Source organism: Equus caballus, chromosome 8 (assembly GCF_041296265.1).
Source record: "Equus caballus isolate H_3958 breed thoroughbred chromosome 8, TB-T2T, whole genome shotgun sequence".
In the NCBI taxonomy this organism is placed as follows: Eukaryota; Metazoa; Chordata; class Mammalia; order Perissodactyla; family Equidae; genus Equus; species Equus caballus.
The window spans coordinates 66,459,148-66,603,326 of record NC_091691.1 but is presented as its reverse complement, the minus strand read 5'-3'; the positions used below and the strand labels follow the sequence as shown (position 1 = coordinate 66,603,326).

The 144,179-nt window shown below is 37.8% G+C and overlaps 1 long non-coding RNA gene across 9 annotated transcripts; it reads right to left on the bottom strand.

Moving 5' to 3' along the window:
• Positions 1-41,949: 41,949 nt before the first annotated feature.
• On the bottom strand, positions 41,950-137,518 carry LOC106780924 (uncharacterized). 9 transcript variants are annotated; one of them, XR_011441477.1, is made up of 11 exons: positions 137,369-137,518; positions 119,035-119,164; positions 101,864-102,065; positions 85,005-85,136; positions 79,069-79,260; positions 70,653-70,786; positions 70,063-70,143; positions 68,639-68,969; positions 59,200-60,961; positions 58,747-58,843; positions 58,377-58,548 (listed from the first exon to the last, which is right to left on the bottom strand). It is a non-coding gene; the product is annotated as an uncharacterized lncRNA (long non-coding RNA). The 9 variants fall into 9 exon arrangements; XR_011441481.1 differs by lacking the exons at positions 58,377-58,548; positions 85,005-85,136; positions 101,864-102,065 and adding exons at positions 44,780-45,523; positions 54,464-54,593 and having other exon boundaries at positions 68,639-68,959; positions 70,685-70,786; positions 137,369-137,512; XR_011441480.1 differs by lacking the exons at positions 58,377-58,548; positions 85,005-85,136 and adding an exon at positions 52,974-53,967 and having other exon boundaries at positions 68,639-68,959; positions 70,685-70,786.
• Positions 137,519-144,179: the final 6,661 nt, after the last annotated feature.

Here is a 144,179-nt window from a genome sequence, read left to right as displayed (position 1 = left end):
AGAAGAAAATATAGGCAGTATGCTCTTTGACATCAGTCTTAGCAGCATATTTTCAAGTAACGTGTCTGACCAGGCAAGGGAAACAAAAGAAAAAATGAACAAATGGGACTACATCAAACTAAAAAGCTTCTTCGCAGCAAAGGAAACCATCAACAAAATGAAAAGACAACCCAAAAATTGGGAGAAGATGTTTGTAAACCATATATCAGATAAGGGATTAATATCCAAAATTTACAAAGAACTCATACAACTCAACAACAAAAAAACCAATAACCCAATTAAAAAATAGACAAAAGATCTAACAGAGATTTCTCCAAAGAAGATATATGGATGGCCACCAGGCATATGAAAAGATGCTCATCATTAGCTATCAGGGAAATGCAAATCAAAACTACCATGAGGTATCATCTCACTCCAGTCAGAATGGCTACAATCTACAACACAAGAAATAACAAGTGTTGGAGAGGATGTGGAGAGAAGAGAACCCTTGAACACTGCTGGTGGCAGTGAAAACTGGTGCAGCCATTATGGAAGGCGGTATGGGGTATCCTCAGAAAATTAAGAATAGATCTACCACATGATCCAGCTATCCCACAGCTGGGTATTTATCCAAAGAACTTGAAAATGCAAAGGCATAAAGATACATGCACCCCTATGTTCATCACAGCCTTATACACAATAGCCAAGACTTGGAAGCAACCTAGGTGCCCACCAAGGGACAAATGGATAAAGAAGACATGGTATTTATACACAATGGAATACTACTCAGCCATAAAGAATGATGAAATCCGGCCATTTGTGACAACATGGATGGACCTTGAGGGTATTATGCTGAGTGAAATAAGTCAGAGGGAGAAAGTCAAATACCATATGATCTCACTCATAAGTAAAAGATAAAAACAACGACAAACAAATACATAGCAACGGAGATTGGATTGGTGGTTACCATATGGGAAGTAGGGGGGCAAAAGGGGCGATTAGGCTCACATGTGAGGGGATGGACTATAACTAGTTTTTGGGTGGTGAACATGATGTAATCTACACAGAATTTGAAATATATTACAATGTACATCTGAAGGCTATTTAATGCTATAATCCAATGTTACTGCAAGTAATAAAAAAAAAGATTTTAAAAAAATCCAGAAATTAATTAAATGGAATTCAATAATGCAGTAGGTATGATCCAAAAAGCTAAAAACTGTGTGTGTGTGTGTGTTCTAAAACACAACAAATAGACATTTCTGATGGGACTGATCAGGAAAAAAGAGGAAACTCTCAAATAAATAATATTCTATCTTTTAAACGGCTTGAATGACAGGTGCCTCTAGGATTAAAACATAAATAAAAGAATAAAATGAATAGTTTTATTTTGATAAACTTTCAGAATACTGACAAATATTCGGAAAAATAAAACATCAAAACCAACTCAATAAAACAAAAAACAAAAACGGAAACAATTATTCTATAACCATTGAAGAAAATAAACCAGCAGATTAAAATCTTCCTATAAAGAAAGATCAGGCCTAGTTGATTTACTAACAAAAAAACATTTCAGAGTAGGGAAAAACATGGAAGGAATACAAACTTATTATTTTTATAATTTGTATCTTGAAATAATTTTAGATTTACAGAAGATTTGTAAAGATAGTTCAGGAAGTTCCTGTATGCCCTCTACCCAGATTCCACAAATGTTAACATCTTACCTAACCATGGCATATTTATTAAATCTAACAAATTTGTCAAGTTGTATTAAGTAAAACACAGACTTTATTCGGATGTCACCAATCTGCCCACTAATACCCTTTTTCTGTTCTAGATCCAATGCAGGATACCATATTGCATTTACTGATCATGTCTCCTCAGTAACCTCTGGTTTGAAAGTTTCTTCTTAGGCTTTCCTTGGTTTTCATGACCTTGACACATGGAATATCTCTCACTTTTAGTTTGTATATTTCTCATGGATTATGGATATTAAGGAAGAATACCACAAAGGTGAAATGCCCTCCCCAACACATCAAAGGGGACACGATAGTAACATGACTTATGACTCATGATGTTAAACTTGATCACTTAATTAAGGTGGTGACTGCCACTGTGAAATTCTCCACTGTTAAGGTCAAATTTTTCTCCTTCCAAACACTGTTCATTAAAAGAACATCACTAACTCCAGCCAACACACAGCAAAGAGGGAAATTAAACTCCATCTCCTAGAGGGAGGAGTAGCAAATAGTCTGTGGACATATGTTAAAAGCACCCCAGTAATCAATAAATATATTTGGGGAGATATTTTGAGGCTATACAATTCCCCTGTTCTTCCTTAAAATTTCACCTATTAAATTTAGCAGTGGATTTTCCCTGTAGCAATTATTACTGTAGTACTCAAATGGTGAGGTTCTATTTCTCTTATTCCTATAAGAAATTTTCTAAGGAAGATTTGCTGCTTTTCTCACTTTCTAAACTTTGAGGCATCACAAGATACTCCAGGTACATCTGTACTTTCTCGGTCGAGACTTGGAATCAGTCATTTCTCCAAGGAGCCCTGGATCCCTTTATGGAGAAAGTCATTAGAACCAAGAAAATGGTGTGAAGTGTGCTTGCTGCTACTGTGTGTCACCGCTTTTAGGAAATAAATACTAAGTCATGCATCACTTAACGATGGGGGTACAGTCTGATAAAAGCATCATTAGGAGATTTCATCGTTGTGCAAACATCATAGAGTGTGTTACACGATCTTAGATGGTATAGCCTACTACACACCAAAGATATATGTACTAATCTGGTGGGACCATCATTGTATCAGTCCATCATCAACTGAAACATCATTATGCGGCTCCTGACGGTATACATTAACCCATGTATAGACACGTATTTATATTTATTTTGGATTCTGTCTCTCTGTGTATGTATGTATCTATATATGTGCATACATACATGTGCATGCATTCACATACACACACACCTGTAATATCTCCAACTCTGATTCAGCAGATCAGAGCTCACTGGAATCTTCTCCTTTGCTTATTTGTAACTTCTAACTCCAGCACAGAGAAACTCATACACTTTCATTATCTACACTTTAGTTATTTGTTCAACCAAATAGTATTCACTTAAGGCACTTTAAGAATTACTAAACCATACTCCCATTCTTCTATGAGAAACGAAGTCACCAAATAGAGTAGAACCTTTATGTAGGGTTTTTCTCTTTAGCTTCACAATATTTAGCAAATAACTCTTTTTCAAAGTTACTTAGGTCGGTTCTCCACCTATCCCCTTCAGTGACGTTATGGTATACATTTGTAATACAGTGAGATTCATTTGTCACAGTCTACATTTCATCCTAGCATCACTAGATAACCTGGACAATTTTTTTTCAGTTTTCATAAAGTTCAATCTTTGATGTGTACAGTTCTGTGGATTTTGACAGATGTTTAAAGTCATATATCTGTCACCACAGTGGTGGATATATTAAAAAAAAAAATTTCATCACCTTCTTGTACAGTACCTTTTTAAAAAAGCCAGTCTCCCCTCTACGAACCACGGTCAACAACTGATCTATTTTCTGGTCCTATACTTTTGCCTTTTTCCAGAATGTCATATAAATCAAATCATGAAATCCATATTCTATGCATTTTTCTCATTTCACCTAACAAAACTCATTTAAGATTCATCCGTATTGTTGCATAAATCAATAGTTTGTCCTGTTTTAATTGCTGAGTGGTATTCAATTTTATGGATGTAACACATTTGTTTAAATCTTCATCTGTTGAAGGACATCTGGATTGTTTCCAGTTTTTGGCAATTATGAATAAAGTTGTTATACACATTAACATAAAGGTTTTCGTATGAACATAAGTTTTTAATTCACTTCAGTAAATATCCAGAAATGTGATCATTGGGTCACATGATAAGTGTATGTATAACTTTATAAGCAACTACCAAACTGTCATCAGCAACTGAATGAGAGTTTTATTGCTCAAGCATTTGGTATATCCGTCTTTTTTTATTACAGTCATTTTAACAGGTGTCTAGTATTATCTCATTGTGGTTGTAAATTATTTTTCCTTAATGACTAATGATGTTGAGCATGTTTAATAAGCTTCTTTGCCATATGTAGATCTTGGGTGTGAAATGTCTGGTCAGATCTTTTCCTCAATTTTTTTTATTGGATTGTTTTTATTATTATTTTTATTGAGTTTCAAGAGTTCTTTATATGTTCTTGATACAATGTCTTTATCATACATGTGCTTTAAAAATATATTCTGTCAGTCTTTGGCTTGCCTTTTCATTCTCTTAACAGTGTGTTTCTCACAGTAACATCTTTAAATGTTTTGGTGTCATATCTACAAATTCATCACTAAACCCAAGGTCGCATAAATTGTCTTGTTTTCATTTAGAATTATTAGGGTTTTACAATTTATATTTATGTCTCTGATCTATTGGAATTATTTTTTGTGTGTTTGTGTAAGAAATGTGATAAGGTTCCGTTTTTCTATGAATGTCCAATTGTTACACCACCATTTATTGAAAGGATTATATTTCTCCATTGAAATACTTTTAAACATTTGTCATAATGGTCTTTTATGGTTTTCTATTCTGTTCCATTGTTCTGTGTCTATCATTTCAACAAAACCACAATATCCTAATAATTCTGTCTTGAAAGTATGTGACATGAGTCTTCTAATTTTGTTTTTCTTTTTCAGAATGGTTTTTGACTATTCTAGTTACTTCTTTGCCTTTCCACATAAATTTTAGAATCAGCTTTTCAATGTGTACAAAAAAAACCTTGCTGGTGTTTAGAACAAGTTTAAGAGAACTATCTTAACAACATCTTCCAATTAACCAACATGGTAGATCTCTCCTTTTATTTAGATCTTCTTTACTCCTTTTACTTAGATCTTCTTTTTTTGAATAGACTTTTGTAGTTTTCAGCATACATATCATGCATGTATTTTATTAGATTTAAATATAAGTGCTTCATTTTGGGGAGAGAGATCCCATTGCAGTTTTCTTTTCATTTCAAATTCCAGATGTTTATTACTGGTATATGGAAGATGATTGACTTTGGGATATTGACCTCGTATTGGGCAAATTTACTAATATCACTTAGTTATTCTAGGATGTGATTGTGGTGGTGGTGGTGTGTAGATCCTTTAGGATTTTCTGCATAGAAAATTATATCATCTGAGAATGAGGACCATTTTTTTTCTTTCTTTCCAATGTTTATATCTTTTACTTATTTATCTTGCCTTTGGCACAGTCTAGAATTTCTGACACAATACTGAACAAGAATGTGAGAGAAGACATCTTTGCCTTGTTTTTGATTTTAGACTGAAGGCACTGTCCCTCATCATTAAGTATAATGTTAGTTGAGGGCTTTCTATAAATTCCATTTATAAGGTACAGAAAGTTCCAATTCATTTCTAATTTTCTGGTATTTTAAATCACAAATGGATGGTAAATTTTATTGAATGCTTTTTCTGCATCTCTTGAGATCATATATTTTCTTTCTTACTTAGTCTGTTTATGTGAAAATTCAAACTGATTTCTTTTCAAATATTGAACCAACTATAAACTCACCGGGATCAAACCCACTTGATCATGATATAGTATTTATATTATATTATGAAAGATTTTATCTGCAAATATTTTACTATTTTGTGTCAGTGTTTATGATGCATGTTTTCCTGTGGTTTTCTTCTTTTTGTAATTTCTTGCTCAAATTTTAACCATACGTTAATGACAGACCAAAAATATATGTTGGGAAATATTCTCTTTCCTTATTTTGTCTGGAAAATAGTGTATCAAATAGGTATTATTTTTCCTTTAAATATCCAGAAGAATTTACCATTAAAATGATCTGGACTTGGACTTATCTTTTTTGGAAAGTTTTAACAACAAATTCAATTTCTTTTATAAATATAGAACTACTTAGATTATCTATTTCTTTCATAGTGACATGATAAGTGCTCAAATTTATATGTGTAGTAACTCATAATATTTTCTTATTATTTTAATGTCTGTGGGACCACTAGTGATGACCCCTCTTTTATTCCTGATATTGATAATTTGCATCTTTTCTCTTTTTTCTTTACTATCAATCTTAAAAAATAAATGCTACTAATCTTTTAAAAAGGGATTTTGGTCACTTTGCTTTTCTCTATTGTTATTCTATTCTCTATAATAATATTTATTTCCACTCCAATCGTTATTATTTCCTCTCTTCTTCTTGGCTTGGATTTGTTTTTCTCTTCTTTCTCTAATTTCTTTCTTTTTTTTTTTTTTTGAGGATTAACCCTGAGCTAAATACTCCCAGTCCTCTTTTTTTTTTGCTGAGGAAGCATGGCCCTGAGCTAACGTCCATGCCCATCTTCCTCTACTTTATATGTGGGATGCCTACTACAGCATGGCATGCCAAGCGCTGCCATGTCCACACCAGGATCTGAACCGGTGAACCCTGGGCTACCGAGAAGTGGAATGTGCACACTTAACCACTGTGCCAACAGGCCAGCCCCTCTAATTTCTTAAGATGGAAGTTTAAGTTACTCATTTGAGATCTTTAATTTTTTCTAATATAAACATTTAATACTATAAATTTCCCTCTAGTCACTGCTTTAACTGCATCTCACAAAGCTTGATAAGCTGTATTTTTATTTTTATTTGAGTCAAAATATTTTTAAAATTCTCTTTAGTATTTGACTCATAGATTATTTAGAAGCTTGCTGTCAATTTCCAAATATTTGGAAACTATCTAAATTTATTTATTCATTTTTTATTAGTTTAATTCTGTTAGGGTACAAGAACATATTTTAAATTATTTCTATTCTTTTGTTTTTTTAATTTTTTTATTTCTATTCCTTTAAATTTGTTAACATTTATTTTATGATGCAAACTATGGTCTTTCCTAGTCAATGTTCCATTTGCAGTCCAGAAGAATGTGTAGTTTACTTTTGTTTTGTGAGTGTTCTGTAAATGTCAATTACATTAATTCAGCTTATAATTTTGTTCTGGTCGACTACGTCCTTACTGATTTTCCACTTACTGTTCTATGACTTACTGAGAGAGAAGTTTTATTGCCTTAAACTAAAATTATAGATTTGTTTATGAATCTTCTCAGATCTATCAGTTTTTGCTTCACATAGTTTGAAGCAAAATTGATTGTACTAATTGTAGGATTGTTACATCTCCTTGGAAAATTCAAGTCTTTATAATTATAGAATATCACTCTTTATCCCTGATAATATTCCTTGTTCTGAAGTTTACATTGCGTGAAATTAATAAAAATACTTTTTTAATGTGTTCATGGTATACTCATCTCCATCTTATATATTTAAATATTTATATATTTAATGCTGATTTCTTGTAGACAGTATATTGTTGAGTCTTTTTTATCCAATCTGAAAATCTGTTTTGTAACAAGTGTGTTCAAACATATTTAAAGTGTTATTGCTATGGTTGCTTAACATTTGCCATGTTTGGCTGCTTTCTGCTTTTAAAAAGTACTGTTTTTTAAATAATTATTATGTTTTCACTGGGTTTAATTGAAATTTTTAAAAAGTTATTCCATTTTATTTCCTCTGTTGATATATTGTTCATACATCATATTTTAAAGATTTCTAGTGGTCACTCTAGAGTTTAAAATATACATTTTTAAATTATCTGATTCTACTTTCAAACAATAATCAGCTGCTTCATGTGTTGTATAAGGAACTTATAACTATATATTCCCAATTCCTCCTTCTCAAGCCTCGTATAATTCATATCATTTTTAAGTATTCTATGAACACACAATAAACTGTTTATATTTTTCATTAAATGTTTAGTTATCTTTCACAGCAATATAATTAACAAAAAATGGTTTACTTTATCTTCGATACTATGTTGACATCTTCATTTCTTTATATAGATACAAGTTTCTAACAGCTAACATGTTCCTTCTGACTGAATAACTGCAGTTAATATTTTTCATAGGGTGGGCCTAATGGCTATTGGTTCCCTCAGTGCCATCTCTCTAAAGAATATTTATTTCTCTTTCACTTTTGAGGGACATTTTCATTGGGTACAGTATTCTGGGTAGACATTTTTGGGTTTTTTTCCAGCATTTTAAGATGTCAGTCCCTTGTCTTCTTGCTTGCATGTTTTCTGATGAAAGATTCGCTATTATTTGTATCCTTGTTTCTCTCTAGGTGACATGTTTTGTTGTTCTCTTTTTGTTTGATTTTAATAGGGAGGTTTCAAGATTCTTTCTCTTTAGTTTTCAGCAGTTTTAATGTAATATACCTGGAAATTTTGATGTTTTTCTTTTCTAGTTTTTATCTTACTTGATATCCTCTGAGCTTCTTGGATCTGTAATTTGGTATTTGTCATTAATTTTGGAAAATTTTCAGCCATAATTTCTTCAAATATTTCTTCTGTCCTCTTTGTCTCTTTTATGAGTGGATTTCAATTATATGTAATTTAGATTGGTTAATGTTGCTCTGCAGCTCTTGGATGCTCTGTTCTTTTTAAAAATGACTCTTCATGCTCATTGCAATTGAATTTTTATATTACCTCTTGATCTACTTTTATGTTCACTAAATATTTTTTCAACTTTATTTAATGTCCTGATAAGCTCATCAAAAGTATTCTTCATTTTTTTCTGTTTCTTTAATGTCTAGTATTTTTGTTTAACTTTTTACTATGGTTTTTATCTATTTTGCTGAAATTCTCTCTTTGAACTTGTATATTGCATATCTTTTCCATTGGAGCCTTTAACATACTAGCATATTAGCTATTTTAAATTTTCTGTCTGATAATTCCAGATGTGTGTCATATCTGAGTCTGGTTCTAGTGACTACTTTGTCTCTTCAGACTGGTTATTATTTATTTTTTGTATGTTTCCTAATTTTTTGTTGATAATTGGACATACTGTATAGGACAGTGGATACCTAAATAATTATTTTTAATGCTTAGAAATGAAATCATCTTTTGTTCTGCTAGACATATTCGTCTTAATTTAGTCAGGAATTAGTCTGAGTTTGATGTTAGTTGTTACTATCTCTACCCACAGCTCACCTGAAACTTCAAATTCTCTAGAGATACCTCATTCTTATGATGTGGGCTAAAATTCTTCTGTCTTTTTCTTTATGTTTAATCACCATGTCTTAGAATATTCCTACTTGCCTTTAGGTCTTCCCTTTTCACTGCTTCCCACAGAATTTCTCTTGAAGCTCTCTCAGTTGAATTCCTCTGTAATTTTCACTTGACACTTTGCTACTATTTATTTCTGGAAATTCCATTTGGTCCTTTTTCAAATCTTCCTTGCCATTTTGTTATAATATTTTTATTTCAGCTTATTTTCTCAACATTTCATTTACTTACGTAATCATATTATTCTTATTTTCTATTGGGTATATTATAATTACAATATCTGAGATCGTTGAGTGTCTTATTCTGATGTGTGTTTTTTCTGCTCTCGCACATGATGTCATCTTTTCTGACTTTCTTTTGTTCTGCCATTCCATATTATTTTGGACTTTATCTGTGGGAATTCCTTGACACCTGAGTTTATCTTGGGTTCTTCTAATTGGGGTTATTTTTTGATCTGTTTGGAACCTGGAATATCTACCTGAGGCTCTATTTGATTGTTTATTTTGCAGCAAAAAAGATGTTCTGTATTTAAACTGAAAACTTGCACATAGATTTTGGTTAATAATTCTCCTAAAGCCCCTGCCCCAACTCAGTGATAATTTTAGATTGGTGATTTTCCTTTCAGGAAACAATCATATAAATTTGCAATCATGTAAATTTTGACAAGTTCTTTTCAATTTTATACATTTTCCTGTTTGTTTTTCTAGTGCTTTTACAAATGTGTTGACTTCAAGTAGGTTGTTGAATAGAACCTTTCCTTGCCTTGTTCCTGAATTTAATAAAAACACTTTTTAATGTCTGACCTAAATTGAGACTTTAATATTTATATTTTTTCTGTTTCAGGGAGATGCATTCTGTCTAACTACAAAGATCTATTCCATTTCTACTTTACTGAGCCTTTTTGTTAAGTAAAAATTTTTATTTTTACTGGATTATTTACTTTTTCATTTCCAGTAATGTTATTAAAGCTCAAAATGAGCAATGTGGATTTTCCTAATTTTTAAATCTCTGAATTATTATGTGTAAGAAAGAAATTATTTGCTCCTTTAAGGCTGATAAAATTTGCTTTTAAAATTATCTAAGCTTTTTGTTTTTGGAAAGAAAGGATTTAGACTATGTGTTAAACATCGCTAAAAGTTTCTATTCTGTTCAACTTTATACATCTTCTTGAGTTAATTTTACTTTTCAAGAAAGTATCCATTTCATCTAAGTTGTTACATAAAATGATTAAAAATTGGTCATCTATATATCTGCAACTGTGTTCCAGTTTAATATTTAAAATTATTTACTACTTGTCTCATTTTTCTTTGTTTTGACAGATATATTTTTATACATTATTCTTTTTTCAAAACCAGGTTTTGTAAAGTAACAAATTTCTTTTAAGAACAATTTTAGGTTTACAGTAAAATTGAGCAGAAAGTATGAAGTTCTCTCCCTCTCTCCCTATATAATTTACCCTATTTATAACATCTTGTGTTAGTATAGTACCTTTGTTACAAGTGAGGAACAAATATTGATGTATTATACATTATTATTACCTAAAGTCCATAAGTTCACTTTGGTTGCACAGTTCTATGGATTTTGACCAATGTCTAATGTCATGTATGTGACAATGTACATGCATTATGTTGATATATGTGATAATTATAATGTCATATCCATCACTCCATTATCACACAGAATAATTTCACTGACCCCTAAATCCCCTATGCTTCACCTATTCATCCCTTCTTTCCTCCCTCAAGCCCCTGACAACTGCAGATCATTTTACTGTCTCTATATATTTGCCTTTTCCTCAGTGTTGAATACCCGGAATCATACAGTATGTAGCCTTTTCAAACTGATTTCTTTAACTTATTGCTAACTTGACAATAAGCTACAGAAATGCATTTAAGTTTCCCCCATGGCTTTTTGCAGCTTGATAGCTCATTTCTTTTTATCACTGACTAATATTCCATTATATGGATGTACCACAGTTTGTTTATCCTTTCACCTACTTGATTGTTTTCAATTTTTGGCAATTATGAATAGAGCTGCCATAAAGATTCATGTGCAGGTTTTTTTGGACATATTTCAACTCATTTCAACTCATTTTATATTTGGGTAAATATAAAAGAGTACAACTACTGGGTCATATGGTAAGACTATGTTTATCTTTGTAGGAAACTGCCAAACTGTCTTCCAAAGTAGCTATACTATTTTGCATTCTCACCAGCAATGAATGAGAGTTCCTAGCCAGCAGTTGGCATTGTCAGTGTTATGGATTTTAGCCATTCTAGTAGATGTGTAGTCCTATCTCATTGTTTTAATTTGCAGTTCCCTAATGACATATTATGGTGAACATCTTTCTTTCATCTGCTTATTTGTTAACACAGGATTTTTAGCTCTGCTTATTCTTTTCTTATATTTCATTTGAATGATTCTTTTATTTAACTGATTTTTGATCTTTCTTTTTCTTTTGCTCTTTATTTCATGTATGCCTTTTTTCCACCTTAGCTTCTTGAGTTGGACTCTTAACTCATTTACTTCATATTTTATTTGTTTAATGGTGAAATATATTTTAATATCCAGTAGTTTTATTGTGAAGCTTAATTGACCTCTAAACAGGCTTGAGACTTGATGGAGAGGAGCCAGAGGAGTCAGAACGGATGCTCTAGGCAGACGCACATAGAGATATTGCAAGTGTTGTGGTAGCTGTTAGATGTATCTATTTACCCAGTAGAGAGGGTAAGATCGAAAGTTGTAGTAAAGTTAAGCACAAAGTGAGACACTGGTCTTAGCTAAATATCCAACACCCATATAAATCTGAGAGCAAAGGGCAGAAATATGAAATAATTGTCATATGCACAAAGGAATTCTTAGAGAATATTATATATGCCATAAAATAGAAAATTTCATTATAAATAAGATCTGAACTCATTATCATATTATTCTTCATCCATATAGCGAATTTTGCCTCACCCTAGAGAGCTGTTATTAATATTTAAAGCTAGAAGAGCAAAACATCTTAGACTAAACACAAAAGGGTTAGGGCAAACATAATGGTTGTCTTTCAAGAAATTAAACAGGAACATCTAAAAAGATAAAGAACCAAATTTTTTTCTATGTGAACTGGAAACAATTAGTAGAAATCACAAGAAAAGAGGTTCTAGAACTGGAGAGTTTTATAACAGTTTCATTTTCCAATAAAATAAAAAGTAATTGCTCATGATGAAATACAGGCCTGTCACCAACCATGCCAAACAAAGATTAATGAGCACTACCCAGTCCTCTGACACTTCATCCTAAATTTGGATATCTGTATTTTCCCATGTGTGCATATGTTTCTGTATGTGTATGTGTGTGGTAGTATAAAGTATGTACGTGAGTGTGTTTGTGTGCAATTGCCCACAAGAATACTTTTGATTTTCTATAATTCATGTCCCAGTTTCATTATAAGTAGGAACGCTGTGGTTTTCAAGAACGGTACTACTTAGCAAATTTGTAAAATAGGATCAGATTTTCTTTTACAAAATCTGAGGATTTTTTTCACTAAATCCGTTTTCCCTCTTTTTTTTTTAAGGCATCTTTCTCAGAAATTCTTATCCTTAATCTTTCAAAATTTTCTTAGAAAGAGTTTGAATGCAAGACATTGGCTTTATAGTATGGATTGAGAGCAATGTCTTTGCATCTCCAAGCATATTTGCTCAAATCTCTTCTCTTAATTGAGGAATTAAAGTCTGCCCTATCCTAAAAAGTTTCACCATCTATGATTAGATAGAGAATGGAGTTATAAATTGAGAAGAGCTTTACCGTGGAATCCCTAAAATCAAAATATTAAGCAGATTCTTTGACTAAGAATTAAAGCAGACTTGTAGAGGCAGAATTTAAAAAGAAGTGTTGTGAGTTTCCTTGTCCAAATGCTGGGAATCTAGAGAAGCAACATCTGAGATGTTGAGTGAATCTCTCAAATCCCCTTGTCCCAATCACATCCCGAGACAGGTAGGAAGGAATGGTGTTGATGAGAAATAGCCCATTTTCTCTCTTAAATGGTATCTCCCCTGAGTCCCAGGACAGCCAAAGGATGCAACTTTCTAAGTGGGGACATTGGGAGGCAATGAATACACAGTCTCTTTATTTAGCAAGTCTTGATGGAATTTTTTTCTGCCCCAGCCCCCAGTCTTCATATTCAAATTATTAGAGAATGAATGAGATTCAAAAAATGAAAATTAAACTCAGAAAGTCAAAGGAAATCAGAGTCAGGCAGAAGGGTCCTCAGAGAAAGAGAACAAAGGCAAGAAAGACAAAGAGAAAAGAAGGTCAAAGTGAAGAAAAGGCAGAGAAATAGGAGAAAATACGAAAGGCCCCAGAAGGGCATGAGAAAGAATGGAAATGCCATTCTGCATGGGCTTCTCATCTTGGGAGACCCCAGAGATGGGGGAGAGCGTATGGGAAGACTCCCTGCCAAGGAAACTATTTTGTGATATGAGATTCCTCTGAGGTTCAATATCCCAATGAAATTACTGCACATGATCATCTTTTATCATACAGTGACCAAAGGCTGGACACATCCACTTTTTGAAAGCCAGAATCAGTTCTAAAAATTGGAACATGATGTAGCCCAAATACACATTGTCTAGGAATCCCTTCCAGTCACCTGACCTCTCATAATCCATTTTATATTTTATTCTTAACTTCCACCTAGACTGCGACTGTCCTATGAACAAGGACAATATTATGTCACCTTTCCCTTATGTTCCCTCCTTGTGTTAGCTAGGAAATATTTCTCTGCTATTTAAGTTCAAAATCAATAAAAGTCAGACTAGCCTAGTACAAAGAAGTGCATGGAGGAAGTATGGTGAGTTTGGTTTGAAATGATTGGCAATATATTAATAAGCATAGAAGAGATAGAAAGATTTACTAATGGTAGGGCATGTCCACCAATTAGCTGTTAGAACTAATTTCTTCAGACAATGTAGAAAATAATATGTGGACAAAAAGGCCAATAGGTAAATTAATCAATAGCAGAGGCACAAATTAAACTGAATAGAAGTTTAATATACCCAATTTTCTGGGTATGATGAAGACAAGTAGGCCACCTTACTTCAATTCCTCTGGAGCTTATGTTCTCAGCAGCTCACCAGCCTGAGAGGGACTAACTGTTGCAAGGTTTCCTGTAGCTCTACAATTGGAGAAAGAAAGTAAAAAGCTGAGGCTGGTCTAAGTATGATGTGTATGGGAGTAGTAAAACTTTCACAGGGGATGGGGAGGAGGTGGCTGAGAGTTAGATAGAACTCTTTTCTCCTTGTCTAAGCCTTTTCTGGGATACACTACTGGAACTTTACTGCTTCCAAAACTTTCCTTTTGATAACTCTCTACTCAAAGGCACAAGATCTTTATATCCAAGTCAAGTCAGCTAATATTTTACCAAGAGGCTCTACCTGTGGTTATCGGTCCATCTGCTACATGTTTTGGAATTGATTTCCTTTGCCAGAGCCTAGTTTGTATTCCTTTAAAGACACTGAGATCTACAGCTTGCTCTTCTGATTCTTATCAGTCATGTTAGTAAATCCTATGATTTTCCCATCACGATGTTCCCTGTGGCAGGAGAACCAGCAGGGGTGAAACAGCAATGATGTCAATAGTCACCTTGAGGTTCAAGCTGATGTGCATTTCATAAGTTCAGGCTATGCCTCTTAAGTGGAAGATTCAAGTGATATCAACTGTCCAGCTATCCAGGGCTGAATCACAGCAACATCGCAGCAGTAAAGATGAAGCTGTTAATGCTTTTCTACTTATCTCCTACAATGTACCAGACACAGAGTTTGGTATCAGAGATTTCCACATTTGTATTTCCAGTGTTTTGTTGTCTTTTTTTTTAAAGATTGGCACCTAAGCTGACAACTGTTGCCAATCTTTTTTTCTTCTTCTTTTATCCCCGAAGCCCCTCAGTACATAGTTGTATATTGTAGTTGTGGGTTCTTCTGGTTGTGGCCTGTGGGACACTGCCTCAGCATGGCCTGATGAGCAGTGCCATGTCCACACCCAGGATGCGGACCAGTGAAACGCTGGGCTGCTGAAATGGAGCACATGAACTTAACCACTCGGCCATGGGACTGGCCCCTATATTTCCAGTTTTGAACTTATTTTAGAAAATTTAAGATTCTATCAGTGGTGGAAAACAAAACAAAAATACTTGAATAGATAAAAGGCATAACCCTTTGTTACTTACACATCCGCTGAGAGAAGGCTGCCACGTGGAGCCACATAGGGCATTGCATCTGGGGACAGACTAACAGCAAGTCAAAACTGTAAGAAGAGGCTTATTTTGGCAAGTATGGTGGGATTAGTTAGATTTCACTGGCTTCCTGGGGATTGGATATTTTGAATAACTCTGTGGGCCCCAGAAAGAAGGGCCTGTCCCTGGATGTCACATGTCTGGAGACTTTTTGAAGTTAAGTATGTATGTATTATAATCCAGAAGTGTTAAAACTTGATAAGGGAAGTAGTTGGGGTGGAGGATTAAAAAACTACCTGCAAAGGGGAATTGAGAATTTTTAGCCAAGACTTCAAAACTGAGTGAAGAGAGGACTTGGGAAATATTATTTTATAAACCTGCCCCCTAAACTCCCATCACAAATATTTAACTGCCTTCTAGGCATTCCATATGGATGTCTAATAGGCATCTCAAACTCATAACGTCCCAACCTAATCTTCTCATCTTCCTTATCCACACTTGCTATTCCCAATGCCTCCCTCATCTCAGTTGCTAACAAGTTACCTTTTACCTTACTAAGCGTCAAGAGTCTCACCCATCTCCACATCTGGTCCCAAACATTCACACATTGTGTCATGTAGTGAGACAGCATGGCTGGCAGCTTGACCTTCTCTAAAATGATGTAGACAAGCGTTGAAACAAAAGAAAACAGAATTCCGACAGGTGGACCAGCTGTGACTTTTGATTTACGGTGAACATCATCATCCATTTTTATAACGTCACAAGCTTAGTCTTAGTCAATGGTGTTGATCTTGGGTGACAAGTCATGAAGGATAAGTAGTTGTAACTCTGAAGTTTCCCTCATCACATGTTTGACAGGACCAGAAATCTTGAGCTGAGATAAAACCAGCTGCTTGTTCACTGGCTACTTTAAGACCAAGCTTTGCAACTTAGAGCACCAAAGAAATGTCAAAAGTTCCTCAATCCATATCCCATTAACAAATAATAAAAATTATCTAGCTGTCATCACGGAAGGGAAAAAAAGTTAATGCGAATTAGTTTTTACTCAGTTTTTTAAAGGGATACTTTCTAGTCCACACTATTGTGAACTCTAGTCCACAATAGCTCTCTACCAATCTTGTTAAGTTAATATTAAATGCATGGATAATAAACTTAAACATTATGATAATAAGATTTTTAGAGTTCTTCTCCCTTACAGAATCATAAAACTGAGAGAATGAGAAGAACCTTAGAGTTGATCTGGCCTGAAACCTTATTTAAGCATGAGGCAACTGGAGCTCTTGATCACTCAAAGGAATTTTCCCGAAGACCGCATTGCTATTAAGCGAAAGAGGTGGAATTTCAACTCCCGTTTTCCAACTGTGAGTCAGGGTTCTTTCCATTTATCATGCTATCCTTCCTTTTTATGATGATTCAACTAATTAAATAAAATTGCTTTCTTTGCATTATCTTTGGCTACACTTTTAAATAAATAGGTGACTTCACAGTGAAAATGAAGGTGCAATTTGATGAAAAATGATGAGAAAGCAAGTGGATTCCAAAATTACATCCTTATATAGACCCAAAATGTAAATAATAAACTTAAGGAAATGCAAAATGGCCACCTCAAGTAGAGAATAGTCCACAAAATTCTAGTAAACACAGGATATTTTAGAAAACTTACTTAGGGTAGGGAGACTAGAAACAGTGCAAACAGTTACAAAAGCATCTCTAAAGATGGACAGCTTCTGAAGAAAAGAGAAAGGGCAGCCAGAGAAGGCTTTGTTATCATCTTATTATCAATAAAAATGAAGCTTCAAGTCAGCTTTGTAGCTGCTCCCAAGTCTTAAGTTTCTTTAGGGGTGTCTATTTGTCTATACAAGACCTGAATCCAGCCCCAGTTAGGAGTCCCCTTAACCACGCAATCTCACTGTCTATTTAAAACAATTTTCATTCCTTTCTGTTGTGAGGAGATGAGCTGCTTATGCCTGCTCTGGGCCTGGCTGGTCCCCATGTGGCCATCCTGCTGACACACTTCCTTGACCAATAGCTGAGGGGAGGTACAGCAGATATCTACAAATACAGAAGGACGAGTCTATAAAAAGGACAGAGACCAATTATTTTCATTAGTCAACAAGGACAGAGTAGGAGCTAATGGGGCTTCTGTTTCAACAGAGGGAGAATTTAGGTTAATTATTAAGAAAAACTTTGCAACTATTAGAACAGTCAGGACTCTGGAAACAAGGCACCCAGGGAGGAAACAAAATCACCTTCATGTAAAGGTACTCAAAGTAAGATTAGCTCACCATTTATCAGGGAAGATTAACAGATTATTAAATCAGAACCACTGAGAAATGCAAAAGAAATATCCTGGCCTGAGAAGATTATCTGGCGCCTCAAGCTGTGTCATTAGCAGAATGTCAGACATTAGTTGAGGCACTAGAGACAGAACCAGCAAGGACCTCTGCTCTCATGAAGCTTGCAATCTAATAAGGGTGAGGAGAGGGAACATAGTCTACAACAAGCAAAATACTTAAGTACTAAAATAAATATCATGTTAAATAGTTGTAAGTGCTGAGGAGAGAACTAAAACCAGAAGCAAGGATGGGAGATGATTGGGTAAGAGGAATGGGAATTTTAGGTAGGGTTGCCAGAAAACAACTCACTGAGAAGTTGACATTTTTCTAAAAACCTGAAGAAGGAAAGTAACCACAGGAATCCTGGAGCGTTCAAGGCAGAGGAAAGAGCAAATAACAGGCCCTGCTGTAGAAGCCTAATTGGTATGATAAAATAAAGGCAAGGATTCCTTTTTTAGTAAGATTAGAGTGAATAAGAAGGATGTAATAAAAGATGAGCAAAAGGGTTAACTGGATGATGATGAAGCAGATCACAGGGCCTTTGCATGTCATAGTAGAACTCTAGTTTTCACGCTGAATTTAGTGAAAAACAGAGAAATGATATAATCCCCTTTGCCACTGAACAAGGTCTGGCTCTGGCTGTTGTGTTTGAAATAGACTAAAAAGGAGCAAGAAGGGAGACGAATGAATAATCTTGGAAGATTTTATAATAACTAAGGTGAAAGAGCATGATAACATAAATTGAGGTGGCTACAGCGGAGATGGTTCAGTGAAGTCAAATTCCGAAATTATTTTGAAAATACAGTCAACAAAATTTGATGAAGAGTCAAGAGAACATGCAGGGGTACGAAAGGAAGGATACCAAGAATGACATCATCATAGTGTAATCCCAAGAGATTTAGTCTACACAGAAATTGAAATATAATTATGTACACCTGAAATTGTACAATATTATAAACCAACATTACCTCAATAAAAAATAAATAAAAAATAAATGCAAATAAATGCAAAGTAGTATACTTAAAAGACTGATAGAAGAATTAAATGGAAAACTAGAACTTAAAGAGAGAAATAGGATAATCCAGAATCATAGCTGATAATTTTAATATCTGTCTATTAGTAAACAATGCAACTAGACAAAATATCAGTGAAGCTGTCTAAATAATACTATCAATAATCTTAATATACTCAATATTTATGAAACACTAAACCAGACAAAAAACAATGTACATTCTTTTTAAGGCCACACAAAATATTCAACAAGATAGATCACATGTAGAGCAATAAAACAAGGGCCGATAAGTATTAAAAGGCTAAAATATTATAGAATATGTTCTATGAACTCAGCAGAATTAATGTAGAAATCAATCAAAAGAATATACATAGAAAGCTATACATATTTGAAAGTTAACACACTTCAATATAACCTATGAGCAAAAGAAAAAAGAGTGAGGAGGAGAAATAAAAGGGAAAATTGGAAAATTTTCCAAAATGAATGGTAATGAAAACACAATGTATCAAAATTTATAAAATGCAACTAATACAGAGCTTGCAAAACCAAGAAAGACTTAAAATCAATTACCTAAATTTCAAACTTAATAAGCCAAGAGAGTATATGAAAAAAGAGTATATAAAACCAACTCTTTTCAAAGTAAATTTAAGAAAAAAATAAGATAAAAACAGGGGCCGGCCCGGTGGCATAGCAATTAAGTTCGCACGTTCCGCATCTCGGCTGCCCGGGGTCGCCGGTTCTGATCCCGGGTGCAGACATGGCACCATTTGGCAAAAGCCATTCTGTGGTAGGTGTCCCAGGTATAAAGTAGAGGAAGATGGGCATGGATGTTAGCTCAGGGCCAGTCTTCCTCAGCAAAAAGAGGAGGATTGGCTGTAGTTATCTCAGGGCTAATCTTCTTCAAAAAAAAATAAGATAAAAACAGGAATACAAGAAAAAGAACACAGATAAAAATAGAGAAAATTAGAAAAGATAAAACCTATTTGTAAGGATCAATGCAATCAATAAACTTCTAGCAAGACAAACTAGGAGAAAAAAGAAAACATAAGTTGCTAATTTCATTTGTTACTACTACAAATCTTAGAGATATCAGAATAGTGGCATTATGCCAAAAAAATTTATGGTTTGGATGAAATAAAAGAATCTATTGAAAAACAATCTACCAAAATTGACATGAAATAACATGGAAAATCTGAATTGACCCTTATTTGTTAAAGAAAATGATTGTTTAACAAAAATTGTGCACACATACACACATATATGCACACATGCACACATAAATCCACATCCCATCATTTCACTACAGAAGTTCACCAAACATTTATTTAAGAGAAATTTCTTTTAGAAAATAGAGTAGTAATAAAAATCTTCCAACCATTTTATGAAGCCAGCATAATTATTATTCCAAAACCTGAGAAAGGCATTATAAAAAAGCATATTAAAGACAGACATTACTCAAGAATATAGACATAAGAAAATCTTCAATAAAATAATATCAAATCTAATTCAGCAATATATAAAAAGGCAATATGCCTTGAACAGGTAAAGTTTATTCCAGGAATGCAACAGTGGTTTCATATTCTAAAACCAATTAGTATAATCTTTATTTTAACATAATAAGGAAGAGAAATCAAATGAGAAATTCAATAGATTCAGAAACAATTTTTGAGAAAATTAAACACACAACCATGATTTTTAAAAAGTTCTAAGCAAACTAGAAATTGAAGAGAACTTTTTAAAACTGCTGAAAGACAACTGCAAAATCATACACACTAAATAGGGAAATAGTGAACTTGTCCCCCTAAGATCAAGAGTAAAGCTATGATTTTTCCTTTTACCTCCTCTATTCAGTATTATACTTGAGTTCTTGGCCAACATAATAAGGTGAGAAAAATAAAGTTATAAAATTTGAGAAAGACATAAAATTGTTTTTACTTGCAGATGTCAGAAATTTTTAAAGAAGAAAATATTGAAGGAACAACAAAAAATATTACAACTAGTTAGTCATAGGGTCTCAGGTTACAGAATTAATACATAAATGTCAATTATATTTTTATATACTAGCAGCAGTAACTGAGACATGAGATAAAAATTCAATTTATGTTGGCATAAAATACTTAAAGAAAATTTATAAGCACTGTTCAAAAAACATCTACACTGAAAACTATAACACATCAATGACAGAAAATGAAGATGTAAATAAATTTTAAAATATACCATGTTCATAGATTGAAAGACTTTAGTTTAAGACTCTATGGGTCTTTTTTCCTCCCCAAAGCCCCAGTGCATCATTGTATATTCTAGTTGTAAGTCTTTCTAGTTCTTCTATATGAGCTGCCACCACAGCATGGCTACTGTCAGGTGGGTGGTATAGTTCCACGACCAGGTAACCAACATGGGTTGCCAAAGTGATGAGAGTGCTGAATTTTAACCACCAGGCCATTAGGGCTGGTTCAAGACTTTACATTTTAAGATGTCAATTTTCCTCAAATCCATCTGTAGATTCAAAGCAATCCCAATCTTAATCTGAAAAAAATTTCTACAGAAGTTTACAGAATAATTGTACAGTTTATATGGAAATACAACGGACATAGAATAGCCAAAATAATTTTGTTAAAGAAGAAAAATAATAGAGAACTTTTAAATTACCTCACATCAAGACTTGTTATAAAGTATTAAAGACAGTGTGGAATCATCATAAATATACACAAATAGATCAATTGATGTTCAAGCAAGTTTCCAAAGCAATGTATAGGGAAAAGGACAGTCAAATGGTCCTGCAACAATTGAATATACATTTGAAGAAGAAAAATCTCAGTCTCTACCTCAAAACAGACTAAAAAAAAACACATGCATAAAAGTTAAAACTTTTGTAAAGCATTTTAAAGAAAATATAGAGGAATAATTTTGCTTGCTGGGGATAGGAAAAGACTTCCTAGATGGGATTCAGTAAGCAATAACCATAAATTTAAACAACTTGAGATTTTTAATGACATTAAAGTTACTCATCAAAAGGCTATTAAGAAGATGAATACACAAACCACAGACTGGAAGAAAATATTGCCAAAACCTTTCTATGACAAGGAACTTGCATACAGTAAGTATAAAGCACACATCAACTCAATTTTAAAATGGCAAACAACCAAATCTTTAAAAAGGGTAAAGGATTTGAACAGATATTACAAAGAAAATGTATTTTAATGTACTTAAGTAGATGAAAAATTCTTATCATAAAAATCTAAATTAAATCCACAATGTGATGCTAGCAAACACCCACTAGAATGACTAAAATTATGAAGATTCACAGCAATAAATGTTGGCAAGGAAAGAGTAACTTAAATAGTCATATATTATATTAGACTATAAAATTTTTCAACCACTTTATAAAAAGTTCTGAAAGTCTTTTATAAAGTTAAACATACACCTACCTATAACCCAGTCTTTCTACTCCTGGATACTTTGCAAAAATAAAGGAAAACATATAACCCCAAAAATACTAGTAGAAGAATGTTTGTAGCAGCTTAATTAATATTTCCCAACCATTCTAGACAACTCAAATGTCTATCAATAGGAGAATTGATAAATAAATTTTATTATATTAATACAATGACTACTCAGTGATAAAAAGAACAAACTACTAATGGATGCAAAGATATGAATGAATCTCAGACTGGTGGTGGACTTTACGTGAGGTAAAGGGTTGATTTTGAAAGGACCTGAGGGAATTTTCTGTGTTTGAAAAGTATTGTTAATCTTGATTTAACTGTTGTTTACGCAGATGTACCTATTCATCTAAAATTGTACGCTTAATTTTTGCCTTTCAATATACATCAATTTTACATAGAAAATAAAAATAATTGAGTACGGAGTGGAAAAAGTTATGTATGAAACAAGAAAAACAGAACATTGACGGTCATTGAAGCTGGGAGATGGTTACAAGACATTTCATTATATTATTATGTTTATTTTATATATGTTTGAAATCTCCCATAATCAAACATTCAATTTTTCTTAATAACTTCATCACTTTTGGTATGAACAACTGGAATAAGTCTGAGATTGGGAAGACTAAAAAGAAGTAAGTTATCCAAGAGATTGAGTTAGAATCAATTTTGGACGTGTTAGATTTTAGATGTTTGCTCAATATCTATTTGCAAGTGTATCATTCATAGAGTTCATAGGTGAAGTCTGTATGTGAGACATAACAGCTGAAAGTCAATAGTGTAGAGATTGTACTTAAAGGCATGAGACTAGTTTAAACTACCTGGGGAGTTAGTACAGGTAGAGAATAATGACAGTCCAAGAGCAGAGCTCTAAAGTTTGGAGATAACAAAATGAGGAAAAAATAGAAGTTTGAAACACAGTAATCAAAGAGTAGGAAGCAGGGGCCGGCTCCATGGCCGAGTGGTTAAGTTTGCGTGCTCCGCTGTGGCGGCCCAGGGTTCGGATCCTGGGCGCAGACATGGCACCGCTCATCAGACCACGTTGAGGCGGCGTCCCATATCCCACAACTAGAAGGACCTCAACTAAGATATACAACTGTGTACAGGGGGGATTGGGGGAAATAAAGCAGGAAAAAAAGATTGGCAACAGTTGTTAGCCCAGGTTCCAATCTTTAAAAAGAAAAAAAAGTAAGAAGAAAACCAAATGAGTACATGGTCCTATAAGACATAAAGAACGCTCATAGATTCCAGAAAAATCTCATCTATAGTAGTCTAGGTTATCTAAAAGAAACAGGAAGCATAAAATTGACTTTTGTTTACTGAGGAAATCCTTTACTTTAGCAAAAGATTTGCCTGTCTGTGAGTTTCTTAGACTATTATTAATTCAAGAGACTGATGGAACAATGTAATATAAGTTTACATAGGATAAAAATAAATGCTCCATACACAAAAATTTATGTTCTAATAAGAGAAACTAGGTTAACACAAATGGAAGTGTATTCATACACAGAAAATTAAATATGAGGGCAAGCCACAAAAGGAGAAATGCCAGAAGGTACTAGATAAGTGCCAAATAAATGGCTCAGAAAGTCAGGAATGCAGAATTTCAGAGAAATTAGAGTTCACTGTGCATGGGAGTTGCCAGCAAAGACTTAAATGGAACAAGGTTAGAATGACCTAGGCTGTGAAGAAAAGGGTAGGTGCAAAGAGGAGAAAACACTAAGAAAGAGCCGTCAAGGTAGAAAAATGATGAGCAAATAAAGCCTATGACATGTATAAAAGATATTTTGGAGATGAGTACGTCAATAGTAGAAGATGTGAATAGAACAGGGAAACAAGATGAGATTGGAGAAAATGAGTGTGGTCCAAATTATTGAGTTTTGAATGGGCAGCTGAGTATTTTGGTTTTCCCCAATGTTCTTAGGGTCCTTGGACCTTGAAGGCATCAGTCATGGCCAAGCCTCAAGAGGAGGTTAGGGAGACATGATTCCAGAACCGTCCACCTGGCAGTGTAAAGAAGGGCTGTGGGACTGGTGATATCCCTGCTTATTGATTTTTCATGTCAATGCAGGAGAGATTCCATTTTAGAACTTCATGACTGATGGGGAAGAGGGCCACATTTCCATTACCCTGTTTGTCCTAAAACAAAGGAAATAAATACTAGAGATTTTTTACCACTTTCTGCCTCCTCCTTTCAATGCAAGAAGTTGAAGCACCCTCAAGCAGAAACAGTTACTCCAGAAGAGTTTTTATGTTGTTTCTGTGCTGAATCTTAAGAGAGAGGAGTTGGAAATTCAACGCAATGAAAAGTGCTGCATTTGGGATCATAGACCCAGGAAATAACAATCCTGTATTCCACAGGCTATTACTTCCACGCAGAAGACATGTCCTCTCCTCTCCACTTCCTTAAATCCTTTCTTCCAGCAGTACCAGCATGAATATCCCTTCTCAGACCATCTTCTAAATTTACATTTTATTATTGAAATCATCTTGACCACACACAACCTTGTAAAGGCTTTGTGATTTCTCTCTTTCCAGTTGGATGCTTATTATCTGGAGGGAAAGGACCTACCCTATCTTATGCATTTCACTTTTTCAAGGCTCTGCTCATGCCTGGACACAAAACAGCAGCTCGAAACATCTTTGTCAAATTGACAGAATTAAACTTGAGTCGAGAAAGTTCTACACAGGAGGAGGGCTTAACAAATAAAGAAGCTGAGCAGCAGCTGTTGGAAGTTATAACGTTAGCATCGATCTGAAGGTTGTTTGGAAGCTTCTTTCATTTTCTTGCTAATGGCATTAGGGGCTCTGCAGCAGATAACAGGCTCTGACATGGAGACCTTAATCCAGGCAGCCTGCAGAAGGCCTGACCTTCAAGGAGCGCAGACATTGATCAGCACAGAGAGGCTGGAGGGTCAGAGACTGAGAGTCATCAAGCCATACAGAACTGCAGAAAAGCAAAGTTGCTCTTCCTGTACCTTGGAAAAGGCCCATGTTCAATACAACCCAGGAAGAGGCACATCTGTAGAGAGTTCCTTGGAAAGATGAACACCACTGTTTTGTTACCACCTTAGAAAATCTCTTGAAATTTATCTGGAGAATTAGGGTAGGTTAAAGTGTCAGGCCAGGTCCACCAGGAGGGAGGTGGAAGGAGGATTCCGAGATTACATCAAATCCTTCCATCCTCACCCAATTCCTGTTTCCATAGACATCAGGTGGAAGCTAAGTAATTGAGAGTTAGCTCTTTTATGAGAAATTGTCTTTAGCTATCTTTTCTCTTTTTGGGTTTTCTTTGCAGAGGCCACATTCTCTGAATTTAATAGTGTGGTTTTCAGGCTCCCTATCCTGAATAACACTAGCTCAGAGCAGAAAAAAAGAAAGTCTATACACATATAATTTGGTTTGAGGCTCCATCTACTACCAAGTTTAGATTTCTTTGTCATCATCCCTGATCCCAAATAGACCTGAAGTGTCTCCCTTTTGAGTCACTAAAACAAGCTAGACTACAAAGATCGAAAAATTACTCCAGGTGAGCACCATTAATATATATGATTTCTGAGAAACTAAGAGGGTGGGAGAAGTAGAAATCTAACATTATCGAGAGGCTAATACATCAAATTTTACTTTTTTCCACCAAGCAGTATTTCAATTAGTAAAGTTTTGTAAAATACTTTATTTTACATTTGTATTCTTATACAGACTCTCTTTCTCTCTTTCTCTCTCTCTCTCTCTCTCACACACACACACACACACACAAATACACGCACATACACACACATATGTTTGCAAACAATTTACATGATCTTGGGTTGTTAAGTTTACCAAATGGACTTCTACTGAAGGGGCAAAAAAGCAGTTCCAGTTACGGATTCAATAGAAAAATCTCATAAAAGTTACGTTTGTGGAGAAGGTTTATTATATATGTGCATATGTGTATGTTTACAAATAATTATATACGAAATAAATGAAAACTTTTCTTGTAAAATATTCAACCCATGTATAACAACCTTACTACCACTCCACTCCCACCCATGAGGGCAGACGTGGTCAGTGGACAAGAAGGAGTAGGCTAGGATGGAAATTCAAAGAGGCTGAGAATTTCAAATTTGAAACTGACCTTTTGGATTTCTACTTAACTATTTTTGTTAAGTTGATAGAATATATCTTATTTAGCATTTTGTTAGCCTGATTTATAACTTTTAAATATTTTGACAAATTATAGATGTATCTCTATTTGTGCTTTTATTTCAGATTCTGTTCTGCAAGGAACCTTCCATACCAGGATGGGGATAACTTCTAAGTGGAACATGGCTATCTTACTGAGTTGAGAAGACACAGCTTGAAGTTTTGGGGATCTGAGGTGAATAGAAGTTTCAGGGCAGAATTCCAGAGGGGAAAACTATGGAAAAAAGCAACTTCAGAAATCTTCATATTTCCTTACCAGCTATTCTGAATAATAATAATAATAAGACATGCTGCATATGGTGGGCAATAAGTCAGGTAAGCTATCTAGATCCCAGAAATCACATAGACCAGGAATTGTTGGAGTTTCCACTCCAAACTGCTCAATCAGAGAAGAGAACCATCGCTTGTGGCATAGAGCACTTACACTAGAGGGCCATACCTCAGTAGTGGAGCGGAACCAATGAAAGCCTACTCTAGACCTAACTACCAAAGCATGATTCAAAAAAGGCAAACTGAAATATAAGTCACTTAACTATCTACTAAAATGAAAAGCAAAACTCTTTATAGAAAGAGAACAGTTTCATACATTTAACAATCTAGCATTTTTAACTATCTAAAAATCCCAATGGAAGCACTGAAACAAAAATTATTAGACATGCCAAAAAACAGGAAAATGTGATATATTATCAGGAGAAAAAACTCTATCAACAACAAAGTTTCAGAAATAACTTTTAAAAGTTGAAATTAGTAGTCAAGAACTTTAAAACAGCTATTATAACTATTTTCAACTATTTCAAAGAAAATATAAATGGATGAGAAGAAAATGAAAGACATAAACAAAAGGAACAAAATGGAATGACAGTGAACCTGAAGACATAGTGATAAAAATTATTCAAGATGAAACACAGAAAAAAATTGAAAAATAAACATGAATAGAGCATCTTTGACCTGTGGGACAATATTAACATGTCTAATATAATAGTAATTCAAGTTCCAGAAGGAATAGGGGAGATGGAAGTTATTTGAAGAAATAATGGTCAATTTTTTCAGAATTTTATAAAATTTATAAATTCAGAGACCCAATAACCTTATCAGAGGTGAATCAGGATAAACATAAAGGAAAATCACACCAAGCTATATCACAATTAAATCTCTGAAAGTGAGTAACAAGAATAAAATATTAAAACAGCCACAGCAAAAAAGATACATTATACATAAAGAGAAGAGCAAAGAAAGGATAATCATAGACTTCACATAAGAAATTATACAGGACAGAAGCCAATAGAATGATGTGTTGAAAGTGTCAAGCTAGAATTCTTTCCAATAGCAAGGCATAATAAAGACTTTTTCAGAAAAAAAAAAGATGAGAAAATTTACTGCCAAAAAAAAAAAAAAAAAAAAACTGACCTGCAAGAAATATCCAAAGAAGTTTTTCAAGCAAAAGGAGAATAATTCCAACTGGAAACTTAGATTCACAAGAAGGAAATTAAAAGCCCCAGAAATGCTAAAATTGTGAGCACATATGAAAGTCTTTATTTCTATGTTTGTTAACATTTAAAATTATTTGACCATTTACAGAAAAAGTAGTGAAAGTATTTCCAGGTTTTATAATGTAAGTAGAAATAAAATCTGCTAAAATGATAGCACAAAAGAAAGGAGAAAGAAATGGAAGTATGTTGTAGTTAAGACTTAAATTATACATAAATGGTAAAATATCATTTAAGAATATCAGCTCTCTTCACTTCTGTTCAATATTGTACTAAAAATCCTAGAAATAAATAAAGGAAATAAACAGCATAAAGATTGGAAAGAAAAATGTTCAAATAGGCTTTATGCATGGGCAACATGATTGTGCATGTAGAAATGTTAATAAATTGACAGCAAAGACTTCTGGAAGTAAGAGAAATTACGCAAGGTCTCGGAACAAAAGGTCAATATGAAAAATATACTCATACCTCATGTTCTTGGATCAGAAGGCATGTTATTGTTAAGATGGCAATATTCGCCAAATTGATCTACAGATTCAATGCAATTGCTATCAAATACCATCTGGTTATGGCTTTTTTTTTTCCAGAAATTAACCAGCTAGTCTAAAACTAATATGGGAATGAAAGTAACCCAGGACAGTCAAAAGAATGTTGAAAAAAGAAGAGCAAAGTTGGAGGATTCACACATTCCAATTTCAACACTTACTATTAAGTTACAGTAATGAAGAATTTGCAGTGCTAGGTTAAGAATAAAATAGACATATAAATTAATGGAATAGAATTGAGCATCCATAAATAAACCCTTATATTTATGGACAATTGATTTTTGACAAAGGTGTCAAAACTATTTGATGGCGAAAGAATAATCTTAAAACAAATGATATTGGAACAAATGGATTTCTGCAGGCAAATAAAGTTGTACCCCTTCCTAACATCACATCAAAAAGAAATTAGCTCAAAATAGATCATATGTCTAAATGCAAAAGCTAAAATTATAACACTCTTAAAAGAAAATATAAGTAAATTTTGTCACCTTGGGTTAGGCAAAGTGTTCTTAAATAGGGCACCAAATGCAAAAGCAATGAAAGAAAAAAATTAAAAATTTTGACTACCTCAAAATTAAAAGCTTTCGTTCTACAAATATACCATCACGAAAGTGAAAAGAAAACCCAGAAACCTGGAGAAAATACTTGCAAATTATATATTTTATAAAGGACATGAATCCAGAATATATGAAGAACCCTTACAACTCAATAACAAAAAGATTAATAACACAATTTAAAAATTGGGTAAATGATCTGGATAGAAATTTCTCCAAAGAAGATATGCAAATGACTAATAAGTACATGGAGAGATCTCAACATCACTATTCAATTGAGAAATGAATATCAAAACCACAATAAGGTCTCATTTCATACCCATTATGATGGCTATTAAAAAAATAGACAATAGGGGACGGCCCCGTGGCCGAGTGGTTAAGTTTGCGCACTCTGCTGCAGGCGGCCAGTGTTTGGGCGGTTAGAATCCTAGGCGCGGACATGGCACCACTCATGGAACCACGCTGAGGTGGTATCCCACATGCCACAACTAGAAGGACCCACACCTAAGAATATACAACTATGTACCATGGGGCTTTGGGGAGAAAAAGGAAAAAAATAAAATCTTTAAAAAAAAATAGAAATAACAAGTGTTGGTGAGGATATAGAAAAAATGGAACTCTTGAACATGGGTGAGAATGTAAAATGGTGCGGTCACTTTGGAAAAAGTTTGACATTTTGTTGAAATGTTAAACATAGAATTGATATATAAATTTATATAGAGAGAGTTTATATATATAATCCAGCAATTCCTCTCCCAGGTAGGTACCCAAGAGAAACAAAAATATATATTTACAAAAAATTTGTACACAAGTATTCATAATAGACAAAATGTAGCCAAAAAATAGAAACAACAAAAGTAACTATTAGTTGGTTACTGTACAGCTAACATATAGCATATCTATACAGTGAAATATCATTCAACAATAAAAAGGAATGATTTACTGATACATGTTGCATTGTGGATGGGACTCAAAAATATTATGCTAAGTGAAGGTTTACATATTATGTTTCTGCTTAGAGAAAATCTATAGAATAGGCCAATCTGTAGAGGCAGAAAACAGATTAGTGGTTGCCTAGGGCTGGAGATAGATGGAAGGGGAATGGGGACTGATTAAAATGAGCATGAGTTTCCTTTTAGGTAGTGAAATGTTCTAAAAGTTGATTGAGTGATTATTATACAGCTCTGTAAATATACTAAAACCCATTGGATTGTACACTTTGGGTGAATTTTATGGTATGTGAAGTATATGTCAATAAAACAGTCAAATATATTCGTTTTATATATTAGAAATTAAAAATTAAATTATAAAATACCATTTACAGTAGCATCAAAAAAGCAATAACTACTTAGGAATAAAATTGAGAAAATACGTCCAAGACCTATCACTGAAAACTAGTGCAAACATTGCTGAAAGAAAGAAAGAAATAGAGATATATACCATGTCCATGAATGGGAAGGCTGGCTGGCTATTATTAAGATGTCAGTTCTCTCCTGAAGAACTAACAGATTGAATTCAAACAAAATCATACTCCCAGCCAGCAAGTTTATTGAAATTGACAAGATTATTCTACAATGTATATGGAAATACAAATGTCCTGGAAAAGTAAAAACAATATTGAAAAATTGGTGGAATTATTTTTATTATACAAGACTTTCTATGAAAGTTAGAATAATCAAGAGAGTGTTTTTTGAGATACAAATAGACATAAAGATTAAAGGAACAAAATAGATAATCAAGAGATAGATACACATAACTTGGACAATTGATTTTATACCAAGATAACCACCAAGGTCCCTAGTCATTGAGTAGTTACATGAGGGACAGATTCTAGTTGCACTGCAAGAGCTTTGAAAACTGAAGTAATATTAGAATAAAAGTCCACAAAAGACAGGTTAGAATTTGTGGCCTGAGCATAAGAATCCTTTGACTATCTGCTAAAACAAAAATATCAACATTTTTCCACAGGACTAAAACAAGACCTAGAGTCTCATAACATAATACTTAAAATGCCAGGATACAATCCAAATGGCTTGGCATACTTAGATCCTAAAATATCTCACTTTGTATGCGAAAAGACCATCAACACATACCAACACAAAGACAGCACAGATTTTGCAATTATCTGACAAAGACTTTCAAGCAGCTACTATAAAAATATTCCAGTAAGCAAACATTAATGTTATTAAAACTAATGGGAAAATAGGAAGTCTCAAAAAAAAGAAATTGAAGATATCATGAAGAACAAAAAGAACATTTAAGACCTGAAAAAACACAAAACTCAATAAACACAATAAAAATACGATAAAACCTCTGGATAGACTCAATAGCAGAATGAAAGTGACAGAGGAAAGAGTCAGAGAACGTGATTTGTCAAAAAAATTATCCAGTATGAATAATATACAGAAAAAAGATTTTAAAAATGAACAGACCCAGAGACTTGTGAGAATTTTTTTAAGGTCTTACATTTGTGTAATTGGAGTTCCAGAAAATGAGAAGAAATAAAGTCATGCTATAAAAGATATTTGACGTAATCATAGTTGAAAAGTCCAGAATTTATTCAAAAGACATAAAACTATTGATTCAAGTAGTTTAGTCAACCCCAAACAGGCAACTCTAATACAATCAGGATAGTGCAAAGGGACCTACATATTGGGAAGATTTGATAAGATTTCTGTATTTCATCTGAATTGATAAAATATTAATTCTGACTGCTAAAGTATGTATATTGTAACATCTAGAGAACTCACTAAAAATCTCTGCCAAGAGATATAGTGAGAAACACAATAGGCAAATTATAGTGGAATATTAAATAATGCTGAAATTATCCCAAAGAAAGCAGGGTTATGGAAATAGAGGAAGAGAATAAAAAGGGAAAAAACAAAATAAACAATAAAATGGTAAATGTAAATACAAATATTTTAATAATTATATTAAATACAAATGATCTAAACACTCCAAAATATTGTTTAAATGGCAAAAATTGTCAGAATGGGTTAAAACACATACACATGCACACATACATACATGCACACACACATACATGCAGCCACACATACTATCCAACCATAAGCTGTGCCTGGACAACTGCAATAAACTCACTTAGATTATTATGGTATAGGTACCTTAAAAGTAAAATGATGGGAAAAGAAATATAAATGTCATCTACACACTGCATACTCTCACATACACACATGAAGCTAGAGTGACTATGATATTAAGCAAGTAGACATCAGAGCAAATTAAATTGTCAGAGACAAAGAGGACATTACCTACTGATGAAAAGGTCAATTCCCCAAGAATATGCAACAATATCAAATGTATATGCACCTATTAAGAGAGCTTCAAAATACATAAAGCAATAAAACAAAGCAAAAATAAAAAACTGGCAGAACTGAAAGCAGAAAGAGAGAAATCCACAACTATGATTGGAGACTTCATCACTTCTCTCCTAGAAATAGATAGAACTAGTAGACAAAAAATTAACAAAGATATAGAATGACTGAATAGCACTATCAACCAACTAGATCTAATTGATATATAGAGAGCATTCAATAGTAGAATAAATATGGATCTTTCAATATGTGTCATAAAACAAACCTTAACAAGTTTAAATAATTTGGAATAATAAATCTGAAGTATTTTTTCCAACTGTAACGGAATGGAATTAGAAGTCAATGACATAAAAATAGCATGAAGGTCTTCAAAGAATTGGAAATTAAACAACATAATTATAAATAATCCATGGGCTAGGGGAAACTAGGAAATCTTTTGAACAAAATGAATATGCAACATATCAAAATTAGTGTGATGCAGCTAAAGCAGAGCTTAGAGGAAATTTTGTAACATCAAATGCTTATATTAGAAAAGAAGACTTGCCTCAAGTAAACAATCTAAGCTTCCATCTCGGTAGACTATAAAAAGAAAAGCAAAATAAACCCAAGACAATCAGAAAGAAAGAAATAATAAACAGTAGAGCTGAAAACAATTACGTGGAAAATAGAAAAACAAATCAGAAAATCAATGAAACCAAAAGCTGATTCCTTGGAGAGATCAGTAAAATTTATGACCCTCTACAAGATAGAATAAAGAGAGAAGACACAGATTACAAACACTAGGAAAGAAAGGGGGAATCATAGAGATGTCCTGGAATGAGAGAATAGCTGAAAAGTTTGCCATCCCCATAAAGGCATACTATACAACAATAGAACAGATCTATTTGTGTGTTAAAGGTCATAGAAATGTACACCAGAAAAAAAAAGTCAATTTTGTTCAGTCAATTTAAAAATAAATAAATAAAATTTGCACCAAAATATTTTACCACTTTCCAATCACCAAAGATAAATTATGTTAATTTCCTCAAGTTCTCACCCATTAGATTATCAGGCTTTGTAATACTACCTAATCAATGATTATATATCTTTTAACAATTCATTTTTCATTAAAAGTAAAATTAAGCATTGTGTATATTTATTTTTAATTTTCATTTCTTCTCTGTAAACATATTTAAATAACTGCCCTGTTTTTCCCTCCAAATTTTCCTATTTTTTCTTTTCTTTATTTGTATATATACATATATATTTTTTTTTCCTGAGGAAGATCTATCCTGAGTTATCACTTGTTGCCAATCTTCCTCTTTTTCTTGAGGAAGACTCTCCCTGAGCTAATATCTGTGCCAGTCTTCCTCTATTTTGTATGTGGGTCACCACCTCAACATGGCCACTGACAAGTGGTGTAGGTCCATGCCCAGGAACTGAACCTGGGCTGCTGAAACAGAGTGTGCTGAACTTAACCACTAAACCATGGGCTGGCCTCCTCTTTATATATTTGGAATATTATTTTTATGGAAGCTACAAATACTTTTTTCATTCCTCACTTGCCTTTTAATTTTCCTAATTGTGTTTTTGCACCTTTAAAGATTTTTGATGAAGATAGCCTTCCCCTCTTCAATGCTATACAAACAATTTCCTGCCATATGATTAAAAAGTTCTAAATATTCCCATAATAGAATTATCTTTTACATTTTGGCTTATTATCTATAAACAGTGCATAGATGATGTAAGTCTAAGGCCAAGTTTTTTTTTTCCAATTGAATATCAAAATGTCCCAAAACAATTCCTTCAGCAGTTTATTAGTGCTATACTTATTTGAAATACCAACTATAACTAGACAAATTTCCACAACCCTATGGGTAAGCTTCTTTATTTTGCCTTTTTCTTCCATTCACCTCTCTTACATCAATATCAGTTGTTTTAGTTATAGCTTTTCATTACATGTTAGTATCTGGAAGGGTACTTTACCTCGATGTTAATGCTTTTCTGAAAATATACTTGCACATTTTCTCTATCACATGTTTTTGAGAATTTACTTGCAAATTCAATAAAAATGTCAATAAACATTAAAAATTGTTAGTCTGAGAGTATCAAATATATAAGTTAATTTGAGAAAATAGACATTTATACTGTATTGTATCTTCTCATCCCAGAATACAAAATGACTCTTTGGATTTTTAAAAGCCCTTCAGTGAAGATTTATGTTTCTTGTGTGTTCTCTATGATTTTTAAAAGAGAATTGTTCCTATGTGTTTTGTGTTTTCTTTAGTTGTTCGTAGGTTTTCACAATTGGGGTTTTAAATACAATCCTTCCCTTGGGGTAGAGATGTGTATGGATGTATTAAAGGGCTGTTGGCTGTCCTACTGGTTGCACCCCCACCCCAACTCAATCAAGAGGGAAGCCATGACACCCAATGCCTTGGCCCTTGGAGTCCTGGCAGCTTTGTTGACCAGCACTGATGTTTTCAGAGGATGTGGTGCTTGAGTGGAGCTCTCACTCTAGATTGATACTTTTTTTTCTTTTACTTGCCCAGAGGGCTGACAATTTTTCACATTCATACATCTTCTCAGACTCTTTCCAGTTTTTCTTGCTTTGCTGATCTATTATGAGAAATTTCTTCCTTCTCTCTATTACAGAAGCAATCCTTATGGCATTTGCTATTTTTTTCATGCCCCCTCACACTGTTATAAAGATGCAATGATGACCTTATCTTGTTCTTTCTAATGTCATTAATAACTCATAGCTATCATAATAATCACTAATTACTACAAATTTCATATTATTTTATGCCTAGCTAAGACACATAATTCTTTAACTCCAGCTTTCACTGGGAACTGGAACAAGAAGTAGATCAGAGTGGGGTTCAAAAACTGGTAAACATGGACAGACATTTCTCCAAAGAAGATATACAGATGGCCAATAGGCACATGAAAAGATGTTCATCATCGCTGATCATCAGGGAAATGCAAATCAAAACTAAGATATCACCTTACACCCATTAGAATGACAAAAATATCTAAAACTAATAGTAACAAATGTTGGAGAGGTTGTGGAGAAAAAGGAACTCTCATACACTACTGGTAGGAATGCAAACTGGTACAGCCACTATGGAAAACAGTATGGAGATTCCTCAAAAAATTAAAAATAGAAGTACCATACAACCAAGCTATTCCACTGCTGGGTATCTATCCAAAGAGCTTGAAGTCAGCAATTCCTAAAGTCCTATGCACCCCAATGTTTATTGCAGCATTATTTACTATAGCCAAGACATGGAAGCAACCTAAGTGCCCATCAACAGATGATTGGATAAAGAAGATGAGGTAAATATATATAATGGAATACTATTCAGCTGTAAAACAGAACAAAAGCATTCCATTTGCAATAACATGGATGGACCTTGAGGGAATTATGTTAAGTGAAATAAGCCATTTAGAGAAGGACCATCTCTGTATGACTTCACTCATATGAGGAATTTAAAAATGTAGACAGAGAGAACAGATTGGTGGCTACCAGGGGACAGGTGGGGTGGGGGGTGGGCACAGGGGGTGGAGTGGTGCACCTGCAACACGACTGACAATCAACAATGTACAACTGAAATTTTACAAGTTTGTAACCTATCATTAACTCAATAAAAAAAACTGGTAAACATGGGACTGCAGCAAAACTCTAGCTGTGATCTGGGCCTGTGAATAGGGAGGGCGAGTGAGGAAGGAGTTACCTATTTATAGTATTTGGTCCAGATCACTTCCTCAAGCCAAACTCAGGATTCCGTTGCCTGAATCAACCTGGGTCCTGCCTTCAGGGAAAACGCTTGAATTGCCTTCCAAAACCCAACACATTTCATGACATTCTCTTCCTCAAAACCACTCAGAAACCCCTGGCATCTAATCCCTATCAGCAGGGCTCAGTCCATGTCTCCAATCTTGCATCTTACTTTTGCTTATCCAGTGCCACTATCCCATACAGCCCACACATCTTCCCCACAAAAGTCCATATTCATTCCCACAGCTACAGCTTCACTCATAGTCGTCAATTTCCCCACCTTCTCTTCTGTATCTCTCCAGAGCCATCAGAGGTTCCACTTCCTCTGTAAAATCTTTGCCATCATTCAAAACACGACCACTTGTTAAGTCATATTCAGAACTCTCCATTGGATCTCATGATACGACAGGGAGCAAACACTTCTTATCATTTCAAGTTCACATTTATTGTCATTGCTGTGTAGTTTACACTCCCTGAGAACAGGCATCAAGCATCAGTTTTGCACTGCACACAAAAAGTCTGGTAAATTACAAAAGTTGTATAAAACAGCATGTGTGAAAGATGAATGAAGACAATATTTAAAACAGATATCATGGATAGCATTTTCTATTTAAAAAATAGTAACTAACATGTATTTAACACATACACATTGATGGAATATGCCAAGTGTTTCTTGAAGTAATTTATTCAATCAATCATACCCTCAACAAATAACTATTGAGCACCTGCTGTATGCCAGGTATATCTAAATATAGTTTTAAACCACAGACAACCCCTACCCTTATGGAGCTCACAATATTCTATTAATAGTCATCATTTTAATAGCAATGGTAATAATAGTTAAAAAACAATGAGTCTCATTTATTGAATGCTACCTGTATTTTCCAAGTTTTTGTTTACATGTGTGTGACAAAAACCCTAACAGGTGACTATTATCATGATTTTCTAGATGAGAAACCTGGGGCTTAGAGGAGGCAAGTCACTTTTCTAAGGTCACTTCTTATTATGTCTGTGATAGAAAACACTATTGTGATGGTCCTTAAACATCAATGGCCGTCTGAGTCAACTCTCATCCTTGCTAAAAATGCCATAGTTTGGGTTGTACCCGTCAAGACTCTCTTTTAGTTGGTCTGGAGTGAAGCTAAGAGGCAACACAAATGTTAATTGATTCCAATGGTTTGATTAAAAGACATTTGTCTTTGTTATGTTGAGATTGTGAGAAATAAGCCAGACAAAGAAAGACAAGTATTGCATGGTGCCACTTCTATGTGGAATCAAAAAACAAAGTGTAATTCATAGAAACAGTAGAGAGTAGCATATTGGGTACCTGGGGCTGAGGGTTGGGGAAAATGGGGAGAAGTTGGTAAAAGTGTTCAAAATTTCAATTTTAAGATGAATAAGGTCTGAGGATGTAATGAATAACATGGTGACTATAGTTGATAATACTGCAGTGCATAATTGAAATGTGCTAAGCGAGTAGAACTTAAGTGTTCCCACAGAAAAACAAACTGTGTGTGAGGTGATGGATGTGATGACTGTGTTATGGGAATCCTCTCACAATGTATAGGTATATCAAATCCTCACGTTGTACACTTTAAATGTTATAATTATTTGTCATTTACCTCAATAAAGCTGGAGAAAAAAAAAACCAAGCCCAAAGCCACAACAAGGAAAAACCCCCAGGGCATGGGTGGCAGCATCTCGTCTTCAGTAGGTCATTCACCTGCCATGTGGTCCTGAGTGAATTCTAGATCTCAGTCTCTGTTCTCTCAGAAGTAGATAGAGAATTAAACAATTTCTTTTTAAATTTTGGAAGAGGAAAGGACATTAAAGATCATCAAGTGCAATGTTGTATTTTAAAACTTCATCAACAGGGGCCAGCCCTGAAGCTGAGTAGGTAAGTTTGCACGCTCTGCTTTGGTGGCCCAGGGTTCAATGGTTCGCATCCTGGGCATGGACCTACACGCTGCTCATCAGGCCATGCTGTGGTGACATCCCACATGGAGGATCTAGAATGACCTACAACTAGGATATACAACCACATACTGGGGCTTTGAGGAGGCAAAAAAAAAAAAAAAGAGGAAGATTAGCAACAGATGTTAGCTCAGAGCCAATCTTCCTCACCAAATACAGCATAAAAAAAAGGTCATAAACAGTAGGCCACAGAGTTGAGGTGACACTTGTGGTAGATTGGAAATCCTGCCCACAGTGTTTTGTAGCTCTTCCCATTAGAGGTGGAGTCCACTTACCCAGCCCTTGCCCTGGCATGGCCTTGTAACTTGCTTTGTCCAGTCAAACAGGGTACAATGAGGTTGTGTGAATTCTGGAATCTAGAATGGAAGAAGCTGCAGCTTCTTGGAATGGTGCTACCACCTGTAGGGAGGTGAAGCCTGGATCACTAAATGATAAGAGACCCATGGGGCAGCCCAGTGCCAAGGCCCGAGAAATGTGAGAGAGGTCATCTTGGACCTTCCTACTTTCCTACCTGCCATCTGATTTCAATCACATGAGTGAGTCCATGTTTTTAAGCCATGAAGTTTCAGAGTAACTTATTACACAGAAATAGCTCATTGAAACAAAAATTCTGCAACAAAGTGGATCACGCACTCATCTGACTCAGACTTGGTCCACATTCTCCTCTGTGCTCCTGCATCCCAGCCCTCACTTCTCTCACTACAGCGTCAGTTCCACTGAGCGAAAGGAGCTGAAAATACGTTGAATAAAAACTAAATTATAAAATGAAATAGAAACACAGCATATTCTAATATAATTGATCTCTCTCATTATTATTATAACCTAAGACTTACTATAAGTTTCTGAGAATAAGCACACAGCAAGTCTGGACTCTGAAGCCCACTTCCACATGACTTGCAAACAGGCTATTCTGTAGCTATTTATTTATTTGGACATTCATTGGGGACCTACAATATTTAGAAATTCGACTTGACAGAATGAGATAAAGGCAGAAATAAGTTTATACTCACCCAAGGATAATTTATGAGATCCATATGTCACTCCTGATATCAAGACCCAGGGTATGTCCCAAATGCCCAGAGGAGTTATCTTTTCAAATCGCTCCGGTTCTAACTCGGCCTCTATGCTGTGACTCTTACCACAGCTCTGCCTTCACTTCACGTTTCCCACGTGCTCCTCTCCTGACACACACTGCCTCTTCCCTCAATTTCCTCTCCTGGACCTCATTTTCTGCTGTTTTAACTTCCACATTTAGTTCTATACATGCTTCATCAATAAATCTCTCCCACTCATTTATCTCCCTGAATATCTCCAGTTCTGTTTCCATCACTCTCAATCTCGAGAAAATTCCTCTTTTAGAGCACATTTGGGTGTCTGGTGGAAATTGGATTAAACTTTTCTGGTTGTCTTCAAAGGCATGATCCCATCTGCCCCCCTTGCTGGTGAGACCTTCTCCAGTTTCCAAGTTATTGTTTTCCAACCCCTCTCCCCGCCACCCTCACCTCAGCATCGGGAGCCTTACAGATGCCACATAGGAGCTGGATACAGTTCATTCTTTTCAGTCTGGGGCTGTGTCTACCTCTCTGCCAAAGGAAAAGCTTAAATAAAACTCAAAACATTGATACCTCTAGACTGTTAAACAATAGTTTATTTGTTAAACTCCTTTTAGGTTTAATTCATCTACCAAACAGTAATCAATCAAGTATCAAATAGTGTTTGAGTATCTTAGTGTATAAGGACACTGCTGTGTACTGAGGGAGATGCAAATATCCCTCATGCCCTCCAGACACTAGCAAACACAGCCAAGGGGGACAATAGAGCTGACAATAGGGGGCCTGTATATGTTAAATTTCTGACGACAACCAATTGAAAAAGAATCTGTAATGTGAAATGATTAAATAAACCACTGAGACCATGTATAAGAAGAAGTACAACCTGGGCTTGCCCCAGCACATCTTTTTGGGAATTACAAAAAAGTATCTTCTTTGGGCAGATGTATTAGGAAAAAACAGGTTTCTCTGTGTTTGAATACAGTTGCTTAGAAGCACCCAGCTTGGTGAGTGGAGGGCCAGCCAAACTTGTTTCTTCCCATTGCTCCGAAGTCTGGATCCCTCCCTACAGGACACAACTCACACAACTTGTGTAGTGCTTTTGCCCTGGACCCAGAGGGAATCCAAAGATGGAGCTTCAGGGGCTCTGGAACTTCCTAAAATGGTCTGAAAATTGTAATGTTTATGGAAGTCTAGGCTTGTTCTCAAGGGAGAGGGCAAACTACGAAATTTCCCCAAGAAATCCATGCCAAAAATGCTTAAGCATCACCACTCCAGACACCACCTTACAGCACCCTTGGTAGTAAAGTTGATGGACTCAGTTTTGCATTTTGATTTTTCAACCTGTGAGCTGAATGAATTTCCTCAAGCACCTTAAATGCTCTCTGTTTTTATTTTTGTTTTGATGTTCTTGTGTCATGTACATAGTTCAAATAAATATTCTCAATAGGTTTATACTCACAAGGACATATCCTCACTCTGCATAGCTATTCAGATGTACCTGAATGCAGAAGTTTAACTTATTAGATTTCACTGCTTTTGTACTTTCTCAGAATAGTTTCTGACACAAGAGCAAACATATGTATCTGGATATCTCCAAGAAGAAGTTTTTGCTCCCTTCTCCCAATTCTATCTAGATACTCTGCTCTCCCTTTGTCTGAAGTCTAAAGCTTCTCTTATGCTTTTCATTGGGCTCTCTTCCCAAGGGTGCAACCACCCCTCACCATTTACCTCTCTGCAGTGCAGCTGAAGGGACCCCTAATTCATGGATTCCGTATTATTCTTATCTTATGCATCTTTCACTGAAATCCTTACTTTATACTCTATCCAGCTTAACTTCCATGGAACTTCATTTTAATCACTGCTTCGTTAAAATCTTAATTCCCTTGCCCTTCTATCATATTCATTGGACAAACCCTCCATCTAGTTAAATCTATCCATCTGACTATCTAGTGCCTGTATCTAAGCAACTGAAATTGTTCTAGGAACCATTGCTGGAGGGAATATAATTTTCTACCACCAATTTGGGAAACAAGTCGGCATTATCTTTAAACTTGTGTCTACTCTATGAGCAAACAATTTCATTCTTAGGTGAGTAACTCAGAGAAATTGCACACTTACACCAAAAGATATGCATGAGAAGGGTCATACAGCATTTTCGTAATAGCACAAACAAAAGCTATACAATAAGTGGAAATAAATGAATTACATCTCTAAGCAACACTATGGATGTAGCTAATAAATATTATATGGAACAAAATCAAGTCACAGAAGAACGCATTCAATATGTTTTAAAGCTCAAAGCCAGGCAAATTAAGCAATGTTTGGTTTAGGGCTACATTTTTACATAGTGACAATTTATATACTCACAACATGCACACACCCAAGTGTAGGATAGGGGTTGAATTCAGCAGAGTGCTTATAGCTTCAAGAAAGAAGGAGTGCAAGGAGGAATTGGCTTGTAATGACTGGCAAGATCCATATCAACTTCTTAACTAGTTTCACTTGAAATATAAGACCACATACTTCAGGTGGGCCCTCAGCACTAACCAGAGATCCTATTGTGTTTCTCTACTCAATTCACTCTCCCGTTTTTTAGAGTATATACAGAATTTTCTTCCTTCTCTTTTACCATCAGACCACCAACACCCGTCTTCCTCACTCTTGGCTCAGAGAGATGAGAAATCAAACTAAATATGGACTAATTCTGGAATTTTTCTTTTGAAAAATTCTATCATTCAGTTTTTCTTAGGTAAATTATTTCCTCTTTAGAAGCCTAGTACAAAAAAAAAGTTAGCTTAAGATAATGGTAAATTCAGATTTGATTGTACCTGAGGGTTAGAAATTGGAGGTAATAATTATACCATCCTCCTTTCGCCAAGTTTTAATCTATGAAGAGACTAGACACAAGAAGCATTAGCCAAACAAGATTTAAAACATCAAATTTATTAATCGGTGATTGATAAACAGTTTCTGGTAAACTATATTGAAAGACATGGCCTGGATTGAGGACGGAAATAGAGCATCATATTTGATTAAAAATCAGGGTCAGCTGAGTCCATGGGAATGCGTGGATCTCATTACCCACCAGTTACAAATGGGGAGGCAAAGGGTGGTGTCTTGCCTGCATAGGGAGGAGAGGCTCCTATAAGGGAGAAGGGAGCAGATGAAATCCCACTACCCTAATAACCAATCCAGGAGAGATGCAGGTTCCAGACAGACTCAGGGTACAAGAAGTGCACCTCTGTCAACAAGTCCCGGTAAGCACAAGACTGACCAATCTAATTGGTTGTAGCTCTTTCCGTGGAGAGGGGCCAGTGAGAAGAAAAAGAGAAAGGCAGAAGTTACTTGTCCAGTCTGCCCAAGAAGGTATGAAAGTTGTCAGAAAGTCCCTTGTCTCTGGTCTAGGGTAAGGAGCATTGGTATGAGGTAAAGAACCTCTTCTACTAGCCACACCTGGCATTGGGCTTTTCTTTGTTAAGTAATATTTTGTTAATTGTTTTTTTCCCCTAAGGTCTTGAGGTCTTCATAAGTATATTACAGTTTATAAACCTAGAGACCCTAGGATGTTATCTGGGTTTCAAACATTTTAATCATAAATGACTTGCTTAAGTATTGTTTTCTATCTTGATACAAATCACAGATGTAATCTTCATATGCAGAGCGAGAGATAAAGATGCATATCATGTGGGAGATGGAGCTGGTCCTAAATTGTTCCTTACCAATATGATTTTATTTAACTTCATTACCTCTTATTTTGCTAACTCCTCAATGTGAGCAAGTTGTCTATCCTTTGTCTCTTTCTTCTCAAATTAGAAACAAATTCTAATTGAGGATTGTGACCCCTTGGGTCCTGGTTAACTGAGGCTTTCCTGTAACGTGGAAAGCGCTCCACCCATCCCTAGTCACAAGGCACATTTCCCAGCATCATTAATAACAAGCCTGTGCCTCTCAACCAGAGTGTGTGTGATTTGCCTTTGAGAAATAGGTAGTGCTTGAGTATAACTCATTCACCCAGCAGGGCTTGGTGTCCTGTGATACCCCACTTTGGAACAGCAAGGGAGGCAATGATAGAGGCAGCTGGAGTTCATTCATTCAGTGCACATTTGTTAAGCACCTACTATTGCTAAGGCAATTTGATTAATGTGCACAAGAGAGAAGCATGAAAAGATATAAAACGCAGAACCCACCTTCAGGGAGCTTTACTTTTAGAATAGGATACAAGCACTGCAAAATGTGCCAAAACAATGGACTATGACTAACATCCTTGTAGACAAAATTTCAAAGATGGTAGAGAGAACTTTCGAGTTGACCACCAGTCATTTTACATCCCAATATAAATTGTCATCTCCACCCCATCCCAATAACTCCACTCCTTAAAGAGAGTAGTTTACAAGGAAAGTAGTATTTAAATTAAATGACACCTATCAAGTGGGAATGTCCTGGGATATGCCAGCTCAAGAGAGAAGTAAGCAGTAATACTTCCTGTAATACAAGATAATGTGAGTTAAAAGGTCCAGAGAAACAGAAGAATTCGATAGAGAAGCCAGTGAGGAGACCTACATGGGAAACACGACTTAGAAGAGGACCTTCACAAAGATGAAAAATAGTAACAAGAGCCTGCATTATCTTCTCACTGTTACAGTTTGTGGAGCTGAAAGCAAACTGCATGGCAGATACGTGAATGTAATTGGCTTTGCAGTATGGATGGGGGGCAAGGGGCGCTTCAGGTGGGCTGCTATAATGAGCTGAATTTGTGATGCTGTGAAGGCGGATAGTCTTGATGGGTGAAGTTTAGTAAAAGTACACGCTCACTTCACTAGTTTACAGCCAATTAGAAGTTGGAAATAAAGCTCGATTGTTGACTTCTCTGTGTCCAATTAGAATTGAAAGATTAGGATGTATTAGGGTGATAGTATTGTTTGAAAAAAAATCAATATAAACTTGGCTCAGACTTCATTTCATTTCGGTTGTAAAAAATAATAAGCTAAGGAAAAACATCACAAAACTTAAACATAGCTACCTCTCTCTTAAGCATTTCTAGAACTATTTTTTGATATTAGAAGATGCCTAGGATAAAAATACAGGTTCCTACTGGGCCCTTAGAAACTATTACTGACTACCAGACCTGGGAACAAGATCGAGAATTACTTAATTGTGTGTTTCTTGGTGCGTATATTTGCCTGAGAGACTCTGTATATGTTTTATTTGAGGGGTGGAGAGGAGGAGGTGGTACGTGGTGAGGGAAGAGGTGAAGAAAACTGCTAACTCAAACCAAAACTTAGAAAAAGGACTTGACCTATTGGAAGTTAGGGCCTCCTGGGGCAAGTGACGCAGGTCAAGCTTTTTATTTTGAAATGTCTGAAAGTAGATTATGGAGTCTGTAGGGGCTCTTCAGTGCTTCCCTTGAATTAGTTGCTATCATTCAAAACACTTTGTGCATAAAAGTGCCTTCCTTTTAATGGGTGTTCAACTCATGTTCATTGAGTGATTGCATGAATGAATATATGAATGATTAATAAAAAGCAAAGTACTGGGGCATAATCAACCAGGTAATAAGGTCACATGGAAACGCTGCCTTTTACTTATGGTCTATACATGTGGAAGAATCTTCTCTCCCTTATGAGATTTGGAACTCTCTAAGAGAAGCAGTATGAATCATCCATTCCTCTGCCCTTTCCCCCAAAATAATTTGTCGGTAAATGCAGGTGATTGGTAGATTGTAAAAGAAAATTAAAGACAAAAAAAGCATCAAATTCAGTGGCAATGATCTACTTATATTTTCCCTTTCCTGCTATTGTAGAATTCTCTGTGAAAATCTCTGTAAGGTGCCACCAGGCTGAGGGCAGAATTTCAATGTTGGGATGAAAAACAAGTAATTCAAACACAGGAAGTAAGCTCCATGAGGGCAGAATGATAAGTGCCTTGTCCCAGGCCATTTTCGTAGCATCTCACAATATTCTGTGTTTGCTGAATGGTTTTTAAAAATGAAAGGTAGAAAAGAAGGAAGAGACCTTAGTCCAATATGAAACAAAGGGAATGTCGTTTCAAGTATCAAAAATCCATGTCCTTCTCTCTCTTCCTCTCCTTCCATTCTTTCTTTTTGGGAAAGTCATGACTTCTGGATATGGTGGCTATGGGCAGGAGTAACTGAAATATTTTCCAGAATCAATATTATCTCAAAAGACGAACTCTTCTTGTGGGCCGAGATCTCATTGTGTACTAGTGACCTGAAGTCTGGAAACCCATTATACTCCAAATATTCACTGATGAGAGGCTGTAATGTCTCTGTACCTGCTTTGGTTAAGGTAAAACTAGCTCCAGATTTGCACCAAATGAGCTCTGGTCTAATACCTGTACAAGCAAATACAGACGTGGAGAACTTTCTGTCGTTTGGCACTGCTTCTGTTGGAACAATCATTTTCAGAGCCTTGGAAAAGATTAACACAGTCCAAGTGGCCCGGTTGTCAAAGCTGAACTTGCTCACCAGTCGACAAGTTCTAGAATAGAAAATCATTGGTTATTTGAAAAAGCAACTTAAAACTTTGTTCTCAATACCTTTCACACAACCCTGTCACTAAATCGCTAGAGTAGGTTGCCTATTGGTTTCTGTTTCATCTTCATTTTATATTCTGGGGATAGCTGAACTCCAAGAAGATGGGTGACTCCTTTAAGACTTCCGTCCCTTCTGGCTCTAGATTTTATAACTTTGTATCTTTTGTAAATCAATAAATCTTCATGTTATAACATTGAAAATAGTAATGACCCATTTCTCCGATATCAATCTTATGGCAACCTAGAATTTAAGAACAGAAATAAAAATCTGGAATTAAATGGAAAAGTGACTCATTGGTTTAAATAGCGATTGCTGAAATCAAGTACAAAATCTTGACTCCTAAGGACAGTCATCATGACCCATTGTCACTTACTTTACGACGAAATCTCACAAGGGTACCATTTAACTATCCAAGCCCAAAGCTGATTAAAATCATTAGACTGAAAGGAAAAGGCAGCTCAATGAAATCACACTCAAAGCAGAAGATGCTGCCAATAGCGCTGGAGTAAGAAAAGAGGAAATTTTAGAAATTTCCTCAAGAACTCCAAAACACAGTTCTGGGGTCATTAATTCTAGAAGCAAATTGCTAATTGCATGAAGTAGAGCACAATAATTTCTTTGAAAGATATTTAGTATACTCTAAGAAATCAGAGAAATAAAACATATTTTAACAATATAATCATCAAAACATTGAACTATTTTTAAAATTCGGGTAAATTAAGTATTTTGTACACATTTGGGGGGAATGTTATTTACATTAAATAGATATTTCTACAATGGAGACTGATCAACAGAGTTTAATATATAATTTATAACATTATATATATTTGTAGAATATACACATTTCTGGGGTTTTTTTTGTTTGTTTTTAACTACTATTCTCCTCTAACTATCTGGGCTTAGTTTCACTTGAATGCTTTCTATACACTCATTCTTGGTTTCATCACGAGATTTCTCTCATTCACAGTGTGTTTTAAACACTCTGGGTGCTAGTAAACACTGAAAACCTTAAGAAAAACCCTTGTAAACCATATTGTTTCACTACTTAGCTCTTCACCTTTCCAACACATTAATGGTGGCCATTCCAAACACAGGGTGTTATCAAATATTAAGAAAGGAATATAGGATGACATTGCTAGTTCAGAAGACAACGCAAGGTAGGCAGAAACTCGGTGGGACTGGAATTTCGGGTCCTTAGGTAAGTCAGGAGCAGAAGTAGGGCCTACCCTTGGGGAAGGCAGCTGTAACCATGTCAAGTAGAGCTGGAGGAGATTGGAGTTGGAGGAAGGATCAGGGTGCTAAGTTGGTTGTTTCGAGGAAGCAGAATTTAAAATAGCAACCCTAGCACCTCCCAGATTGTAAAAAATTTGGACTGTGGAAGAGGAGGAGGGCAGAAACATGACTAAAATTCATTGCCAAAAGGGCAATTCTGCAACAATTTACAGCTTAGCTTGGTCTCTACCACTATACAATCTAAAATCCTTGACTCGGAAATAGATGCGATCCACACATTCCCCTCATTTCCCTCATGTCCAAGGACACATTTTTCCGAGTTAATAGTCCATGGTTGACATCAGCCTTTAGGTGCAGGAGAAGATCCGTTAGGTGCCAAGTTAGGGGACAGTCTTTTCCCAGGGTTGGGAGACCCCTTTTTTTTCTGGGGAATAGTGGAAAAGTATCTAGCCATAGTGCTATTCAAACAATGATTTTGATATTCTGAGTTAAATGGCCATGAACTGGCTGCATATTTTTTCCCTAAGGACTTAAAAGTTTATTGTGGTACACAGTGGTCTCCTGCTCTTGAATAGAATAAGCCAACTGCTGTGTGTGGTTTGACTGATCCTACACCTGGTCATGACCTGCTGCCACTTTGAGGAGAGTAGTTTTAGAAGAGGAGCTTGCCAAAAACAGAGCGTATGCAAGGCAAAGTATTTAACTGTGGAATTGTGGGTTTGGGGATTTTTGTGCGGCATCCAGAAGCCAGGGGTATTGAGCGAGTCCCTCTCTTCCTCCCACTCTTCACCTTCTCAGCTCAGATATCGGCTCCTGTGCAAAGCCTTCCCTTGTATCCAAGGCCAGTTTAGATGTCCCTCCTCTGTGCTTCCAGGACATTACAGTAGTTTTTATGCCCTCTTCTAAGTGCCTAAGTGCTTGTCACTATCTGTATTCTCCTCTAAGATGTGAGCTTTCTTGGGGTAGAAACTGGATCTTTTACAATATTGGGTCCCTAACTCCTAGGACATGCAATAAAATATTTGTTGAGTGTGTGGGTACCCAGAGCAAACCAACTCCATGTCTGCCTACTCTCTCTATGCATCCAGCCCACCGGGCTTGGCCCTGATTCTGTCACTCCACTGAGATTGAAGACTATGACACGTTATCATCCATGTGCAACCATGTAACTGACCACAATCTGCTCCCAATCTACCCCTTCCTCAAATACCAACTCAATCACCACCTCTTCCATTGAGCCATGCCTGACTGCCCCAGGCTGAAATGATGTCCCCTTCTCTGACCTCCAGCACTCAGTGTTTGGAATTTATGCAACTGACTCTTGAATGCACACTGTCTTCTGTGTGATGTCTGTGGGTCTGGTCTCTGGGAGCACCTCACATGTAAAGTCCAGTCTCCTCATTCTCTTTTGTTCCTTCTGTGCATCTAAGCACTGAGCTGGGCACAGGGGGCACCTCCAAACAGTACTGACTGGCATAAAATGATCCTAATCTAAATAAAAACATAGGTTCTGAGGGAAAGCTTTTTTCCACAGAGCCCTACCTGGATTTGCACCAGAGAGACTGATTTCTGGTGATGAATAAAGCTGCTATAGCAATGGATACAGGAAGAGATGGAAAGTAATTGGCAGAGGCAGAACTGTCCTTTTGTTATTTTGTTATAAATAAACTCCCACAGTGGAAACTTGTTAACCTCAGTCCTTGCCTTCACATCTACTTATATGCAAGACTTCCCTCGACAAATCAATCTTTACACTGCAGAGGCACTCTCTTGACAAGATATGTTTGGCTTAGCCACTGTTGATATTTGTTCTTGAAATCTCGGTTGTATGGCATGGTACACTCTGAGAGCAGAAATGGAGACGCTTAGTTTATATGCACAGAGGACGGGCAAGATGCAAACAGAAAGAGACGGTCCACAGCAGGGCAGCAGGACTGGCGGGAGCTGAGCAGCACTTAATATGTTGTGATGTATTGAATCTATGAAACGCCTGTTCAATAGCTAGTCAAAGTAAATTTAAAAGGACACAGGAAAGGGATTTATTTTCTCATCATTGTAAAAATGTTCATTATTTCTTATGCTGTTGGTCATGGTCTACTGGTGTCCTTTTGAGGTTCCAGTGCCCTTAGAATCCCAAATAGCACCATTGACAGGATTAGGTGAGGTTTGTTCAATATATTCAAGTCCCCAGAGAGCTACGTTTTTCTTGGTACTTTGGGATTGGGCCCTCTTGCTGGATTTTATTCTGAAAAGAATGAGCTAGAGAGCTTGACACTCTCTCAAGGTAAATTAGTTGATCTCTTTTCATCTAGTGTGTAACTTTATTAGCTCATTTCCCAAATTTGACTGAGATCATTTACATACATGTCCGTTTTGCTCGTCAGACAGTGAGTATTTGCAACAGAGACTGATTCTCATTCATTTATTTTTCCCAATAAAGTGGGATAGCGCCCAGCACATAGGAAACCCTCATGAAATGTTTGCTGAACAAGATATCTTAATATCCATGAAAAATTGCCTATGTAAAGGAGGAAACAAAAAGGTAAACGAAAGCTATTTTGAGCCAACTTAAGAGAAATGCAGACACTATTAGATAATTAATTAAATTTTAATTTCCTGTAAGTGGTCTCCAGAGAAACATACTATTTTAGCATTGCACCCTCGACCAGGCTATTGTGTAAACACTTCCTGTGGGCCTAGTTTTATGCTAAATGGCATGGGAGAACAATTGAATAAAACATGGCCTCTGCTGACAAGGATGTTGAGTGCCATCTGGGGGAAAGAAAGGCCCAAGAAAGAACCCTAAGCATGCAGTAGAGTATAACGGGGAGTGGAAATAATATGGATGAAAAGAGGTCAGAATAGGAGAAAATTACTTGAGCTAGTGCAATTAAGGAAGGCATTAGGAAGAGGTGAAAATGCATTGCAATGAAGTTCCAGTTGATAAATGACATGTGGGTAAGCATTAATTGAATCATGCTGCTATTTTATATAAGATTCAGGATGGAAATGTTAGATAGCATTTCTTGCAAAGAAAATGTTCTTCAGTGTTTGGAGAATCCTCACATCATCAGGTTTTCCTTAGGTTTAGGTTTCTCAGTGAACAAACTTGTCTTAAGCAAAACAGCGTGGTGTTCTGCTGAGACAGAATGCACTGAGTCAGACCTTGCTACTCACGCTCAAATCTGCTGTTAGCTGTGTGACCTTGGTAAAGTTAGTTAACCTCTCTGGACCCCACTTTCCTCTTTTAAAATGTTGGCATCAGGGAAAACCTGCCCAGACTTCAGCTCAAGGCATGGCAAACTTTAAATCTTGAAAGAAAAATTACCTGTATAAAGACAGGAAGTCGCCTCATCCTTCAGCCTTTATGGGGCCAAGACTCGGATGAAAAGTGAGAGAATTGCATAATTGCTGCTCTTGGGCACAGGTACTGATTTTTAAGGCATTCAGGACACTGTCTCCCACCCCTCAATTTTTGTTTCCTTTTGGAAGTCAGAAATTCTTAGAAGAGACTTAAGCATTTATGTGTGCACATTTTAACGTGTGGAATAAGGTCCTCTACAAATAGAAAATCAGGTATGTATCACAGAGGAGTGGGGTCAGGAGGAGTGTCAGAAGAACCTGGATTAATGGGGACATTGACAATTCCATTGTTTTTTAAATCAGTCCTTCAATTTTGAGTATCCCTAGGTCAACATGGGTAGGAGCAGATTCGGATTCCGTAGCAGAAATCTGCAGTAAATGAACATCTGATGAAAAGTAGGAACTGGGCTTGGAACTCTTCAGAGTAAGCCAAGAGAAATCCAAAACAATGTGTATTAATAGCTAGTTCGAAAATACATGGCTAAGCCCCACCTGTTCAAAGATGAGCAAGTAAGCAAAAAAAAAAAAAAAATAGAAAAAGAGAAGGGAACCTGATGGAAAACCTCTGGAAATTACCTCCTATAGAATCAAGGGATGGGTTTTCTCAAGAAGATATAAGAGTTCATGGCTCTTCTAAATGGAGCAGAGGTCCATAAGGAGAAACCTACCAGGCTAAGACACAAATTCTACAAAATAAAAGGACAGGAAAATTGATAAGATAATGTAAATAAATAAATAAAAATAAAATGCAAAAACCTAGTGGAGCATGTAAAGAGAAGAATTGATTTTAAATGACAAGAGATTCAGTCACTGATTTGAAGGACAAATTTGAGAAGTTATCACAGATAGTAAAGACGTAAGTCGTGAAATAGATCATAACTTATAGAAAATCCAAAATGGATAAGAAAGGTACAGATAAAAAGTGTTTCTAAAGAAAAGAATAATGAAAGCACAGGAAAATGTCAAAGACACACTGTAAGGCAAGTCTTTCTTCAGCTCCAGAAAGTGTGTACACATTGAAAGATATTCAGGTTTTAGAGCACGATCAATGAAAAAACTCACATTTATATCCATATATGGCAATTTTCATTGTAATTACAAAACTAAAAAATACCAAACTGGAAAAGTAAGCAGACAATGTTCAAATACATAAAAATTATGTTCCATCCAAATTCGCATTTGCAAAGCAAAATACTGAGGGGACTGCAGTACAAATGTGTAACATAGTTTTGACAAGACAATTTTGAGAAACAAGAATTTTGCACTTATCCAAGTTGTTTTTCATTTCTGAATATCTTCTCATATATGCATGTACCCTTCTTAAGGAGAAAAAAACAACTTGAAGATATAATACAACCTGCAAGATAATAAACAAAGGAAAAGAAAAAGAAAAGAATGGTGTAATGGTTAATTCTTTGTGTCAACTTGACTAGGCTAAGGGATGCCCAGATAGTGGTAAAACATTTCTGGGTGTGCCCTGAAGGTGTTTCCAGAAGAGATTAGAATTTGAATTGGTAGACTGAGTAAAGAAGATCACCCTCATCCATGTAAATGGGTATCATTCAATCCTGAATAGAACATAAAAGCCAAGTAAGGAAAGATTTGCTCTCTGCTTGAGATGGGACATCTATTGTCTCCGGCCCTTGGACATCAGTGCCCCTCATTTTCATGCCTCAATGTTTGACTGGACATATGCCACTGGCTTTCCTGGACCTTTAGCTCACAGATGGCAGATCATGGGACTTCTAAGCCTCCATAATCTCATGAGCCAACTCATAATAAATCTCTTTCAATATATCTAGCTATATATAGATACCCTATTGGTTCTGTTTCTCTAGAGAACCCTGACTAATACAAATAGTAATGCCATCTAGATGAAATTAAGTCAAGGATTATAAATAGCTACAAGACAGAGCCCAAATATCAATAACTTCTCCAGAAACAAGATAAGCAGTGTAAAAAAGATAATTTAACAATAATGATTGTTGTATGTCTTAGTCAGCTCAGGCTGCCATAACAAATACCATAGACTGGATAGCTTAAACAAGGGATATGTATTTTCTCACCGTCTGGAGGCTGGAATTCTGAGATGAGCATGGCCCCAGCATGGTTGCATGGTTGAGCTCTGGGGAGAGCTCTCTTCCTGGCTTGCAGCTGTACTGTGTGCTCACATGGCTTTTCTGTCGTGCACACACATGGAGAAATGGATCTCTCTCTCTCTTCTGCCTCTTATCAGATTAGGACCCTATCTCATCCTATCAGGTTAGGACCTTACCCTAGGACTTCATTTTACCTTACTGACCTCTTGAAAACCATACCTCCAAATACAGTCACGTTGAGGGTTAAGGCCTCAAGATATGAATTTTAGGAGTACGCAGGTCATTCCATAGCAGTGTAAATATCATATTATATTAAATACGAGTGCATGAGAACATTAAAAGCATGTTATACTTCATAACCTCTAAATAAGAGGTCACACAGATAATTTCTTTTGTAATATTGAGAATTAGAGAAACATAGATTAAAATTTGAAAAATGTCAAAGTAGCCATTAGTCATAAATAAAACCTTCCAAAATATGTGTGAATAAAAAAGAAAACATAGTGCCTACAGCAAAAGTTAAAAAAAAATAAATAAATACAAGGGTAGATAATAGATAGATAGATAGCAGATAGACAGATAGAACAGGAATGCAAAACAAAAGCAGATGGATGTAGAGTAACTACATAATTATAATTCTAACTGGGTTAAGCTCTCACATTAAAATATACATGTCTATATATATTTCAATAAAACAACTTTATGATGCTTATAAAAGATACTTTAATGTAAAATAAAAACAAGAAAATACTCAAAATTTAAAGAATGGGTAAGGATATATTAAGTAAATTAAAACAAAGTGAACGCAAGGATGATAATAATAAACGAAACCCCCGCACCAAAGGATTATTTCATAAAAATAAAAATACAACTCACAATAAAGATAAACTGAGGGGCATCTATGTGCAGAATAACAGGGAGTTGGCACAAAATAACTATATCTTCAAAGTGCAAGAAATATTTTACAGAAATGCAACAGTCTTGGGAGAATTTAACACAATAAACTATCTTTTATAGATCCAATGGACAAAATAATTAAGAAATTGGAATAATATTCAGAAGATCTAAAAATTATAATATTTGTTTACATAAATATCTCACATACAAAGAAACAGGGATATACTCACTTTTACAACAAACATTGCACATTTGCCAAACTTGTTCATGACATAAAAAATTTTTAGATTTGTATTGGACAAGAATACAATTCTGATAATATAAAACTATTTTATAATATTAACTATGATGATCACTAGTAATCACTTAATTCTACATTCACAACATACCAAAAAGTATGTTAAATCCTTCATATGTATTAGTTCATTTATTCCTAATAACAATGCTATGAAGTTTATGCAGTTATATCTCCATTTTACATATGAGATCATTTAGACTTTGATTAAATAATTTTTCCCAGGTTACACGGCTAGTCAGATGTTAAGTTCAGTGGTTCTCAAAATTTAATGGGCTTCGGAATTCGCTGGTGAGTTTGTTAAGCTCCATACTCAAGGAGTTTCTGATTCAGTAGGACTGAATTGAGGTCCTGTAATTTCCATTTCTAATGATTCCTAGCTGATGCTGATGTTGCTAGTCCAGGACTCTGCATGTTGAGAAGCACTGTGCCAGGTGATGCCAAGGACAATATGTTACTAACGTACTGCTCTGGAAAAGGAGAAATTGCAGAGACCAGGTTCTGACAAAAATGCAATAAATTTAGAAATTTATAATTAGCAAAGCTAAAAAAAAAATCAGTGCTTGGAAATTTAATTAAAAATAAAAAGCAATCATTCCCAAGTTAATCAATTTAATGCATTTCCAATTAAAATTCCAATTGGATTTTGTTCTTTGAACTTGACAAAATGATTCTAAACTCCATGTGGATGAATAGTAGAAAATAACAGCCAAGACAAATTAGAAAAAGAAGAGTATTTTGGAGGAGACTTGCCTCAGTATATAATAAAACCTTATAGATTTCCAGTACAAGATTGCACACCTAGCAGGTTCTCACTTCAAGTTTCTCTAAAACCTCTCCTGAAATCCTTAAATGAAAGCTTTGAGGGATGACAAGGAAAAAACCAATAATAGTGATGAGGAAGGGCAGCACCAAAGATGAGAGAGTACAGTGATCTGGGGAAGAGGAAAGTGGATGGAAACGCGTTAGCAGATAACATCAGAGGACTGAAACTTACATGACCTGGCAGCATCCAGACAGGACTGTGGACCACATGGAACATGGTCTTCCTTTCAGAATCCTGAACTGTGGGGCTTTGGGCTCAGCGGAGGCACAGATTAGAGCTAAACAGCAGGTGTGAAAGGGGGCTGAGAACAAAGGGTCTGATTAAAGTTCTGTGAATAGAGCAATTGAGCCCAGTGACATTTCCACCTCTGTCCTCATCTACTCTAACCTGCTCGCCTTCTTTGAGTTACAGTAAAGGCAGCCCAACGTTTATCCACAGGCGCAGCAATAGAACATTGTTCTCAACAGAAATGGAGTGAATCATTGAAGATACTTAGAGTGGTGATGTTGGAATGTTGTAGTAATCCTTCCTCATTCTGGTGTTTGAGGAACCTCAACCTTAGAGTCAGCATCATCCCATTCAGGGAAAATTAGAAGAAGGTTATTTGGAGAAATTGAATAGCTCAAGAGACAAAACATCTAATACTGATAGGTGAGGTCTCTCTAACATAACAAAAGCTCTAAAGCAAAACCTTAGCTCCAGTGAAATGAGGGCACAAAGCAGGAAACTGTGGATTCGACCCAGACCATTCAAGATGTATCCTAGGCTGGTAGCCATGCAAGCAGTCCTAGAGAAGACCCAGGCCAAGATAGAGCAAGAGGACAAGGGCCTCCAGAAGCAAGGGCAGTTGGGAAAAAATGGTAACTGGTAGAATCACTGATATAGTGTTGCCTCAGTCCATTCAGGCTGCTACAACAAATAACCAATCAAATCAATCCTTTCTTCCTTATGGTTTGTTTGTGATTGGTTTTTACTGTTTCAATCAATTTTATTCAGGTATAACTTATATACAATAAAATGCATCCATTTTGTTGTGCAGTTTGATGAGTTTTGACAAATGCATACACATATGTAACCACCACCACAATCAAGATGTAAACTATTTCCAGCCCCTTGCATGGCCCCTTGCAGTCACTCTTCACCAGTCCCAACTCCAGGGGACGTACTGATGTGCATTCTCTCGCTGTAGATTTGTTCTGCCTGTCTTGGGAGTTCATACATACAATGAATCATACAGTATGTACTCCTTTGTGCCAGATTTCTTTCACTTAGCATAACAAGTTCAAAACTATTGTTTTGATAATCAGTGGTTTCTTTTTTATGAATATACTACAATTTGTTTATCCATTCACCTGATGGTGGACATTTAATTGTTTCTAGTTTTCAGTCATCATCATTAAAGGAACTTTGAACATTTTTATACAAATCTTTTTGCAAAAAAGTTTTAATTTGTCTTTTAATAAACCTGTTTTGTTGAATGGAAAATGTATGTTTAACTTTACAAGAAACTACCAAAATGTTTTCCAAAGTGGTCGTACCAGTTTACACTCCTACTGGCAAAGTAAAAGGGTATTGGTTTCCCCATATTCTTGCCAAGATGGGGTATGATTAGATGTTTAAATTTCATTACACATTAAATTTAGGAGACATTTCAAGTAAATTCTTAAAAATGGTGTGAGGTAAAGGTCAAGGTTTATTTATTTTCCCAGGATAAATTGTTCAACAGCCTCACCTCTCTACATTGGGAATATTCGTCCTGTAGTTATTTTTTCCTAGACTCCATACTGGTCCATTGATCTATATGTTAGTTCTTAAGTCAAAAGCAAATTCTTGTTTAATGTAGCTTTATAAAAACTTTGAAATCAGGTAGTGTACGTCTTCCAATTTTGTTCTATTTTTTCAGTTGTTTTGGCTATTAGATTCTTTGCATGGACACATAAATTATACAATCAGCTTGCCAATTTTGTACAAAAATCCTTCTGAGATTTTGATTAGAAATGTATTGAATCTATAGACAAATCTAGAGAGAATTCACCTCTTAACAACACTGAGTCTTCTGAACTAAGAACGTAGACGCCCTCTCCATTTTTAAAAGTCTTCCTTTATCCCTTTTTGCAATGTTGTACAGCTCTCAGTGTACTGGTTTTGCAAATATTTTGTTAAATTTATCATTAATTATTCGTTGTTTTAATGCTATAGCAAATAGTACTTATTCATTTTATTTTCCAATAGTTCTTTGCAAAAATAAAGAAATCCAGTTGATTTCTATATTGACTTGGTATCCTGAGACTTGTTTAAATTCTCTTACTAGATTTTAGTGTATCTCTTTGGATTGTCTACATAAACAATCATATCATCTGTAAATAAAGACAGCTTTACTCCTTCCTGTCCAATCCACATGCCTTTTATTTCTTTGGCATGTCTTCTTGCCCTGATTAGCACTTTCTGTACAATGTAAAACTCTAGTGTTGAGAGTAGACAGCTTTCCTTGTTCCTGATCCTAGGGAGTGACTCATCCAATTTCACACTAAGTATATTACCTGTAGATTTTATTAGATTAAAGAAATTCCCTTCTAATCCTAATTTACTGAGAGTTTTTAACATGAATGTGTGTTTAAGTTTGTCACATGTTTTTCTATATCTATTAAGATCATACGTTTTTTTCTCTCTTTTATTCTATTAATGTTGAATTATATTGCTTGATTTTTGAATGTTAAACCAACATTATATTCCTAGAATAAACTTCACTTTGTTAAACTTATTATCCTCCATCTCTATTGATGTATCGTTCCATCCCTTACTGTTTCTTCTTTTAAATTTTTATTTTTGAAGTCTCTATCAACCATACATCACAGAGGCATTGTACTCCTACACATTTCTAATGCCTTAATACTCTTCCTTTCATATGTAGAATTTCAATCTGGAATAAATCTTTGTATGTGGTGTTAGGTAGTGATTCATTGTTGCAATTCTCCATATGGTAAACTAGTTTTTCAAAACTGTTTAGGAATTTGTGTTTTTCTCCCCATTGATTTCTGCTGCCACCTTTATTGTATATTATGCTTTCAAATATATGAGTCAGTGTCTCTGTTGCTTATGATGTTTCATTGATCTGTTTTTCAATCCTTATAAGAAAACCATACTGTTTTGTTTCACTATTTTACTATGGCTATGTATCACATCTTACTTTCTCATAAGATTATGCACCCCCTCCCACAAACTTTAATTTTCTTTTATAAATTTACTCTGTTCTTCCTGGACTTTTATTCTTTGATGTAAATTTTATATTAAGTTTACTGAGTCAAACAATAAATCTAACTGGATATTTTAGTGGAATCTCATTGTAATTATAGACTAAATTGAGAGATAATTTACATACAAATAATATTTAATCATCTCAGCCAAGAACATGGGATTTTCATTTATTCAAATTATCTTCTTTGTACTTTCTTCATATTCTAAACTTTTCTTATGAGAGGTCTTATTATTTTTGATTAAGTTAGTTCTTACATACTTTATACTTTTTATTGCTATTGTGAAGTGAATTTTATTTTTTACTTTTAATTTCTAGGTGATTACTGTTGGTGTTAAATTTTTACTAGTATTTGCTAGTATTTAAACTGATACTCATACTAGTATCACATATAAATGCCACATATTTATATATGATAAACATTGCTGAACTTTCTTAAAAATATCAATAGTTTTATTTACTAGTTTTATTGGTTTTTCAAAATGATAAGCATATTATCTGAAAACAATGACATTTTAATTTTCCTCTGATTTTATCATTTTATTTCCAGTAAATTCATTTAAATTTTTAAGTTTTCCTCAGGTATCCTTTCACCTGCTTCTTCCATGTTTTAATATATTGGACTCACATCATTAGTTATGAATAGTTTGCAACCTCCATTTTCATTTACTCCATAATGTGTTATTTAAAGGTGTATCTGTGAATATGTGTGTGCATGCATATGCTTACAGGTGTTTGGGTGTTTTAATTAACAGAGGTATAGAGTTTTATTGGACCAAAAATTTGAGTTGATAATTGTTTTTAAATTGTTGTCAGAAAACATGGTGCGAATGACAATTTCTAAAAATTTATTTTGATTTGAGTGACAAAAGGGGTGGAATGTTCTGGTTATTCTCCATTATTTCCCCGTATGCAGTCTTTACCTTTCTCTGTGCTACCTTATGCCTTGGAGATTCACCTTTATGGACTAAGCCACTCAGGATCCCTGACCTCCAGCTTCTCTCTAGATTTGTAAAATGGGAGATATTGGCAAAAGATTAGAGTGAAGGAGGACAGAGAGAGGCAGGGGTATTTATTCCCTACTTCTTCCCTGCTTAGCCACAATTCTGCTGTGTCTGCATTGCTCCATGGCCACAGCTCCTGAATGGGCTCCCCTTGACATCACTCATCATCAAAGACCAGGCGCATCATTTTCTCTTACCGACTTTTCGGGCAAAGAACAGTAATTCCTCCCTGCTCTTGCTGGTTGCTGGGTGTCTCACTGTCCTTTATTGATTTCCCTAGCTCTGCCCACATGCCTGTAAAAAAAATTAGCCTTTTTTCGGTTAAATCCCTTTTGAGTGTGCCATTTGTTTCCTCTCAAAACTCATACTGATCCATACTCAACGGGAAAGGTCGAATAAAATCATGATAGCACGATTTAGTCATCAAACACTTGATTAAAAACAATAACACAAAGGAGAGATGACAAATTTCATTCCAACATCCCATCTCCTTAAGCCTTCTCTACACATGTCAGGCAAGCTGTGGCACCTCAGGCTTAATGACTATGGGCCATTATTGAATTCAGGCTTTAAGTAACCAACTCAATGCTGTCAACAACACTCCTAGGTACTCACATTAATATAATAAATATGAAATCTTAAAGGTTTACCTCCATCTGTATATATTTGGCTTGATCCATCCCTTTGGAATGTAACTTGACAAGGTCCTGAAACTCTTTTGCTGCATTTATTACCTCTTCCCAGAGCAATTCTTTTACTTCTGTGTTTGGAATTTACCTTCTTGGTAAGGCATTGGAAAGTGGTGCAGGAGGTTGTGAGAAGAAAAGGCATTCATATGTAAGTCAACTGCGCCAGGTAATTTCACCAAAGTCTTTGAAAATTTTCTTTTTTCCCCAAAGGAAGGCTAGATCAATCAAATGATGAGACCTCCTTCCAGAAGGATATGAAGATTCAAAATTCTCAGATTCATCTTTGTCCAAATATCTTTATCCAAGATTCCAAATTGTACTTTTTGCCCAGCCAATACCTTTACATAGTATATGAGCTTGGTTTGGTGTCTATTGCAACTCAGAAATGTGTATATTCAGAACTTATGTCTGGCTTTCATCCATGCCCTGTCTGTAGCTAAAAAAAGAATGGTTTCCCTTAGGACCACCTTAGAAGCTTTCTGATTCTTTGACCATGCCTTGAGTTAAGAGGTTAAATCCTTAAGCTTCGTTTTTTATTCTTTTTGTAAGCTCTTTAGTACAGTTAGAATCAGTTGCTCCACCATCACATCCAATGTAATCACCATTATCACCATAGCAATTAAGTACCTCAACCACTTGATCTCCCTTCACCTTGACCTCCACCTGTAATTCACTCTATATCTTCACCAGTGATAATTTTAATAACTGCAATCATGGGTTATCAGTGTCCTCATGGAGATTAAGTGTGTATTACTCAAAAATATGAGCAGTTTTATTCTAGAATTCCATCTTTTAGGGTATAGGGGTTGACATCCTTGGCACCAATAATTCTGTTAGTTAAAGTCCCTTCAGGAAAGGGATGGTACACTGTAAAGGGACAATTTATAGACGTGTGGGCTACATTCGGTACCACCAAGTGATGATTAGATAATCAAGTACCAGAGGCAGTGGAAATATGTTATCTAGGTCTGAAGGATCAAGGAGAGAAATTGGAGTTACTAGATGCTGGCGAAAGAAAAATGTACTATCCACAGGGGCTATAGCCTTAGAGGAGTATAGCCCCTGACAGTCGTATCAAAGCAGGAAGGTGTACAAGACCAGCCCGGTGGCGCAGTGGTTAAGCGCGCATGTTCTACTTCAGCAGCCCAGGGTTCACAGGTTCAGTCCCAGGTGTGGACATGGCACTGCTTGTCAAGCCATGCTGTGGAAGCCATCCCACATATGAGGTAGAGGAAGATGGGCACAGATGTTAGCTCAGGGCCAGTCTTCCTCAGCAAAAACAGGGGGATTGGCAGGAGTTAGCTCAGGGCTAATCTTCCTCAAAAAAAAAAAAAAAGTAGGAGGGAGTAAGGAGAAATAAACACTCAAACTTCTCTCTCTTCTCATCCCCTGTTCTCCTGCTAGTTTCTTCCAACGGCTTAACCCAACAAAAATTCAGAGGACATGGAAGCCTGCGTGATGAATTCTATTTTGGTCAGCTTCTACGGTCACTGGGGAGGAGAGAGAAAGGTATGAAATGGATCTGTGTGGAAGTGTGCTGAATCTATTTGGCCAATCTACTTGGTAGAAGTTGGTAGCTTTGCGGGGCTGGCTCCGTGGCTGAGTGGTTAAGTTCGCGAACTCCGCTGTGGCCAAGGGTTCAGATCCTGGGTGCGGACATGGCACCGTTGGTCAGGCCATGTTGAGGCTGCGTCCCACATCCCACAACTAGAAGGACCTGCAACTAAAAAGATATACAACTATGTACGGGAGGTTTGGGAAGATAAAACATTAAAAAAAAAAAAGAAGAAGAAGATGTTGGTAGCTTTGACACTGCTATGTGAGAGAATAGGATGGTGAGAAAGTATTAGACACAATGGTGTACCAGTTGTAGTAGTGAAATGGTCTGACAGGTAAGGTCCCTCACCAGTGGATATTCCAAACCTGAATGCTTTGCACTCCACCCAGGCATTACCAGTCACTCAGAGAATCGCTTCTCTCGTCCCCTCAAGGTCCTGTACTTGCTGGTTCTGCTTTGAGGCAACTATCTCTAATACTGCTTCCCAGCCCCAGGTGAGGTGAATGCTCAGAATTGAACCAGCCAGATGTCTTCACTGAGATACCCTAATTGACCAAACTGTCAGGTGCCTCTATCTGCCCCCCTGGTCCTAGCTGTCACCACCTCTGCACATAAGACACCTCATACACAACTCCTAATCTTCACAGCAGCATTTCCCACACATGTCCTTGGCTCTGATTTCCCTCAAAATATGGTCCCGTGCTCTCTTTCATCGGTATTGCATACTTTCTCTTCCACAGAAAGTCCTCCCTTATTGCTTTTCTCCATGGATAAATATTCATTTATATTTTTTCTATCATTTCTAAGAAGTTTAAATTTAACAAATATTCTTCACTATATCCTCAATCTGCCATCTAGACACAGATGTCCTCAATGCTACTAATATCCTAATAACTTTACCATAAAATAGAATGTCTTGGATTAGGAAATAGGAAGACCTATGACAGGGAAAACTCATCAGCTGTTCAGCTTCTCAATTTTCTTCAACTGTTCATGTATTCAAGTCATGCTTACGGGGGTAGGCATCAATCCAGAGGAAAAGCAAGTAACAGATATTTGTTTAGCAACTACTTTTGTAAGGTCCTGTGCTCATTGGATTGAAGAAGGTGATTGCTTTACCCCAAAAAGTACACAATGAAAAGGTGACAGTATTTATTTTTCTTAACAAACACAATTAGAGGACAAATGTTTCATAACCTGAAAAATCAAACAGGCTTAGGACAATCTGTTTACCCTAAATTTAGGGTAATCTGCTTGCTGATACAACTTGAAAACACACTTATCCTTTTCAAATCTGCAATATTGATAGTCCATCTTTGGGTGATAGTTTCCTATATTCGTAACACTAGTTCTAACATATCTAAATTCTGACATGGCTGCATTAGAAGCTCAGGCAAGACACCTGAAGGTAGGGGTTAGTAACAGGCAAATTGAAGGATATTGTATAAATATGCATCATATTTTCTGAATAGTTTCAAATAATTCTATATTGCAATAAACAACCTCACATTCCAATACTAAATAATATCTAGTACAAGAGAAATACAGAGCTGAATTCCTGTGCTATGGACTCTCACAAATTGCTGACGCAAAGTAGCTTTCCAGTGAGCACACTCCCTTGAGTTGCCTTAATCCTAACCATCCTTCAAAGCCAAACTCTAAACTCCTTTTCATCATGAATTTCTCTCTGGCAAGTGTAGTTCACAGCAGTCATCTTGTCCTCCTGATGCCTAACTTTTTTTTCAGTTCCACTCATTTGGTATGCTAACCTTATACAATTCCCACCATTTTTGTGCTTTTAACAACTTGACATTAGTGTACCTTTCATCATAAGTTTCTAAAGGGCAGCCAGATAGTACCTGACATGTTAACATGTGCATTGCAAGTGCACAAATGTGTGGTAAAGAACAGAAGAATACTATTTGCCTCTCCTACCTTTCTATTTATAGTTGGTAGGAACTGTAATTCAGGTTTTCTTGGACATTAGGTTATATTTTCCCCAAAATATTCTCATAAAGTAAGTTTAAATTTATTTTTTATATATCCTCAGTGCAATTTATGAATTAATCTTTACTAGAATCTACCACTTATTTGCCAGCTATGACTGTGATCTTTACTTCATATCTGAGAAGATGTTTTCAAAAGGGGTAGACACACATCCTATCTCCTACTTCACCCTTTCCAACTGACCTCAGTGAAGTTGCACCATCTCTTGCCCATAGCAATACGACTTTTACCTCACATTTTTACTTCTGAATATATCAAACCCAAAATTTCACTAAAGAATACCTAATTCTACTCCCTAATATTTCCACATAGTTATTTTTTCTCTGCTCTTAGATTATGAGCTCTAGGTTTTAAAACTATGTTATCTTCTTTCACACCGTCCCTTCTTGTACTCTCTTATGTGTGCTTTAATATACAGGTGGATTAAAAGGCACTTTTCATAAATACAGAAAGCTTTCAGTCACATCAAATGGGACACATAATAGTTTCTAAGAACGCACCTATGAGTTTATTTTCAGCCAGGGTAAAGTTTGGAGATACCATGTTAACAATTACCTCAGTTACTGATCTGACCCGATGGTTAGTAGCCCAATGATCTACTACTTTTTTGTCTTCATCCCCTTCATCTTTCTCATCAGTCCTTTCTTGTCAGTCAACATACAGTAGGATATTCCTATAGCTGAAGTTTCTGCTTTGGGGATCATTAAGTTGTCATCCAAATAATTTAAGGACTTCTTAGAATCTATTTGGCTATAAGATATAGCTTGATAATTACAGTCATGTAAGGCAGCTAAATGTTGAGGGTACCTTGAAAGCTGGTCTCAAATCTATTATTTCATTTCCTTCCAGTCATACACATTAGAATGGTCCAAAGGATGGCTCACATTTTCTTTATGTATTGCCCTTTAATTATACTGTTATTTCATCTCTCATATTTCTTTCTGCCATTGATACTAATAGCCATGTCTGAATTGTTCTCTCTAACGCTATAGGTAGATACTATCTGAGAAAAGAGGCACGTATAATGTTCCATTTTAATACTAGTTGGAAAAATGAATACTTCCTTTTTGAATCCTTGATTTACTGTGACATCGGCCATTTATTATATTTTTTGTTGTCTTCTCACTTCCAACTTCTTGCATCCATCTTTCACTCTCTCTATTTTCAGGCTCCCTTGTCCCATATATTTCCTTTTCCTATAATACTTTGTTATAAGATAAACACCACTCAAGCTGCTGTGTTACCCTTATGGGGGCATTTGCTATATCATTCTCCTGCAAGCAGAAATTATTTAAGACAAAAGAATAGATGACCAATGAGAAAAAATGTGAGACTGAAACAGATGACGAGGGAAATCTTTTGTCCTGAGAGATTATTTTAGATCTTTAAATCATATCATAAAAGAAGCACCCTAGTCACAGTAGGATTTGAAGAATAGTGTTTTGATGCGAGAAATCCATGTGGAGGAGGCTCACGCATCCAGAAAAAGAAGGTCCCACAGAACCTGCCTTTGTAGACTCAATCATGAGAATGGAAGAAATGTCCCTTCCACCTTCAAAGGAAAGTCTAGCATGCCCAGTAAAATTATTACTTATTGTGTCTCAAAATACAGGCTTCTGACTTGCTATCAGAAATGTTCTAACCATGTTGTTTGTGATTTTAATTAGTTTTCCCAAAATATGACAAACTAAATTGAATAAATCAAACTGACCTTTAAATTTCTAGAATTATAGCCTATTTAAATGTCCATAATGCTGCAATAATAACCCAAGTTAATAACCATTTCACTCTCCTCCCTGAGAGGTTCTCTGGGTGATACACAATGTTATTAATTTTGGCGTGATTACAAATTATTCCCATAGTTCAGGTTTAATACAGTATTGATGTTGTTATTAATATAGATTTGTCAGTAAAAATACAAAACTGAGCCAGTCCCAGATAATGTCAGTTTTAAGGTTAAAACGTAAAAAATAAAAAAAGTACTAGCTTATGTTGAGGAAAGTAGGGAAAAGCCATGATACCAGAGTTTCATTATAAGGACATTTGGCTTAGTATGAGAAAGGATTTGGAATGATAAAACGAACAAACAAAAAAGTCACTGTAAATCTATCTATTAGCAACTTAGGTTTTAAAAAAGGCATCTAGTGGCCATTTCTATATTTTTCAAAATTTCTTAGGGGATTGATTAAATCACAGGACAATTCTATAAGTATTGTCAACAGTAAGTTTAAAAGGTTAATCGTCAGGGTTGAGTGAGGAATATAATAATTTGACTCACAGTACACTATTTTGTGAAGCATGTGGGACAACAAGGCAAAGTAAACTAGCTATAATATGTGACTTGGTGTGAAATAAAGAAAATTAAGATGTGTGAAAACTGGTATGGTAAGGCAGTCTAGTACAGCGGTGAAGAGTTCTAGCTGAACCTTTGTAAACTTAGATTTCAGCTTCGGCCTTGCTTTTGCTGGTTTTGTTAATTACTAAGCATATCTGTTCAAGATACTTCATCTGAAATGTTACATTAAAAATATTACTTATCTCAGAAAGTTTGCGATCAGTAAATAAGGTAATGCATAAAAAGTGTTTAATGATATCCAGCCCATTTACGTGGCTCTTGTAAATGTTCAAAACATGTAAGTTTCTGTTAATAGGCTACCATAATGTACAAAGCAGACAACATTATATTTTCATACTTGGAAAGTAAAGTAATTTACATAAGGACTCACAGTTATTGAAAATTTGTGATGGGATTGAAACTATGTCATTTCCAATTACCAAATCAGTTACCATAATGTCCCATCTGCTTTGACTGCTGTCTAAGGCATGATCCCAGGTAAAGTGTATATGGACTTTGATTTTTAAAATTTTTTAATACAAATTAAACCTCCCAGATTTCTGCTTTCAGTAATTCAAAGCAACCACCCTTAGAACAGAGCAATTAGAAAAGCTGGACATTCTGCTTAAAGATATCAGACAGTTACAATGAAGTGGAAATTTATGGGTCAAATATTGGGAGAACAGAGCAATTTAGAGAGGTTAAACCAGCATCTGGGTCTGCTTTGTTCTTGGAAGGGTCTACTGATGTTAGAAGAGTCCGTGGAGAAGCTACCTGATACTATTCTTTCTACTTTTGTATGTATTTGAAATTTTCTATGATACATAAAATTTAAAAGAAAAAATCAAGACAAACTTTCCATGAATGTACCACAACCTACCTTTTTGACTCCATCTCCTAATGCTCCTTGACTGATTGGTCCTTAAACGTTATTTACTGTTTCCTTTGCCTGGAATGTTCAATGTTGATTACTCTACATAACAAAATTTTGTCATCTTCAAACTCCAAAGTCATATCCTTCATGAAATCAGGATAGCAACCCAAATGAAAGTAGCCTCAGTGTGTTCGCTTGCCACTTACTTTGACCGTCCCATAGCAAAGAACTTATTCTCTTATCTGTGTGAATGTTTGAATATACGCCTGTCACTTCACGAGCATTTTAGATTTCTTAGAAAAGGGACTATGACTCTCATATTTTTATTCCTCTGCTATGGCAAACACAGGGGTGAATTAATTTTTTGAGACCTAAGTGTAGAGAATTGCTTTAAGTTGTAAAGAATACAAAAATCCAACTAGAAACTTGGTAGTGTGTCTTGGAAGGCTTATTCAAGTTAGGGCCCCTAAAGCTCAGCTTCAATAGCTCTGTAGTAAATCCATCTGTGGTGAAGCTCAATGCACCAAGTGTTTGATTTCCCAAAGTAAATCCTCATTAACGGGTCCATGTTCATCAATGTTTTAAAATGTTTTCTATGTGATATTTGAGACTTTCTTCAATTCTTCCATACTTAGACCTCAAAATAATACAAAACAGAGGAAGTGGTACCATTGGCACCTACACCTTACATTCTCGGATCCCTCATATCTCTTGTAATTTTTTTCTTTAAATGTGATTAAGTCTTGGGTATGTTGCCCCAAAGAATAAGATCTTCCTTAGAAAAGTTAATCTATAAATGCAGGGTAAAGCAGGGCGTAAAAAAGATTCTTAATCTGTATTTGATTGTTGACAAATTTTAAGCCTCACTCCTCCCTCTTCCCCTTCTGCCCCACATCTGGGCAGGCTGGTGAGAAAGCCTGGGTTATCTCTTCTTTTGCTTCATTTGAGTTCAAACAATACAACCCCCAGCACCTACGTGGATAGGACCCCTCACTCCAGCCCCCTAACCACAGTAAAATCCCAAGCCCATCTTCTTTCCCAACTCTCAAGCCATTTTCTTGACTGGCTGGGAGCCTGTTCTGCTCTCCCCAGAAAGCCTCATATGTGAGCATTAAACCTTTTCATAATTTCTTGGTGTGTGTGTGCATGCGGCATCATCAGTCTTGACATTCAAATCCAATTTGGGGGAATAACGGTCCATTTCATTTCTATAGCATGGCCACAACATGGGAAAATTTCCTCAGGAAAATAGGAAAAAGTGAGTTGTCGGATGGAGACAAGAACATGGAGTACATTCATGGAAACTGCAAGAGATATCATTTGAGAAGCAGAATATTGGAGGTCAGAAATTTCAGACAAAAATATATGGATTTCATCATTTAAGCAGTAGGAATTCATTGAAGAAACTTGACTAGGAAAGCAATATGATTCAAATATGCTTTAGTAAGATGGATTTGACAACTGTGTGCTAGTTGGTAGTGAGAGGGCTATGATTTCTCTTGTAATGGGGATGGATACAAGAAAGATCATGGGGACTTTGACAACATAGAGCCTGGGGGAAAAAGTAATAGGATTAGGGGAACCTCCAAGTTGCAGATGCTGGCTCCAACAAGGGTAACAAGTGTCTTAATGCCCAGTGTTCAAAGGGCACATTAAGCTAAAGCGGGCCTGGTGCAATCACGTGGGTAATATCAGGGTGGTACAAACAGGGACACAAGCAGTTATCCAATAAAAGTGTTTAGTGTCACAAGACCTACCCATATGCAACAAGTTTCACAATAATGATCTGAGGTATAGTGACTAGGATCCAGACCTGAAAAGGTAAATTTCCACAAGCCAGACTTGGTCTAAATCCCCTAACATTAGACTCCTATCCTATACAGTGTAGGGATCCAGGCAGACCAAGCAGTGAGACTGTTAGTAGTATATCTAAGCAGAATCCCAATGTGAAGGACAGTGCCAAGAGAGGAATGCCATGGAGACTGACCATTTGGGACCACTTAGGAAACTGGACATCGTCTTAGCCGTTTTGAGGTATGACCTCATATTTCTGAAAACGTAAGAATCATCAAAGAGAGGAGATGTGGAAGACTTTGAAGGGAGGCACACTGCAGTTACATAGTTGGCTTAGACCACAGAGCTATGGGTTTGGAGAGCATGGCTGGATTTTAGGTGTTCATGATGGTGAAACTAAAGTTAATGGAGGGCCAAATCTTAAAATTCTATTTTGTGCAATGTTTTCGAAGTGGAATATCTTATCTGTAGATAGTTTCCTCTCTGTTTATCTATCTACCAAATTTATCTAACCTCAAAGAACTTCCATTTGGGGAGATCCTTGAACATGCCTTGTGTATTTTCATCTTCACTATTTACTTTTAGGAAAAGACAATTAGTAATGCAAAGCATGATCAAAGTAGCCAACTTAGTGAGACTACAAATGCTGAGAGACATCAATGAGGGGGGAGTCATTCAAACACACTCGCTCCTGGTCTCAGCTGGAGATAGGCTCAAAGATTGTGATTGTTAAGGTATTAGAAGTAAATGTTAATAGTGGGTTATCAATTAAGATGTCTAATAAAATAGTGAACCACCAATGGCTTAAACAAATGTAGATTTACTCTCTCACCCAGCAGAAGGTCCAGTGGTTGATGATTGCTATGTGGATATCAACTTTGAGTTGGGATCTCAGCCTGTTTCTTTCCCTTCTTTTCACAATCTCAAGATGGATGCAGCAGTTATGGGCATCATCTCCTCTCAAGACCTCATAAAAGTCAGAAATTGGGTAAGTCTGTCACTTTATATCTCTCTTCATCAGCAGAAAAATCTTTCGAAGGACTTCCCTCCAGCAGAATCTTCTTTATATCCCTTTGGCTGGAACTGGGTAACATCCTCACACATAAACTGGTGGGTCCATCTTCCCAGAAATCCAATAATATTCACCCTGTATCTGAACAAAACTGGGACATTGTTAGCAATAAAGGGGAAATGGCCTATGTATGAGCAAACAACAGTATCTGTGCAATAAGTTTAGGCATTTCCCTTTCCAGTTATCCTTTGCATTTAATGATGGTGATCACTGCATCAGCTTAAAAGTTCTTGATGGTAGGAATTTCTGATACAATGATTGGCCAGCATTAAAGATAATTTGGGGCAGTGAGGCCTGCCTAAACTCACACTTCAGAAGCAACCATCTGCTTTACTTAGTCTGTCTACAAATAGGGACAAATCTGTCTTCCTTCTTTAAATACCTCCTCATAATTTGCTTCTTCTGTCCACCTTTCCAAGATTCACTGTCTCTCTGAGGAATCCAGCCCTATCTCTGTTTCCTTGGCTAGCTCACATTCTGCTGGCTATGTTTGGCCAAGCACCATCACTCCTACCAGGCAAAGAACTATCTCCTGGTTTTGTCTAAGAATGCAGCCTTTTCTTAGACTTTCCAAATGAATAATAACAATGATTCAAGTTAGCCTATTGTTCAGCAGATAATAAACTGGTCTTTCTTCTGTGTATGGACTCCAGAAATGACTGCTCAGAGGGATATCCAGAGATACATTACAATTAACTAAAATCTTTGGGACAATATTTTATTATTTGTGTATGATGTATGGGGGAAAAATGAAGTATGTAAAGACTGTTCTCTTCCCTCTTCCTCTTCTCTCTCTCCTGAAGCCCAACATCCTGTGAAACATACACCGGCTTTTCTATGTGATGTTCAAATCCCAGTATTTTTTTCCAAATGTGTGCTAAGTGCAGCTTAATAATTTTGAACATAATATAAAGGATAACATGAACACTGCATTGCATCCATCTTCCCCTATTTAATGCCCAGTGATAAAAGCCAAATGTGCTTCATTCTGGTGCTCATAAAACTCATAACAATGAAATGTGTTTACACATCTATACTTTGAGAGCCATCTCTAATGGGTGGACCATACTCATGTCTCTCCAACTGCTGCTCCCCTTGTCATCTGAGTCTATCAGTGATCAATCACTTTAAGAGAGAAGCAATGTGAACTCTACCAATGAGACCCACTGGCTTGGGGACTTTACCTGCAGTCTTTACTTGTCTCTCATGAATTGGACTCAGTATTGGGTACTCAGGAAGGCACTCGGATGTCCAAGAGGATCACTCTATACAAAAGCACAGTCAGCACCATGTAATGTAGGATAACTTGAGTAGCACTAGAAGTTACTCCCTGATCAAAAGCAGTTGCTCTGAAAACCCCACTGCTATGGCCACTGTGGGCTAGTTAATACAGCATCCTATGCAACTAAGTAGATTGCCCATATTAATCTTCCTAAAGTCTAATAAAATCAAACATCTGTTCAGAAACCCTTGCTGGCTCCCCATTACCAAAGCTTTTAAAAGAACTATATGATTGAACCCGGTAAATCTTTTACTATTTTTTTCTTTTAACTAAACCAGATACAAACATATGGTTAAAATGAAGAAGTTAAACCAATTATAAACACAAATGTGACTTATTCAATAGCATCACAATGACTAGAGGAAAATTTGAGTTCTCAACAAACTGATGTACCCTCAAGACTCTCATTAATGCATTTTGTTATATCTTGATGTTAGTCTTTTTTTTATTGACTATTTTGAAGTTACACATTCTCAATCTAAAGATTTGTACCCAAGATGCTTAAATTAGGAAGATTGCTCTGCCTTTCTTTTGGAGGAAACAGAGATGTTTCCTTCATACAGGGAGGGCTTCAAGAATGATCTGAGGGTTCCAGGAAATTCTGAAGGCTTTTCCAATTCCAAAACCTGGGAAAATAGAGAAAAAAATTAAATTGTGCAAATCCAATAGCTCTGTCATTGATGGGCATCTCTATCTCTCCAATTTCCATTTGAATAAAGAAAGAACTCATGATACAAGATAAAAATAGCTTATTTTGAAAACAACTCCATATAAAAGCTTGGAAACAAACCCCAATAATTTTGTTCAGACTTGCTTTACACCCCTGGATATTTTAATCTAAAACTCACATCATGTATTTCTTCTTCCTCTAAAATAACCTCATTTCTTTATATATCAGAATTTCTTTCCCCTATTAGTAAAAATAAAATCATGTAGGTGCAATTTTGTTTTCTTTATACTTTGGGGACTAAATTTAACTAATTAACATTTTAATAACATTCCACCATTTGTTCCTGCAGAATTAGGGGCCTTGCTCAAGATGGATGAAGATATACTTTGAACCATCTGGAATTCAAGCAGCTTTGATTTTAAATAAGTACTTGTTTTCCTGTATGCTTGTGGACATTTTGGGGTGATTAACATATAGGCCATAAGGCAAACTATAGAAAGAATGGAATTTATTTATTTTTATTATACTCCTCACACTCAAAAGATTCTGAATTGCTTCCCTAAATGGGATTTAAATATTGGTGAGTATCCTGGCAGAACAGGCACTTAAGGTAATACTGTGAAATCTCACTGATTCAGAATGATTTGAGGGAAGGCACTCTGTATAGAAAAGCATTTGGTTTATAAGATTGCTAAGAAGAAACGTTTTTTATTACTTTACATGGGTTACATGCAGAAACCTAAAGTTAAAGCACTGTTGCTGACAGAGATGCCATGTAACTTGGTTTAATGAAGGACTAAGGACAAGTTCTATGTAAAGGACACACTGAAGACCACAGTGTGCGCAAGGCATAAACCTGGGGAGAAAGATGGAAGGCAAAGTTGGGTTGACATTGGGACAGGGGTATAAAGCCTTGAATATAATGCTAAGCTAGAGGATCTACAAATTAAATAAATGAGCCAGATGGCTCCATCTGAAATAAGCCCCAAGCCAGTTTAGGCCACCATGATAATTCTTTATCGTGGAACAGATAGCACTGGCCAAATGATCTTCCATAGTAATTGTGGTCACACAGTGAGAAAAGAGGTTGAGAAAGACAAAACAATATTAAATCATTTTTCTGAGACTTGACACTTGAGAAATTTTGTAATCTGCCATGACCCAAGTTCTAGGGCACCCCACTGGGTTTGGTGCCAAGCCATGTCCACAGTGACAAGTCTGCTAAAATGGAATGCCAAACTCTTGGAAGAGCCCAGAACTGACTCCTCAATTCCACGTGGAGCTATGCCAATGCACATGTCCCTCATCTCTGTTATGACCCATTACTTTATCACAATTCTTCCTAAAGTTCAACTTTAGCATAAATCTCCCTAGGATTTTTTCCATTTTTTCTTTTTCCTGTAACCTCTCAATTTTATTACTTTGCTTCTCTCCTTTTATCTTCATTCCTCTTAATATTTTATTTTGAACTTTGTTTGTCAAAATACAAATGCCCTTATTTTCTATATTTGTAAATGGAATACAACTATTGTATTGATATTGCAGCCATAGCTCACAAATGGGTGGTATCAAATGCAGTGGAGAGAGGGAGGGTGTGGGGAACACCTTCACCTCCCTGCATCGCATCCCCAGTGTGCTTAGGTATATTTCCACACAAAAGCTGGCTCCGTTCACCCCCGACTAGGTGGATTGACTAGGCATCCAATGGTAGAGACAAGGATCATTTTTACCAGGTTGTCCTACCTGCTTTTAGAGAGGGAGAAAAGCAGAATTTAGTTAACTAGGTAACTGACTTGAAGAGGGGTCCTTGTGTAGAATCCACATTTCATCCATGGTTCAAGACCTGACTTCACAAGCTCTTTACTAAACTGTATATTGACCCTTCCTTTGCTGCTGGCCTCTCAACCATGTCTTACCCGAGCTGAGAGTTTGAATAAACTCTGAACCAAGCAAAGGCAATTACCAAAGTTTTATTACCCTGCCTTTTATTATGGAAATATTCAGTCTACTGACTTTGATCAACAGCTAACCAATTTCATAACCTTAAAAAATGTTAATAGTAGGCATCTATCCCATTTTCGTTCATCAAAATTTTAGATCTTTAAAATCTTTTAACATTTTCTCTCATTTAATACAGCATGAAGTGCGCAGGGTAGATTTTATGGCAACTCATTTTCAAACAGTAAACTCAAGTGCGAAGAAATAAAGGGAATTATCAGAATCACACAGCAAGTTAGTGGCAGAGTCTAGTCTACATTCCAAGTCCTTGCCCCCTAAACTCATAATATTCCCAGTAGATTGTACCTCTCTCCTGTTACTGGCCTGTTATCTTAACCTTGCATGACATTAATGGTCACCTTATTTATTTCCTATACTATATATCAGAACACTTTACTTGTCCTCATTAGCTAATTAGCAAAACTACTTTTTCTTGAGTAATTCAAACCATGCCTTTCAAATTCATCTGCTAATAACTAATATAACTTCAATATAGAGAAGGAAACAGAAAGGAACTTTCTCTATAAGAATATAATTACTTCCATTTTAGAAGATTGAGTTTATTATAGATTCTATACACTTAAAATATTTTGAGATTATAAAACATCTTCCCTGGAAGGAAGGAGAGTGGGTGTGAAGGTCCTCAATCTAAGTAAGGATTCAAAGAATTTCTGGAGAGAAGGAAGAAGTTGGGGAGGGATAGAATATTAGTTGAATTTTGGACATGACAATCATCTGAGCTCTGAAATGAAATCTAAAACTGAGGATTCTCAGAAAGTAATCAAGTTCTGAGTAGAAGACAGAGAGAGACAGAGAGAGAGAATCCTTTGAAACAGGAAACAGTGAATGTTATGTGCTAATCCTGGTTGGAACCTAACTAATAGATAGTACAGTTTTCTGGGATGATGGTCCCTAGCTTTGGGTCCTAGGGCCAACGATGACACTCAGAATAGGCATGAGAATGATAGATGAGGAAGACTAGTGTCTCCTAAGATGATACCTCCCAAAGTATGTCCCAGAGACAAGAGTCCTGAGAGCTGCTCCTTCTAAATTGCTTCTTGGTCAAATAGTTGGTAAATACAAAGGGCTATCACCCCCTCCTAAAGACTCAAATGCAAACCAATATAATAATTAAAAGTCCTGCAGAAAATTAAAAAAACCTCCAACATTTTTAGCTACTTTTAATGACGAAGTGTTTCAAACATGCATAATAATAATACAGACATCCATATACCCACCACTCACATTCAATGCAGATTAACATTATGTCTTGGGGCTTGCTCCATATGCAATTGAATCCTCAAACCATTCTCACCCTTCCTCTTTAGAGGTAATGACCACACTGAAATTGGTGTTGATCCCCTCATTCATGTTTTAACTTTGGTTAATCCAGCATATCCCAAACATGTTTACTCACAGAAGCTTCTTCTTACGTAACATCTATTAACAGACCATGAAAGATCTGAAGTAAGTATATAATTTTGGAACACTGATTTAAGATTCCCATATGTCTTAAAAAAAAAAAAAAAAAAAAAGAAGCTGGTGAATAAGCTTCAGGACGAGAGAAATGGGTCAGGAAAGAAAAGAAGTGAGTTTGGGGCCCGAATGAACAATAATTATTGGAGAAATCAAGCTGCAATGTGAGGTCTCCACTGGACAGTCTAGGGCTCAAGGGATGATTTCTTGAGCTAGATGTGAAATTGCCTCCCTTTCCCAGGGGATCAGCCAAGAGTAGGACTCAAGGAGGCTAATCTGGGGCCAGATGGGCTACTGCAGTGTTCACCCTGAGAAAAGGGAGAGACAGGTTCTGGGAGAAAATAAACAGACTGCAGACTTCTAGAACTAGCAGCAATCCAGATGCAAGCCCAGCCCCCAGGTAAAATCTACAAGCCCTGATCTAGTCTCCTCCATGACTAGGGTTCCTATGAGAGACTGGTTCCATAGTCATCTTCCTCAGGAAGCCTCCCCACCAACTCTGTATGCCTTCCATAAGTTGGGCCTCCCCTCCATCTCCCTCAGCCCCCAACAATTTTGATTGAAATTATTGGTTTAAATTTTAGTCCACCTCATCCCCACCACAGACCCAGGGAAATGATCTTATCATCCATTCATCTCAGCTGAGCTGGATTATTCTGAACTGAATTGAAGGGCAAGGAAGCATTAATGAATAAGATCTGACTGGGGAGTAAATCTGAGTTACGCTTGCCTCAACTTCATGCAGAGGTAACCCACATGCTGGGCTGTGTGCGGTGCTTCAACTCCTATCAAAACTGAGTAAATGGACTTCACCCCATTTATTGCTTATAAGGAATAGCTAACTGCTTTGAGTATTTTTGGTAGCCCCTTGAACCATTTTACCTTATCCAGCATTGCCACATTTGTTTCCCCTGTGAACGTGCAGTGTGAAGGAAAGAGCCATTTAGCAGTTCACGGGTCTGCAATCTGCCACTTACCAGCTATTTAACCTTAGGAGAGGGCCTCACCTTCTCTGACCAGGTATAGCATCCTCCCATAGGTTTTGTACCAGATTAAATGAGCTAATGCACATGATATGCTTATCTCAGTGCTTAGTAAGTGGCAGATCCACAAAATGAGAGCTATTTTTATTACTGGTATTATTATAAATAACTATAAAACCAAACAAACAAAAAGGCCTGTTTATTTAGAGTTAGCAAGAGATGGTTGTTTTGGAGGGTGGGAGGTGCTGTAGAAATCTGCTTGAAATGTTCCTGAGCAGAAGAATCAGAGTAGAATATACAATAGAAAAGAGGATAAGTTGGGCAAAGATTTGTGACCTAATGGGGTTAGGAAAGGGAACGGTTCAATGAATATTTAATTAACATTTCACTGGCCTTGGAGAGGGATATAAGCCTGTGGTTGATGTGACACATAACGTCAGTGTGGTATTGGATACTCCCAAGAGTAACTTTGTCCTAAACCTCTCTCCCCTCTAGAAACAGGAGTAAAGAATACAAGGCATGTAGATATTTCTTCCCAGTCTCCTGTCTCATCTCTCTGTTAGCCTGCAATATTATGAGAAGAGTATGCTGCTCCTTAATCCACTGGCTTATAAGGAGGGCCCTGATCATATTCCATATGAGTCATGGTTGAGGCAAGAGGATGGGAAGGAAGGTCTTGCATAACTGATGAAGGTACCAGATAGTCTGGTTCAAGTGTCCTCACCATCTCAGCAGTGGCACTTTTAGTATGCTTAAGCCACACATACCTTTGCACTACTCTGCATCTTCTGCGGTGGGTGGTTGTCCTCTCACTTCTTTACTCTCAACTCTCTATCTGAGCCCTTGGCACAATTCAAGTACCCCTCTTCTACAAATTCCTCCCTGAGCCCCTCAGTCCATGATCTTCTGTAGACAGTACTTACTGTAGGGAGCACAGGTTAGCAATTAATATCTATCTGTCTTTACTAGGGTTGTATGATCAGATTTACCCATGTCTCCTTCAATACGATTGTAAGCTCCTTTAGGGCAGAAGCCGTGTCATCTGAATTTCCTTAAGCAGCCAGCACAGAAGTGAGCACGTGAAAATAATTAATAAACGCTTGTGAAAAGGAATATTTTAAGACCTAAGCTAAAAACGAATGCCTAGAAAATTCTCTGGGACATAAAGAGCTTCAGAAAAATCTAAGTCCAAATACATTCACCCTTGCAAATGCATTTCAGAAGGGGCTCCAGCGCCGACCCCAGAGAGACTCCGAAGGTATCTGTCATGTGAGCTTGAAATGCAGCATTGTCATTATTCAGATGGAAAATAGAATCACTTATGAGATCATGGCTCATTGTCAATTCTCTATATATTTGCATTTATTGTGACAGATGCTGTCGAATCTCTTCCTTGCTCTATTATTCTACAGAAATAGATTAGCCCCCTTATGCTATACAATAATAATTAAGATAATATCACCGATTAACTCTCTATGCCCCTTTCTATCTAGAAAGCTCAGAGAAATTGATGATTGCAAGCCTAAACTCTACTCCATCAGTTTCAACTGGACCCTCACTCTTTCCAAAAATTTCATTTTTGACTGAAATACTTCATAGGCTATTCACATCCTAAAGGGAATTTTTTTTCCAAAGTTTGGGATAATGGGTTTCAGCCATCTTGACTTAGAGCAGAATGAATAAATGCATTTTCTCCACAGAAAATTCGTAATGCCTTAAGCTGAGTTTGTGCGTATGACATATTCTTAACCACCTACTGAATTGCTTTCTCTTCATTTTTGAGGTTAAATGGGAGGCCTGGAGCCTATAGTGGAATTCCACCATATAGGCTGGTAGAAAATTTTAAAAATAATAAAGAAAAAAGAAATATAGTTCTAGTGTTATCAGGCAGCACAGTGAAAGCAGTAAAATTTCTGAAAACAGTAGAACTTTCTGCCATCTTTTTCAGGCCAAGTATCCATTGGTTACCTCTTCTCCACAGCCCCATATATCATGGAATTGTTTATTCTATACTGAAAATATAAGTGATTGCATGTTTATGTTATCAAGAGTATTCATATTTTAAAGAGGAAGAAAGCACAATGATGTAATATGTTGGAATGGTGTCTATCATTTCTCTATTGTGTTCCATTTGGAGGCATTGTGGATGTCCCAATATTAATCAGTTGTTTGGAGAGAGGAAGCAAGCCAGGCCTGGATAGGATAGACGCTGAGGAATACTATCTGGTTACAGAGGATGACACAGCAGTGGGGAACTCAATGGTTGACTCCTGGACATCAAGTTAGGTGAAAAGACTGAGCATGAAGACCCAGGTCTTGAGAGAATAACACTTAAAGAACAAGGTGATATGTTAGCAGTGGACATTCTGAAGATGGTAGCACTTCCCAGATATTTTAGATTGGGATTTTTTGGGGGATAACCCTCAAATAATGCCAGATGGGTGACTCTCCATTATGCCTGGGCATGAACAAACATAGCCAACATAGCACAAGAAGTTTTAATTTTCCATATGCATATAACTCAGCAGAACCTCACATTGTCACTGCTTTACACAATATCTTCAATGTGAAAAGAGAGTGGAGGCGTAAAAGCTGTTTGCCTTTCCAGAAACCACTCCAGGACACAACTAAGACTAGAAAAAGCCCAATTCCACCACTACATCATAAAAACCTAAGCTGTATATTGAGAAGTTCATACACACCTGGAAAGAAGATTGTCTGGGAAGGAGAGGGCTCACCTGAAACCTTCAGCTCTTCCCCCTCAGACAAGCCAAAGGCAGCCCTTGGGCTTGGAAAATAACTCTGAGATTTCAGTAGAGCTGACTTCTCCCCTGCCTTGACCAACTAGTGGTGTCAAGTGAATCAGAATTCCCCTCACGCGACAGCAATTTCTGAATCTAAGTTTGTGTATCTAGAATAGTAGATTATGAAATTATACTTTCAGGCTCTAATATATTTCATTTCTGATTGCAAAAGAAGTTATAGAAGATTACTTCTGCTTGGAACTGCATCTGAGCTCTTCTAGGGAAGATGGAATTTGATACCACACCAATTCATTTACTTCTTTTCAACTGGATCTTCAGAATAGCAATTTTTGTATTTATTTATAATGTTTATCATTTCCCTAATGCTAATTTAATCTCTTTGAAAAAAAATCTTCAGGCTTGTAATAAATGATACACTGGGAAATAGGGAATTGATAATACTCACTGATTTTAAACTCTGACTGAAATTCCAGTTTAAATCTACACTTAGGAATTATTTATATCCTCTTATGTCATATCAATTTAAATAATATCCCACTCACTGGGGCATAAAGAATAATGCTAATATTAAAGTTTCTATTTAATATTTGCTAATTGCACATGAAGAGGTTATATCAGTTGCATTTAGGATGTTTTTAATTTAATTTTACTGTATTGGAAAATCCATGAGGTTAAGTCTCCTGAAATTATTGCTTTTAAATATTGAATAATAAGAATATTGTCCCCATGATGCACCCTGAATCATGTGGCCTTGGATAAGCTTTCTCCCTGTTGCAAAGAGAGAGGAATAGCAGAGTGCTTAGTTTAATATTGTTAATAAATAAGAATGATCATACTCCCATTTTAAAATACCAAATCTGTATTTAAAAAGCTGTTTTTTCATGAAATATGTCCATCATCGACAGGGTTATAGACTTTTTTAGAACCAAAATCTCATGAAAATGAAATAAATGTTATTGCTGCAAAGTTGGCTTCTATCCTAAAGGGATGCATATAAACCACAGTTAGTGTCCTACCTCAAACTCTTCACTTGATCTTCGATTTTTCAATCGTTCAATAAACTTCAATTGAATGGCTCCAAAGTGAGGCAGAGCAGTGAGGATGGAAGGAGACTTAGGCCCCATATCAAGACACAGCCACACACCCTTGTGAGCTGTGTGCCCTTGGGTACGTTGCCTGACTTCTCTGCGCCTTGGTAGTTCCTTTGTCTGTAAAATGGAAATAACAATCCTATTTTGGAGGGCTTTTTTTTTTTTTTTTGTAATGTTGGGAAACACATGCTTTTAAAGTCTCTAGTCCATAATAGTGTAAATAAATGGTTATATAATACTGTGCATGGCTCTCACCAATCTATGGGTACAAACTGGTCACAGTAAAATAACTTAGATTCCACCAGCTCTTTTTGTGACCTACTCATGTAGGACATCTAGACTCCAACAGAGCACCCTTCCCTGATATAGTCCCTCTGACATTCCCAAATGTGCTAATCATTAAATATGACCATTAAATATTATGCTGCATTCAGTTCTACATCTGCCATCCCCCTCCTGCTCCTGCCCGATCAACACCCACGCACTGTGTTTTCCATAGAGTTCATCTTTCTGTGACTAACTCCTTTTGACCCCATGGTGATGGTGATTTCTCTCCCTAGAGATTCCCAGACTTGAGCAGACCATGCCCAGACCTCTCTGAATTCCACTTAGATTCTATCTGGGACTCTCCAGAGGAGAGACTATGGTGTCTATTAAGCTACTGCTGTGTCCAGCAGAACGTCCCCATAAACAGAGGTGTTCACTCTCTGATGGGGGAAATAAGACATTAACACAATAAATGGAATATAAAGTACTTGGAAGTATATTATGCATGGCATAAGCACGACATGAACCAAATTGAGGGAAGAGAGGAACCGCTGTGTGTTGAGACTATCAGGGAGAAGTTCAAGGAGGCGACTAGTTTTGATCTGGATGTAAAAGAGGGAGTAAAATTTTGGCTGAAATGGAAGGATAAAACCTGATGGCATTGCAGATTGGTGAAGTGTTTCTCTAGGGCAGAAGGCAAATGTGAAAGGATATTGCGAAAGAGGGTTGGACAGAAGTAAGGAAGAAAAGAACTATGGTGGTGGCAATGACGATGATGCTGCAGGTGCTGCTGGTGGTGGTAATGGTGAGGATGCTGAAATATTGCTCTATTTTATTCTTATCTACCATCAGTAAAACATTAGTTTCCATTATAGAATTTGTTCCACCCTGAACTGTCCACACTTCCTTTTTGGTTCTCGTTACTATGCATAGACTACATTTACAGCATAGCGATGTAGTAGTAACAAAGTGGGAGTAGCGATGAGTCACATAACAATGCCATCCCATAGTGTAACACCCCACCCTCAGCAAAATAAGCAGAAAAACTGATGGACAAGGTATGGTTTGAGGCAGAAGTGGTATGTCCCTTCATAAGAAAACCCTCATGTTTTCTTTGCTTTTAGTTTCCATATTGATAATACTTCAGTGTTAGAAAATAACCAGAACTGTGACTTGTTTCATCATTTACATAGCTAGTTTCATGGACCCCAACACTTCATGTTCTGTCACATTTTAGGTAGTTATAATGCCCCTACTCCCCAAATGTTGCCATTTTGTTATTGGAATATGGGAACAGTAGTGACTGGTAAATTCTTATCACCAGGATGGGAGAGCATTGTCATATCCTCCTGCCTCCATTCCTCCTATGCTACAGTTGTTCAGAATTAGGAAAAATATCTCTCTCCAGAAAACTATTCTTAATTTCTCGTGGCATTACACTTTTTGTGGAAAGATAATCCAACAATTCTCACACATCTGCATGCTTTTCACAAGGGGACATAAGGGAAAGAAATTCCAAGAAATGGAGCCCCAATGGTGGAATTGTGTGGCAGTAAGATAATTGTTTAAATATCTAAAGGGAACATGTTCTACAGGGTACAAGCATCACACTACATAGAAGTTACAGCTAACAAATTTAGATCCAATACACTTAAGAACATTCTTATAATAACATCTATGGGAGGAATGTAGAGAGAGTTCCAGCACTGAATGGAGGCTTCAAAAGGATCATCTCAAGGGACTCCCTAGATCTGTGAATCTCTGACAATTTCAAGCAACATGACTACCAGCCAAGGGGAAGATATTTTTGGCTGGAGAAGCTTGTGAGAGTTTTTCAAATGATAGGAAATAGGAGGCTGCTGTCACACATCACAGAAGGCTAGAACCAGGCCTGGGTCTCCAACATGCAACTATAGCAACGTGTACCAGGACCATACCATGAGGCATTCCTTATAAGCAGAAATCTTTAATATTAAGTAAGGTAATATATGAGTTTAGAGAACACATAGAAGGAAGATTTCTGGTTCATAAGATTAAACATGAATTCTGCTTCAATACATGGCTTATATAATGAAGTTCAAAAACGTCTGTGTGGACACATCTATAGTTAATATTTTTTAAATGCCTTAATTTGGAAGGTCATAGTTGACTGAAGAACGATAGCTTCGACTTAATAAATGCTAATATTGACCAACCAAGAAATCAACAGCTGCTTAATAAATTAAAATAAAATACAAATATATCAGACTTATTCAATCAGATTATTATATTTAAACTACTTCCAAACTACGACATTTGCCAAGAAAGTAAAGAATGCCAAATGCTTAATTAGAAGTATATTATCAGTGTGGCCGTTATTCAGAACCAATCTTCCATAAATAAATAAAGAAAGAGGAAAAGAAAGAGGAAGAAAGAAACAAATTTTTGCCCCAACTCAGTGAGCACAAAGGCAATGATGAGTATAAGAAGGGACAACACAGCTTGCCCTCCAATTACAAATGTAGGCAACACCTTCATGGTGCAATGGTGGGATACTACAAAAGGGTTATGTCTGTACACATACATATGCATACATATGTATAAACACACACATTTAGGGATGAGCATTTAAAAATAGAGACTTTAATGGAGGCTCAGAAAATTCTACCACTGAAATTCAATTTTCTGAGTTGAACCTGTGTGTCTAAAACACTGCTGCGAGAGGAAAACTAATACTGGCTATTATTGGTTACTAACATATGAATGTGAATTAGTTTATCAAAATAATAAACATCACTAGCAATGATAGATTGGGAAATTTTAATGCAAATAAGGGAAGAACAAAATTGAGGGGAGAGAGGGAACTCCATGAATTGAGACTATCAGGGGGAAGTAAAATATGCACATTTAACATGGTTAAGATGGCACAACGTTGTGCCTGGGGCACTATGGTATTGCAGCGGGGCACTTATTTCAATATTTTGACCCACACTTGATCTGCAGACCAGCATAGTTATATTAACAGTCTTCTTAAATGACTTGTTATCTTCTCTCCAAAATGTGAATGCTTCCTAGATTTTCTGCTTGAGAAATGCTACCACCATCTATTCCCGCTGCCTGGAACCCTCTCTCATGCAGCTCTTCCTCATGTCCTCTCTTTTCCATACCCTACTATCTCTTAATTGAGGGGAAAAATGAGATTCCCTCAATCTCCACATTCTTGTCATTTATCAACTAGATTATTGCTTCCCTACTTAATTTCATACCGCCATCAGAATGATTGATTTAAAATGCAAATTAAAGATCTTTGTTTCCTTGGGCAGAAGGTATGATTTGGCTGGCAAAGTAGCGTTAAAAAGGATAATGGTGGAGGAAGTAGGAATAAGAGAGGTTAAGCATCTAATTTGGGTGGTATCAGAAAAAAAAAAGGCCAACTAGAATTCTACCTTAGATGAGGCCCTTCCTCTCACTGAGCTGTCGAGGGAGCCAGACACAAAAGGAATGGTTTCACAACACACGTAAATTTACCCATTTATTAATAGCTGAGGACACCTGAGACATCAGTGTAGGTGAAAGGTGAATGAAAGCATGTGCTTAGTCATGAAGTTCAAGAGGGACTCCTCTTGTGCCCCTTCATAGCCCCAAAGCTTGGGGCAGGTAGGTTGAGTCACACTTACAGGGACAGAGAAAGACAGAGTTACTAGTTTTACAGAGCAGTCCTGACCTAAACAATCTACCCAAGTCTTCACTTTAGAAGATGAAAGAGAAATGGAGAGTTGTGGCTTGCTTTCCCCAAGACACAAAACTGCCCAAGAATGAGAAGTGATATACCAGAGAAAACTCAGAAATTTGGTACTGTGACCTACATATAAAGAAAGTCGGACACCAGGCATGTTTTGAGCTCCGACCCACCCAACAATGATAGGATGGTTAAGAAGGGTATGTGCAGAGGGTGTGGAAAGAGAGACAGAATCTCCCTTGTGTCTCAAATGATGCTGCTACCTCAGGCAACATCCCTGCCACTAGGAGCCACTATGTCTTGAGTGCTCATTCCCAATGAAGCCAAGGCCCCCAGGAAGCCTCACCTCCCTACTTGTAGTGAGTCATCACTCCTCACAAAATGTCTACGTAGTGAGCTCTATCTGTTGGTACTTCTTTTTTTCAGATGAAGAGATTAAAGATTAGAGGTTAAAGAACAGGCAGGGTTGAATGTAGACAGTTGTGGAAATTTAAGATATTTTATAGTTTAGGGGGAAATGGTGTAGCCAAGCAAGGCAGCAGGAACAGTGGGGAGAGGCCCTAGATACTTGCCATGGGGGGATGCTGTGGCCAGAATGTGTGTATCTGGACACGTGACATGATTGAGGGTGTGGTTCTGGAGCGAATCTGTTAAAATGGATCAAGAGAAAAGCTGCTGGAGATGGAAAATCAAAACAACAGGAGATTTGCAAGTCTTGAGTCATCCACATGCTGGAGAAGCCTCCAGCAAGTCAGCAAAGTGCTTCTCCCAGTGTTATATCAGATCAGGATCTCCCACCCTGACATCCATACACCAGCACATTGCGTCTTGTCCTGAAAGAGCCTTCCCTTCTCAGTGGGCTCGCCTTCCCCACTCAGGGCTCACACATTAGCAATGCCCTCCCACAATTTCAAGTTGCACTAAAGGCACCTTGAAGCCTAAACACTAATGTGTATCAAAATGGCTGCAGTACTACCTCTAGTCCCATTTGAATTGAAAAATACCCAAACTTCCATGTCTGGTTCAATGAATTAATAAAATCCGCCTGCATAAGAAGACTTCAAGGATGATGTGAACACTTTGGGGCCTCCCAGTATTCCTCTGGTCACTGTGCCTGCAATTCTCCCATTGAAATGCATACTTTTAGCTTAACTGGAGTTCTCTTTTGTGATCAAAGTGTAACCCTCCTTTGGAAGAGCTGTGATTTAGACTGATTTTGTTTTTATGCATTTATAACTTGTTATAAATGAGGGGTCTGAGAGGGGAACAAGGAGCCTGTGGGAAAAGAGAAATCAGAGAGGGAGTAATCCTGGGTTCACAAAGGAGGACTGTAATGATGTCTTAATTCTGCACACGGCTTCTCAAGAGAAGTCTTCAGGCTTCCTTACTCATTCAGTACGTGGACCTCTAGGCCTCATTCCTGTTTACCCTGGTCAAACGGTAACACTTCTGTTAGACAAACCAAGGAGTTTGTAAAGAGGCAGTTTTAGTCAATAAAATCAATATCCATAACTAAAATTTAGTTTGGTCATGTATTTTATTTCAAATACATATGGAATAATCCATTACCACATAACCTGAGCTTCAACAAGGGTGGACCATGCCTGCATCCTTCCCCAGCCCAGGGAGGTATCATACAGTTTTCATTTGGTGAACATAGACTTGCCTGGCCCCAGGGATCTGTGGATTTTTTTTTTCCCAAGTTTAGCCTCAGCTAAAGCTTGGAGGAATCTAAATAAATCATAAAATATCTCCATAAAGACAGTTGATCCCGGTGAAAGAGTGAATTAATTGGGCTAGTTTGAACAAAGGGAAATCATAGGAAATCATCACATCCCGACCCTTCCCAAAAATACCATGATTTCCAGCCTCCTACCTCCACCTTTTGAGCCTTTTCTCTTCTCCAGTGGCCCTAGGTGTCAGCTGCTGGGAGACAATTATCTCTCAAAGTCCTCCAGGCTGAAATGTCAGTGAACAAATGGATCATGCCCCACGATGACACTGGCATCTAGAAAAGCAATGGTTCAGGGTCTGTGAGAGCTGGGTTCACCCCTGGCTCTATCATGTAGCAGCTGTGAAACTGTGCATGTGCACTCCATCTTCTTATTAGTCAGGGCTCTTATTTCCAAGTGACATAAATTCGACTGGAGCTTGCATGTATAGAAAAGGGATTATATTGGCTTCTATGACTAGGAAATCCAAGAGTTCGAGACTTCTTTAGTCAGAGCTAGATAAAGTACTTCAGATGACTCATTTATTCATTCTACAAATATTGGCAGAGGGCCTGCTTGGGTCAAGAGCTGTTAAAGGTGCGGAAGATTCAATAGTGAACAAAACAGATAAATCTTTAAATATATAACATGACAGATGGTGGTAATTACTATGTAGAAGAATAGCATAGGAGCGGGCAGGACAGGAGTGGTTGGAGAAGGTGATGTTTGGGTGAAGGCCTGAAGGAAGCCAAGGCATGAAGCCTTTGAGGAACTCCATCATTGCCTTCACTTCTGTCATAGTCTCATCATGCCTCCTGGCTCTGTTCTTTTCTGGCTTAAATCTCAACAGGTTCATTCCACAGGGCAGTAAAGATGGCCATGGGAATTTCCAGGCCTATGTGGCCCTGCCAGCTCGTCTCTTAAAAGAAGAGACACCTTCTATTTCAAAGTATCTCCATCAATCCCTGAGAAAGAACTTTGCTCATCTGGGTAACCAGACCATTCCGGACCCCTCAGCAGAGGAATGGAGTATTTTGATTGATCAGCCTGGATCACATGTTTAGACTTAAGGCATGAGAAGCAGGGCTAGGTTATTGACAGACTCACCAGATGAAAAAGACCAGTAGGAACAGAAATGGGGGAAGGAGCATTGGCCATGGAAAAATAATAGGGGTCAACTCTACCATCGATCCTCAGTTTCCTTATCTATAATAAGAAAATAAGTATGCATAAATGAAGAGTTAGAATGCATACTAGATATGGCATATATAAAGTGTCTTGTATATAATGACCTTGTCCTAAAAACCTTATGGGTTTTGCACCTGCTCTATGTGCATCTTACTGGGGGCAGGAGAGCGGAGAAGGCGGCAATACAGGTTTCTTCTAGTCTTTTCTGTTCTCAGTAGCTGCCACAACTCACTCTGTCTCTTAGAGTTCTTCCCCCCAAGATTGGCATGCATCTTCCGCATTCTTCATAGCAGCTCACTTCCTTACTACCACTGAAGATAAGTACTCAGTTCCTTTCCTTATGAAGATTGTATTCTAATAATTCAGGGGAATAGATATGGGGATATCAAAATGATAAACAACAGAAAGCCATAAATGTTATCATATATTACAAAATCATTGTGTTTGATCTTGGGACTGAAAGGTATATATGATAATAAATGAAAGCCTGCTTTCTGCACTTATCCTCTAAAGGAGGTTTCACGTAAACTCAGCTTCTTTCTGAGACTCCTCCTCTGCCCAAGAAGAAGATCTCAACTTCACAGCCGTCCCTCTCCCCAGAATGTAAACTCGGAGGTAAACGCAGCTCCAAACATTCCATGTTATTTTACCTCAAAGTGTTGATCTCTGGGAGCATTGCTGAGAATGAGGAGGAAGGGATGAGCACAGAAGATAAATGAGAGGTCTTCCTCATTGACTGGATGTGGGAATCAGGAAGCAGAAAAAGGGGGAAGGAATTAAGAATGACAACTAGATTCTGATAAAACGACAAGGAATGGTGATACAAGTCAGTACACGGAGGAAGAGGGGGAAGGAACTAGTTCTGAGAAGCTGAAGATATTGAGTACCTTTGGATAAGTAGAATGAGTAGCATGTGGGACATCCAGGTGAACTGTGGTGGTAGCCATGGAGACAGCGAGAAAAATATAGACTCAACTGGACTCTGAGAGAGAATAGAGAGGACCAAGGAGTACCATGAGACCTGAGCATAGGAAGAGGGGCCTACATGGGAGAATGAGAATGATTTGTCCAATTGCAAATGCTCATCAGGAGGGGACATAGTCCATACAATGAGTGTGAACACTGTTGTCATCATACCTAGACCCCTCTTCCTCCCATGTTCTTTCTTTCCTTCTATTGCCAAAGCCCAGTGTACCAGAGTATGCTCTTATTTGCCTCCTTACTCCTCCTCCTCTCTTACTTTCCATGTTCTGGGGGTGAACACTTCTCTTAGAACGCCATCCTCATCTCTTATAGGTATGCACTCTTAGGTCTGTGTTTTATGCTCTGGATTCTTTTCTTCTTACAGTCTCCCATTATACTCTGCCCTATGTCTCATCCTCTGTCCTTGCTTTCATATTTCTTATCAGATAAAGAGGTGTGGATACACAGAGGAAGTCCATGGCAAAAGATGCCCCACAGCCTCTCAAATCCCACCATATTGGCTGGCAACTCCCTGGGTCCACACTGAGCCAGTTTCTTGATACAACTTGACTTAGGGTTGAGCAAAGCTGGAGTGGATGCTGCAGCTATATCAGGGGCTGAGCTGTAGCCAAGAGGAGCTGTGCAGTCTTTGTGCACTCCTTCCTAAATCCATTTATTTTCTAAACGATCTGCTTGAGTGAGGTAGCTCTGGCAATTGTCAGGGAATGGATTACTTGGCTACACATTGCTTTCTACAATGTGGGAGATGACAATAATTTTACATACCAGTACCATTTCATGACCATTGCAAATGATGGTGTCCAAATGGAGGGAGAATAGTATGATTCAGAGCAAGGCACTGCCCAGGGACAAGCACAGGACCCGTTCTGCTTTCCCCTGTGAAATGTCTCCCCTGGGCTTGAAAGTGACGTTTATCAGCAAACAGTTATTATTACTGTTTTATTATTGCCTCAGTTAGCATTTATATGGCAGTTTGTATTTTCAAGGTGCTTTTCAATCATTTTTATTAGTGAGAGAGGGCAGATTGTCGAGCACAGGTAGAAGAAGGTAAAAGGCTGGGCCTTCTTGAGGAAAAGAAAGATGTTTCTGCAAACAGACAGTCATTCTGCTCTCTAAATTCGACTTTTTAAATGGTCGTGGAGAGATATAGAAATCATTTGTGCAGTAATTATCCGCTAAAAAGTCACTAAGCCAACTGAAATGCCAGGGGAGAAATTATAAATGCCACACTGCTATGCAGTCATGAGGAGAGAAATTCATTCATTCATGCATGTATGCATGCAATTCATTCATCATAATTTACTGGAAAATGAACACTTTTCCCCCAAACCTTGGGTAGGCATTACAAGAAATGCATAGAAATTCAATTCATGGCCTTTATCTTAAAGGATTTAAAATCATTATTTGGAAGATAAATCATAGCCACATCAAAAATTAAGACCATGAAGCAAATAGCACTGATTACATATATAAGAGGGATTTGGAGAAAGAAGATGTATGTGTTTGGGCAGGAGTATTCAGAACAGGTTTCCTAAAGGAACTTGGATTTGAGTAAGACTTTGCAGGACTTGCAAACCTTTTTGGAGAGGTGACCTAAGGAAGACATGACCTCTGTCCCCCAAGAACTTACAGTCCAAACAGTTGAGGTGATATGGTTCTCATATTTAAAGAAGAGGGCTCCTCAAGCAGATATTTTAAGTAGTGGGAAAGAAATGGAATTCTTTAGGATTTCAGAGGAACGAGACACAGCCCAAAGTAGGGTGAATTTCACTTAATGAGAACTTGTGTCACCTAAAGATATTGAAGACGGATTTCTGAGAAAGATATCAACACTTAGAGTTTAAGGAGGAGGCACTTTTAAGAAGGCATCTGTTCAAGAGCATTTTATTGAAGGTGGTCTCCACTCAGTCATCTAAGCGCAAATACACCACTCAGGGTGTCTGAAGACTAGCCATATCTCTAGCGTCAGAAAAGTGTTTATTCTTACCTGTTCTCCCCATTCCCTTCAACAACGTATAAAATCCTAAGACTGAATGGTTGAAAATAATTCAGCCAATGTGCCAAATTAAACTGAATATTCATTATAAGGAAAGCATAATTAATGTTTACTCTCAGTCCCAATGTCTTTAATACAACCTATCCGTGACTATTTATCTATTAGTTACTGTATTCCCAGTCTTGAGCTAGTATCTGCCATGAAATTTTAGGAAAAGATCACTTCTGGCTCTTAGGAAAACTACTATTTTACAAGTGGAAGGTTAGAGTGCTAGGAGTTTAACACAAATGGCTCAAAGATAAAACCAGGTAATCATGTGAAAGAACAAGGGTAGGGAAGGAGACAAAGGTCATGATGCTCTTCCTTTGGGTGCAAATCACAGAACAAAGTCTCAGAGGGAATTATGTTGGAAAGAATGGCAATTTGGAGGTATCATTCAATCTCGGTACCGATTGCACAATACAAGAAGGATATTAGAACTGAAAACAAAAATGATGTGTGTTTACAAAGTGATACCTGCAAGCAAAATTGAGAAGAATACGAGCATAGTTTCCAACTTGCTCTCCAAGGGAGCCCTTTTTCTTACCTCCCATCACCTTCAATGAATACTTGCCTTGCATTGTAATTTCTCAAATTTGCAACCCTGGCTTTCTTCTAAAACCCAGCATTGGTGCACTGTGCTGAGTGGAAGGCAGAGTCATTGAATGCCTAGCCCTCAAGCTTTGAAGGTCACCACTAGTTACTAGTAAGTGACTTAAAGAGGTTCATTAACCTATATAATCCTGACTCCTCACTGTATTTGGGGTGTAGCTACCTCACTAGGCAGTTATTAAAATGAAATGAGAATATATGAAAGGCACTTAGCATCTTTTCAACACATAATAAGTAATCATAAACGTTATTCTTTTTACTATATTCCAAAGTTACCCAAAGGCCACAGGATTTTCAGAATTCCAGTCCTTTCCAAAATGATGAAGAAATCAATCTTAAAAACAAATCTCTACTAATCTATTGATAATATTTACAATAGTTTACATTTATTTGGTGTTTTAATATTCACAAAACTACAACACGTTCTTATTTAAACCTCAGATAAAATTTAGGTTTAGCAGAGGAGGAAACTATGGTTTATAGAAATCAACAATTTGCCAAGTCACACAGCTAGTGAGAGGAAGACCTGGGCCTTGAACTTAGGCCCTTGGACTCCATATTTTATGTAATTTTTACTACTTCCTACTGTCTCTTCATGTATAAATACTGATATTAATGTTAATGCATAAATATTAATATTGAGATAAACCTATTCAGAAAGATGAATGAGTCACACGACTGGGGCCCTCCTTCCTCTCCTAGGAACATATATTTATTGAAGAAGGAATCTATATTTTATAACTCCAAGGAAGGGGTTCTAATGATTAGCATTTTAGAAGACAACTTGAGGGAATATTTTGGAAGAAAATTCAGGTTGTAGATATTCAATTCAATATGTAATGTATACGGCTGGTCATTCCTCTCATGACAAGAGTGAAGACAATTTTATCCATGAAGCACCTGTCTCTGTCTATAGAGATGAATGATCCAAATTGTCACAAGGACCTCAAACCCTTTTTAACATTGGAAAGAGCCAAGGGCCCAGCCAAAAGCTTTTCTAGCATTTCTACATGAAATTTATAGTCTTACCCAATAGTCCAATCAATAAACTTGAGTAGGAGCCAGGAAATGAAGAATTTCTGTTTGCTGGAAACTTTTTGATTTGTTCTATTATCATAATTGATGACCTGAATCAAGAACTTACTCAACCAGAATATCAAACATCTCGTTCTCGCATAGACCAATGCCTCTGGAAACTGATTAGGAAAATGTTGTTAATTCACTTGGCTTGTCCTTTCCCTGGTAAACTTGTTCTCCTTTTCCCTGCTTATCCATCTGACTTAAATGCTACTCCATAGAAACGTGTGTGGTGGGGCAGAAGGAGGGTTCTAGAGAGGTTTTTCACAGTCCATGTGGTCAGAAAGAGCCACTTACTCATCAAGGCAGGGTCACAAAGAGGGCATTGATGAAATTTCCCTCTAGATGTATTGTGCTCCCTCCAAACAGGTCCTGTCCTAGATCCCCAGCTACCAAAGGACCTGTGTCCCATGGTATTCAATACAACCCAGTTTATTGCTCATCATTCTTGAGTTCCTCTTTCATCTGGCAATTCCTCAAGCACACCAAGCCCAGGTCCACCTTGGGCCTTTGCGATTGGGCCATGCCCCGCCTGTGACTCAGATTTCCCCATAACTGGCCCTTTCAACATTAGGTCTCAATTCAAATATCAGCTCTTCAGAGAGAGCTTCCTGACCCTTCCAGCTAAATTTCATCCCCAGGCCCTTTTTGTCATATTGTCCTCTATTATTTTTTTCTTATAGCATTTATTACTCTCAGAAACCATCTTAATTATTTGCTTGCTCATTTAGTATCTATTTCCCTGCACTTGAATAAGAGTCCCACAAGGGCAAGGCTTTATCTGACTTATTTATGCCATATCCTCAGCTCCCAGATAAATGTCTGGCACATGGTAGATACTTAATGTTTGCAGAAGTAAGGAAGAGAGGAGGGCAGCTTCATGGATTTAGTTTCCACTGTGTTTTGTGCATTATTCTGTGCTATGAAATTTGTTTTAAGCCACTTCTTTTGCGTATTGATGATTTCTTTCATCAATTAGTTCCTCAGAAGAAGAGCCCACGTGTTCTATGTCTATAGTATCTCCCATGGCTGATTGTAAAACCGGTGCTTGGTAAATTCTTGGTGAATGACTAATAATTGTGAGGGAAAAAGTGGTAACCATGCAATTCAAATAACAATTCAAAATAACCATCACAGTTCAGTCAAAACCTTTAGATAAATAAGCTTTTGGAGCCCATCATTTGCTGAAAAAAGCAGCTCATTTTCCACTCCACTTTTGGTTGTGAGAATCCAATAAGGAAATGTACAAATGGAGATGAAAACATAGATGCAAAAGACGTTGGAAAGGAAGAGTGAATGGCATGTTGAGAAGGGTAAGAAAAACGAAAAGAGGAGATTTAGAAAGTCAACTAGGTCCCTATGTGTTGGAGACTGGAAAATGGCAAAATCTTGGCAGAAATCAAAAGTTGGGGTAAACAACACATTGGGAAAGAGAGGAGATGATTTTAGGTTTAGAAAAACGGAGCCCAAAATCGTGCCAGAACATGCAAGGGGAGATGCCCAACAGAGTGGGAAAAGCAAACGTGAAAACAGAGATTAAGAAAGTCATTCTGTTAGAGATTATCTTTGATTCTGTGAGAATGAGTAAAAATTCCCAAAAAAAGGAGAGGGAGCTGAGGAGAAACTTGAAGAATACACACAATAATAGAGTTGAGAAAGAAGAAGAGAAATCAGGAAAAAGAAGGGGAAAAAGGAGAGGGGGGAACCTTAAAAGAAAAAATCGTACGGAAATCAATTAAAAAAAATTTCATTTTATTAAAATATGAAATATATCTGTGGGTCTTGTTTCTGCAAGAAAAAAGGAAGCCCAAATGGAATGCCTTTGTTTTTATGTGTATGGTGGTGAGGAGGCACTGTTGGTAAATAAGTTTTTTATTGGTGCCCATAATTAACTTATTTTAATTATTTTTTTAATTATTTTTAATTTGTTCATTTAATTCAATTAATGTATAAATGCATTATAGTCATGAGACACAAAAATACTTCCTGACCAGCCCCCTCCCCACATCCCAGTACCCTCACAGGGACTATTTTGTACACGTGATCTCAATTCTTTTCTATGAATTTTCATACTTATAAGGTAGAAATATATACTTTTGATTAGTTGGTTTATAATGATACCAAGAGGTATTACATTGTAGCTCATAACTTTGAGCTTATTTTTTTTTATTCAACCATCTGTATCAGCGACTTTTCTATGCTAATACATGGATCTACATTATTCATGTTTACTGTTGCGTGGATTCCTAAATAACAGCTGTCCACACCTTATTTAACCAGAACGTTCTTCATGAACACTAACTCCTCTGTCCATGTCTCCTGTGCCTATGTGTGACTTTTTATGGTTTGGGCACCAACATATGGAATCACTGGATCAGAGAATGCAGCCCCCGTCCCTTCCATTTCTTGTTTCAATCATTCAGGGCCTAACAGGCTTGAGCACAGAATGGGTGAAATAATTGCCAGATGAATTCAAATCCCTTGGGTTGACTATTTCCTCTGACCCCTTCTTCCCTTTCACAGGTTACTATAACAAGTTGGCATTGTTGTCACCACCACTTAGATTTGGTGCAGGTACAGAGCAGGCACAGAAGCAATTTGTAAAAAGAAGCAATAAGGATGTTGCAGAGGCAAAAACGAGCCCACATCCTGGCCTGCTGAGGAGCAACTAGTGGCCTTTGCACTCTTGGCCTCCAGGATGAAATCAACTAACCCAGAAAGAGGGAAAGCATCCTTCTAAATGTCCCATTGAAAATCAGGCATGAGGGAACCCATGTCTTTCCTTAATCCCAAGCCCTCAATGTATCTTCCTACCCACAAGCCCTGGATAATTCACAGTGCCAACTTTTTACTGCACTGCTGCACTCAAACACCCACCACACTCAACAAATTTTATACTTTTCACTTGGTCTCACTCAATCCCATGTGGTGTTTTGAAAATATGTAAAGGGAAAGCAAGCCTCCAATATTTTTCCTCTCCTCATAAATATGGCATTTTAAATAAGTTTCATACATATTCATCCTTTGCTCTTTCTTTTTTCTAAATGTGCACCTATAGCTTAAGTTTTATTCATACCCTTCTCTGGTTCCCTGGTTTGAATTGAAAAATTGAAATGTAAAATATTAACCAAATAGTAAGGTGTCTAAAACTCACCTTTCAGTTTGAGGCTTGAAAAGAAATGAAAACAATCCTCCAATAATTTACAAGCAAGATAGTAAAAGAATATATCCAGCTTAATAAAAAGCAGCCAAAGGAAGACAGAGCAATCAGTAAACAGAACATTTTTGAGGAGTGAGAGATTGATTTATGGGAGCAATTTGCGATGTCAGTGTTACTAATTTAGAATGACACTTCAAACATTCAATCTGAGGAATTCTCAGGTGGATTAAGACTTTGCCAAAGTTTCTAAAGAACTTGAAGATCTTTCACATCAGTTCTCCTCAGCTCCACGTCCCAATGTGTCCAGCGCAGATGAAATCCATCCAAAAATCATTATTTTTTTCTTTCTTTTTCTCCCTCTCTTTTAAAAAAAGAAACTGAGCAGGAAATCTCACTTAAACAAGCTGTCTCACGACATTTCTGGCAAATCCTGATTCCAACTAAGTTGAAAATATCTCAAGAGCAGCCTGTCATACAGAATTTCAGTGCTTCCACTCCTGGGAAATGCAGAAATAGATGGATGTTTGGAATCCAAAAACTTCAAAACACCTTCAGAAAAAGCATCATGATGTGAGCTTCAGGATGACCTGATTTTGTGTGAGAAGCATATGCCACCCCTCATGTATCAGTGAGCTATTGCTGTGTAACAAATCACCCCATATCATAGTGGCTTACAATGATAAACATTTTTTGTTGCTAATGAGTCTATAGGTCAGTTGGGCAATTCTGTTCTTGGCTGGGCTTAATCGTAAGTCTTTAGTCAGCTATCTGTAAGGTAGTCTAACTCGGCTGATCTTGGCTGAGTTATCTCACATACTTGAAATCTGACTGGCTATAGAATAGTTGAGGATGCCCTTGCTGGGACAAGTGGGCTCTCCTCTACATGGTCTCTCATCCTCCATCAGGTTATCACAGGCTTGTCTATGTGGTGATGTCACCATTCTAAGAGAGGGTGTAAGTGTGCAAGGCCTCTTAAGGCCTAGACTCAGAAGTGGCACGCCATCATTGCCACCTTATTTCTTTGATCAAAGTTGATCACAAGGCAAACCTGGGTTCAAGATGTAGAAAAAGAGATTCCCCATTCTCGATGCAAAGTCACATTGCAAAGGGTGTGGATGGAGACCATTAAGTGAGGCCATTAATGTATTCTTATACCACTTCATTTTTAGAGAAACATTTACGAAGAATCTCAAAAAGAATTTTTTTTTTTAAGTGTACTCTCCAAAGTTCATCTGATCACGACCTCTTCACCATGTACTTGGACAACAGTACCAAAGGAGAGCTCTGTGGATGCGTGACTTATTAGCCAGAAATTGGGGAGAAAAGAAGAAAAATAAAAATAGATATCAAAGTACTGGTACTTAGAAAATATACACATACATTTATTATCCTTTGTGTCCCCTTCCTGGAGCATGTTGGTGATACAGCATTTCCCAACAGAGTGTTCCATTATTGTTTCCACAACTTTCTTCCAAACCTCTGTGCCCTATTCTGCAAGTTTAGATGACGGTGCTTTGTTTACCTTACCAGACGGTGTCAACAGAAGTCTTTTAGAAAAGAATCGGGATGCATATTCCTTCCTCAAATAGTCCTTAAACAGTGTATTGACTGAAATATTTTGAAGTTATGGCTTCCAGGCTACCTCACCAGGAATAATAACAAGGCCACATACGTGTACTTGGTGACAACTGGACCCAACTCCCACCTGACCCACAGCAATTGTGAGATTTTGTTAGTTATAAAATGATTTCAGAAATGTGAAAATAATGGGCACCTTCAAATTGATGACATATGGTACTAAGTAACACTGTATTCACTGTACACAATAATGTTTTTCCAAAATACCCCTGGAAGCTTTGAAACCATTACCCCCATACAGCTCTGTTAGGCTTGCTGTTTTTCAAAAATGAAATGTCTTCTTTAAAGTGTATCCATTATTGTCTAATTTAAAAATCCAATTGGAATGATCATTTCAATTGTTTCCAAGGGGTAAAGATTTTCCTTAGGCAGCTGGGTGACATTGCCTCTACACATGCACATATTTCTTTTAGAGATCTCTAAATTACTGGAACGAATGGGACATGGGGCAAAAAGGACACGCGGACATAGCATTCAGGGCACTTTTTGTTCTTTCACTATCTTTACCTTTTCAATAAATTAGTGTCTCAAAGTTTAACCTTCGTCTATAATCCATCTGGGGCTTCCTCTCATAACTCACTCCAGAAGGAACATTAGTGGAAGTGAGTTTTCTCCCAGGGATTCGCCCTCCTTCTGTTTTAAATCAAAAAATGCTTTTGCAAATTAGCCAAAGGAGACAGGCTATAAGCTTCCTGTAAGAATCCTTCAGTGTGCCCTCTGGACTTTTTGCCTGGCTGTTCTCAAAAGTTGTGCAAGTTAGGATGGACATTAAAATCTACATAGAACGTGTAAATAGCACATATGGGGACAAACACATCTTCCATAAAAACAACAGGCATCTGCAGAGTTGCTGCAATTGAAATATACAGCATAAAAGCTTACCAACCCAAGGAAAGCAGGTAGTTTGTAGATTTTTATGGTGGAAACAGTTTTTAGAGACCAGATTCATGCACGTCCCTCATTTTACATAGAAGGAAACTGAGATTAATTATTCTTTCATGCAAAACATAATTATTCAGTATCTATAATTAGGCAGGAACTGTTCTAGCCTCAAGATACAACAGAACAAACATCAAGTGACTTATCCGGGGGCACATGGCTAGTTAGTGGTAAGCCCTGCCCTTGAACTCCAGTGCCCCACTCCTCATCCAGCATTCTTGACAGTACCTGCACCTTTAGATGATTCAGAATATTTGGCAATAAAGAAAAAGAGAAAAAAAGTACATTTTAACTTCCAATTTCCTGATCAAATATTTGTGCTTCTTCACTTATTCACTTACCTTTAAGAAAGCAACAGAAAATCAGTAACAGAGGGCTGGCATCCTGAGGACCAGAACTGAACCACCAAATCAGCACCCAGAGAGCCGTGCATTGAGGCAGGAGGAAGATTTGCAACTTAAGTATTTGCTCCCTTGTCTACACTGCACTGACTCTGTGCCATCTGTACAAAGTGCAAAGGGGAACGTGAAAGAGAAAGATGCACCCCCAGTCCTCTTACGAGAGGTTAATTCTCCAAACTAAAAACAACAACAATAAAAGCCAGTGTAATAATTGGAGGAAAGATAGATCATGACATATACCAATTTATGCTGCAAGAAGAGAGTTAAGTTCAGTGTGGAGTCAGTGAAAAAGGCTTTCTGGGGAAGACCAATCTTGAGCTGGGTCTTGAAAGAAGGAAAGGAAGTATTCACTAAGATTCAAATCTTCCTTTATTTGTGAAAAGCCCTCTTAATATTTAAATACAGTTTTCTAATCTAGTTTTTAATCTAATACGCTTTTCTAATCTAGGGGCACTACCCATGCTTACGCTCAAACCTCCTGCTTCATCTCCCATATCTACCATTTCCATGGTTTTTAATTTTGTTCATTCCATTTTTTTGTTTGCTCAATATTCTCTATATTGACATTGATCTCTTCACAGTTATTCATTTGTTTTTTATTTCTTGGCTTGTTTTCTTCAGAGTCTATTCTCCCTTGTGCTGTAAGTGTGGCCTTCTTTCTGCGATGTTTTTATTTTTCTCTTCCTTTTCCTTCCTAAGCTCTTCTCATCCTGGTTCTCTCTCCTTCTATCTTCATGCCATATCTTACAGGATATCTTACACCTCTGCATTGTTCTACCTGGTATTTTTATTTGATGGAGGCATTTGTTTTCTACAAAGAAAATCTTGGTGATATGTTCAATCATATTCTCCAGATGATCTGTGGTAACTTTTCCTGGAACATGTTCTTTCATCAGGTGTCATTGTTTAGTGATGTCTCATTTTTCTTTTTCCTGTTCCTTTGATCATTTTTAAGGGTAGATTGTATGTATCTTTTTGTTTATTACTCATCTTTGGATGGGGGAAGTTCTTCCAGAATCAATTGTTGGTGGCAGGTTGGAGTTTGCAGGGATTCTCGGTATGGCTTGCGGTGGGCTGAAGTATGTGAGTTCTCACAGCCATTTGTGGCCCTTATTCATCACCAGCAATCAAGGCAAGCCCTGCAGGGCTTTCTACAATGCAGACTTCTCTGCTGCCCACTTCACCAAAAACCAGCTTCCTGAAAATCTGGGTGATGGTGTTACCTGAAACAGCTTAATTCCTTTGAGACTTACTTTCAAGAATTTCTAGGCAAGACCACATCAGCATTTATTCCAGGGCGACTCATCCCTTACTACCAAGGCAAGACTCCTCTGAGTACCAAAGTCTCTTAAATGTTGAGGTTTCCAGTCTGGCTGGTGGGAACAGGCACTATTCTGACCCTGTAGGAGTACCAGGTGCTTTCTCCTCTAACCCTTGTGGGTGGGTCTTCTCCTTGCCTAGAGTAGTTTCCTCAAAGCATGCATTGACCAGTGTTCTTCTGAACCCTCAAAGTCACTCCCTGAAGATCTCCAGGTTTCTCTCTGCGGGTAGCTCTCTCTTCTCTGTCAATCTGCCCTGCAAACTCTAGTCACCTGGACTTCCTCAAATTCCCAGCCCCATCTCCTCAACTCAGGGTGTCCACTGGGATCCATCTGGGTTTGTTCCAGAGCCTAAAACTCAAGGCAGTAAGTTCGGGAAACTATAGGACTGACTTCATTCGTTTCCCGTCTGTCATGGATTACTGTCTGTTGTCTGAGGTCTAGGTTCTTGGAAGCAATTGTTTCATAAATTTTCTGGTTTTATCAAGGGTTTTTTTCAGGTGGAAGGGTAAATCAGCCCCTGTTATTCCAGCTTGGCCCCAAGGAGAAGTCTGCATTATAGTAATTCTTTGTTTAGCCCCAACATTCTTGCTACTAAAGGCTTGTTCCAAATAGTATCCAGAAGTGCTTGCTCCATTTCTGTTGTCGCAAGAGAAGCACTGCTGGCTTTGTTCCTCCAAATGTATCCCTTAGGGTGGACACCTGGGCTCTACCTTCTTGGTCTGAGATAGTCTCCAAGGGGTCTTCTCTCAGCATGATACTAGACCATTATTCAACCTTCACTGCACGGATAGCCCTTCATCCTAGATTGTGGTTAAGAAGGAGAGATGTTTCCAAGTGTGTTGTTTCACATTTACTTTTCATTCTCCTTTATTTCGGAAAGAAACCATGATGTTGACTCAGCCTTGCCTCCTGCTGATGCTAGGCTCCTCAGCAGGTAAGGACTGTGAGTTGATATGCGTAGAAGTCCCTGCATATGGCATGAAGCCTGCACACTGGGGACTCTTAGGGAGCATTTGCTGATGATAAAGAGAAATTCAAGGGAGATGATAATATCTGAGGCAGAACAAGAGAGAAGGACATGATAAGGGCCCAGTAGAGCAAATGGGGTAGTTGAAGAGATATGCCTCCTGTTTGTTCCAACTTGAATAAAAGTCTAGATATGTAAAACTAAGCATTTGTTTGGTTAACATATGCATTCTAGAAATGTTTATATAGCCATCCAGATAATAATAGCAAGTTGCAGGGCAAGTAGATAAAGGAAGAAGAAAGACATTTACAAAAACAGAGCATATGAAAATGCGAACATGGCACATAATATTTGTTTGTATTTCTCAAAAGCTCAGTAAGAAAAGCAGTCTTCCCCCTTGCTAACTGACAACCCTTATCTTGGTTTCTATGAAGCACTCACTGATGGAAATAAAAATGAACCAAAACTTAGAAAAATGTGATAGTGTCAACCATACTCAAGGAAAAAATATAATTACTTAGTCACTTTAATTACACATGCAGAGTAAAGCAATTGCTTGCAATTTACTGGGGTATGCCAAAAACAACTTAATATTAATAAATATTTGTGAGAAATCACTTTGTAAATTTTAATTACTTAACAAAAGCAATAAAATAATTTTTAATTAAAAAGTATATACACCCATAAGTAAAATGACCCTTCGTATTCCAACATAGCAGCTTCTTTTAGAGCTGAAGGATAACACTTCTAAGCCCCTAATTATATACAAATCATGAGGGAGAAAAGAGAATAAATGTTATATTGTCTCTTCCCAATGGAAAATTAGGGAAAAAAATTGCTAAAGGAAAAAAACTGGGGATTACAATAGTCATTTTTGCGATATTCTTTTCACGTCTTGGAAGGAACATTACCTCTTTTTAAATTCTGGTAAGGTAGAAATCCAAAGCACTGATGACTGCCAAGTGCCATCTATAACCTTGAAGCCCTGAATATGACTTCTGTGCTCTTACCACCATGCCAGTCTCCATTGCGCTAACTCATTGCAATTCTTAGTGAATGAATTAATTGGTGTTTTCTTACTGGAAACTGCAAACAATTTGTGGAAATTAGTACTGATGACTTTTTCAACAGACATAAATAGTTTTGTGATTCTAATTGATAATTCCAACCACTAATCAGCTGTAATTAGAGAACAAAAACTTACAGGGGTTGGGTTAGTACCCTGCCTTTCCAACTATATGTCCAGAGGAGAAGGTTAAGTGAGATGATCTTATTTTGCCAGCCCAGGAAACCTAGATTCTTCCTACATCCCATGGCTATTGCAAACCACATAATAAAGTAGTTTTCCTTATTTCCCATTCAGTTATCCAAAATTCTGTCCCTTACTGGTATATGCCAAGTCCCCCTCATTGTTAACACAGAAAGCTCATCTGATGGAATTATTCTTAATTGTCTTCTACACAAGTTTTATAACTAGGTTTTCTACAAAATTTTTTAAGTTTCTGAAACCTGGGTAAAAGTTTCACTGAATCTTATTGTTTCTTGCTAGAACCCTGCAATAGCAGAGGCTAAGACAGGCAATGAAGAGGAGTAAGAAAAGACATTCTCTAAAGCAGACCTGTTTTCTGAGAGATGATTTACCAAATGACCTCCTTGGCCACAGTCCCTCAACTAATTTCAGTCTAAACAGTGGAGTAAGGTCATACACCACCAACAATGTACAGCCGAGTCATTCCTCTGATAACAGCAAATTAGCGCTGGGAAGGAACATGTATCAGCCTGAAAAATTCATGAAGATTCGAATCTGTTGCCTAATTAGCCAAGTGGTTGATACAGCAGGAAAACCTAGCCCACAACTAACAATGTCACATTAGGGGCATTTGCTGGACCTTTCCATTGAATGGCTGAATCGATTGAAACATCCAAATGACCAGCTAAACACATGCAATCGTCCCCACTGGAAAGTTTTTTCTGCGGTTACGTTAAAACTTGTGAGTATGGGCGATTCACAAAGCATGAATTGAAGTCAAACCCACTGTCAAATGAGATATATATATATCTATGCCATAGGAAATGGTGATGTAAATTTCAAACAAATATGAATCAGGAGCAATAGAGTGATGACACAATTTCCTCTGGGATTGAAAATATGCATTCTCTCCAACTTTCCCACGGATATATCAATGCCCCTCCTCCACACACACATACAGACACAAAAAACATATAAACCTATGGTTGAACACTTCTAGTGGAATGTGTAACTATACATCACAAATATGTTAGTTCCTTTATTCCAAACAAGTCCTACTCCCTTCTAAAATCTTGAGCCTAGTGATGTCCTAGCAATCCTAACAAATGGTCAATGAGGAGAATACTAAGAGTCTCTATAGCTGCTGAAAACTTGGAAAATTTGGACAAGAGTTGGCACATGGCAGACTTCTTCCATTCTTCTCTGTGTGTGGACATCCAAGAACTGAGGAATTTCCCGAGAGAAATAAACTGTTTATAAGAACAAATGGTGACATTAGGAGAGTATTATTAACTTTTTCTTTCCTGCATGGAATGGCACGGGATATGATAAGGCACAGGGGCCCTGGTACAAGTCCAAGTGTACCTTTTGCTTGGGATCTAGAGGATTAAGAGGAGTCCAAGGACAGTGGGAAAAAGCAGAGAAAGTGAAACAAAGATCAAGCTACTTACCTCCTGTTCTAAGCTCTAGACTTTAGAGAAGAATAAAGGGAATTTTGATGTTTCCTTCCTATTACCCAGCACAACTCACACTGGAAAGAAGAAAACGACTGCCTAGGAAGAGAAAATATGTATTTGCTTCAGGCAATCACATCATATCATCTCTGGGGAAAATCAGCTTAATGATGGATGGACGAATGGAGAGCACCAAAATCTGGAAAGGAGAACCAAATTTCATTATTGAACTGCTGTAATTACTAAAGTTTCAGACTGAGCCAACATTGAGTTCCCTGTAATGCACACCTACTGGTTATTAAAAAATATATGTTATGTAGCGATATAGATAATATATGTATACATTATGTAATATATGTATACACACACAAGCACACACACACACACACACGTATATATATATGCTGAGTGATGAAATGAAGGATCCAAGACAAAGAAATAGGTGTAAGTTTATCTGGTTTCATAAGCCCAGAAATTGATTTGTGAGGAGAAGATATACACCTGAAGTACACCTAATAACAAGGTTCCCAGTGAGTGGGATGGATAGTAAATAAAACAAGAACTGATAGGACAGCATGACAATTTCGTGTGTTTTTTAAAGATCTCTTGGAGGAGATCTAAAGGATGGTGAGGATTAATTCAATGGATTAGATGGAAAAAATGTATCGGGGGGGAGGATCAACATGAGAAAATGTGTAAAGGTTGTTGTGCTAACACTTCTTTGTAGATTAGAGGATAACATTTCAGCGGGGGCCTGAGAGGCAGACCTAAGTTACACTTTGTATAAACCAATGAGAGGGCTGCCTAACCCTAACCTGAAGCTTGCCTTTTCTGACTTCCCACTGCTCTGCTCACCTGGACTTCAGATGGAAGTCGGGGGTAAAGAGCCACACAAGCTCAACATTTTCCTCAAGGAATATGCTTGCATTTGGCCATGACCAATAATCCTGGAGTGGTCAGGGTGTGACTATATTGGTTCATTCATATGCCTTGTGCCTGTCCTAGGCTCAGTGCTATCCCCTCAAAGGACCACTTTGCATACTTTTTCACTTGAGGATCAGGCATTACAAAGAGTTCTAATTGTTCCCACACGGTGTCCATGTGGAAGCTAGCTTTCGAAGAGCATTCTCTATAATAATGTTGATATTTAACACATTTGCACTAAGACAAAATGTTCCTTTTGATTGCATTTTAGGAAATCCCAGGTCTCTGGTTCTGCCATCTGTTCAAGACAAGGTGTAATTCCATCGCTTTGGGGTACTTGGGCCTCCCCCTGGTTATCTCTTGAATTAGAGCCCATCTGGATGCCAATTCATGGCTGTGCTTCCTGTAGATCCAAGAAGAATAGTTTTTAGGAAAAGGCAAAATCTAAAGTGTTGGGTCAAGTCTGCTATGGTGTCCTTTTCTGCTATAGATATTCTAAAGTTACAATTTTAGCTTTCTTTATGTACTGTTAGCAATTCAAAAGAGAGAACTGAGACATAAAAACAATTAAGTTTGTCAAAACAAATACAGTTTTGTTTTAGTCAAACATTTTCATAAAAATGAGAAAAGATTTTGATGAAGACTCTCTAATAAATATAGTAACCACTGCCTAAAAACAATTTTAAAAAGATAAAATGCCTTGGTTAGTCAAGAGCAGAGGAATTCTGTTATTTATTAGCCTATGATGGTGGCTGAACTTCGCAAAATATGGAAGTGGGAGTTACTCTCAGATGTGATCCAGGAAAAAAATCTAAAATGGCTCAGTTAGATAAAAGCATAAAATCTTGACTTATCTGGGTTGGCTGATATGGTTTCCAAAATCTGACAACAAATCAACCCTTTCAAAGTGTAACTCTTCCACCAGCTTTCTGACTATGTGTGCCTCCGAGATAATGCTTCTCAACCCTCAGGGCGCTAGGAGAGACCCTAGAAAGCATGTTCTTAAATTAATCAAGGAGATTTTTCTTTAATTTAAGGTTTTAGTTTGGGTTAAAATCCACATTTCCCTGAAGGGTGTTACTCTAAATTGACACTGACCAAGTTCACTTTAGGTGACTGAAGAACACAAGAGCAGGTTTTATTACGGAGAAATAGAACCAGGAGGGCAAGAGTCATTGGTTCTGGAAAGCTGAAACAGATAAAGAAGAAATCAGAATGGAAAAAATACACTAAAAATCTAGGACTTTAAAAATAGTGATAACCGGAGAACAGCTTGTGCTTTCCTGCATTCCAGTAACTGATACGAGAAGGCTCAGTGACAGTAGGATGCCTGAAAGATGATTAAGAGAAACTTAAGGACTTCGTATATAGTTGGGCTACACTGGCCCAGTCTATCCCAGATGCGGTCACAGCTAACAAATTTTTCCTTTTATTTGCTTTCTGCTCCCCTTGAGAGTTGGTGAAAATTCATTTTAAAGATTCAAGACATTGAGATTTCTCCTCTGGTATAAAAATGAGAAGGTTGACCCCCAGGAAATATAGAATGGGGCTTAGCAATGATTTTTCATGAAGGCAGCACTTGCACAACATTCTGTATTCTTCAGCAAAAGCACATAAAGAAAACCTAACTATGAATAGGTTGAAAATCCTTAACATTTCTTTGCATTCAAGTATTATGCAGCACAGATGTGGACTGTACTTCCCAGACCATGTCACCTTACTATTTTACACTTCACCAAACTGTCATTTGGGGAGACAGGGAGAGCTGGAAAGAGAAACACAGAAGGGTCAATATAATCAAATGACAAAACATAAAAGAAAGAATGTGAGAGAGAGACTGGAAAAAAATATGAAAGTTGGTCTAGAAGTCAAGAAGGAAGGCCCTGGTACTAACACCAACTGATTCAGTAAAACCATGTCTTTTTTTACCTTCTCCAGCATTGCCCCAATAATAAAGATCAATGAAGGGAGGCCAGAAGGAAGGTACCCCATCACTCTCCTCTTTGCTTTAATCTGGACGTTTTCCCCATCTGGCACCAGAGATCCTCCAAAGCACGGCCTAGACTATTCTTCAGTCTGTAGCTCCTCTTGTCTTTGACACGTGTCCCCATCTCCTCTCCATTGCTCTTATAATCCCCTCTTTTCAAACACCCTTCATCTCCTCTCCACTTTTCTACATTCATCTATTCTTCACCATGTACCTCACAAGGCTCTCCCTTAGTGAAACTCTTACTGCCTCTTCCAATCAAGTGTGATGTCTTTGTTCTCCAACTAGCCAGGGACATTTATTCAGACCATGCTTTCAACACTTGGCATATTCTCTTATTGGCTCCAAAAATGTTTACTGAACACAGACTACGTTTCATATACTCTTTTAGCTGCTGCTCACTATCTTCATGGAGTTTAAGGTTATTTGTATCCTGTAGCCCTGAAGTTCCTTAAAGGGGCTCTTTTATTCATCTCTGGATCTTCTGTACACTCACTGTGCTTAGAAGGGATTTAGTAAGTCTCTGTTGAATCAAATGGGGTGTAATTCAAAAGCAAATATTTCTTCTTTCCCTGGAGGATTTTGTCCTATAAGATCAGTCCTTAGTTCTATTAGTAACAGCAGGTCCCTGCCTCTAGCACGGCGATCTTCTTTCTTTCTCAGAGGAGAAAGTGTGTGCAATGTATGCTGGGGATGTTGAGAAGCTCCTCCTGGACAGAACATTGCTGTAAAGGTCCATGGATTGGTTTCCAGGGCTCTGTGAACCTCCTAATATAGTGTCTCCATTTGCCTTATTTTCTATAGATTCTCTAATGCATCTACAAACCCCAACACTGAAGAATATAGCAAACTGAAATTATTCTGAGTTCTAAAGAAAATGGCTACTAGGTCACAGCATTGTCATTTGACCGCTCTCAGGAGTTTCTCCAGAGAACTATCTTTCAGAATGAGGGATTCTAGTCTTCCCCGGGTCAATGAAAATGCAGTGGTGGTGGTCGCCAAATGGAGCCATGAACTGACTGTGATCTCCGGAAGGGTAGACAGCATCTCCATCATGTTCACTCTGTTCTGTTCAGTTTTTGGGATCGTGCTTGGTAAACTCTCAACGCATAATTTCTTCTACAAAAATGAATGAATAAAAGGAGCATACAGTTCAAGTTTGGTAAACAGTGGCAAGATTATTCTGGAACGAGATTATCAACCAGAGCTCAGCAACCTTGGCCTGCTTTTGGCTTCTCTGCACTTCTTTAATCCACGGAATCATCATCACAAACGTTGATGTCTGCTGCTATCGTGCAGTGCAGCACTGTCTTCACTATGTGTCCATCTCTTTAGAGGGTTGCCATGAGTGAGGAGGGAGGACTCTCACTTCTAGTTAGCCCCACAGTTCTTGGTGCAGAGCTGGGCAACAGAGATGGGTTGGAACAAACAGGAGGAAAGTGTTCTTGTAAGGATATACGTGGCCCAGCTACTCTGCAAAGTCTCTCAGACCCTTAATATCCTGAAATGCATCAGCTGTGTCTTTCTCACAGCATGTAGCCCGAGACATGAACTGCCATTTCTTCAAGGAAGACTTTTTTAAAATCATATTTTCCCATACATTTCAAAAACAATATCTATTCACAAAAAGAACTCAGAAAAGACAGAAAGCACACACCAAAAAAATAAACGATTTTATGCCATGGTCCCATGGTAACAGATGTTGGCGTCTTCCTTCAATATTTTGTTATGTATATAGATGCAGAAATACAAATATCACTAATTAGCATGAGGTGGAGTGTAAGCAAACCCATGTGTTGGCACTTACTGGTCCTCTCCAAACTCTAAGACTGTCCTGCTCGGCAATGAACCCTGTTTCAGACCTGTCCCCAAAATCCCGAATCTAAACCTTTAGAAGTTATCTTTAGAAATTCATGATTCTTAGCATTTCACTTGGTCTGTTAGCTTCAAAGCTCTCTGGGAAATGGGACTTAGCATTAGGAATGATTCTATTTCCCATAGATCCCTTTCTCACATTAGTTCTTACAAATTTTTGGATTAAAGAACAAATATTTTGAGGTGCTTATTCCCTCCAATTCAAGAAATGGGATCTCATTGATGGGTAGAGACCTACACGGCAACCAGGAGTCAGGCAGGGGCATCTCCTCAAAGAAGCTGCTGTATTGTGCTCACTGCTCCAAAGCTATGATGCCAGATTCATGACGTCGGCCACATGTATGCTAAGCTGTTAAGACAAATTATCACCTTCACAGGAAAAAAACACTAAGTACACTTCCTTTGTGTCATGTTTTAAATGAATTTTTCTTGTCTAGAATCTTGTCTTAGAGGAAATTGTCCAAGTGCACCTTAATCAAAGCACAGCAGACTACCTTGGCTGTTATAGGCCTCAGCTCTCGTAACATGAACTTCTTTCTGAAGGAAAAGCAAGCGATATCTTCTTGCCTCCTATTGTTAGTACAAACATTCTCCCATAGACTTACAGGAAAATCCGCTTCCCAGAAGGATGGGTGGAGAAACAAATGGTGGTCCTTTAGAGAAAGACAGACAGGCCTAAGTCACCACACTGGGTTTATCCAAATGCAAAGTATTTGGAATTCAAGAAGTCCTAGGAGGTTGGGATTAACAAAAAGTAGCATGAATAACTAGTGAGTGGTGCATCCATTGATGCTAAAAATAGGTCAAATCCAATTAACAAGGACTGTTTATTAATGAAAATGTCACTGTGAAGTGCGGGAAGTAACAGGTCAGTTGTAAGTAAACAGGGTCGGAGATCTTTGCCGTGAAAGGAAATTTTCCAGAAAGATGCCAATATGGAGTTAGAATAGCCAATGCATCAGGTTATCCAGAAGATACATGATCTCCACCACTCATGAAAGGAATGCAAAGTAAAGAAGCAGAACTGGTTATCTACTCATAATATACAAGAAAGTCATAAAAACAGTGCAAAAACAATACCCATTTGGCTTCATAGTTTTTTCTTTAGAATTAGCCCTCAAAGAAAAATTTCCTTTGGTTGGTTTTTTAAAATGAAATTGACATTATTAAAACCCTTGTCTGAAGCTATGCCCCTCATCATGCCTAGCACATAAAACATTCAATAATTTGTTATTATTTTTAATTGATTAATTGATACTAGGGCAAAGGAAAGCCTAGTTTCAGATTAAAATTTCCATGAATAATTCATTACTATGTTATAAACTTCGGTGAATTGAGGCATTCAGGGTTTTCTTTCACCTGTATCATGCGACTTCTAAAACCTAACTGACTAAAAGGGCACTAGGAAATCTCAAAATAATTTAAGAAGGTCTTGATATTCACTTAAGTAAGTATCTTTAATATGTATGAATATCTTTGGACTTCAGTAGTTTTATAGATCTGGGGTAGCTTCTCCTGTTCTGTGCATATTATGTGTTTCATAAGAGAGACCCTGCACTGAAAACTGTCAAAATAGTACAAACACTAAAAGTATTATTACGATCATCACCAAGGAAAATAAACACCCAAATGAAAAATGAGTTCGTAAAATATATATATCACTTCTCACATTTATTATTTCTGGTGGTAGAAGTCTGGCATATCCCTAAATCTACCTCACCCCAAGGACATGTGTCCACTTGTCTCTGATACTGTCACCCAATACAACCCACACCAAGGCCACACTATTTATTGGTGCTCATTGATGGTGTTTTTCTCCAGAACAACATGAATATTTGCAGTCTTTGTCGTCCTTCAAAGTTAAGCAACTGCATCACATTGACTGGATATGACACCTTACTTCACCTTCTTGCAGAAACTGTATTATCTTGGAAGATTATTAATTGGTGTCCTGTAGCTGATCATCAATAGAGCTACAAGTCAGGGACCGGAGGACTTTGCTGCAGTTTAACATCCCTGGATAGTGAGGGCAGAAATGCACGGCCCCCTTCATGGTGAAAGGAGCAGGAAGGTTGATGATAAATGATCAGCGGGCCAACATCTTGGCTGAGTACCTGTCCTATGCCTAATGTGGAGACGAGGTGTACGGGAAAAGACACAGTCCTTCCTTCAAGACCTGTACAATCTAGTTGAAAAGATGAATATAAGCATGTGAAAACACAGAATATAGATTTTATCCTTATGAATGGATTTGGATGGCACAGAAAACAGATGCTAAGGGAGTTCAGAAAAAGTGAGCTGAGGATTTCAATGATAGGGAAGTTTCACAGAAGGAGTCGAACTTGTGCTGTGCATTAAAAGGACAGGTGGAGTTCCTGAACATGTGCAAGTTAGACGGGGAAGTGAGGATGCTGACCCATACCAAGCAGATGGTCTGTGCGGGGAATAGCGAGATAATGAAAGGTCTTGACATCTTGTCAAAGGAGTTTAGACTCAGTGCAGCTGGAAGTAAAGACCCACTAGAGATTTTGAGCTGGGGAATAGCCTGACGATATAAAACAGCTGAAAATACAAACCGGCAATCAGGCTGGTGCTTTTCCCATGGGTACGGAGAACTGAGGGATTAATTCAGGTATGACAGACTGAATATTTTCCATGGCTTCCCAACTTTACCCAAGATCTCCTGTGCACACACTTCCACAACCCTGTGTCCAGCACATGTGTGTGTCCGAGTCTTAGTCATGAGAAAGAGCTCACTCAGGAGTAAGTTGTTAAGGAGAAAGAAAGCTCTGGATATTTAAACCAAATAATAAGGGTTATGCTTAATTCCCCAATTAGGCAGCCCCTGAATTGTCGAAAATTTACAAAGGTGCCCCTGTTCAGAATTTATGATAATCAGTCCAGCAAGGAAAGAAGAGGGATGGATCATGTGTCCTGCCTCCCTATGAGGTGAGGAGAGGGGCCTTCTGCCCTGGAGACTGATGCGTAAAGCACAAGCTGCTAAATCAGTGTGTTTCCTGGGAAAGGTGCTGTTTAACCTAGCAACAGTTTTAAGTTTGTACACATTTGCATGCCGAGATGTGCTACCACACAGTGCCATTTACAAACACCACCATGAGCCCAGCCTTTAGCTTGGGGTGGGTATTCATGTTTACTTAGCTATCTGGGTTTTTTTTTTTTTTTTTTGGTTGCTGAATTATACATGTAAATCAATATGTATCTTGAATTTACATACCAAATGCAAATGGTGAGACTGTCACTTTTTCTCCTGTTCCATATTTGTTCTCTGCAGAATGAATACCATATGCACCTTCAGTGAATCACTCTGGGCCTTTGCCCTTCTTGCTTTTCAGAAAATCATCATGGATGAAGTAGAGAGAAGAGTTCTCCAGAGCATTTCAAACAGCCAAGCAGTGAGGCCTTACTGCACATGGCCAAACAGGAGTCAAGAATCAGATAGTTATAAATCGAGGAACCATGTCCAATATCAGACAACAGGGTGTGGTGGTAGGTGCTGCAAACTGGAGAACGGATGCCCCACTTAAAGATATTAAATTTAAAAAGAAAATTAAAGCTGCCAGAAGGTGGGGAACAGAACTAAGGCAAAGAGCTCTAGAGCTACTCCTTGGCTGCCATCATCATATGGCATATGTACCCACAGTAGAGACGCAGGACTCAGGCCATAATCACTAAGAAGGATCTCTTCCCCTGTGCCCCAATGCCCATGTCAAGGATAAACTCTCCCACCCTAGGAGGTCACCAACATTCATCTGTAGTCCTGGGCTTCTTGAACAAATGACTCTCTTTTCCTTGGCTGACCTGCCAGTCTTAAAATAGTCCATGACCCCAACTGGTCTCCCTGCGCAGGGTCCAGGGCCTTTCTTTCCATCTTCCAGCCTATCCACATAGACTTTCAAGAAGTATGGCTCATTTGGCCCTCTCATTATTGGATTCAGTGGTTACAACCCAAGCTCCTTCCAGAAATCCTCCCTAGGAAATCCTGTTCCACCTTTATTGAAAAAGAATCAAATAGACCCCAAGAAATGATTGCTGGGAATATTTTGGAGCAGAAAAGCAAATTAGCCTCTCCCATTGCCATCTTCTAATTCCACCTCTAAAATTCCACACTGCTATTTCTGACATTGTCTTTCTTCATGTAAAATAATTTCTACTACTAACTGAATAAAATGGGCAAGATTAATTCTGAGGGTTTTTAAAAACTAAATTTGAGTTTGAGCCTTTTCACCAAATCTCATTGCATTTTCTTTTTTTGCCAATTCAGTACAGTTTCCCATTAAGAGCTATCAAATTCAATCAAGGTACTCAATTCTTACAGTTCAACTTTCCTGAAATTCAGTGCTCTTTTCTCCTTCTCAATGAACTTTGCTAACTACATGCATAGAGTTGTCATTCAACCTTAGTTACATTGAACTGATGCATTTCAAGTCTTTCATATCCAAGACAGGAGCAATAAGACCTTAATCATTTCCAAATGGAAACAAGTTCTCTGATCTTTGACAGCCGTGCTGTGCCAGCATAGTAGATACTCTTGTTGTCCCATCTAACTGGTGGAAAGAGCTCCACTCCTTTCCTTCCAACCCTTCCCCACTCCTCACCTATTGAGAGGACGCCTTGGCAATCCAATTACATTTGAACTACAGTGGCTAATTTCAAAGATGGAAACATTTCATAATTCTTGTCACTACCTTCAAGGATGAGAGTTAATGCTCAGAATACTCTAAAATAACTTCAACTATGTTTTTTTAATTTACTTCCTCTATACCGACATGCACATGTATCACTTTTGCGTGTGTGTGTGTGTGTCAAGAGAGAAAGCAAACCGATGTACACTGTAATGGAACCACTAATGAGCTGATGCTATCTCCTGGTCTCTTTAAAACGCTGTTCCCTTCCTGTTTTGCATTTGTTGGGTTAAATTACATATGCAACCCCAACTCTCCTCACTCTGCCTCTCTAGAGCTTTCTTCTCTGCTTTTCCCTCTGTCATCCAAGAAACACATTTCTTTAGAGATTAATAGAGATTCATACTTTTACACGCACATGTGCACACACACAAAGCCATAATTTAGGACCACATGATTTTAGATTTTAGATTTTAGATTTTAGATTTTAGGTGTGCACAAACTCTCCTCTTTACATATGTATACATACATTCATCCTGTACCATTCTTCTTCAAAATAAATAACTTTTTGAGCTTCAATTTCCTAACATTGAGCATTCTTTGTTTCTTAGGGATTCTTTGTTTCCTAAAAGGTAGCTTGTTTGTTTGTTTGCTTGTTTCAACAAAATCTTTAATGTCTGGTGAGGGTACATGGACGAAGCTCCTAATTTGGAAAGAGGAAGAATTAATGATGTTTTGAGGAGAAAGAGGGATATCTTATGGATAATGTTATCATACTCCCAGTTTCCCCATGACGAGCTTGATTTCCAATTGTTATCCATTATAATTATTAGTAGCACCTCTTTTACTCCCAATAGTTTCCTGGTTTGGGCCATAAATTACATGGTCGTTGTTATTCCTAGCACTTATGCACAGTGTAATCATAGCTGCTGATTAAATGTGTTTGCTGAAAAAGTGGAGTGCACAAAGGTGAAGAAATCCTAGATTTTCATAAGAGTGGGGAAAACATGTCAGAAAGGGCAACTCTTGTCCAAATTGCAGAGTAAGCCAATAATCTCAATGCTCAACACCCAACAGCTACCCTTGCTGAAGCATCTTTGACCTCTGCCAATTATCCCCTGTACACCCAGGATCTTCATGCTTGTCCCAGACTTTCCCACTCTGCCTCCAACTTTGCTATTTGTAACCCCCTGGCCTAATAGAATATAGGGAAAACTTCTCAGGTCTCACACCAGACTCAAATGGTGTAAGAAATTTTTCTAAATTCAGAGTTCTAGTAAATGACAGAGTGAGGATTTGGACCCAAGACTCTTGACCCCAAGTTTAGTAGTTGATCTACCACCTCGTGACTGCTTAATCTCAGGGGAGTTTTCCCAGGCCATAACTCACTAAAATGCTGGCTTCTAGATTTCAGCCACTCGCACCCCTCATCTCCAATGTCTCAACCTAGTCAACAGAGATTCATTAAGGGCTCCGCTCTGACAGAGATTTGACTTCTTCTCCAGGTGTGTGTGAGCATGCACATGTGTGTGTGCATGTATGTGTGGTTGTTTATCCAGCAGGAATCAGGATGCAAGGAGAGGCTGTTTGGATGAACAGAATATTTGCTCGCCAAGGTCCAGCTCACACCTCTCCCTTGCCTCTGGCCATTCAACCCACTGAAAGCTTATGTTCCTCTAAACTCAAATCACTCTCAGTCTATAGCTCTAATTTGGCAATGAAACACAAGGGCAAAGTGATGTCTCTTATCTTTTATCATTTTTCATCTGTTTATGTGGCTCAGTTATTGGACTGTAAGCTCCTCAAGAGCAGAGACAAAGTCATCCTTTCAGTACTTATCAAAGGGCTGGACATACTGAATGGATTTTGGCTGATGACCACTCTACACCATGGGGATGAAACCTTCAAGTTGCACACTCTGGTAAACTTAGAGTAGCTTCAATGAAATGGAAATTTCACCTAAGTCAGCTTCTTAGCCACTGAGTAAGTATGAAAGACGCACTTTGGACACTCAACATCATGGAGTTCAGTGAATATTAGAGGTGGAAAGGACTTTACAGATTGTCTAACTCAAATGCTTTGCCTTATAGGTGAAAACTGGGCTGACAGATGTGCAGGACGGGTTCAAGGACACACAAGTTGGGGGCACGATTGGATCCTAGCTTGCACCCTGATGCCACTTGTCCTCTTCTGCCATCTCCTCTGGAAGCTGTGCCCAGGCTTCAGGAAAGAGACTTGGAGGCAGAATATCAATTTCCTAGTCAGGGAGTTTTTGATTTGGCCGTGAAATAGAGGCTTGTGCTCCCTCAATATCATTTCTTGACTTTTTTTCTTGTAATTTTAGGAGTTTTTTTCCCCAAGTCATCTCCAGACCTGTAATCTCCCCAACTGCTTGTCCACAATCACTCCAGCTCTCCACAGGAGGGAATCATCTGTGGAGTGGCTGCCAAAAATCAAGAATATTTTTCATAACATGCCTCTGTCAGGACAGAGCTCCAGACCCCACGCTCCCCACTCTCCGCCCTCTGCTTTGGATTCTTACAGCATCTTTCTCTCTATACTCGGGTGTCACTCAGTGTTGGATTTGTGTGCTGTTAGCTTCTTCCTCTCCCCTCCGCCTTCTTCTTTCCTTACTCCCTCCCTCTCCCCGATAAGCAGACATTTGTGCTCAGAGGCACCGTACCCTAAATGGCTCCAGTGTTTTCACAGCAAATTCCTCCTCCCCAGCACCTTACCTTATAGTCCCCTGCCCCAACGCTGCTCAGGAGTTCCTTGGCTATTTCTTCTAAAACCAAAGCTCCTCATTACTGTTTAAGAAGCTCTTCTCCAGGGAATCTCTTTTAAACAATCAAAATGAATAGAATGTCTGGTATTTATTTATTTTTTTTGCTTAGTTGATTTATATAACATTTGGTAAATTCTATACTATTCTTATTTACAATTTGGAGCCCATTTCTTATACTATACGTGGTAATCTTTTTTATAAAAAACTGTTTGCATTATCAATCTAGTGGTCCATATCACAATCCTGTATTACAATATCGTACTCAGAATCAGATTAAATTTTGACTCACGGTGCCTCAGGAATATGTTTACATACCACTTTTATTTTCTGTAAAAGACACTATTGCAGTGTCTAACAAAAATTCTAATGTGAGCCAGCGCTCTGGGCAAGGTGAGGTATGAAATCTAAAAGTTAAAGAGAAACAAAAACCAAAATGGTAGCTTATTACAGAAGAGGAGAAACGAGGTTAAGGAGAAAGACTTCTTTTTTTTTCAAATTAGCCATTCATTCTTACAAAAAGAAAATAGAAAAATTACCTTATACAAGGTGTTCAACTTGTCTTCACAAAGTCCTCGGTGTTCTCCCTCAACACTCTGAGGTCTCTAGCCATGCATGTCATTCCCACCCTTCGTCCCTTATCAGCTGTGGTCCCCTCAGGCCTTGCTCTGTTTTCTGCTTACTCAAGGCATTTAGTATTAATTCCTTTCCTCTTCCTGAAGTGACACCCTCAATTTCAGCTTTCATTTTCCCCTAGTTTCAAAGCTGTAGGTTTTCTGAACAACAGAGTAAAAGGTCCTTTCTTCCCTTCTCCACTCCTCCCAAGGTCATAACTTTTCCTCCCTGACAGACATCAGGAGTTTCTTACCAATGGCTGCCAGCTTGCCAGGACAAGATAACCAGTGCGTGTAGCATATTTTAAATAACATCCCTTCATCTAATCAATCACCCAGGGAGGACAGTGTCTGCCCTTTGGTCCACAGACACCTATGGGCATGCCCTTTGCACTGTCCTCTGTTAGGAATTAGGGGATTATAATACAAGGGAAACCCTGCCTTCAAGCAGCTTACAGTCTAGGCAGAGAAAAGTCACAGGTACATGGAAGGAAATGAAGCACACAACGTAGAGAAGAGCCATTCAGGGTGCTTAATGACATAGGCAGTGGCTCCTAGAGCACAGAGATAAGGAAATGATCCACATGGGAAAACAGGGAGGAAAGGCTGAATGGAGATGGGGCTGTGGGACTGCTGGCTCTCAGAACCAGTGACTTGCTAATCTGCCTAGAAAGTGAGGGAGAGCCCGCTGCCATGCCCTCCCTCGTAGCCTGCCGCCTTGCACCACCTGGCAGCCTTAAGAAAGCCACGAAGCTACAACAGCCAAATACGGTCAGAAGGAGATTTGAGGGTTAATGAGTTTTGTTAGCGTGTTACTTTAATTGCTGTCGTTATTTCTGTACATACGCCTGGAGGCTTGCAGTGAATGCATTTTATTATTAATATTAAGCATTTTGTACAGCACTTTCTGTTTGCAAAGTGCTTTACAATCATTAATTAGTTATTCCTCTTGACACCCTGTCGAGGTGATCCAGGGCTCATTCACTCCCCTGCTCAGTTATAAATGGCAACCCCAGCATGTTGAGGTTAAATGACTTGGCCAAGGTCACCAGGCCCATCAGGGAAAGGCTAAGGTTAGAATCCCTCTGTCTCCCTTCAGGCTGGGGCTGATGCTGCTGGACCCAGCAGCTTCCCTGGATGGAGCTCATAAATGTTACAATAAATAAATAAATGGAGCCGGAGGCAGAAAAAAATGGTTCCAAGGCCTCATGGCTAAGGCCTGGGGACACCTCTGTCACAGTGGCACAGAAGTAAAAATTGCTGAGAGAAGACTAAAACTGAGCTTCAGTCATAACATAACCTCGGCATTCTCATAGCCAGTTTTAACGGGTCCTCCCGGAGATCCTCTCTGTCCTTGTTGCTGGCTCCTTTGAGTTTCCTTTGCACATGCCTTTTTAACTCTGAAGGCATTTACTGCCCAAAAGGGCTCCGAGATGTATAATACCGCGGTGATGCCTGGAAGAGCACCGTGTCAATTTAATTTGAACCAATCTGACAAGTCGGATACACTTTCCGGACAGCAGCCCACCGCGCGACGACACAAGGCTTCTCTTGTTAGGTTCTTACCCTCGCTCTTTCTCCTGCAGGTAATTACCTCAGATCAAGAGACCGATTGTAAACGCATTACGTTTTGCTGACAACACAAAGCTAGGGAGAAGCTGGAACTCCAATTTGAGAGGCAAGGAAAATGCAACACGATGTGCTTCCCTCTCTAAGCTGCTCTGCGGCAAATGAAATTCAGTATTGACAAACGCACATTAACGCCATTGGCCAGGGAGAGGTGCGGACGGGAAACTGCTGACCCGCCAAAGAAACATTTTCCAACGGTGTCCCTGGCCTGCGCTCTTGGAATCACAGAGGGGATCGTCAGAACCCTGAGCCTCTGGGACTTGTCTTTTTATTTTAAAATAATACCTCAGCTTGGAAAAGAGGTTTTTTGCTCCCCACCTCTCCCCACACCTGCCCACGCCCACTCTCCGGCACTTCTGCCAATTGGAGTAGCTCTTAAAAGACATTTTCCAGGGATTAGCGATCAAAGTCGACATCCTGTAAGGAAATAGAGATTTTCTAAAAACAGGAGCACCCGATTTAAATCTCCTTATGGCAGATGTTTTTTTAAAGGAAAACCTGCTTTGCCTCAATGCGAGCAGGACAAGCCCAGCCTTGATTTATGCTCATTACACTCGCAATCTTCCTTTCGGATGCGAGGGGAGATCATGACTGTTCAGTTCGTAGCACATTTCTCACTTTCATTTCGATGGTATTTCCAGAAAAATGTCAGAGAACCAGATGGGCCACCTTCCCCCGCAACTCCCAAAGTTAGCATTACCTTCAAGGAGAAGAAAACACCATCGATGGTTTAGCACGTACTTCGCAAGTTTTCTTTTTTTTGGTTTGTTTACTTGTTGTAAGCACTGATTCTATTTTCTGCAATGAGCGCAGACTAAGGATCTAGCGCCTTGCTAAGTGATGGGGCTAAATTGGGGTTGACGTCTGCAGTTAGTGGACACCTGAAGAAAAGGCTGTGTCCTCAGGAAACTTACCCTCTAGCTGAGCAAAGAATATGGATTTAAAAATAATGATTCTGGTGCAGGCCTGGTGGCGGATAGTGGTTGGGTTTGCATTCTGCTTCCATGGCCCAGTTCCTGGGTTTGGATCCCAGTGGGGACATACACATTGCTTGCAGAGCCATGCTGAGGCTGCATCCCACATACAAAATAGAGGAAGATTGGCACAGATGTTAGCTGGGCCAGTCTTCCTCGCCAAAACCAAAAAACAAGAACAACTCTGCTCAGCTCTACTAGAGATGGGTCAGACTGCACAGAGACAATCAGTGCTACAGGAATTTGTGGGTCTGACATAAGAATAATCTACAGGGAACTCATGGAGGAAGAAAGGTTTGAGTAAGGCCTTGAAAAATGCATAGAATATACCTACACACACACACACACACACACACAGATATGCACACATAATTTTTTGTTCTAATCTAAAACTCTCATTTGACCTAGAATTGCTGACATATGCTCTTTGAATTCTGTTTGTTGCTCTCAAGGTTCTAGAAGCTGGAGAGAAATTTGGTTTGGGGTTTACTTGGTTCATACTGAAAATATCCCAGGCCTGGCTCTGTAACTGTGGTTTTCTCAGCACAGGACCTCATTCCTGTCCGCAAAGAATTCAGTTCTCTTCAGCGCAGCTTTCTTTCTCTGTGGAGGCTCAAAATCACTGAGTGGACCCCCCAAATCTCCCTCAGCTGCCCTCATAAAGCTCTCGTGGGGCTCTGAGGCTCCCAAAGGAAGGCAAGTGGTGATTTGTCCTGGAGACTGCATCGTCACAGCCCCTGTGCAGGTGGCAGCCATTCCTCATGGCTTTTCTCCTTCCTTTTCACACCCAGTCCACCATGGGTCATTAATCAGGTCATTTTAGAGTGGCAGTGCCTCACTGTACAGATTCTTTTTGCATGCCTGCCATGTACCAAAGTGTCATTTGTTTGAATAGTCTTAGTAATAATATGGAAATAATTTGTCACTGTTTATTCCAAAAGTGGATTCTGACTCCTAGCAGCCCTGTGTACAGCAGAGTGGAACCTTGCCCAGTGTTTTTGCATCATCCTCTCACATTCCGGTGCTTCATCAGAGGATGCTCTGCTCCTATTCATAGGATTTTCATGGACACTTTCTTTGGAAGTGGGTGGCCAGGTCCTTCTTCCTGGTCTGTCTTAGTCTGGAAGCTTCACTGAAACCTGTCCACCATGGGTGGACCTGCTGGTATTTGAAATACCAGTGGCAGAGCTTTCAGCATCACAGCAACATGCAGCTACCACAGTTTGACGACCAACAGACAGGCGGTGTGCTTCTCTGACCAGGAAACAAACTGGGCTGTGGTGGTGAGAGTTCTGAATCTTAACCACTAGACCACCATGGAAATAACAGCTATTATTAATTAAACAATTATTGTTACTGTATGTAAGGCACTATGCTAAATGCACTGTAGCATTACTTCATAGAATCCCCGTAACAGCCCTGTGAAGTAGATATATCTGTTGTCCCCATGTTTAACCCAAATAATCTCAAGCTTAGAGAGATTGCTAAGAATTTCAAGGTTATATAACTAGTAGTTGACTGTGATCAGGTTGGAAGCAGCTCTAACTGACTTAACTTTCTGCTCTTAATCTCTGCCTCCCTATTTGAATTCAAAAAAGACGATAATATGGAATATATGCAGAATATATGTTGTTCTTCCATCTCAACTGTTTTTTAACCCAGATGAAACCTGGGAGTTAAGCACAAGACATGTAAATAACCAAAATAACTATCAAAAATTCCACGCCCTGATGCACTTACCTTTGACTCATCGGAGAATCATTCAGGCCCTCATTCAGCGACTATTGATTCTTCTTTTACAAATAATCATCATCTTTTGTTTCATCACTTCCCAAAGCAAATCAGAAAGAGCAATCACTTCCATTTTATCCTATAAGGAAATTGAAGTTGGTCAATATTACCATTATATTCCCAAGGAAACAGTGCTAGTCAGTGAGGAGTCAGGATACAGATCCAAGTTTGTCTGAGTCCTCACCATGATTATTGAGAGGGTTTTTTCAAAAACATTTCTAAAATCAAATTCAAATGTTAAATTTATCTTCAGGACTGTAAAGAGGGACCTTGTACAAAGGAGATGATAAATTATGGCTTGCTAGAATTGCAAAAAGACTCCTCTAACTAAACCCTCGTTTAAAGGTTGAGCTCCAGGTCTTTATAAGATGTGAAAAACATGGTACTTAAAGGACTCTGGACTTTTTAATGCAATTGTTCCAACCTAGTCTAAAAGCTGTCTTTTTTTTTTTTTTTTTCAAAGATTGGCCCTGAGCTAATATCTGTTGCCAATCTTTTCTTTCTTCTTCTTCTCCCCAAAGCCCTCCAGTACATAGTTGTATATCTTAGTTGTAGGTCTTTCTGATTGTGCTATGTGGGACGCTGCCTCCGCATGGCTTGATGAGCAGTGCTAGGTCTATGTCCAGCATCGAACCTGCAAAACCCTGGGCCACAGAAGCGGAGCGCGCGAACCTAACCACTTAGCCAGAGGGCCAGCCCCTAAAATCTGTCGTTGATCTAGAACATGACTATTCCATGGGTTAACTATAACTAACCCAAAGTATAAAAATGTATAATTCCCAAGAAGCTTTTCATGCCTTAACAGACCATGCCAGGACTGGCATGGAATCTGAAATCAATACACTGGTTTTCAGTCTCTTTATTTTGACTTTTTCTAAGTAGTTTAAAAGTTAGTATCAACATAGTACTGTTATGAATATACATAAAAACTTTCAATAATCATGTCTTAACAGGCATAAAAGAAAATATTGTCACAATAATATAATTGAGAAGAGCTGTGTGAAGTTTTGTGAAGTCTGAATTAGTGACTATGTTAAACAGATAGAAAGCTTTGTTAAAAAATACTTTGCAGGGGTCTGGCCTGGTGGTGTAGTGGTTAAGTTCACACACTCCTCTTAGGCGGCTCAAGGTTCACAGATTTGGATCCCAGGCATGGAACTACACACCATTCATCAAGCCATGCTGTGGCAGCATCCCACCTACAAAGTAGAGGAAAATTGTCACAGATATTAGCTCAGGGACAATCTTCCTCACCAAAAAAAACCCCAACTTTGCAGGTATGCTTACTCATAGCTATCCAGCAGAGGCCCTCCATGTTTGATCCAGTGAATAAGGAGCAAACATGTATAGTTAATATTGGCCTTACAGGTGAACCTCTTGACTAGGCTAACTAACCCTCCATCTCTGCTTTCAAATGTTTGCCCCATAACTGCCTCACATCCACCTTCTTCTAAGTTATTTTAGTACAAATTTCTCTGTGTCTTCTCTGGGGACTTTAACAATTTTGTCATTAGGATTTCCCATTCTATGGGGTCCATATTAATGACATGTTTATAAAAACTCAGGAAGATTTAGTCTCGGTGGAGGAGTCTCTAGAACTTACCTCTTCCTCTGTCGATATGAGGGATTGAAAACATCCCCACACGACATTTGTATAGCAGGCATAACTTTGAAATTTCCACATCTAATTTAATTTAATTCAACATGTGTTTTATAAACATCTGCAATGTATTCAACATAATTCTTGGTACTGAGAGATAAAAGAGAAAGTGTGAAATCTTTTCTGGGTTAAATGTAAGCTTAGCTGAGAATAAAGGATTTGTACACATGAAATAATAAATAACCAGATAAAGGAGAACGTGAAGTTCAAAAATATGATTAAAATGTTTTGTAGCAAAGCATATATTGGAATATCTGGGTAGGAGAGCTCAATATTAAAAATAGTGTTGTCCTGAGATATTAAATGAGTGGGCCTGCAATGTGGAGAGAAGTGATCATTTAGAGATGGATGAAGTGTTTTCCAGCAAAAGAAGAGGCAAGATCATTGCTAGCGTTAGAGTAGGACATAGCAAGATGTGAAACAAAGTCATGTGAGAGGTACAAGTTGCAGAGGAGGGAAGATGAGGTTGGAAAAGAAGTTTGGTGCAATAGATAAATGGCCACCTCCAGGCACCCCAAAGTTCTTCCCATATTCACAGAAGAAACGACAGGCCCCAATTGCAACTTGGAGGGACTTGCCAGAGCTCCCTGCAGATTCTCATTGAAATATTTCTCATCAAGATGACATTTAAGAGGATAGAGAGGGGTGCAAATGGCCAACAGGAGGACTTGCCGAAATGAAAGCAGCAAAATAATTTCCCAGATTGCCACTGACTATTAAAATAGGCCATGAGGGTCTATGGTTATTACTTTAACAATTAGTTAATTTTAGCAGCAGGGAGGCCATTAGCTGACCAGCTCACTCCTCTGCCCAGCATATCCTAGCCAATGAGCTGTGATTGGGGCAATAAAAATGAGATTGTGCCTAGGCAATAAAATATTTAGACTTTTAATATGTTGGTGGAAATGGACTACATTTTAAAGTGACAGAACATCATATTTTCCTTCTCTTTATTTATTTTTCCAAGGCCAACGTGCCTAATCATTGCCTCAGCAATCCGAAAGAAGGTATAATAAAAGCAAAGGAAAGACTGTGAGAAGAAACAAAAATTAACAAAATTAAAAAGGAAGTGCACCAACACCTTCTGTGTGCTACAGTGAGGAGAAATACTTGAGTTTTGTTCCTAAAAAGGAAAACAGTATATGTGTAAAATTACATCATAAAAATCAAATTGGCATAATTTATAAAGAATATGGGAATTAATGATGTACACATAACTTTGTGAGTAGTGCCTATGGCTAATGTCTTTATCCATAAATGCCACCCAAATGTAAGTAAATTGCCGATTCTAAATTAATTTGCAGAATCCCTGCAAATAACTTAAACATTCTATATGCAAGTTAGTGTAAATATTGCAAAACCCCTGAAAATGAAAATAAGTATTCATAACTTTCTGCACCACTGAAGCCAACATTCACATTGCTATTTTCTTTCAACTGAGGTTTGTTTTTCTATACCAAATGAGGAGAGTAATATAAACTTAAGATTTATCCTGAGGTGAGCATCTTGACCTTTATCTTTCTCAAAAGCCTCCCTCCTTCATATGTACAATCATAACCATCCAGTCAAAATTGGTTTCTCTTCACCATGGTCTCCAGTTGAGCACCTTTTTTCTTTTTTTATTGGGAACGTGATTTCTCATTTTCTTTCCTTATCCAAATGCTACCCAAACATTAAAACTTATTTTGTCGATCCTGAAAAATTGAGCTTTTTGCTTATAAATGCACCCATTTTTCACAATATATTAAAGATCTTCAATATTCTAAACAGATTTAATTGTAATCTGAAGCAGTCAGGGAAGGCTTTCCCATGAAGCTGAAACCTGAGCAGCCTTTGAAGGACAAACATTGGATGAGGAAGAAGAGAGAGCAAAGTCCTGTGACTAGAAGACAAGGTCCAGATGAAGGAGGGTTTAAAGAACACACCTGCTGCTTTTCCGAGGGCAGAGGCTACTTCGCATGAGGGAGGCTCACACACAAAACAATGGCAGAGCAACCTCCACCTTCCCAGAGGTCCTCCAAACCAGCTGTCTCAACCAGAGACACAGCCCGCTCCGGGTCAGGTTACGCAGCCCCTGGACTAGGAGTTCTCTTTGCTTCCGACTGTCAGATGAGTAGCCCTTGCTTTGCTTTCAGGGCATTGCATCATCATTGAGCTCTTGGCGCATCAGTTAGCTTCAAATTTACTAGTATTCATTATTTGTTTAAAAAAAAAAGAGGAAAAAAGGAAAGAAAGGGGATAATTTACATTTCCTGATTCAAAGCCAGGGCCTATTCATCATCGCCTGCATATCGCTTATAAAGATGATAAATGAATGTATAGCAACTGAACCCTAAAACAAAATAATGTGTTTTTCTTAAAGCTTCGCAGGGCTGCATTTCCGTTGTAATTAGTTTACTTTTTTAATCAAATTCTGTTAAGCGGCAGTCAAAATGAAAGCTGATTTTCGGACTGCTAAAAGCAGCCCAAAAAAGAAAAGAAGAGCGAAAACAAGGATATTTTTTCACATTTACTGCTACAAAAATATCAAGATAATTGCATAACTTTCAGAAACTGCAAGAATGTAATCATGTCTTGCTGATTGTATGATATTCAAATATAGGATGCTGTAAGAGAACCTACCATTTGATAATGAACTGGTTAAATTGCTATTCCATCTTCAGAAATTCATATAGAGAGGGATGTCTTTAAATTTTTATGGTTCTACATTGCCTATAGGATAAGCTTCAAACCCTAAAATGTCATCACTTAACTTCAGTACTTCACCCTAAGCTTAATCCAGGCTCTCTCAAAAGTATCTATTGATTCCATCTTGTGGTTCCTTGCTTTTCCTCGTATTATTCTCTCTCCCTGCAGTGGCGTTACCACTCTACTCTCCCTATCTGATCCTTGTTTCTGTAGTCTTAGATCATGCCCTTTCTCTGGAAAGCCTTCCTGACGTCTCCACTTCACAGTGGTAGCTCTTATATAGCTACTGACATTTCACTTAGCATATACAGTACTCAGTCCCCCTTATCCTTGATTTCGCTTTTCCCATTTTCTATTACTTATAGTCAACTAAGATCCAGAAATATTAAAGGTAAAATTCCAAAAATAAACAACTCGTAAGTTTTAAATTTGATGCTGTGCTGACTAGTGTGATGAAATCTTGAGCCATCCCATTCCGTCCCGCCTGGGACATGAATCATCCCTTTGTCCAGTGGATCCATGCTGTATACACTATCCTCCCCACCCATTAGTCACTTGGTAGCCATCTCAGTTATCAGATCACCTGTCACAGTATCACAGTGCTTGTGATCAAGTAAACCTTATTTTACTTAATAATGGCACCAAAGCACAAGAGTGGTGATGCTGGCAAATGGGATCTGCCAAAGGGAAGCCATAAAGTGCTTCCTTTAAGTGAAAAGGTGGAAGTTCTCGACTTAATAAGGAAAGGAGAAAACATTGTATGCTGAGGTTGCTAAGATCTAGCGTAACTTTTATTACAGTATATTGTCATAATTCTATTTTATTAATATTTATTGTATTATATTTATTAATATTTATTAATATTTATAAATTAAACGTTATCATAGATATGTATGTATAGGGAAAAAATGTATATATAGGGTTCTGTACTATCCAAGGTTTCAGGAGTCCATTGGGAGTCTTGGAACATATCCCCCATGGATAAGAGGGGACTACTATATCATCATTTAAGCAGCTACCTAACGGTAAATCTTACCATTAGTCTTTCTGTTGAGTTTTCCTGTATTTCAGAAAGCTCTTTCAATCTGCATACGCAGGTCTTCCTTCACTTTAGGAAATGTTTCTTCATTTTATTTGTATTCATATATTACACTTGACATTCCTTTGATGCTGTTCTTTAGGAAAATCAGTTACCCTAACTATGCCTGTTTCCCTCATTTGGGAGTGGAGAATCTGAGGTGCACATGAGCCCAAAATAGCAAAGCCCTCACCTCTACAGACTTTTCCAAATTTTGTGTCTTTGGAGAAGTGGCAGAGAAAGGATAACCTGTGCGATCAAGGAACCAGCCCAATCCCAAATGTGGAGCCAACTCAGTAAGGGCTGCTTTACTGGACTGAGATGAGTAATATCTTACTCTTTTGGCTGATTCTTAGGACTGACATCATATATTATAAATAGATACATATATGCATGCATTTTAAATAATAAACATAAAAAATAATAAAACAATCCCCAGTGTGCATTGCTGTTAGGTATTTTCTTGTCTCTACCACTGTCTAGAACACTATATGTGGGATTTATCAATCAAAATGCAAAATTCCAAAAACCAATCTGTCTTTGCACCCATTCCCATTCCCCACTTATCCTGCTAACTAAAGATGAAAGAAACCAAACTCTACCAAAAAATGTTGCACCAAAACAGCGAGTTAGGGGTGATCTCCTAGTGTTATAACCAACATAGGCACTGAAGACACTAGGACTTGAGCCCAAGGAGAAATCCCTAAACAGGGGTAAATGAGCACCACTGGGATGCTCATTAGGGTGATGCTGCATGAGTGGGCTACATTTTTTTTTTCAGTCCAACTACATGGATCATATAGATGTTGAAATAGCTCAAAGATTCTGGCCATGACTTTCTGCCTGCCTTAGTTCTCCCAGCAGTTATGAATACTCATTTTCAATTTGTTGTCATAAAATTTCCATTGGTAAATGTGCAGAGAATATTCCAAGGATGGCTAGTGAATGCTCTTTTAACAGGAAATCAGAGTAAGCTTTCTCATATAAGATTTATCATTTCTTTTCCACAGTTAAAACCCTTCCATTATACCCCATCACTGACAGGCTAAACATTACAACCCCTTAGCATGAGACTCAAAGTCTTTCACCTCTTGTTTTGGGCCCACCTGTCCAGACTCCTCTCCCACTACCCTCATTCCATACAATGGACTGAATTGCGTCCTCCTGAAATTTCATATTGTGAAGTCCTGTGGCTGTATTTGGAGATGGTGCCTGTAAGGAAGTGATTAAGGTTAAATGAGTATGAGGTCCTGATCCAATGGGATTAGCATCCTCATAAGAAGAGACAACAGAGAGCTCAGGTTTGCTTTCTCTCTCTCTCTCCATGCCCGTGCACTGTGGAAAGGCCATGAGAGGACATAGTGAGAAGCCAGGTATCTACAAACCAAGAGGCCAGAAATTGAATTTGTTGGCATCTTTATCTTGGACTTTCTGGCCTCCAGAACTGTGAGAAAATAAATTTCTGTTGTTTAAGCTACCCAGTGTGTCATATTTTGTTATAGCAGCCCAAGCAGACTGAGACACTCAGTGTCCTATTGTTATTCAGGATCTCCAGAGAAACAGAACCAATATATTTATTATAAGAAACTAGCTCATGAGGTTATGAAACTAAGAAGTCCCAAGATCTGTAGTTGGCAAACTGGAGACCCAGGAGAGCCAATGGCGGAAGTTCCAGTCCAAGTCTGAGTCTGACGGCAGGAGAAGACCAATGTCCCAGCTTGAAGATAGTCAGGAAGAGAGAGAGAATTCTCCTTTACTCAGTCTTTTTATTCAGATCTTCGATGGATTCAATGTTCTATTCAGATCTTCAATGGATTGGCTGAAGCCACCCACATTGGGGAGGGCAATCTTTTTATTCAGGCTGCTGATTCAAATGTTAATCTCATCTAGAAACATCTTCACAGAAATATCCAGAATAATGTTAATCAAATATCTCACACTCTGTGGCCCAGTCAAGTTAACACAGAAAATTAACCATCACAGTCCTCTGGTAGCCTTAGTACTAGTTAGCAAAAAGATCATGGACTACGTACCATTCTAATTAACCAGGATGTCTCTTGTCTTATCATCTTGGTACATGTTGTCTGTTCATTCTGCCTTGCATGGCTTCCCTCTGCATCCCTTTACTCTGTTTGTTCACATAGAAAACCCCTACTCATTCTTTAAATCTCCACTCAAGGGCTAACTTCTTTGAAGCTTCTTCTGAATTCCTAAAGCAGAATTAATATTTTCTTCCATTGCCCCTTTATGCAACAGATGAGAAACCCCATATCATGTTATATTGAATTTTTTTACTTGTAAATATGAAAAGTTTATTTCTCACTACTCTGAACTCCTCCAGGAAAATTTTTTTAATATTTTTAATATTTTTATTTTTTAATATTTTTAATAATTTCTTAAATTTTTTTTAAATATTTTCTTCACTTACTACAGACATTATGTAAAAAAGTGTTTCAATAAATCTCTGGTGATTGAAGCAATGCGTATATGAACAAGAGCAGGGTTAAAAATGAAAAAATGGGAGTATGAAGCTGTGACAGTACCATCTCAGGAATTAGCTAGGGGCATATTTCCAGGACTCCTGATGGCAGAGCATAAGGTAGCTTCCTTCTCCATGCAAGCATGAGCACTCTATCCAGTCTCTGCAGCATTATCGCATCTTCCTCTCTGCTACCATTCCCTCTATTTTGTCAGGTAATGGGTGGGTTCCCCTCAGAGAGCTTTGTGGGAGCTCTCAACAATGTTAGCACCAGATACCTGAAGAATATAATTCTCCTGAATACCTCTATGTGTAAGGAAATGTAATGCAAAGGAGAGCCAGGCTGAGTACACTAAATACCTAAAATGTCATTACTCAGGCAATATCAGGCACAAAGCCCTCTGGAACCAGACAAGAAAGGCTGGTGGATGATCAGGAAATGATCCAAGGTGGGGGAAGACAAAGCCTGGGGAAATAGAAATAAAGGGAGCATTCCTGTCCAAGACACAGTGCTCCCATACCCTGCCTAACAGGCAGATGCACAGGCAATGGGGACTATAGCATCTGAGTAGTCTCGCTTACAATACTGGAGAAGCTCTTGCAATCCTGGTCTGAAAAACCTCTCTCAGGAAGCAGAATACGTGTTTGGAGTCTAGGACAGAGAGAGGCAAGAAAAATGGGAGCCTGGGTCAGGTCTAAGTACTACCTTTGGCAGAACTCCTTGGTAAGTGGGGGGGTAGGGGTCTCCAGCCAATGGATAGAAAGTATTGAGGGGAAACACAGGCACTCAGTGGGGACCTCCCAATGTGGTCTCCTATCTCTATGTCCAGGTTGATGACCATCATATTGTGGGTCACAGAAATGCCCAGCCCCCGTACTTATGTGTCTTAATTACATGACAGCAGATGGAGAGGGAGTAGCCTACTAGACCTGAATGTGATCTCTTGGCTTTCCACTGCTCCCAAATCACCATGCCTGGGTCTTGGAAGCAGATATGTGTTTTCTCCAATTTTTAAGAAATTAAGAACTTCCCTCTGTTCATGACTAGATAATTTACAACCAATTCTCCTATGGCAATTTTGTGGCAATTATATGGACATTGGTCTACATGGCCACAATACGCATGCCATCCTGACTGGTGGTAACACCATATTTCTAGTACCAAAGGGCTGCATGTGAAGACATAAGTTGCTCTCTTTCTGCTCTCAATGCAGATATGTGTGTTGGGAAACGAAGGAAGAAATTTTCAATGGCAGCCCCAGGGAGAATTGAATGCACAACTAGCTCCCTGAGCTCATATTCACACACAACACAAACTCACTCTACAAGTCCTGAGAGTCAAAGCATTTGGATATGTCGGCCAGTTCATCCTGAAGATTGTTGCTGGATCAGTCCATTCTAAGTACTGTTTGAAGTGGTGGAATCCAGTGGCACTGGCCCTGCCATCATCCAGGTTTCTGAGGCAATATCTTCAATGTAGAAGATAGGGCTCTGGAAATCCCACGTTGACCTAATATAATTGGTCTTGTGGTTGATGCAGTGGATCATCTCACCACTGGGTTTTAATCAATTGATGAGAAATGAATGCTGTGACCACCTATGTTTTCATGTCAAGTGGGAACTTTGGAGAGCCAGAGAGAACACCGTCTCATCAGGGGCTAGAAGATCTGCAGGCACCTCTATTGTCTCTCCCCTAAGGCAAGAGTAGCTGGGATGTGGAGAAGCTTTGTCCAAGGAGACCGTGATGGCAGCATAAGTACTACCTCTGTGTGCAATCATCTGGAGTATGAGGGTTTCCTCTGTCCCAACTCCTGCTGGCTTGCATATTTGTGAATTTCATTAATGCCGATTTAATAATCATTTGAGTCCCCATCTTACTTGAGTTCATAAGAAGTCTAATATTTTACTGGATATTTATCCCCAAGCAATACTTGCAATCCCCAAGGAATGCTTACTACCTGTCCCACCATCTGTCACCTCAGGCAACCAGCTATTTCAGAGGAAAACACTGCTTTCTCCCCTTACATCACCTCTTACCAAATCATAACTGAATCCCACAGGTGACCACTGTTGTCCTTTGACTACATCACCTGAAGCAGGAATGGAGCTCAAACAATGGCTCAAACCAGCCTATAAGAGTTTAAATATTTCTTATCAAAGGCTTAAAGATAATAGAAGAGATTTACAACAGAGAAAAGCTCCTGACGTTGGTTATAAAATGTGAGACTTTCTAGATTGGATAGGCTGTACCTCCCATCCAGCCATCCCCTCAATAAGAAGCCTTTAGACATCGCCCCCTATCTGAAGCACTGACTCTCTGACTCTTTCCCAACATCTCAAGGTTGAGAATGTGTGTGTAGATTGAGAGGAGTTCTTCTCATTCTCAGTCTCACATTCATGTCCAGATCCACATAATAATCTGCAGACATGCAGCTCCGTCCACAATGACACAGATTTATACCGTGCTGCTGAACAGATGATCTCCTCCTCGCTACCTACATATAATCCATAAAATATTCCCTCCACTGGAAAAATATTCAGCCAGTAGCAGGGGCTTCATTTCATTGAGACATTACCAGGACTACTATCCCAAGAGCACTACATGTGTTAATGCATTTAATTTTCACAACAATTCCTATGAGATAAGTATATTAATAATAATAATTATCATTATTACTTCCATTTTGCTGATTAGGAAAATTAGATGCAGATAAGTTAAATAGTTTTCCAAAGCAAGAAATTAAAGTGGCTATTAAACGCCAAATGTAAACACTGAGTGAAACAGGACAAAAAAATTGCTGTAGTTTTAGAATAGTAGCACCTGTATCTCCTGTCATTCCTGCAACCTGCTCTGCCCCCAGCCCCGCCTCTAGCCAGGAAGTGTGAACTGTCTAGTCTCAGCGCCTCCATAGAATCCTGAAAGCAGCTTGGTCCTGCTCACTTTGTGAACATTTTTGTTGGGTGGTGAGAGGCCCCTTCCATGGACAGGACATCTTGTCACCGAGCTTGGGCTGGGTGCTGAAGGGGAATGATGCCTTCACAGTCCACAGCACGCTGGAGTTGGCACTACCAGAGGCAGGCAAGTTTGTTAGACACTCCTGCAGACCACTGGCTCTCCATCCTAGTTTGCCTCCACCCTATTCCTGGCTCCTTTAGCCATGAGCGTCACTGCTCAAGCAAAAATCTGAAGTGTGGAGGGGACACTGAAGGGAATCCTTTCAGGCATCTTTTCCTGGAGATAGTAAGCTGATTTGGGCTCAAATACAATAGAATATGGGCTTAAGTTTGGCCATAGAGGGGACAGGTTTCCCCCTAGACTCCTGATCCATACGTATACACACCTGCATTCTCGGGATGTGGGCACACCTCTGAATCTCTGATTTCCTGCGGTAAGCAGAAAGATCCTGCTGGGCCCAGTAGGAAAAGTATTAGGGTCCAGACTCAGAATGGCCAAATTGATAATCATCGGAAAGTCTTTCCTGCATGGCTACATAGCTGGATGTGGGTCATGGAGTGTCATGACGGTGATCTACTGACCCAGGGGGAGAGCAGCTAGCTTTCCAAGGTTCTCCAGTGCACTGCACTATCCAGGTCCAGTTGCCTAATTGGGACCTGTAGGCTTAGGGGCTACTGAGAGTCTTGCCGGGCTAAGGCTCATAATGGACCTGAGGGGAAACCTAACCTGAGGAAGCATGCAATGGTGAGCAGTGATTGGAGGGCTGGTAATTTGGACAGCAGGTTAAAACACAAGACCTTTATATTGCTTAAGTATGTCATTGTAGAGATGTGCCATATATTCTTGATCCATTGACTAGTTATGCACTTTGGGGAATACCACTCAGCAATTAAAAAGCACAAAATACTGATACACATAATGACATGAATCCCAGAACATTAGGCTAAGTGAAAGAAGCCAGATACAGAGATGACATCAGCAATTGCCTGGCCTGAGGCTGGAGTGAGAGCGGGATTGACTGCAAGGATACAGGAGGGAAATTTCTAGAGTGATAGAAGTGTTCCAAACCTCTAAAGTTATGGTGGTTTCATGACCGTACACATTTACTAGACCCCATCAAATTGTAAATTTAAAATAGGCTAATTTTGAAGTATTTAAATTGTACTTTAATAAAGCTGCATGCACACACAGACACAAATCCAAATCCAAAAGAATGTTCTGAAGCAGATATCAGAAACTGGGGAATAAAGAAAGGGGCATGAAGAGCCAAAGAAGAAAGTAGAAGGGACTATGGCTTGCAGGCTAAAAGAACGTCAAGAGTTTTTCCCGGAAAACTAGAAGTGGCCCACAATTCTCATGCACAGTTCCAACATGCAAATACTACTGAAAACTGACTTGAATTCACTTGACAACAAAACCAGACCTGAACTAACATTAGTCTACTAATATAGTATCAATATTCAGAGATTTAACCCCAGAATATTAGTAGGTTTATAGGTTTGTGCCCCAGACCTCACTGTATATACTGCATTATCTTTCTAAAATCCAAAAATTCAGAAACATATCTGTCCTTAAGATTTTTGGAAAACAAGATTGTGAGTCCATATCTAAAATGGTATCTAAAATTCAGTTCAGTCTACCTTCGGAGTCGGGACAAGCCTAATTCTTCCCTATTATTTCTTTCTTCCCTGTTTGTCTCCTTCACCTTCACAGGGAACACTTAACTGCTGACATTTCTGGTAACCAAATGTGTGAAGTATTTTTCCCCACACCAAGCAATTCTCTGTGATACCAGCCAAGTGTCCTACAATTCAACTCAATTCTGACACTATCTATCTGGAGATAGTGTCAGATCCCACAGGGTAAGGGCTCAGTCCCACAAGACTGACCCCCACCACCACTTCAGACACCATTTGCAAGCTCAGGTTATCACCTGTGCTTCTGATCAACTGGCTGTAGACTGGGGGTTCCAATGACCCTCTCTTTGGGTTTCAGACGCCAGTCACAAGTCCAGATTGCTACCTGTATTTCTGACTGGCTGTAAATCAGAGGTTCTTACAACCTCCCCCTTGGGTTTGATTAATTTGCTAGAGAAACTCACAGAACTCAGAAAAACGTCTTACTTACTAGATCACCTGTTTATTATAAAAGGCTATAACTCAGGAACAGCCAGACGGAAGAGAGGCACAGGGCAAAGTATGGGGAAAGGGCATGGAGCTTCCATGCTCTCTTGGAACATGCCACTCTTCCAAAATCAACAGGTGTTCACCAACCCAGAAGCTCTCCAACCCTGTCCTTTTGGGGATTTTATGGAGGCTTTATTATATAGGCACAATTGATTAAATTATTGACTATTGGTGATTGATTCGACCTCCAGCCCCTCTCACCTCTCTGGAGGTTAGGCAGGTAAGTACTGAAAGTTTCAACCCTTTAATCATAGGTTGGTTTTCCTGGCAACTAACCCCCATCCTTAGTTTACCTAAGAGATTTCCAAAAGTCACCTCATCAACATAACAAAAGACAATTTTATTGCTCTTGTCATAGGAAATTCCAAGGGTTTTAGGAGCTCTGTGCCAGGAAGTAGGCCAAAGACCAAATACGTATTTCTTATTATAAATCACAATTTCAAAGTATCACATTATAGAAACTCAATTAGTTTCAAAGGCTGTAGCAGAGCTTCCCTGACATACACTAATGAGTCACTGAATGGAGTATGGCATATGCATCGAGTCTGACAACTCAGTGTGAACACACATGCACATCATTTGACTGACAAATCCTAAAGAAGGATAAGAGCACTGGATCAGTGAGATTTGAAAGGAAAGAGTGAAAGGAAAATGAAGATAACAAAAAAAAGAGGAAATGCATTGTGCAAGGATGATACAGGGGTAAATGTTGACCTTCTGATGAAATATTGTCATAGATAAGACCTAATTTAGTCCTTCTAAAGAATTGTCCTTGCCTCTAAATTCCCTAAAGAACAATGACATCAAACAGAGAAGACACATTTTGACTCAACCAGAATTATGACAAATGTGTGTCCATTATGATGCCATTCATATAAAATATTAGGTTTGGATATCCTTATTTCCTACATGGTTCCTATTGCAAACTATGTCTCCATAGTGAGGAATATAATTTAGTACATCAAACCACCATGAACAAGATGTCCTCAATACTGCTGTCCCTCACTTTAAGGAAAAAGATCAGATTGGAACATCACATATGCAACTGGTAAGTATAACAGGAGAAACAGCATAGTAAAGAAGGAAGCATATATACCTATATATATACATACCCCATCCAAAGAACTCTCTCTATTCAATTATAACCCATATAACAAGTCACTTACTCCCTCAGCTATGGTTCTCTCCTGTTCCAAACCTTACTTGGAAATTCATCCTATTATTGTTAGGCTAAAATTAAATAATGGATGTAAAAATGTTCAGAGTATGTTTGTATATCAACTAGCATACATCAATATCATCATTTTTAATGACTGTGTTCTATGGATAAACCAAACTTACTGAAACAATCCATTACAGTTAATCACATATGTTGTTTCTAGGTTTATTTGTCATATGAATAAAGGGATAGAATTTTATATTTATTTTTATGTTCTTATCTACTTATTGTCTTTAACAATTTTATAAAAATAAGGTTGATATGTCAAAAGACTTTTTACTGAAATCAACTTCATTGAAATAAAATAACACAAAATAAAATACACAATTTATAAGTATATATGCTACAGTGAGTTTTGACAAATGTATGTATCCATGTAATCACCTTGACATTTAAGATATAGAAAATTTCAATAACCCTAAAAGTTATCTTGAGCCTCTTACGACTTAATTCTCATTCCTCTACACCTGGCCCTATTAGACAATCACTGATCTGTTTTCTATCACATAAGTTTAGATTTGTATTTATAAATGGAAGCATACAGTACATACTGTTTTTTGGTGGCTTCTTTTGCCCAGCATAATATTTTTCAGATTTATCTATGTTGTTACATTTACCATAGTCTGTTCATTTTACTACAGAGTAGAAGACCTTTGAATGGATATACCACAATTCGTTTATCCATTTACCTCTTAACAAATTCTTATGAGTAAAGCTGCTATGAACGTTCATGTACAAGTCTTTAGGTAGGCATGTTCTTGCATTTCTCTTGGGAATATATCAAGGAGTAAAATTATGGAGTCACATGGTGAATGTATAGCTTTATAGGAAACTATTTAATTATTTTCCAGAAGAGTTGTATCATTTTACAAGTCACCAGCAATGTGTGAGAGTTCCAACTGCTCCTCATCTTCAACAAAGCTTGGTATTATCAGACATTTTTAAAATATCAGCCATTCTAATCAGTTTGTAGTGTGCTCTCATTATGGTGTAAATTTTCACTTCCCTGATGACTAAGAATGTTGAGCATCATTTCCTATGCTTATTGGCCATTCATATCTTCTTTTTTGAAATGTCTTTTCAAATACTCTGCACATTTCTAATTAGGTTATTTATCTTCTTAGATTATGATGATGGATACAAATTTCTTTTTAATATAAGAATTGTGAATCTCCTAGTCTGCAGTTTGCTGCTTCACACACTTAAAGATGTCTTTCAAAAAGCAGAATTTATATTGATAGATGATAGATAGATAGGAAGCTTAAATCTATTTTATCAAATTATTTTTTTCAAGTTCTGTGCTTTTTGTGTCTTAGTAAATCTTTGCTCATCCTAAGCTAGCAATTATTTTCTTTAAAGAAATTTTATCATTTACATATTGGTTTATAATTCATTCAACATCAACACTTGTGTATACCAATCTCCCCCTGCCATAAATGCCAAGAGTTCCAATAAGGAAAGAATTTTAGACCTAGAATTTCTACTGACATAAACATTCAAATATAAGAGCTGTAAAAACATTATTAGGCATAGAAGGCTTAAGAAGCTTTGCCACACAAATTGCTATATGGAAAATAGTTTGGGATGAAGAATTTAAATAACAATAAAGATTAGTCCAGGTGATGATATTACGTACAAACACACACAGACACACACACATACATGTATCATACATAGCATATATAATATATACATATTTTATAATATATATGTATATATCATATACAATGTGCTACATATTATATATCAAATATATTGATATTAGGGATTGTTACTTTTAAAAGAAACTAGGGAAAAAGCAATATATCCATAGTAACATAGAATTAAAAGACTTGATAAGTTCAATACGACAGACGTTGGAGTAGGGATAGCAAGAGAAGTGAAAGCACACTGAAGTATTTGCCTTAGCCATTAAAAGATACAAATAACAGTTTTAAAAGGAGGAATTATTTAAAAGACACATATTAAGAGAGAAACAACGTGAAAAATATAAAGATGGTGAATTTGAACACATACTTTTCAATTGTTGATGGGACAGGGAGATACAATAAGAATTTGAAAGTTAAAAACAATATAATTAACAACCTTGAACTAATGGCCATCTACAGACTTTTGAAAACAATGATTAGAGAGTATACATTTGTCTTGAGTACTAATTAAATATTTACAAAAATATGATAATGTGCCAAGCCATCAGAAAATCTCAAAACATTTCAAAGAGCAGATATAATTCCTGTAAGCACACAGCTATGCCCACTTATATTTTCCTCTTTGTAACTTTAGATCAAAGATCTAAAGTGAGGGTAAAGGCATTGTTTTTCTCAATATAATAGAAGGTAGGAAAACATGAATACACTCCAAATGTTCTTTTGTCTTCTGTCCTCCCACAAACATACCTGGCGTTCAAGGGGTTTATGCCTAAGCCACTGCTCTCCCTGTGCATCTGTTCAAAGTAGCCTCACACCAGTTTCCACATCTGGCTATGTCAGGGTGTTTTGTAGCATGAAAACACTTTTCTGAGAGCAATCAAAAAGCTGCATAAAATACTAACAAGCAAAATCTGTTCAAACACATTGGAGAGCCTCTGAGGTAACCAGGACATGAGGAGCCAAGATCCTGGTTAGAAGGAGGGCTCGTGGAACTTGCCAAATGTTAAGTAGTGAAAGGAGAAAGGCTCAAATTTAATCACAGTTTGTCTAGAAGAGACAGAGGAACCACAGGGCATTCAGCAACCTCACAGAGGTAGAAAGGCCAAAACTGGACTTGGCACCTATCAAAGCAGCTGGGTTTAAAAGGCTAGGATTCTTGAGAAAAGTAAGATGGAGAAAAGTGAGATTGACCTCCTATACTTGCAAATAGATGAGGAGAAACTACCTAAAAGTTTCAACAGAGCACTCAGTAATCTCACAGTTCTGTAGATAAAAACTGGAGCTTGCAGCCTTCCTAGGAAGAGGTTCCCTGACCATAAACCTGAATCTCAGTGGCAAATCCTAGAGAAACACAGCTAGCAGTGAGGGCAGGTGAGAGACGTATATCAAGACTTAATGAATTCTGAAATCTAGCTTTGAGTCAGCTCACTATTACTATCTGCCAAAGAAAAAGAGCCATTCTCTCTGGAGGAAGAAAACATCCAGAACCTCTCCATTTTTTTTTAAATAAGTTTCATCACTCAATCAAAATTTAACATGCATTCCAAGAAACTAAATCAAGAGGAAAAACAGATAACAGTAACAGACTCACAGTTATTCCAGGTAGTATAGTTATCAGACTTTGATATTAAAATAACTGATTAATGGGCCAGTCTCAGTGGCCTAGTGGTTAAGTTTGATGCCCTCTGCTTCTCCATCCCAGGTTCAGTTCCCGGGACTGGACCTACACCACTCGTCTATCAGTGGCCATGTTGTAATGGTGGCCCACATACAAAACAGAGGAAGATTAGCAACAGATGTTAGCTCAGGGTGAATCTTTCTCACCAAATAAATAAATAAATAAATAAACCTTAATTAATATGCTCAGAAAAATACATGACAAGATGGAGCATTTCATCATAGAACTGGAAACTATAAGAAAGAATCAGATTGACATTCTAGAATTGAAAATTACAGTATCTGAAATTAAGAACTCTGTAGATGAGGTTAATAGCCATTGTATCACAGTTGATGAGAGGATTAATGAAGTGAAAGACAGATTAGTAGAAAATAATTGCAGCAAAGAGACAACCGAATGAGAAATTTGAGAGAGAGAGAGAAATGGGTGCTGGTGAAAAGTTTAATATATGTGTAATTGTAACCCATAAAGAAAATAAGAGAGAATGAAGTAAAAGAAATGCCAAGAGATCATATTTAAGAATTTTCCAAAAATTATGAAAATCTTGAAGCCACAGATTTAAAAACCTCTACAAAACTGTAAGCCAGAAAATAACAAAGAAAATACGCCTACAGATGTCATAATAAATCCTCTAAAAATCAAAGACCAAAAAAGGAAACCTAAAACACAGTCAGAGAAAAAAGACGTTACCTTCAAATGAGAAACAATAAGTGAACACCGACTTTTCATCAGAAGATAGAGAAGGCAGGTAATAACAATGATATCCTTGAAGTGCCCAAAGAAAACATCTGCCAACGTAAAATTCTAAACCGAACGAAAATGTCCTCCAAAAGTGAAAGTAAAAGAATGAGTTGTCCAATCAAACAAAAACTGAGAGAATTCTTAATGAGCACTACACCAAAGGAAATATTAAAGTGAGTTCCAGAGAAGAAAAGTTATCAAAGATGGACTCAAAAAATTCAGGAAAGAATGAAATGCAATAGGAACAGTAAATATGTGGATTAAATATAAATGAACCTCAGTCTTTCCTCAACAAAATATTTTTCATTTTTATCATGTGAGATGTAAATCTTAGATCATTTTTCTAGACTTTTCTCCATCTGCAGGGTCATCTCTGAACTATACTTGTAAATCTTCCTCTTAAAGCGTGGAACTCACTAATAGGTAAGATATGATGGATCTAATCTGCCTTGTATGATATAGAAGTTCTACTTCACAAATATAATCTTTATCTGAATGACCTCTAGTTTAAGCCACAACATGCTGATGGTTCCTATTGGGTAAGCAATCCCTAAAACACCACTTCTTTTAATGAAAGGATGCCAATGCACAACTTCTCACACCACCCAAAACCCCCTCCCCTGAGTCCCACATTTATATTGATGTTTCTCATCTTATCTACCTCATGTCACTAAACCTTATGTTATCAACATCAATTTGTTTCAGTTTGACATGGTCCTAACCACTTGGTTTGAGGAAAAATACAAAGTTCCCAGGACTTGTTTATAGATCTTCCGATTGCACCGCAGCCTTCTGAGGCACATTTCATTATGTCTGCTATCCTCTTTCTCTGTGTATGATAAGCTACAAGGAAAAGCAGAGACACCTATAAGTCACACAACTATTTCTTAAGGTCTGTGCCAAATACTCATTTATTCTGTGAAGAGTAACTATGCCAGTTACTTACCCAGTGTCTTACAGCCCCAAATTGATAATCCTCTTCTTTGTAATGCTGAAGTGGGGTGTCTATAAATTAAATTTTCCAGTTTCCTTTGCCAACCAGTCTCTGTTAGTTTTCCCAAAGGAGGCATTAGTGAGAGATCAGAATATGGGAAGAGGGGAGCAGAAATTCTTCTTGTTATTTCTCTCTGATTCTGGCAGCATCTTTGGAAGTGTATATGTCTCCTTAATGATCTTGATTGGACCTCGTAACAAGATACAGAAACACCAACTACAGCAGGAATGCATTTTTTCCTTCCCTACTGTTACTTACCCACATGCTCAACACATACACACACACACACATACAGTTTTGTCCTCTTCTTTCCCTCTATTATTTTATATAGACTGTGGATGATAGTTTAAATTTAGTCTTTAAGTTACGTAATATCCAGATGGGCTTTGCAACTGAAAGGAAGGGAACTAATATCACTCAGCGACAGAGGCAGCCATTGACTGATAGAATTTGGTGTCTTCCATTTGTGAGAGTATGAGCATCATCCTAGGTAAAAAGGAGAATTGGTTTTTATTAAATAGAAGCATGAAGGCACCATGGTTGTGGCATGAGAATTATAAATACAAGTAGAAGGTTATGGGTGGATGCTGAATAGCCCAATATGGACTGGGCAAGTGACTGACCTACTGCCTCTTAGACGCACACCTGCCCTTCTCAACTCTGCTTAGTAATGCTAGGGCTGGGAGTCTGATTTTCCAACAGGTTTCTTGGTAGATTTAACCCATCGGAGGTATTAGTGGGGTCAGATGCAGGGACAGGGAAGAAGCTGCATTTCTTCCTTGCTGTCCCTCTACCTCTAGTGGCATTCCAGGAAGTGGCTGTGACCTCGGTTTCAGCCGTGAGGCTCTCTTTATCGTTCTAGTACTGACTATGTGGCCTATGCTTAGTACTCTTGGACTCTGATAACCCCACTCTCTCCCTTTCCTTCCACCAGCCCTAGGAGTGGTGAGCATTTCTGACAATTATTAATTTCTGGGTTAGCTCACCATCTCCATTTACTCTCCGTCTTTGAAACATGTAGAGTGTTTTCTTTTTCCCTGCCTGACACTTCCCTGCCCTTCCTTTTATCATTCCATCCATCTTTCCTGGACATTTAAATATCTCACTTCATCTAAATCAGTGATTTTCACACAGTGTCTTGGAGTCTGGGGGGTTTCCAGAATTTCCCTCAGGGCTGCTGCTAAGAAAAAGCTGAAGGAGGAGAAAGAGGATCTAAATGGTTTGGAAAACACCTCCCTTCACTTCAACCATATTATTTCTGTTTCATATGTTTTACTTGTGTACATTTCTCAGAGGGATTTCATCACAACAAAGGCTTTTGCTTACAATAAAATGTTCGAAATCATGGATCTTTGCCAATGATAAACATGTTGACTAGAACTTGGTCAAGGATAAAAATCTAGTTGTCTCAATAGAATTGGATTTGTTCTAACCAGAAGGTGGGGGAAACATATCGTCAAAACCCCAATTTACTCCCTTCCCTGTCTATCACCTTAGCTCATGAACTGTGATTCTATTCTGAAGGCCCTGACCCTCTGTCCCTTGTTTCTAGGGTATTTTCACTCTCAGAAGCCTGTTTGAAAAATTTCCCGAATGCACTGTGTATCAAAAGAGTGAGCACATCCATAAAGCCTGCAACAAAAATAACCCAAACAAATGACTACCACGTCACATGTCCTATTAGCAAAGTACTTGTGTGGGAACAAAATGTTGCTGTTGGTTTTGTTTTCATTTTTTTTAATACAGTCAAGGCCCCAGTGGGGCATGAATGTGGAATATCATCCCACTTTATAATATATGCACCATAATCTTCTTAAAATGAGTTCTCACTTCAAGAAACATAAGGACTTAAATATGAGCAGCCTGTTTTGTGCATTTGTGTGTTTGGCATCTCATTACACTTCAGACCATTTTGTCTTCTTAGAACAATTGAATATCATTAGTGGAGGCATATTTTGTTGCCAGAACTTGCTTGGTTGCGATTGTGCTCGTTAAAATGTGTCCATTTGCCAGCTGATGGATGGGAATTCTGAAGGGCGCCTGGTGGGTGAGCATGTGAATATCAGAACTTTCATCTCTTTCTTCCAGAGAGAAAAATAGCTTTGCTACCAACCAACACAAAGCAGGAATTGTCCTTGACTTCCCCTCCCTCTTTCGTCTTCTTTGTGTAACACTTGGTTTAACTCACTGAATTTCTATCAGGCACCCAGCATTGTGCAGGACATAAAAGCTTCAGAGCTAGGCAAACCTGGAACAAATCCAGATTCCTCAGCTTTATTTGCATTGTGACCTTGGGCAAATCACTGAACCTCGCTGGCCTCAGGGGTTTAGTTTGCAAAATGGGCCTCCTAATGCTTACTTTTCAGGGTCATTACAATGAAAATCCTGCACCCATTTTGAGCAGGTAGTAGAAGCTCAGTGATTGGGAGCTGGCCGAAGTGATGGATCAAAGAAACGTATAAAGCAATTAGAGAAGAGCTCAAAAGTAAATATAGTGCAGCATTATTAGAATATAATCAGTTACTAAAATACGAGATATCTCAAAATAAATTGCTTTAGAGGCAAGACCTAGAAATTACAGTTGATTCTCATTACTTGCGGCAGTTATGTTTTATAAAGTCACCAGGATCTCTGAATTAGAAAATACTAAACCATTGCTCCTAGGATAAAAACAAGGTTAGGTTCCTGCGAGCCGCTGGTTACAACATTTTCATCAACTGATCAATGAATAACCTTGTGGTAGATATGTTTCAGTTTAAAGACATCTTATGTTGATTCGTTAACATTGAACTCATGTCCAACAGCACTATAACTCATGCTTGAAGGAAGCTGACCCGGCACAAGTATTCTCTCCGTGAGGCACATCCCAGCCATTTGTTTGTCTTGCACAGGAACAGTAGACAGTAACTCAGCTCGGGGGCCATTTTAAACAGATAAATCACCTCCCAAAAAAACACAAAAGAGTGAAAAATATCAATTAAACCATTAAAAGGATACTCATATGAGAGCTGAAACAAGAAGGCAAAGTATGGCCTTGCTCTACTTCAGCTGGGAATATACACACAGGGTGACTCAAATTTTTCACCACTTTATACATGTGACCAACCAACATGAGTATTGATTTGGGGATTACAAATAATTTTAACAAGTAGGCAAATTGGCAAAACTAGAATCTGGGAGTAATGAGCATCAACTATAAAAACTAGGAGGGGCCCTTGGACAGAGGAGGGGATGGCTTAAAATGAGTGATGAGAGGAGAGAGTCCAGGCAGGAAGAGCCGAATAAATATAGGAAAGAAGATCATTAAAAATCAGGAACAGTGTATGGCAAGAAATCGCATCTTCCAGGAACCTCTGGCTCAGATCCCACGTGATGCTCCTGCTCACCTACTTCACATTTGATCAAGTGTCCTCTGCTCAGAGCAGCTTTCCCCGGCCTCCCCATCAGAACAGCATCCACCCTCTCTTGCTCTCTTGTCCTTTCCTCTGTTTTATTGTTCTCCAGAGCACATTTTCATGACCTGGCATATGTGGGTTTTTATTTGTTAATTGTGTGCCTGCCCCTGCAGAAGGCAGACTCCCTGAGGTCGAGACTTTGCGGGCTTCTGTTCACTAGCCCAGGTATGTCAAGAGCAGCTGCAACAGTGTGGTAGTCACTATCTGTTGAATGAGGACATGAAGAGTAGTGAACATGAATAACACATTAAGAAGTAATCCTTTCATCTAAGAGGAAATAAACAGTCACATGAGCGAAGAGTCCCATCAGATATGGAAAATTCACCACGCTTCTGATACTATATGCAAAATTAAAGAAGAGAAATCTGTTCCTATTCTCATGAAGTAAGCATTATATAAAGAGAGGAAAAATAGGCTGAAGACAGAATAGTGGAGATCGTTCTAAGCTTTCATCAGGCATTACAGCTAAGCATGGCTGTTTATTAAAAAACAACAAACAAACCTTTCCAGTGAGACAGGGGTCTAAGGTATTGTTCAGCAATGGGAAGAAGCATGGAGATTAGTGTACAGATTGTATTGCCTGCACCCAAGTGCCAGAATCAAGTAGATACAACTTTCTCTGTCTTGAAATCTTTTGGAATGTTTACACTCAAAAGCATCACCCCCTCCTCACTCCAAATCTTATCGTGTAAAGCATGCCTGATTATTCCATATCAATTCTAGTCCTTTCCGACTCTAAATCCTTGCAGAAATCATAGCAAGCATCTATCCTTAACAAAAAAAACAACTTCCTGGCCATTTTTCTGTCTGCCCCAATTGTAACTGCAGCCAACATGGTATGCTTTGAAGGAAACTGCAAAACTTTCTACACTGTTAATCATGTCTAAAATGAGAGTAGTGCAGAACCTTTGGTGTCTAAGAGCTTTCAAAATTTTTCTGTAGCTGGGTAACTAACTAATTTAAAGTAGTCAGTCATTAATACTTTAGTGTAAATTAGCTTATCCTGGAATTTTAAGCAGTAATCATGTAATTCCAAATGGTAATTTTATAGAGTGAGAAAACTGAGATCCATAATGGGAAGTTAGTTTTATAACTAATTTACTAATTTGAGACAGGACAAAAACCCAAGTCTCCTCGCATTCAATTAACTATAGCAAAATCTCTCCAGCAGAGGTGGTTGAGTCCATCTCCTAATGAAATTTCCAATTAGCAAATCCTTATGAGGAAAGAGAATAAAACTCCCAATAAAATGCAAATATCTTAACTGAAAAACATGCAAATAACTTGAAGAGGTATTATCTTCAATTGGTTTATCACATTAGCTGTTCCCAGAAGTCAAATTCCATCTTAGGACACAGCATGCTTTTATGAAAGATAAACTGAGCTTAAGTCTTGGTAAAAAAAGAAGGACTTAAGAAAGGGCTGGAGTTCTGGACAGACCCAGAGCTAATGTGCAAAAGAGATGAAATACGGAAAGCTTAAGAGGGGCACAGAGGGGATGTCACAGAACTAGACTTCAGATTCCCAAAAGCAAACATCAGCCTTGCCACTCTTCTGCCTTTGACTGTGGCACACCCAAGGGAGTCCAGGACCCACAGAGGCTAGCAGGCAGTTGCAGGGAGCTAGCTCTTTCTTAGTTGATCCTGGTGAGTCTCTCAGAGAGTCATGTAGAAGCAACTTTGAATCCTTGTGACAGCAAATGCTAATCAAGAAACTACACCTTTCTGGGAGGTGAAAGATGAACTGATTCCTTAATGGACGAGCTGGGTTTTGACTAAAATGTCTTCGGAAATGTCTCATTTCAATGCTGTCCATTTCTTTAATATATTCCACCACTGCCTTCCCAACCATGTCTTACACAACACACACACACACACAGACACACACACACCCACATACACACAGAAAGAATTTTATAATCACACTTGGCTGTTAATGCTTGACACTAGCTTAGAATAATCTCCATAGTTCTGTCTTCAACCCATTTTTCCTCTCAGTAAGTATTGCTTACCTTCTCAGGAGTATTTAAATTTTCAAAGGGAAATTTGCTTTTTTCACTCCATGATGGTAGGAACAATTATTCTCTTCTTTAGTTTGCATATAACAACAGGAAACATATCATTGCTATGAATTGAATTGACCTAACAAAGGTGGAATTTATGACATGAGAGCAAGCAAGTGAGTGAATTACTTGGGGAAATAAGACCCTTTTCCAAGTAACTTCCAAAAGAAATTATATTTGTTGCCACAGTTTTGTGCATCCGTATCTCAGCAACCTTTATACACAGAGATATAAAGCACCAATAATAAC